The sequence below is a fragment of the Anser anser genome, assembly GCF_964211835.1.
Source record: "Anser anser genome assembly, chromosome: 19".
Classification (NCBI taxonomy): domain Eukaryota; kingdom Metazoa; phylum Chordata; class Aves; order Anseriformes; family Anatidae; genus Anser; species Anser anser.
The window spans coordinates 389,776-533,954 of NC_139740.1; the positions used below are offsets into that span (position 1 = coordinate 389,776).

The following is a 144,179-nucleotide window of genomic DNA, read 5'->3' on the forward strand; positions in this document are numbered from 1 at the left end:
ATTTATCAAATCATTAAAATTCTTCCCCGATAAGTTACTGTTAATTTGATCTGCGCTGGATGTGCAGCAGCCATTCTCTGTGCAGAATCCCCCAGATATCCCCACGCACGTGTTTGCTCTGGCACACTCTTTAAATAAACCTACTGGAAAACACGCAGAGATAACAGACAATGGAAAAGTTAGAAAACCATCTCCACTGATTATTTTTAATCCACGTGTAAGGTTTATCAGTTAGCTACACAGTGTCGGCACACGCAAGCTATGGCACTTTCAACATTAATGCACTGTTCAAGCCAGAGGTTTCAACGGTTGCTCTGTAAGCGTGGGGAATGTTTGCATTGCCCTTCCAGGCCAGCTTTAGATGGACAAGATTGATTGTCAATATGTGGTATAAGGGACTTGGCATTTCTGCAAGTGATAAAAACCTAATTGAGCAGCTATCCATGCGTAGCGCTCCCTTGGTTTTGCATATGATAATCAATCCCCTCAGCTACGTTGCTCATTTAATAGCGGAGAGGTTTTGGCTGAACAAACATGTGCAGAGGGCATCTCCAGAGCATCTCTCTGGGCGTCCTGACATTTCTTAGCAAAGAGCTGCTGGGAGGGATCTCGGCGCGTCCCCCCTCCAGCACGGGGATTTTCACACCCCGAATTGACGGACCGCTTTCACCGTCAACCTGCTGTACCCTACAGCACAAACGAGAAGCAAAGCCTGGCAGGTAACGTTCAGAGAATTGATGATGGGCTGAGGAGGGGTGCAGGGAGCGGGGAAAGCCCTGGGGGTGGCACTGGGGGTCCTGAGGGCAGCGGGCTGGGGGTGAAGGGGAGGGGGAGGAGGGGGGTAATGGGCTGGGTAGAGGGGTAAGGGGGTAAGTAAGGGGCTGAGGGGGTAACTGAGGGGGTTAGGAAGGGGCTGAGGGGGTAACTGAGGGGGTTAGGAAGGGGCTGAGGGGGTAACTAAGGGGGTAACTAAACGGTTGAGGGGGTAACTAAGGGGGTAACTAAGCCGTTGAGGGGGTAACTAAGGGGGTAACTAAGCGGTCGAGGGGGTAACTAAGGGGGTAAGGAGGTGGGTAGGGGGTAACTAAGGGGATAAAGGGGCGGGTAAGGTAAGGGGGTAAGTAAGGGGGTAACTGGTGGGCTGAGGGGGAAGGGCCCGCTGTGGGGGGGCCGCTCCTCACCCGCTTGCTCCTGGCACAGGGGGGCTTCGCGGCGCCCAAACGGTGGCGCCGCCTCTTCACCTTGCCGCCGGCCGCTCCTCCTCCTCCTCCTCCTCCTCCTCCTCCTCCTCCTGCTCCTCCTCCTCCTGATCGGGCTCCTGGGCTGCCGCCCGGCGCCCCGCCGCCACCGGCCCTGCCACCGCCGGCCATGCCGCTGCCGGTCGCGCCGCTACCGGTCGCGCCGCCCGAGGCCATACCGCCCCCCCCCCGCGTTCGGTGCCGTCACGGGGCCCCCCCGCCCCCCGCCGCCACGCGCCGCGGGGCCTGCCCTGCCCCTCGTGGGAATAAAAATGTTGTTTTTGCAGAGTTACGTTGTTTAAAGGTAAGGAATGGGGTATCGAGGTGTGCTTGCAGCGATAAGAACGCTTAGCAGGCGACCTTGTAAAATGCAGACAACCAGACTCCGTAGAACAATTCGGGGAAAATCACGGTGTTGAGTCAAGTCAGGTAAGTGAAGAACCATTACCGCTTCAACCAGTAAAAAAGTCGAAAGAAATTCGAAATTTAACAGGCCGGCAACTGAAGGCCATGCATTGTCTGGGAAGCATCAGACAGATTGTGAGCCTGGATCACCCCCTCAGCGGGGAAACAGGGGAGGGTCCCGTCATCAAAAAGTATATAAACTGGGTTTTGGAACCAGCAGGGGCGCTCCTGCTCGTGGGACGCCCGCCACTGCGATCGCGAATAAATTCCTGCTTCGCTGAGCTCCTCGCCTGAGCCCAAGTTATTGGCTACGGAGTGTTTCTCACAATTTGGGGGCTCGTCCGGGAGCCAGTCGCCTACTGGGGAGCCCCACCGCCGCAGCAGCAGGAAGGCATGCCCCGCTGATTTCAGCGGTCCTGTGCATCGACGGCGGCGGTTCTGCGGAGAGCTGACAGAGGGCCCGAGACTGATGAAAGAGGCAGGATCCGTGAAGGAGTGGGGAAGGGAAGAAGGCAGGCACTCCGGCTTTGAGAATTGATCCGGTAACTCTGTGCACAGACCAAGGTAAGAAATAGGAAGTATTGCCTTGGGGGTCGGGTGAGACTCTGTGTGCCGTGTGATTGAGACGTACTTTTGTACGGAGCGAGTGTGGAGTCCTGATCCGCGGTTCCGCAGCTCCGCGAGGGGCGCGGCCGGAGACGGACGAAGCGTGAGATAAGGGAGAGAAAGGAAGAGTCTCGGGAAATGTGGTGTATGGTAAGCCCTTGCACGGGGAAGTGCTTGGCAATACACCAGGGAAATTTGGTGTGCGGTAGTCCTCGCACGGACGGGACGCCCGCCACTGCGATCGCGAATAAATTCCTGCTTCGCCGAGCTCCTCGCCTGAGCCCAAGTTATTGGCTACGGAGTGTTTCTCACACCCTCCCCCTCCCTCCCTCGCGCGCCCCCTCCCCTCACGGGAACGCGCGCCCCCCCCTCCCGCTGCCGCTCCCGTTCCTCGCCCCGCCCCGGTCCCGTCCCGGTCCCGCCGCCCTCCCGCTCCCGCCCTCAGGACCCGGCCGCCATAATGAACCCCGGCCCGGCCACCGTAAGCACGGGGCTAGGAGTCACCTCCAGAGCCTCCCCGCGCCGTGGCGCCGACCGCTGGTGTGCCGCAGCACCGCGCCGGGCGTGGGACGGCGCCCCGAGCCCACAGTGCTCGTCAGAAAAGCCCCGCACCGACAACCGATACCCCCGCACCGACAACCAACAGCCCCCACGCCGACAACCAACGCACAAGCAGTGTTTTAGGCCGGATTCGTGGCCCCGTTGGTCCGGGAAGCAGTCGTCACGCTAAATTCTACCCCACGGCAGGGGAACGATGGGCATCGTGACAGATCGCCGCCCCAGAAAATAAACACATAAATAAAGAATAAAAACGATAACGGGACATGAATCGTGCCCTTAATAACAGACATTGGGCAGTGAAATCACCGACTTCTGCAACAATACGTGCTCAGGGAACTGACTAAAACCCCTCCTGCATCGGCCATGTAATAGCTAGGCAAACATCACATAATACTTCCCTCCCTCATGTACACCAAACCTATTAAGGCAACCATAGTAGCGTGATAACGTGATTTTTCTCCTCCAGATCAGCGTCAAAGGCAGCTACGCTAGGTTTGCTCATAAGTTCAAACGCTGCTTTATTTATTTATTTGAATGCCATTTTTCTTATTTAGAAGGATTTCCATAGGGTGACAGGCCTTTAATGACACTCACGACTCAGAAACATTTGCCGATGCAGTCAAACGGTGTCTATTAACGCGAGGCACTGAAGTTAATTGGTATTAAAAATGAGCCAAAACGAAAGGCAAGTATCTGCGTGTCCAGCAGAATGACAGCGATCATCACCATTTGATCAACCTTCCCTGTGAGTTCTATCTGCAAGTTACTTTGAGGTAGCGCTAGAAAGAAGCGGTTGGTCCAGAGCATCCCTGGAAAAAGAAACATCCACGGCTTAAGTACCGTTTACTCTTTTGGTATCCTTTTAAGTACTTTTTACCCGTTTCGGACTCCTGCCTCTTCCCGGCTCACTGATGACAGCATTAGCAGCCCCTCAAGCTACTGTCCTACAGCCTTTCCCATCAGTGAAGAGATAGGAAAAACCCCACTGCTTCTTGGAAGAGAAAACCAGCAGGTTTTTGAATAAAAGCACTCTCTGTTGCAGCTAGGTACAATGAAAAGAGTTTATGAAATCATTACGGGACATTCTTGTAGAAAACTTCCTCAAGCTTGGAAGAAAAAAAACATTTCAGCTAAGTAAAACAGAAAATAACTGGAAGAAGTGAAGTATGGCGGTGTTGGAAAAGTTGCTTCAAAGACTTGTTTAATTAAAAAGAAGGAAAAAAGCAAGTTCCTACTGCAATCCCATCTTTGTCAAACTGATGGCGGGCACCAGTACGATGTGTTCAGCTAACACAGGCTGGAAGTTGTAACTGCAGCTGTGAAGTTTACCCAGTAAAAAGACTCCGCAAAGCATTCTAGCAGTTCCGATGCAATCACTGCTTCCTGAATTTGTGACTCACGGTTAACACGGCAGTACAGGAAGAAGTCTGGCATTCACTGTGCTCTTACGGTAAAGAATCTGCCCTGCGCACACCATCCCAAGCCAGGTATGCGCTCCTAACAGGAAAGGACGATAGGCTGATAAGTCTCAGCAGAGGGAAAAAGACATCAGAGAACTACTTTATAACAGCAGCACGCGGGCTGCAACCAACGTTCTCTTCCTCTCATCATTTTCATTTCTGTGGACTCCAAGAGAATACACTCCCAACATTTTTCAGCTCTGGAGAACAAACAGCCCAACCAATCTCATTCACTGAACTACAAAACTGGTATTTTCGCTATCTAGTCCGGAAAAGGAGGCGCACGTCTCTAACGTACAGTGTAGAGACCTTGTTAATAGGCAAAGTCTGCATAAAATAGGTGGCCACAGCCTGATTTTCTGACGTTCAGGGCCTTGGGTCACACACCACCACAGCATCAGACTTAATGAAGTCACCAATCTATGTGGGCCTCTCGTTACACAGGTCACATGTTATGGACCAACCTCTCAAAGGCCAAAAACCAGCACTGATACTGCCGGGCCAACACACATCTGTAGCATCCCATTTCTGGGTGACAACACAATGAATGTTTCCACAAAGTACTCGATGCAACCTAACTACTGTGTTTGGTGATGCAAAGCAAGCCGTGTCAAAGCAGCGTAGCACCCAGGCACATTCCTGGAAGATGTTTTGCTGCTCACATTGAAGAAAATAGATAAAAAAATCCTGTGCAGTTTGCACTTCTGAGCTCAAGTACCACAGCTATGCACTGCAATTGAAGTGGCATCAAACCTTGTAAGGTTTTGAAGCTTCAGCACTGCCATCCAAATTCAAGGAGGCTGCATCTTGAATTTGCCCCAGCTCAGTCCCCTGAAACAATTCCATAGACACGTACAAGCAACCCTTTTCCCACCCAGATTCTTTGCTTCATCTATTCCACCTCTACCTTGTGTCATATTCTTATTAATCTGCCCCTCAAAAGACTCCCTGGCTCACACAAAGAAGCAACCCAACAAATCCCTGTTCCCAGCCACGTTGCTTTCATGCTTTGGGAAGAGTTAACTGCAACAGCTCTAACTGTGATGCCACCTCACCCCCTCCACCTATGTGAGGTTCTTTGCCTTCTGTCTCCTCCTACGTGTACACCTGCACTAGAACCAGGAAGAATGTGCTTCCTACAATACTCCAAGAGCCTCTTCTGTTTCAGGATGTCATCATTTCAATTCAGGACTGAAAGTATTCCTAGCAAAAACCCAACAGCTAATAGCTAACAGAAGCAGTTGCTGGTGATCAGCTACAAGTAACCTGGAAGTACTGAGGAGTCACAAAAGAGAATTTGCATTACATTTAAGAACAGCATGCAGCTTAGGACCACTGCTTTCACTGACTACACTAAGCCATAAAAAAGAATTGGATTCTTACCTGCCATCACAGCAATTATGGTTTATGTTGCCCCCAAAACACACACGGCAGTACCAGAACTGTGTCAACTAGCTTTAACAGCTTCCCCAGCTATTAAGTACAGTAATTTCTGCTTCCTTTTTTTTCTTGGAGGAATATTCTTTTGTTTCCAGCCTCACTTACTTATTATACACACTGTTAATTAGCAACTATTTCTCCATACTCATAGGGTTATGGAGTCCCTATGACTGGAAAAGACTCTGTACCCTTCAAGATAAGAACAGCATAAAGGCAGCAACTCGCAAGACTGCTCTAGCTTAAAGCAAAGCTTTCCTCATTGCTCTCATCTCCTTTGACTTGAGTGCTGTCATCCTTCTACCAGAGCTTTAAAAACTTCATTACCACGAATGAAGGAAGACCAGAGCAATCAGAGAGGGTAGCAGAGGGTATAACTTAAGGAGCTGTTACTAGGATTTTTTTGTTGTTCCTGGTGGACTATTTTTCTCCTTGCCAGCAAGGAGGGAAAACCAGCAAGTTGTTTTCTCCAAGATTTTTTTTTTTTAGGTTTAAGAACACGGATTATGTTGTAGCAATTTCTTCGCTGTAAAGCGTCAGCTGAGAAGTCTAACAGTAAGAAGGGCAAGGGAAAACTGAATGCTGATGCAGAGAGTGCCAGCAGACATCATCCTCATTCCACGGGATGTTTGTAGCTATGGCAGTTGAAGTCTACACTTCCATATGCTTAACATACCCTATTTATAAGCCAATTTTAGCTGACCTAGCATGTATCAGTAGTACAGTTAGAGCCAGCAGCCTGCAGGAAAAAGTGGGCACAGGTGTTTCCATAGCAAGGCCTGTGAGTGTCTCCCATACATACTTCCAGTCTAAGCAAGCACATGAAAGGCTTGGCTTGTCGCTTACCTAAGGAACCAGGAAAACAAGGGGAAGCTAGATTTTGCTTGTGTCCTAATGCCCATATAAAAATAAAGACAGATGAAATACCCTTACTACCTTGTTAAATTCCATAAGCCGGAAGAGAACATGCTGCACACAGGTACAAGTAAAATCCCTTGCTGGCAGGTTTGCAGAAACAAATTTTTTATTTACACAGGCAAGTCTATCTTTAGACCCCATTTACCTCTTTACATTTCTCGAATATTTACATGACTTCATGATGCTCCAAGAAGGGAGTGATGAACAAAAAGATTACAGAAACTGTCAAAAGCATAGCAAAAAAAACCCAACCTATCATTGTGCTTTAAAACTTATGAGCTAGAATAATGTAGAAGAAATGTAGTTTTAGCACTTTGGTCATAACGGTCATGCTCTAGAAGACGCTTAAATAGCAGAGGGGATTTCAGAAGTGACCGTATCCAGAGGTTGCCAGTGACAATTCATGAGTGAATCGTAGAGTTCTTCGCTTGTCTCCGTGAATTGTCTGTTCATTTCATCAACATCCAAGTAGAGCTGTGGATCTGAAAATAAAAGCCTGGTAAGTCCAAGTATCAAATCTGAGGCATGCGCACAAAAAAACTTCACGTGAAATGGCTAATAAAATGTATTTTAAGCTAAGTGTAATAAGCTATTAGATCTACTAATTTTAGTGAGGTATTTAGTCCTCTAAAATTTTGAGCCTCACAGCTCCAACTTTTGGGAATTTTTATATTAGAAGGCTGGGACTAGAACTGTCTTTCAAGATAAAGACAAAGACAATGTTTAAGATAGTAAAGATAACGTTTACGGATAATCAGCCATGAAACCCTCCCAAGAGTCATTTAATTCACTTCTACGGCAATACACGTTACATAGGATAGTTTCTAAACACTAACACAAAATGCCTCCACGTGAGGAACTTTGCAAACCTTCCAGGACACAAATATGTTTTGTACCGTATTTGTAAGTGCAAGCTGAATCCTCCTTTTGGAATCTGCAACATAAGCTTTTACCTCAGGGTGGAGAACAAAGCTTTTGCATATTACTGAGTTTCTAATATAAAATCTGTTTAGCGGAACCAATACAAAGAACAAAATTCTGTCTTAGACCATTTTCAAATGGGAATGAAGGCACAGGTACAAGAAACCTGCTGCGAAGCATTGACAGTGTCCCGTTTTACTTGATGCGGTCAGTGTATGCTGTATCAGCTTTAAAACCCCAGCTGATTGCAGATCAACCCCACAGAGGTTTGACCTCAGCTGAATTTTCAAGATGTTCTTCATCCAGTAGAGGTTGGCTTGTATTGTTAAAAGGCACAAGTATGGCTAAACTCAAGTGACAATGACAGAACCCTTATTACCGTCAGTAATTAGGTCATCACCGATTGCAGTCATAACTGAAGATTCCTGAAAGACAGAAAAGGCTAAGTTTAATCATAACTCATTTCAGAAAGCATCACAGATTCAAAGTGCTGCAGTCTCAACCCATTCCTTCTTCCTACAACTACAAGGATAGATGGCATTTTATCTACTTATTTTTAGAAGAAAGCCAATATTACAGTACAGGTTGGAAGGGACCTCCGGAGGTCACAACTAATACATTGACCACGATAAGACCACTTACAACAACTGTTTAATTTGCTTTAAGCAAAGCAAATCAGAAGAACAGGAACAGAAGAAGCGTACGCAATTATGCTGTCAAAACCATTCTTTGGTATGCGTGAACAAATAATGGTGTATAAATCACTAATTCTATGGATTTACTATTTAAGCACTTAAATACAAACACCTCTGAATGGAATCTGCTCTTTTAACTTCACACTAAGCAGAAAGCATGTTTTCAACTTCGGATTCTTTTTGCTGATTCACACAAATCTGTACAACGTATTATCTGTGAAATATTTTCTTTACAGCAAGCGTGCACTATCTTTACCTCAAAAACAGCTGGAGCCATTAAAGAATCTCCTAAAGAGCAGTCTCCAACAGCTTGCATGCTGTCATAGGGAGCATAGGAGCTGTAGTTGTAGTCAGCGTAAGCATCGTAACTCCTCTGCGAGTGGTAGTTCTGGTAATCTTGGCAATAAGCATTATAGTTGTATGACTGGTACCGCTGCAATTCTGCTTTCAGTCTGAAACATGAGAAGTTGCATACAGTCAGAGAACAGAAACTGTAAACCCAGTTCTGAACTTAAACAATTTGTCAGCTTACATACTTCAAAACTTAAAAGGAAGCTTTCCTAAACAGTCACCTAAGTGACAGCTTAAGTCACAGCTCAAAACCTCATTTCTATAGAAGCAAGCATCCTCACCTTTGCCAATACCAGAAGGAATTGTTCTCATGGATTAACTCCAGAGCCTTGACATGGTTACCTGTACACATCAAGTATTTTTAGCGTTGGCATAAGCAAGCTGCTGCTAAGTCTCTGTGCTTTGCTAAAGATTGATTTAAGACCAGAGACATTTATCAAGCACAGCTGCTTTAAAGATGCAGTCTTAACCCTTCTATCTTTTGTTTGGTTAATTACTAGATCTTATTTCCAGAAAGAAGTGAATGGAGTCAGATTATCCATTTCAAAGAAGCATCTGACGCTGCCTGTCAGTTTGCCATGTCTACCTCCACCTGCTCAGTTTTTTTGTTTGTTTAAAGTCCATTAAACATTCAACAGCTGCCAACTATACCGCTCAGGTGAAGTCAGTCTTGCTTAACAACACAATCACGATTCTCCAGCGTGACGCCTTATTATTAGTGGGAGAATTACAAAATACACTGGTTCTTAAGAAGAAAGGGCCAGCTGATTAGCTTTCACTACTTTCCCTTTCAAGATTTTCTCAGGGGCAGCTTCAGACTAATGACAAGAACCAAGACAAGTGCTATCTGTACTAAAACTGAGGTACACTGCATAAAGAACATTCAGATAACCCAGCTGCATATTCAGAAAAATCCGCTGTTTAGACTTGTCTTCACTGATTCTGTACAGGCAGACCTCCTGTGGTTGCAGTGCCCAGTTTCTCTGACTTGAATTGGGGATGCAGAGAAGTGAGTTCTATGCTTTTGGGGAAGAATACAAGCTGAAGGCATTCTGAAATAGCTTCCAAACTCAGCAAACATGAGGGACAAACTAATCCAATGGCTGGGTATTTCAATGCTAAGAGAGCACGGTACTCAGCCATTCAGAAACGTATTACTGATGTGTATTTTAATACCTACATTTGTTTCAATACTGCAAAGCTACACAAGTTCTAATAAAGAGGTAATCCATTGTCTTGTTACTGTAGTAAACAAACAGAAGATACATCATCTTAGGTCTTCTGCTTCCAACTGCACTCTTCCTACATACAGTTGTGTAGGGAAGGAAAATCTGAAAATACTGTTGACGTTCTTCTGGATAGCCGAAGCAAGAAAACATGTTTGTGGCTTATTCTTGTTTTCAAAATAAAACAATATTAATTTAATCAAAAAATTTTGGCAAAGAAGTTTGGACAGTGCTCTCTTGGAGAAGAGCATTTCCATTCTAAAGCAGAAGGAGGCAACATTTGCAGAATTATGCTAGGTAAACAGAAACAGAAGTGTCATTTTTTACTATTTAACAGAACGCACAAGCTAACCTCATGAACATACTGAAATTGTTTATATGAAGTCCTGTTTTGTCAGTATCCTGGATCAAAGTTCATCAAATTTGGTATCAATTCTTTAACCGTTCAGAGACCTGAATTGCCTTAAATAAGTGATAGAACTGAGCCGGTAGAGTAAGAAACCCTCTCAGGAAGTGCTAAGCTTTAAACTCCCCATTGCCCTAAGCTCATGAAAAGCAAAGAATAGCATTCTAAACCTGTTCTAGTAATAACGCCTTTGGCTTTCTCCCTGCGTTCCCATTTTTCCCCCCCACTTCTTTCCTGTCAACCCACTGTAAAACTAGTTATGTGCTTCTCTCAAACTAGAGGGAAAGCTCTAAGAACAAGAACTCCCTAGCACATAAAACCACTTCTTGTCCCTTCTACCTTATGCAGGCCCAAACCTGAAAATATTTACCAATGCATTCAGCTTTGCTACTGTTGAGAAACAAGGCTGGTTACAATGGCAGCTAAGCCCAAGTTGCGCTGTCTGGCTAGACTTAACAGTTGGATTCCCCCAGCCATCCTGAAGCAGGTTGATGAATCCAGGGAGTCAAAACATAGGACTTCTGCATTTCTGGTTTTGTAGACTGCATCCTGTGTGCAGCCACTACAGCAAGGGCCACAGACTTTCCAAAGGCAGAGCTACAAGAATCTGATTATTTAGAATAACTGTATCAATGCACAACTCCTTGGTTACCTTTTAGAAATTCCTATGCTCAGCCGGATTCCTTTTCCCCCCAGACCTGGTGCGTTCTGGCAGTCTTGCAGTGCCCTCATCTGATCACCTTGCTCACCAAATCTGACATAGGCATACCCTCTACTATTTTCAAAAGGGAGAAAACCAATTCTGGTATGCATAACAGTTACAAAGCTAACGAATTCAGTTTCTGTCTTCTACAAAAAACAGAAGATAGCAGCTACTATAGCTTCTATTACTTAAGCAACCTCTCTGGCATGTGCACGTGCACAGAAAAGGCTTTCACCAAATTAAAAAACTTGGGCCAGAAGCAAAAAGCTTATTCCTTGGTAGCATTAAGATGCAACTCACTGAGAGCCAGCAAAACAATACATTTTAAGTGCTCTCTGCGTAAGTAATCAGATTCCATATTTCTGCATATACAGCAGTTAATCAGTTAGCACTAACCCACTCCTTTTGGAGCCACAAACTTTATTGGTCACAAACACCAAGAGCTGGCTGTAATTATCTGAACCAGTATTAACCGGTACCTCTGAACTCTTCAAACAAAAATATCTTTCAGGTGCTCTTAGAAGAACAACATCAATTGCCTGCAACAATTTGATGGCTTTGCTAAACGGAGCACTGAAAAGCACAGTGGTACAGTTTCTTTTGTAGCCTGTTCAGAAATTATAGCCCCGTGCCTACAGCTTCAAATCAGGCCAAGCTTACCAGCCCAACTCTTACAGCTTAAGTTCACTGCACTCGAATGCCTTCAAGACGTGCTTTTAGGAGCCATGGAGAAGAACCCTCTGGTAAGACCACCATTATAAAGTACTGAGTGTTGTTTTACACTTAAAATAGAACTATCTGTTACAGTCATTCATCAGCTTTCCCTAGGCTGCTGCTCTCTCACTACTGAATGTGATCCTGCTCTCAGTTTCCCACTAACTTTTTCCCCCAGCGTTTATGGCCTCTTTTCATCTATGACACTTTTAAGGGACTACACCGTGTTGAAAAATGCTGGTTAACATTTCCTTTTACACAAGGTGCCTCATCGAATTTTCCTGACTAAACCAAACCCCAGAACCTTAACTAGAAGAGGAAGCACACAAACACACACGCCTCCCTGGCCACCATATCTCCCCAAAACATATCTGTTCAGTAACAGACCAACTGTAAGAATACTGCGATTAAAATCAGTATAGCTCTATACACTGCTTTTGTTCGGGATTACTAGCTAATGTCCTTTCCCTTACCCCTTCTGGAATTAATACTGAATTCTGTACTCCAAAACGCGGTTCTTAAGTCATACAAATGACATTTAACAATCAGAATTTTTCCACACAGTGATCCTCAATAAAAACTTCAATCCTCTACTGCAGTCTTTCAACAAATTAAAGGAATACAAAACTGGCTAATAACTGTTCAGTGATTTTTGGACCTTTGTAGCACTAGAGTAACAGCAGTACACTCTGCAGCATAGTTGCAAGTACGTGGGAATAAGATACTCTCTCTCATCTCTTTTTTTCTCTGAAAAGTGTGAGGCCTCTATTTCACCCTACTAAAGATTTTACCACCAACTGTACTGCTAGCATTGAGACACTGCAACTTCTGTGCTTGTATGAGATGCAGGACAGGTTCCTTAAGGTGTCGCAATTTTTTGTCTAAACCTAGTGTTGAGATCAAAAAAGGGATTGCTACTAATTGCGTACGTATCAATAACCAGGACAGAAGACATGCTGCATATAGGAATTAAACTTTTTCTAAAGCTCTAGTACATGAACATATCAAATCCCGCAGATTTTTTCTAGTATGGTTTCAGAGGTCTTACTTGATGGACATAAGCGCACAAGTGAAGACAAAAGATATTCTGTTTACCTGAAGTACTGGTTTGGACCCCAAATGAAAAAGCTGGCTTTGCTTGCTCAGGTTCCTTCTCTGATGGTTTAACGAAACTGAAGTTGAACATAGGTTTTGCTGTGCTCTCTTCTTTTGTACGCTCGGACTTCCCAACTGAAAAGCTAGGCTGTGTCTTTGACTCTTCAGTGTCAGCTTTCTTTCCAAACACTAACGGAGCAGCAGTAGTGACAGAATCCTGCTTCTCTTCTGTCCTTCCCAAAATAAACTGTGAGGCAGCTGCAGACTCTGCACCTGAACACTCTGAGTGAACACCGAATGTAAATGATGGCAAGGCAGCATTTTGTGGACGCAGTCGCAGTACCAAAACCTGCAGAAATAAGTGAATGTCAAGTCCGTAACCCACGGTGTATCTGCAGTACATGAAGGTTTGAACTACATTCTAGTCCTGATCTTTCCAGTCAAAACTGTTTAACAAACAACCAACCAAACAGTAAAACAAACAAGAAAACCCCATGCTTCCTCTCTACATAAAACTTTTCACAATTGTGTTTTCTGCCCACCACCTGGCTTTAAAAAGTATACGAACTTCTTTGAAAGATCATGTTTTTAGTCTGAACTCCAAATGAACAACGTGTAGGGCATGTAAAGAACAAGCACGTCATTAATGAAAGCTTTTCTCTAAAAAGGATAAACTTATTCTTGGGGAAAAGTGTGGAAACAGATGTTATCTAGGCAATATTCCTACAGGAAAAACGAATAATTTTGCCACACCTCAAAGGAAAAAATAATTGTGCTTAACAGGTAAGAAAATAAAAAAAATCAGAGCAAACCAAAAAATAAATCACAGAATATGCATCCTCGTTTTAATCATTAAGTATTACCTTTGAGCTCTGCTTTGGTGCTTGGCTTTGCACTTTCACAGGCTACAGGCTTGTTTTGGACAAGACATGTATCGCAATCCCACGTTCCAGGTACTGTTTTGAATTTGTCTCCAAAGCCCAGCATCCCTGCTGGGGGCGCTGCTGGCTTTGAGGTGTCGCATTGACTTGAACTTACTGTCTGTTTCATACTCTCAACTGTTGAGGCTTTAGTAGCTTGACAAGTTACACATTTGTCCTTTATGTCTTTGTTTTGCAGAAAAGGGTCACATGTATCAGATTGCCAGTACGATGCTTGTTTAGAAGTCTCTTTACCTGCAGAAAAAGTTGTTATTGCAGGCCTAGTATAAACCACTGTGCTTGTTGTAGGTTGCGCAGACGTAGAAGAGCGTGTTTTCAACAATCCAAAGTCTAGGAAGCAAGAAAAAAAAGTCTTCCTGTTAGCGCAGCACCTCACTACATGTAACTAAGTGACTTTACTAGAGGGCAAAAATTTCAACTCAGGTGCCAATGGTTACAACTAGACATTCAGACCGAGCGCAACAGGAAGTCCCCAGAAATCTTATCTAAACGGATGAAATTTCATCTGCTGCACTGGGTCACAACAGAACATTTCGTTAAAGCTTCATTTAACTCTTTGTTTCCAAGCAAGCTTTAAATCAACATTTTCACTGGTCGATACAAGTACAAACAGACAGTAGCTGACTGAAATCTGACAGTCCAACGTGGAATGGAAATAATACAATTTGATTAAGACGCGATGCCCAATCGAATCAAATTTCTAAAGCTCCTCCTTCCGTAGCAGATGACTCAAATCTACTCCAGTAACTGTACAGAAGTTTGTACTCGGAGCAGCAATCCATACGGTATTTTCCCACAGATGCTGAATATTAATTAAATAATAAAAACTCAAGACAATTGAACAACTGTCTAATTTTCTATAATCTTTTTCAAAATGCATCGGACACAGGACAACTCCTTATTTAAAAGGTGGCAATTTTAACAGAAAAGACAAGCTACTAATACAGAAAGACTAAAGGAAATGCATCTTAAACAGCAGCTCAAGTTGCTTGTAAATCTACCTTGAACATAGTTGTTTTGTGGTTTGTTTGTTGGTTTTTTTTTAGTCAAAAATGAAGTCTTTGAACAATGTGGATTTAGATTCTGCTTCTTTTAAACCGATAAAGAAAGTGAATGTCACTTCACTCAGAGGTCTTTCCTTAAACAAAATGCACAATGTATTTTCTCTCACTTAGCTCTTTCCAGTAGAGAAATGTGCTGCCTTCTTCACAAGTATGTAAGTTAGAAGAAGACTTTTGGGAAAAGATCAAACTCAATAAAGCCCTTTTTCTTAAAAGATATCTTTTCCACAGACACACTTTATGAAACTGTTGAAAACAATTGCAATTGCTTAAAAACAAAATTCAGAAAAGGGTTTTTAACGTAAAACACTCCACTTCTGTTTGCAGTTTAAATTTTAATCCACAGGAGCCATTGTAAGCTAAGGCCCAAAGATTCGCAGCTTTCGCCATGTATTTGGAACTGAAGCTCTTTCCTATTCTTTCTTCACCTGGGCTGAAGGTGGGACAGGAGTGTTGAGCTTTACAAACATTTCCTTTTCAATTCCACAAATTGTATTTACTTAAAATGAAACACCGATTATCTGGCTAATTCTCTTAGTACCTCATTTACAATTACATCCTAACACGTAAAGGAGATGCAACCCATCTGCTTTTCATCTTGCAGTTTTACTTCCAGCAACAAACACCACTTAGAATAGAAGGGGGCAGATGCACCCTAACAAACGCAGCGCTTAATGTAATGCTCTCCTACATTCATATTTATAGCAGATACTCTATTAACCATAAGTCGTGTGTTGGTTTTTTTTTAATAAAAAATGCTAGCGTATTTTTTGCAGCATCTTTTTAAAAGGAGTTCATTATCTCACCAGGATTTTTTAGAACGTCTAAGACGCTTCCTTCCTTTAAGACGTGGGCAGTGGTGAAGGGACCACCAGCAAAATCTTTGACCTCCTCTTTCTGTGTGTTGATGTTGGTTGAGGTGGTGGTGTCTTTTGAAACAAAAGAAAACAAAACCAGCTTTCACAATGTGACCTAGTTAGAGCAGATTATACTCACTTTTGTTAGAAACAAGAATTTCCAGCTTTCATGCTTCTCACATAAGAATCTTCACAAATTCTACTTACTTTGCAATGCTTTATGATTACAAGCAAAACAAAAAGCAACAAAACAAAACAAAAATTATAAAAGCAGATCTGTCACTGGAAAAATACTGCAGAAGTCCAACACTGCCTGGAATTGCTAGCATGCGCAGACAGGACAGATTGAAGATTTAATAAAGAAAAAAAGGAAAATCAGCACTTCAGATCTGAAGTGCTAAAGTTTCAGTTACCTAGGGTAAGAAAGGGCGTCACTGGAGTACCACTGGGTCCAGAAAGTTCTGCCGATTTTACAACGGGAACACTAAATGTAAACCCAATCTGCTATGAACAAGAGAGGTTTTTCAGATTCTCAAGCCACAGGAACTCCAATCGAATGCACACACAAAACCAAATCTGAAAGCTGCTCTTCACATTTGTAGCACGCATGCTGAATGACAAATTATAAGCCAGAAGCCTACATACTTTTCTCCATCAAGGCAGATTCTGCTTTAGTGTTCTGCAACAGCCTACTAAATGCCTAAGAAAAAAAGTCAAGCTCCTTTATTATTTTACTTACAGAAGACGTAGGTAGCACTTCTGCCTCAGTAGATTTCACAACTGGAGATGAAAACGCGAACTCAGGACTGCTAACAGTACTTGTTGGTTGTATCTGTATTTTCAAAAGAATTAAAGGTTTATATTTAAGAGCAACAACTACTTGAATTCACTACCCAACAGAAGTCCCGCAGTGACGTCGAAAAACCTGATGTTTGAGTTATTTTGCAGATAAAAGTAATAATAAAACACAGGGAAGTTTCCAAGTGGGTATAGGACAATATCTTCAAAACCAAATTCCAGAAACTGAGAGGAAAAGCTGGAGATGCTACTTAGGTCTAAATGCACGGAAAAGCAAGCCAGGAAGCTGAAGAACGGCAAACTCAGCCCAATGATACTCCAAGAACTTCAGCAAACACCTCAACATGTTAAAGCAGCTGTCTACTTCAAACCGTACAAAAAATATTTCAAGTACTCTGGAACAGATTAATGTTTATTTTATTGCAATAATATGCCAATTATTGCACCCTAGGCTCATTCTATGTGAGGCTTATATGACCACGTTACCTCTAATTTAATAACTTAAATAAAGTTGTGGTTTAACCATTGCAGGCAACTAAGCACCACACAGCCACTCGCTCACTCCCTCCAAGTGGAACAGGGAAAAGAACTGGAAATAAAGAAGTAAAGTTGTTAAATTTGAGGTAGCATTAATGACTCATCGCATGTAATGGCTACCTGGAAAGACAAATGCCATAACCCTGTACATACTCCCCACTCCTTCCCCTTCTTTCCCCCAGCATTTATTGCTGAGCACGATGCTAAATGGTGTGGAATATCCCTTCGGTCCTCTGGGCTCCGCTGTCCTGGCTGAGTGCCCTCCCAGCCTCTTGTGCATCCCCGACCTCCTCGCTGGCAGGGCAGCGTGAGACACAGAAAAGGACTTGTCACTGTGTAAGCACTGCTCAGCAACAGCTAAAACACCAGTGCCTTACCAACACTGTTTTGCTCACAAATCTGCAACACAGCATCATCTAGCATCATCTACTACGAAGAAAATTAACTCTACCCCTGCCAAAACCACTATAAATAACGTGGCATAAAGTCCACACCCCCCTTCCCCCGCAGACTTCCACAGCATTTGAAGCAGTTATACAATCACGTTAAATGGGAGTTGGCAGGCTCTAAGACTGAGAGAAGCAGAATCAAAACATTTATGCCTTTTTCCCCAAACTGGCATACAACCCCAATTCATTCAGCTGCGTAGAAACTAATATTTGTTAGTTTCATGAGCACCACAGAAAAAGTCAACTCGCAATAAAGCAGTATACTCATTGTAAACATTATTTATAGCATAAAGATTTACCTTGCCCGCTGCCGTCGCTGCTGCATCTGCCATGCCTGCCGCCTCCGTTGAATTTGCCACGCTTGTCGTTGCCGCTGTTGACCTTGATATGTCCTTTCTCATCAGCAGGTATGGCATGCCCGCCGCCATTATTGGATATGTCAAGCCTGAGGGCACTGTTGAACATGTTATGCCCGACGTCGCTGTTGTATATATCATGTCCTCCACCTCCTCCTCTGATAGATCTGTCAAGTCCTCCACCTCCGATGGATCTGTCATGCCCTCCACCTCTGATGGATCTGTCATGCCCTCCACCTCTGATGGATTTGCCATGCCCGTCGCAGCTGCTGGAGTTGCCGTGCTCATTGCTGCTGTTGAAACAGCGCTCGGTGACGCTGAGACAGCGCTACTACCAACGAAACTAGAATTGAACTGAGGCAGCGATGCAGCACTGATGGGTAGGGGTATGTTCGGTAGCACTGGTTCCTCCACTTCCTAAAGTTGCAAATTTTAATTTTTCTTATACAAGACATACTACTTTCTCACCCCATCGCACCCAATTTATTAACAAAATTAAATAGAACAAAAATCCATACAAATTAAGAGAAAGCAAGTTTCCAGAAGAAATCCCGATCTCCCCACCTCTGTCTACCACGTCATTTTAATTTATGGCAGGCCTGCTTCCACATTATACTCTATTCAACAACTGTACAGCAAGAACACTGAAAGTTAACTCAAAACCTGTGCAGAACAGAGACGCACAGATCACATTTTTTTTCTTTCTTTTCTATACTTTAGTCATCAAAGCTCTAGAGAAGCATCATCCTTTCTAACTACCCTCGCATGGCTTCAATTAAGAGTACACTCTCAAGACAAGTGAGAAAGTGTTCCTCTTGCAAAATTAGGCAGGATAGCTGCCAAAGTTTCTAAAGTCATTACAGCAGGGAACGTGGAAAAAGGTAATGTTTAAAGAAGCAGGTAGGTTCAACAACCAAACTAAACACAAAAAGCACCAAAGAAAGTCAGACTAGCAGCACTGAAGATTGTGTTCTGGTAAATACAGTCTATACCATGTATCAGGATGCAAATATAAAAATCAGAAGAGAGCCTCTTAACAACTTCAATTTTCATCCCTGCCACTTACTTTATTTGATTACTAAGATTGGATGAGTTATGTTTTAAATGGCATAGAAAATCTGACCGAAATTTGTACAGTACTATCATGATCTACTTAGAAATGACTAGGCAGGGATGTAAGTTGGTACTACTGATATTCAGTGCATCCTGTAGCTTACATCTGTTTCACAGTTTTGATTTGAAAAGTTTATGGAACTTTTGATATTTGGACCATTATTTTATTTGCGTTACAGGAATAAACAACAGTGTTTACGATTTCTTTATATTGCATCATCCAGAAGTCCCATTTAATGATTTGAAACTTAAATTAACTTAAATACTTAATATTAACTTAATATTAATTAAATACTTAATGTTAACATAAATACTTAAATTAACTTACAGGCAGCTTATATAACATCCAATAAAAGAAAAAATAATCTGAATATTCATGGTCATAGTTTTATGGAATAGATTTTTCCTATTAAAATGAGAAAAAAACTCTCTCACAATGAGTTTGGTGAGTATCAAAAACTGAGTCATCGTTAGCAGACATGCAGAATGCTGTCTTCTACTACTCTTTTTCACACTCTTGGCCTGTATCTTTCTGTATGACTTAAATATGAAACCAAAAATTAAGCTTTTTTTTTCTTTTTATACTTGGCACTCGTTTCAAGTATCATTCCTGTAGAAAAACTATACAAACCTTCACCAAAACTTCTCTTCTTAGGACTCATTCATTCAATTGCTAACGAGAAATGTTATAGTTTGAAGAATCTGAAGAGAAGGTAAGAGAATTAAAAATTTCAAAATTACATAAGCAAAGTTCAGGTATTCAAACACAGGAAATCAATTGGAGCCTGCTCTGAAACCCACAAGAAAACAAAAACAATGCAAAAATAAAGCGGTATTGTTATAATTTACTATGATGCAATAAAACTGACACACTTAGCTAGTTACTTCAGTAAGCTCAGTGACAGCAATTAATTTAAGAGTCACTTACCTGTTCTTGTACAGCTCCTGATAAATAGTGTATTCCTCTTTCCCTTCTCATTCTGCCGCCTCCGCTACTCACTCCTGAAGACAGACCATTGGACGCAGCAGTACTGAATTTGTAGCTGGTCACATTGCTAGCACACGACAGTACAGAAGTTGGGGGAAAAAAGAGAAAAAGAAATTACCAGCCAAATTTTTTTTTCAAGATATTAGAGCTGTTATTAGTCCTAGAATTGAAACCTGCTGATCAGAAAAAAACTAAAGCTGTCTCACAAGTTGCTAAACGCTGGTAAATACTTGATGTTCTAAATAGGAAAAACTTTATTAACAGCAGCAATGAAAAGGACATACATAAGTGCACCGTTCACATGGGAACAATGACTAAGCCAGAAGACCTGAAATAGAAGAGCTGATTTAGATTGTTATTTTCCAGTGCTTCCTTTAAATAGGACTGGTTCTCTGATTCTGCGATGCACATGTATCTTTTGCAGGGATATAAAAGAACAGCTCACAAAAATACAGAAAGAGTGCACATATGCACACATACACATGGGAAACACTGCCAACAGCTCTGATAGAATAGGGACGCCTTAGACTTGTGTGGCAAGGTAATATGGCCTAAGCTTCAGAAGCAGCTCTGGCTTTCATGTGGCCATCAGCAGGAACAGCAGAGGTGTTTGGGTATGCCAACATTCCAGAAGTCTTTTCAGACATGAATACAGATCCCTTTTGTAAGGCATACAAAGGCATTTTTCTGGTACTTAAAAAAGCCTAGCACATAACCAGAAAGATATCCTAATCCAAGAGGAAATGGGGAAAAAATAACCCAAACCAGAAGTGGAATAGGGAATAACTCTAACAAAAGTACTATGGCAAGAAAATGAAGTATGCCTGGAAAAACCGTGACATCAAAGCTTATCTTGCAGCCAATCAGTCAGTCAGTACAGAAGTGCATTAGATCGCACTGGAAGACACCAGGTCAAACTCCCACAATACTGAGGAGGAGAACTGGTCTAAACTTGTCAAATACTTGACAACAGCCTGCTTAGCACTGTAACTGCATAGAGGAAGACAGATCCCTAAGGCATATGCTCAGACTTTTCTCTAATCCGAACTGTCAATCCATTAGAATTCTGAAAAAAGTCTTACATCAAAATAGATCTTCATTCAGACAACTATCGCTTGCCCATAACAGCCCATATTCCTCTTTCTGTTAACACCTGTGAGCTTCAAGGGGGCAAAGACAGTTGTCAGCCTTCAAGCAAGTCTAATCTACAATTGGACTCAGGATATAAAATATATATATATATACACACACACACATAGATATATAGCATTGGTGGGCCAGAGATTTACTGAGTATTCCAACTCAACTGTCCAAAGGGACTCTTGCCAGCAGATCAGTGTGGTGCTCCTGCTCCAGAACATGGCACCCAACAGAGACCAGCATCACAAAAAACACTACCACCACTACCTACTCTACAAACAAAAGGTAGGGCACTGCAATAAACTTTGTGAACGAAATCAAAAGCAGTATGAGTTTGCTCTATCTCCTTCCTAAATGGAGAAGTAGAAAGGAGTTCTAACAGAGACAATTTAGAACAGTTTGAAAAAAACATAATTAAAACCCAGCACCTGATTGCACCTGTACCAGAACCTTAAAGCCAGTCGCTTCCACCCCTGAAAAGGTGGTTGTTGTGAAGTCCAACTTTTAGATGCCAAAACAAAGTGTTGAGTTCTTTCTGCAAGCCAAAGAATGCCCATGGTCACATAAGAATTGCTTGGCAGATGAGCATAGAGTCGACAAAATTCCCTGCTACTGTTCTTTGAAAAGAGCAACCCCCTAAAAACCGAGTGCAAAGTCCCTTAACTCAAGCATTATTACCCAAAACACCATTTGCCCAGAAGGAAAAGCCATCAATATTATCTGGAGGATAACTCATTTGACCTAAACCAAGAAAGCAGTATAACACAAAGCAGTCTCCTCAAGAAGAAATTCAATTAATTCTGCTGGATTTTTTTTATTTTAGAGATGAGTTAGCATTTGGCCTCAAATGATCCTAAAGAACACATGGTCTTCATGTGAACTCAAAGCAGACAATTAACTTCATCATGAAAGGAGTATTAAAAAAAAGAATAATAAATCATAAATCTTCCTCCATGTTTTTGCTTAAAAAATAAAGAAAAAAACACATCAATAAACATCCTCCTGAACTGTAACTCACTTCCCCTACTTCACCTTCTAAAGAATGCTTCAGAAAGAATCATCCCATTAGGACAGAGCTTTCAAACTGCAAGCAATTAAATAGCTAAAACTAATAGCTTTTCCCCTAGGGAACATTAGGAGGGACAAATTATTTTGTTATAAGTAAACTGAGTTATAAACCATGAAATATCTGTCAAAGCAAAATTTGTAACGCTACAGATTTAGTTAAACTACAAAATGAGCCATATTTCCTGTAGAAGGAAAAAATTAGGCCTCCAATAGCAAAGATCCTTTCTGTGGATACAGCATTATAACGTGCCTCGTTTCCCATCTTCGTATCCTACTCAGAAGATAAACTTGGGATAAAAAGTGGTGTATCAGTACTTTTATTCTTGCTCATCTTCCTTCCTTTCATAAAAACAACAATTTTCTCAAAGTTATATTGATCTTCAAACACAATCCAGACTTTGCAGCTCCCTCAAAATACAAAATTTTCATTGGATTTCCCATTCCTTTTACTGAGAACTGTCACCACCTTTCAGGTGCAGACCATACTGAAAAAGGAGATTTCTTTCTTCCTTCAAGTAAGTTTTAAATTAATAGATGTCATACCTTTCAGATGGTTCTGCTCGCTGTTCTGCAGGCAAAGTCTTCTCTCTCATCCCCTGCAAGTTAAGTTTAGTTCAAGACTTAGCTGAATATGTACAGAATACACAAAGTACCAACAACCACTTCATGTGGTTTGTTGTGGTTTTTATTTTATTTATTTATTTTTAATTTTATAGCACTGAATACACCTCACCTACTTAACGTTGTTCCCTAATTCAGCATTGTGGGTACAGTTCAGTTAAATTTTGGGGCTAAAGTAAGCACACTGCTTCACTCAGCATTGAGGACAAACTGATAGAACACTAAATCAAATTTGTCAAATCCTCTAACAAAGAAAGTAATTACTTTAAACAAAATGACAAAAATTGTGTGTGGGGGGGAGAGTTTTCATCAAAACTTGTGTTTGCCAACCCCGTAAAAGGGACATACTTTTCTGTTTTCTATCATTTATCAACAAACAAGAAAAAAAAAAAAAACTCTACCCCCACAAAAAACTAAGCAGTTGCAGCTAGAAAGTTGCTGCAAAGCTTTTTGTTTCTGGCCCAAGTTTTTTAATTTGGTGAAAGCCTTTTCTGTGCACGTGCACATGCCAGAGAGGTTGCTTAAGTAATAGAAGCTATAGTAGCTGCTATCTTCTGTTTTTTGTAGAAGACAGAAACTGAATTCGTTAGCTTTGTAACTGTTATGCATACCAGAATTGGTTTTCTCCCTTTTGAAAATAGTAGAGGGTATGCCTATGACAGATTTGGTGAGCAAGGTGATCAGATGAGGGCACTGCAAGACTGCCAGAACGCACCAGGTCTGGGGGGAAAAGGAATCCGGCTGAGCATAGGAATTTCTAAAAGGTAACCAAGGAGTTGTGCATTGATACAGTTATTCTAAATAATCAGATTCTTGTAGCTCTGCCTTTGGAAAGTCTGTGGCCCTTGCTGTAGTGGCTGCACACAGGATGCAGTCTACAAAACCAGAAATGCAGAAGTCCTATGTTTTGACTCCCTGGATTCATCAACCTGCTTCAGGATGGCTGGGGGAATCCAACTGTTAAGTCTAGCCAGACAGCGCAACTTGGGCTTAGCTGCCATTGTAACCAGCCTTGTTTCTCAACAGTAGCAAAGCTGAATGCATTGGTAAATATTTTCAGGTTTGGGCCTGCATAAGGTAGAAGGGACAAGAAGTGGTTTTATATGCTAGGGAGTTCTTGTTCTTAGAGCTTTCCCTCTAGTTTGAGAGAAGCACATAACTAGTTTTACAGTGGGTTGAAAGGAAAGAAGTGGGGGGGAAAAATGGGAACGCAGGGGGAAAGCCAAAGGCGTTATTACTAGAACAGGTTTAGAATGCTATTCTTTGCTTTTCATGAGCTTAGGGCAATGGGGAGTTTAAAGCTTAGCACTTCCTGAGAGGGTTTCTTACTCTACCGGCTCAGTTCTATCACTTATTTAAGGCAATTCAGGTCTCTGAACGGTTAAAGAATTGATACCAAATTTGATGAACTTTGATCCAGGATACTGACAAAACAGGACTTCATATAAACAATTTCAGTATGTTCATGAGGTTAGCTTGTGTGTTCTGTTAAATAGTAAAAAATGACACTTCTGTTTCTGTTTACCTAGCATAATTCTGCAAATGTTGCCTCCTTCTGCTTTAGAATGGAAATGCTCTTCTCCAAGAGAGCACTGTCCAAACTTCTTTGCCAAAATTTTTTGATTAAATTAATATTGTTTTATTTTGAAAACAAGAATAAGCCACAAACATGTTTTCTTGCTTCGGCTATCCAGAAGAACGTCAACAGTATTTTCAGATTTTCCTTCCCTACACAACTGTATGTAGGAAGAGTGCAGTTGGAAGCAGAAGACCTAAGATGATGTATCTTCTGTTTGTTTACTACAGTAACAAGACAATGGATTACCTCTTTATTAGAACTTGTGTAGCTTTGCAGTATTGAAACAAATGTAGGTATTAAAATACACATCAGTAATACGTTTCTGAATGGCTGAGTACCGTGCTCTCTTAGCATTGAAATACCCAGCCATTGGATTAGTTTGTCCCTCATGTTTGCTGAGTTTGGAAGCTATTTCAGAATGCCTTCAGCTTGTATTCTTCCCCAAAAGCATAGAACTCACTTCTCTGCATCCCCAATTCAAGTCAGAGAAACTGGGCACTGCAGACACAGGAGGTCTGCCTGTACAGAATCAGTGAAGACAAGTCTAAACAGCGGATTTTTTTGAATATGCAGCTGGGTTATCTGAATGTTCTTTATGCAGTGTACCTCAGTTTTAGTACAGATAGCACTTGTCTTGGTTCTTGTCATTAGTCTGAAGCTGCCCCTGAGAAAATCTTGAAAGGGAAAGTAGTGAAAGCTAATCAGCTGGCCCTTTCTTCTTAAGAACCAGCGTATTTTGTAATTCTCCCACTAATAATAAGGCGTCATGCTGAAGAATCGCGATTGTGTTGTTAAGCAAGACTGACTTCACCTGAGCGGTATAGTTAGCAGCTGTTGAATGTTTAATGGACTTTAAACAAACAAAAAAACTGAGCAGGTGGAGGTAGACATGGCAAACTGACAGGCAGTGTCAGATGCTTCTTTGAAATGGATAATCTGACTCCATTCACTTCTTTCTGGAAATAAGATCTAGTAATTAACCAAACAAAAGATAGAAGGGTTAAGACTGCATCTTTAAAGCAGCTGTGCTTGATAAATGTCTCTGGTCTTAAATCAATCTTTAGCAAAGCACAGAGACATAGCAGCAGCTTGCTTATGCCAACGCTAAAAATACTTGATGTGTACAGGTAACCATGTCAAGGCTCTGGAGTTAATCCATGAGAACAATTCCTTCTGGTATTGGCAAAGGTGAGGATGCTTGCTTCTATAGAAATGAGGTTTTGAGCTGTGACTTAAGCTGTCACTTAGGTGACTGTTTAGGAAAGCTTCCTTTTAAGCTTTGAAGTATGTAAGCTGACAAATTGTTTAAGTTCAGAACTGGGTTTACAGTCTCTTGTTCTCTGACTGTATGCAACTTCTCATGTTTCAGACTGAAAGCAGAATTGCAGCGGTACCAGTCATGCAACTATAATGATTATTGCCAAGATTACCAGAACTACCACTCGCAGAGGAGTTACGATGCTTACGCTGACTACAACTACAGCTCCTATGCTCCCTATGACAGCATGCAAGCTGTTGGAGACTGCTCTTTAGGAGATTCTTTAATGGCTCCAGCTGTTTTTGAGGTAAAGATAGTGCACGCTTGCTGTAAAGAAAATATTTCACAGATAATACGTTGTACAGATTTGCTCTGATTCTTCTGATTTGCTTTGCTTAAAGCAAATTAAACAGTTGTTTTAAGTGGTCTTATCGTGGTCAATGTATTAGTTGTGACCTCCGGAAGTCCCTTCCAACCTGTACTGTAATATTGGCTTTCTTCTAAAAATAAATAGATAAAATGCCATCTATCCTTGTAGTTGTAGGAAGAAGGAATGGGTTGAGACTGCAGCACTTTGAATCTGTGATGCTTTCTGAAATGAGTTATGATTAAACTTAGCCTTTTCTGTCTTTCAGGAATCTTCAGTTATGACTGCAATCGGTGATGACCTAATTACTGACGGTAATAAGGGTTCTATCATTGTCACTTGAGTTTAGCCATCCTTGTGCCTTTTAACAATACAAGCCAACCTCTACTGGATGAAGAACATCTTGAAAATTCAGCTGAGGTCAAACCTCTGTGGGGTTGATCTGCAATCAGCTGGGGTTTTAAAGCTGATACAGCATACACTGACCGCATCAAGTAAAACGGGACACTGTCAATGCTTCGCAGCAGGTTTCTTGTACCTGTGCCTTCATTCCCATTTGAAAATGGTCTAAGACAGAATTTTGTTCTTTGTATTGGTTCCGCTAAACAGATTTTATATTAGAAACTCAGTAATATGCAAAAGCTTTGTTCTCCACCCTGAGGTAAAAGCTTATGTTGCAGATTCCAAAAGGAGGATTCAGCTTGCACTTACAAATACGGTACAAAACATATTTGTGTCCTGGAAGGTTTGCAAAGTTCCTCACGTGGAGGCATTTTGTGTTAGTGTTTAGAAACTATCCTATGTAACGTGTATTGCCGTAGAAGTGAATTAAATGACTCTTGGGAGGGTTTCATGGCTGATTATCCGTAAACGTTATCTTTACTATCTTAAACATTGTCTTTGTCTTTATCTTGAAAGACAGTTCTAGTCCCAGCCTTCTAACATAAAAATTCCCAAAAGTTGGAGCTGTGAGGCTCAAAATTTTAGAGGACTAAATACCTCACTAAAATTAGTAGATCTAATAGCTTATTACACTTAGCTTAAAATACATTTTATTAGCCATTTCACGTGAAGTTTTTTTGTGCGCATGCCTCAGATTTGATACTTGGACTTACCAGGCTTTTATTTTCAGATCCACAGCTCTACTTGGATGTTGATGAAATGAACAGACAATTCACGGAGACAAGCGAAGAACTCTACGATTCACTCATGAATTGTCACTGGCAACCTCTGGATACGGTCACTTCTGAAATCCCCTCTGCTATTTAAGTGTCTTCTAGAGCATGACCGTTATGGCCAAAGTGCTAAAACTACATTTCTTCTACATTATTCTAGCTCATAAGTTTTAAAGCACAATGATAGGTTGGGGTTTTTTTGCTATGCTTTTGACAGTTTCTGTAATCTTTTTGTTCATCACTCCCTTCTTGGAGCATCATGAAGTCATGTAAATATTCGAGAAATGTAAAGAGGTAAATGGGGTCTAAAGATAGACTTGCCTGTGTAAATAAAAGATTTGTTTCTGCAAACCTGCCAGCAAGGGATTTTACTTGTACCTGTGTGCAGCACGTTCTCTTCCGGCTTATGGAATTTAACAAGGTAGTAAGGGTATTTCATCTGTCTTTATTTTTATATGGGCATTAGGACACAAGCAAAATCTAGCTTCCCCTTGTTTTCCTGGTTCCTTAGGTAAGCGACAAGCCAAGCCTTTCATGTGCTTGCTTAGACTGGAAGTATGTATGGGAGACACTCACAGGCCTTGCTATGGAAACACCTGTGCCCACTTTTTCCTGCAGGCTGCTGGCTCTAACTGTACTACTGATACATGCTAGGTCAGCTAAAATTGGCTTATAAATAGGGTATGTTAAGCATATGGAAGTGTAGACTTCAACTGCCATAGCTACAAACATCCCGTGGAATGAGGATGATGTCTGCTGGCACTCTCTGCATCAGCATTCAGTTTTCCCTTGCCCTTCTTACTGTTAGACTTCTCAGCTGACGCTTTACAGCGAAGAAATTGCTACAACATAATCCGTGTTCTTAAACCTAAAAAAAAAAAATCTTGGAGAAAACAACTTGCTGGTTTTCCCTCCTTGCTGGCAAGGAGAAAAATAGTCCACCAGGAACAACAAAAAAATCCTAGTAACAGCTCCTTAAGTTATACCCTCTGCTACCCTCTCTGATTGCTCTGGTCTTCCTTCATTCGTGGTAATGAAGTTTTTAAAGCTCTGGTAGAAGGATGACAGCACTCAAGTCAAAGGAGATGAGAGCAATGAGGAAAGCTTTGCTTTAAGCTAGAGCAGTCTTGCGAGTTGCTGCCTTTATGCTGTTCTTATCTTGAAGGGTACAGAGTCTTTTCCAGTCATAGGGACTCCATAACCCTATGAGTATGGAGAAATAGTTGCTAATTAACAGTGTGTATAATAAGTAAGTGAGGCTGGAAACAAAAGAATATTCCTCCAAGAAAAAAAAGGAAGCAGAAATTACTGTACTTAATAGCTGGGGAAGCTGTTAAAGCTAGTTGACACAGTTCTGGTACTGCCGTGTGTGTTTTGGGGGCAACATAAACCATAATTGCTGTGATGGCAGGTAAGAATCCAATTCTTTTTTATGGCTTAGTGTAGTCAGTGAAAGCAGTGGTCCTAAGCTGCATGCTGTTCTTAAATGTAATGCAAATTCTCTTTTGTGACTCCTCAGTACTTCCAGGTTACTTGTAGCTGATCACCAGCAACTGCTTCTGTTAGCTATTAGCTGTTGGGTTTTTGCTAGGAATACTTTCAGTCCTGAATTGAAATGATGACATCCTGAAACAGAAGAGGCTCTTGGAGTATTGTAGGAAGCACATTCTTCCTGGTTCTAGTGCAGGTGTACACGTAGGAGGAGGCAGAAGGCAAAGAACCTCACATAGGTGGAGGGGGTGAGGTGGCATCACAGTTAGAGCTGTTGCAGTTAACTCTTCCCAAAGCATGAAAGCAACGTGGCTGGGAACAGGGATTTGTTGGGTTGCTTCTTTGTGTGAGCCAGGGAGTCTTTTGAGGGGCAGATTAATAAGAATATGACACAAGGTAGAGGTGGAATAGATGAAGCAAAGAATCTGGGTGGGAAAAGGGTTGCTTGTACGTGTCTATGGAATTGTTTCAGGGGACTGAGCTGGGGCAAATTCAAGATAATAGATGCAGCCTCCTTGAATTTGGATGGCAGTGCTGAAGCTTCAAAACCTTACAAGGTTTGATGCCACTTCAATTGTAGTGCATAGCTGTGGTACTTGAGCTCAGAAGTGCAAACTGCACAGGATTTTTTTATCTATTTTCTTCAACGTGAGCAGCAAAACATCTTCCAGGAATGTGCCTGGGTGCTACGCTGCTTTGACACGGCTTGCTTTGCATCACCAAACACAGTAGTTAGGTTGCATCGAGTACTTTGTGGAAACATTCATTGTGTTGTCACCCAGAAATGGGATGCTACAGATGTGTGTTGGCCCGGCAGTATCAGTGCTGGTTTTTGGCCTTTGAGAGGTTGGTCCATAACATGTGACCTGTGTAACGAGAGGCCCACATAGATTGGTGACTTCATTAAGTCTGATGCTGTGGTGGTGTGTGACCCAAGGCCCTGAACGTCAGAAAATCAGGCTGTGGCCACCTATTTTATGCAGACTTTGCCTATTAACAAGGTCTCTACACTGTACGTTAGAGACGTGCGCCTCCTTTTCCGGACTAGATAGTGAAAATACCAGTTTTGTAGTTCAGTGAATGAGATTGGTTGGGCTGTTTGTTCTCCAGAGCTGAAAAATGTTGGGAGTGTATTCTCTTGGAGTCCACAGAAATGAAAATGATGAGAGGAAGAGAACGTTGGTTGCAGCCCGCGTGCTGCTGTTATAAAGTAGTTCTCTGATGTCTTTTTCCCTCTGCTGAGACTTATCAGCCTATCGTCCTTTCCTGTTAGGAGCGCATACCTGGCTTGGGATGGTGTGCGCAGGGCAGATTCTTTACCGTAAGAGCACAGTGAATGCCAGACTTCTTCCTGTACTGCCGTGTTAACCGTGAGTCACAAATTCAGGAAGCAGTGATTGCATCGGAACTGCTAGAATGCTTTGCGGAGTCTTTTTACTGGGTAAACTTCACAGCTGCAGTTACAACTTCCAGCCTGTGTTAGCTGAACACATCGTACTGGTGCCCGCCATCAGTTTGACAAAGATGGGATTGCAGTAGGAACTTGCTTTCTTCCTTCTTTTTAATTAAACAAGTCTTTGAAGCAACTTTTCCAACACCGCCATACTTCACTTCTTCCAGTTATTTTCTGTTTTACTTAGCTGAAATGTTTTTTTTTCTTCCAAGCTTGAGGAAGTTTTCTACAAGAATGTCCCGTAATGATTTCATAAACTCTTTTCGTTGTACCTAGCTGCAACAGAGAGTGGGGGGAAGATTGATCAAATGGTGATGATCGCTGTCATTCTGCTGGACACGCAGATACTTGCCTTTTGTTTTGGCTCATTTTTAATACCAATTAACTTCAGTGCCTAGCGTTAATAGACACCGTTTGACTGCATCGGCAAATGTTTCTGAGTCGTGAGTGTCATTAAAGGCCTGTCACCCTATGGAAATCCTTCTAAATAAGAAAAATGGCATTTAAATAAATAAATAAAGCAGCGTTTGAACTTATGAGCAAACCTAGCGTAGCTGCCTTTGACGCTGATCTGGAGGAGAAAAATCACGTTATCACGCTACTATGGTTGCCTTAATAGGTTTGGTGTACATGAGGGAGGGAAGTATTATGTGATGTTTGCCTAGCTATTACATGGCCGATGCAGGAGGGGTTTTAGTCAGTTCCCTGAGCACGTATTGTTGCAGAAGTCGGTGATTTCACTGCCCAATGTCTGTTATTAAGGGCACGATTCATGTCCCGTTATCGTTTTTATTCTTTATTTATGTGTTTATTTTCTGGGGTGGCGATCTGTCACGATGCCCATCGTTCCCCTGCCGTGGGGTAGAATTTAGCGTGACGACTGCTTCCCGGACCAACGGGGCCACGAATCCGGCCTAAAACACTGCTTGTGCGTTGGTTGTCGGCGTGGGGGCTGTTGGTTGTCGGTGCGGGGGTATCGGTTGTCGGTGCGGGGCTTTTCTGACGAGCACTGTGGGCTCGGGGCGCCGTCCCACGCCCGGCGCGGTGCTGCGGCACACCAGCGGTCGGCGCCACGGCGCGGGGAGGCTCTGGAGGTGACTCCTAGCCCCGTGCTTACGGTGGCCGGGCCGGGGTTCATTATGGTGGCCGGGTCCTGAGGGCGGGAGCGGGAGGGCGGCGGGACCGGGACGGGACCGGGGCGGGGCGAGGAACGGGAGCGGCAGCGGGAGGGGGGGGCGCGCGTTCCCGTGAGGGGAGGGGGCGCGCGAGGGAGGGAGGGGGAGGGTGTGAGAAACACTCCGTAGCCAATAACTTGGGCTCAGGCGAGGAGCTCGGCGAAGCAGGAATTTATTCGCGATCGCAGTGGCGGGCGTCCCGTCCGTGCGAGGACTACCGCACACCAAATTTCCCTGGTGTATTGCCAAGCACTTCCCCGTGCAAGGGCTTACCATACACCACATTTCCCGAGACTCTTCCTTTCTCTCCCTTATCTCACGCTTCGTCCGTCTCCGGCCGCGCCCCTCGCGGAGCTGCGGAACCGCGGATCAGGACTCCACACTCGCTCCGTACAAAAGTACGTCTCAATCACACGGCACACAGAGTCTCACCCGACCCCCAAGGCAATACTTCCTATTTCTTACCTTGGTCTGTGCACAGAGTTACCGGATCAATTCTCAAAGCCGGAGTGCCTGCCTTCTTCCCTTCCCCACTCCTTCACGGATCCTGCCTCTTTCATCAGTCTCGGGCCCTCTGTCAGCTCTCCGCAGAACCGCCGCCGTCGATGCACAGGACCGCTGAAATCAGCGGGGCATGCCTTCCTGCTGCTGCGGCGGTGGGGCTCCCCAGTAGGCGACTGGCTCCCGGACGAGCCCCCAAATTGTGAGAAACACTCCGTAGCCAATAACTTGGGCTCAGGCGAGGAGCTCAGCGAAGCAGGAATTTATTCGCGATCGCAGTGGCGGGCGTCCCACGAGCAGGAGCGCCCCTGCTGGTTCCAAAACCCAGTTTATATACTTTTTGATGACGGGACCCTCCCCTGTTTCCCCGCTGAGGGGGTGATCCAGGCTCACAATCTGTCTGATGCTTCCCAGACAATGCATGGCCTTCAGTTGCCGGCCTGTTAAATTTCGAATTTCTTTCGACTTTTTTACTGGTTGAAGCGGTAATGGTTCTTCACTTACCTGACTTGACTCAACACCGTGATTTTCCCCGAATTGTTCTACGGAGTCTGGTTGTCTGCATTTTACAAGGTCGCCTGCTAAGCGTTCTTATCGCTGCAAGCACACCTCGATACCCCATTCCTTACCTTTAAACAACGTAACTCTGCAAAAACAACATTTTTATTCCCACGAGGGGCAGGGCAGGCCCCGCGGCGCGTGGCGGCGGGGGGCGGGGGGGCCCCGTGACGGCACCGAACGCGGGGGGGGGGCGGTATGGCCTCGGGCGGCGCGACCGGTAGCGGCGCGACCGGCAGCGGCATGGCCGGCGGTGGCAGGGCCGGTGGCGGCGGGGCGCCGGGCGGCAGCCCAGGAGCCCGATCAGGAGGAGGAGGAGCAGGAGGAGGAGGAGGAGGAGGAGGAGCGGCCGGCGGCAAGGTGAAGAGGCGGCGCCACCGTTTGGGCGCCGCGAAGCCCCCCTGTGCCAGGAGCAAGCGGGTGAGGAGCGGCCCCCCCACAGCGGGCCCTTCCCCCTCAGCCCACCAGTTACCCCCTTACTTACCCCCTTACCTTACCCGCCCCTTTATCCCCTTAGTTACCCCCTACCCACCTCCTTACCCCCTTAGTTACCCCCTCGACCGCTTAGTTACCCCCTTAGTTACCCCCTCAACGGCTTAGTTACCCCCTTAGTTACCCCCTCAGCCCCTTCCTAACCCCCTCAGTTACCCCCTCAGCCCCTTCCTAACCCCCTCAGTTACCCCCTCAGCCCCTTACTTACCCCCTTACCCCTCTACCCAGCCCATTACCCCCCTCCTCCCCCTCCCCTTCACCCCCAGCCCGCTGCCCTCAGGACCCCCAGTGCCACCCCCAGGGCTTTCCCCGCTCCCTGCACCCCTCCTCAGCCCATCATCAATTCTCTGAACGTTACCTGCCAGGCTTTGCTTCTCGTTTGTGCTGTAGGGTACAGCAGGTTGATGGTGAAAGCGGTCCGTCAATTCGGGGTGTGAAAATCCCCGTGCTGGAGGGGGGACGCGCCGAGATCCCTCCCAGCAGCTCTTTGCTAAGAAATGTCAGGACGCCCAGAGAGATGCTCTGGAGATGCCCTCTGCACATGTTTGTTCAGCCAAAACCTCTCCGCTATTAAATGAGCAACGTAGCTGAGGGGATTGATTATCATATGCAAAACCAAGGGAGCGCTACGCATGGATAGCTGCTCATTTAGGTTTTTATCACTTGCAGAAATGCCAAGTCCCTTATACCACATATTGACAATCAATCTTGTCCATCTAAAGCTGGCCTGGAAGGGCAATGCAAACATTCCCCACGCTTACAGAGCAACCGTTGAAACCTCTGGCTTGAACAGTGCATTAATGTTGAAAGTGCCATAGCTTGCGTGTGCCGACACTGTGTAGCTAACTGATAAACCTTACACGTGGATTAAAAATAATCAGTGGAGATGGTTTTCTAACTTTTCCATTGTCTGTTATCTCTGCGTGTTTTCCAGTAGGTTTATTTAAAGAGTGTGCCAGAGCAAACACGTGCGTGGGGATATCTGGGGGATTCTGCACAGAGAATGGCTGCTGCACATCCAGCGCAGATCAAATTAACAGTAACTTATCGGGGAAGAGTTTTAATGATTTGATAAATAGACAAACTGATAGGTGTTACATGTGTGCATTTATTATAGCAGTTAGCTTTGTAACCAGACGAATCGTGCAAATGTTCATAACGTAAAAGGACGAGCTTTGAGCAGATAGCTTGCTTAGAGCATTTGTCAATTAATTTCAGTTTATTTTCAATATCATGTCCACTCTGCAGAAGGTTCTGTGGCTTAATGTTAATTGTCTCTCAGTGATGCAGTTGGGGAGGCACGAAAGCGACCGATGCGATTTTGTGAGGTTATACCTCTGGTTCTGATCCCTACCCCGCTGTTTTTCTCATCCTTCCCCCTACAACTTTAGTCGATAAGTCGATTCTTAGAAATACTTAAATAGATGTGTTTTGTGTGCTTGTGATCCTAATTACAGCCCACCAAACCCTCTGTCTCTTACCATTAAGCTCTGAAGGTGCCTGGGCACTGTAGGCAGTATAGTTAGCAGCTTCAAAGTTCCTGGGAACTAGTCCTGGATCTAATTTACCTTTTTTTTTTCCCCCTGCCTGCAGGAGGGATGATTAGCAGGATGCCTAGCTCATGATTGTCAGCTTTCTGGATATTAATTTTTATTATTAATTTTTGTTATTAATTATATTCATTTATATTAATTTATCTTTTATTTAACCGTAGTTCCTGGGGCTTTCGGTCAGGTGGGAATTCTCCGATCGTACCCGATGTATGCCGCAGAGTCAGTCTTCTACAAAATACAGCAACAGCTTTAGAAGGCTCTTGCAAGAGGAGGTGCTGGTGCTATAGCTATAGCTGTGTTTCTTGCAGGACATCTTCTGGGTTAGCCTGACTGTTGAGAGCAGAACTGTTTTTTGTGCGTATAGTCACTGCAATTCAGCATTACTAAAATTGAAAATATTTAGAGTCACTGATTTTAATGGGTAGTATGGTCCTGACTGTCGCAGTAGATAATTGCTGAACTTCTGGTTTAGTTGGTTTTCACGGGAGGGTGCGAAGAGGAAGAGTCCTGGAACAAGTCTGTAGGTCAGGAGCTGTTCAGGCGTAGAGTTTCGTGATAGCCTTGCAGATTGACGACCTGCTGGTGAATTTTGGCAGAGGTTTCAAAACTTTGAACCTTGCCAAGGTCACTTGGAAGTGCAGACAGTGATAGGTAGTTGTAAATCAATCTTAGGTGAATTTTAGGTTTACCAGAAGTGTAGCGATCCTATGCCAGGGATCAACCTCGTCGTCGTCTTCTGAATATTTGCTGTATAATATCTGTCTTCAAGGTCCGTGGAAGGTGGTATCGCAGCATATGCTGTTGACTGCGTTTCTGTAATTAAACAAGTGTTTTTTCTTTCAAGCAGGGAATAATTAGCAGAATGACAGAAACTGTGAAAAATATTGTACCGGCCTGGCTGCAGAAGTATTTCAATAAGCGTGAGGAGGAGTGTGTAGACAGAAATGAATCTGCAAACCAGGAGGAGACTCCGGTAAACTATCACCACGATTATTCAGATGAAGATACCATAATCGATGAGAGATTCACGCCTGAACCAGCAGGAATTAGTAGACGAGGTATGTGAAAAATCATTTGGAATTCTGGCCATCTGTATTTATTCACAGATTTCTAGTTTTGAATCTGAATTTCAAAAGGAAATTGGAATGAGGGTTTTGACAGAATGAAAAAAAAACAAAAAAAGTCAAAACAACTGTTTGTGAAACCGTCTTAGCTTTAAACTGTATACACAGTTACGAAGCATACATCTTATGCTCTTGGAAGGCATCAGTTAACTTTAGGTACTCTATTAGCCAGGTGCTAAATGCTGAAAATAAGTCATTTGCAAGTGTGCTGGGTTGCATTTTCCATCTTTTAAAAGATATGGAATGAAAATCTGTCTAATTGCCTAAGGCAATTAAAAAAATTAATTTGTTTTGCAGTCTTCGAAACAAAAGACTAGATGCTAGAATGGCAGAGGAAAATTCCGTCTCGTGTCCCGACTTTGTTTGTTTTGTTTTGTTTTTTTTTTGTTTTGGGCTTTGATCAATTTAGTAAAGTTCCTCGTTAACTTGATGGTGAACTGGGGAACTTGTGCACGGATGTGGTTTATGAGATTATTATCCTTAAAATATTCAATAACTTTAAGGTCTACGCGGGGGGAGGGGGTGTCTTTGAAAAGGTATTTGGACCGTTGGCAACGAGGTTTGCAACTCCTTTACCTCATGAAAGATTAATTTGTCTTATATCCAGTGCCTCTCACTGTTCCTGTAGTCCTGTTGTATAAATTTGCATCTATTCTTATTTGAGTTTCTCTTAAATTAGCTGTTTTGGGGAAGTCAGCTTTTAATAAGTAAAGAAGTTTTGTCTGAGCGTGCGTAGGTAACCATAGATAATGTGGAAAGTCAGTTGCTTCTGTTGTTGGCAGAATCAAAAAATAAGGAGGAAATATCTTTGCCTCCAATCTCATCTAATTGTAAACAAGGAGATTGATGGCTTTCTGTGTAGCTGTAGCTTGGGAATGAGTTTGGAGAAAAGAATAGAGAAGGTCTTTGTGACTGAGGAACACATGTTGGCTTTCCTATGTAACTGCGTGAAAGGAGCTTTCAGTAAGAACAGCTGCACTGCAAGCTTGCTAACTCCAGGAGATCAGGAGCAGGTGGACACCCTGGAACCTTTTGCAGCTTATGTTGCTGTCCGTGGGTGTTGCTTACTATGCTTAAGAATAAGATTATTTTTTTTAATTATTACTACATTTTGAAACCAATGTGTTTCTTCAGTTCTGAGGTATCAGTGTGCTGGAGCCTATATTGGGTGGCCTTCCGCCTGAAGAACTTTCTGTATCTCAAACGGTGCTGTCCTAAAAATCTGCTCATGGTTTGGAGAGCTAATTAGTGGTACTGCAGTGGTTATGAAGATTGAACTAACTAGTTTAAGCTTCAGTTCAAGTATCAAGAGGATAGTGGCTCAAAGTCATTTGAATTGCCCAGATTCCTGGGAGAGACAGTAGGCTTTCATCAGGCAAAATACCCATGAATAGTTCCATTCATTTAGCAAGATAGACTTCAAGGCCACCTATTCCAGGCCACTGGCATTGTTTGCAGACCCTTTGCTTCAAGAGGGAAAAATGCTCGTCTGGTTACTTGGGTCAACATCCTTGTCCCTTGGGTCAAAATCCCAATAGTTAATGGGTAGGAGATGATGTTTTGCCTCTAACGTGAGCTGATATGGAAGAACTTGGGAAAAAAGTACTGCAAACGTTCATTTTCATGTTGTGTATTCAGATTAATGTAACCTTTGTTCCAATATTATGGAAGCTGCAGTGTTATCTGTAATTTACCGTGTAATCTCAAATTTTGTAAAGCTTATTGCAAGCTGTACATGGGAGAAGGAGTATATATGTTTGATTTAGTGAACGGCCAAGTCAGCGTTAGAGCATTTGAGCACGGGGTCAGAATGTGGTGTTGTAAATCCTCATAGTTAACTACTTCTGGATGCAACATTAATACTGTGTATCGCAAGCAGTGTTGTTGTTGTAGCCAGACAGTTAGATGCAACCGTATCTGGGTGAGGAAGAAGTTAAATTTGGCTTCTCTCTTTTTGCGCTTAGAACTTGGCAATAGCATGGCTGTCGATAGGAAACAGGTTTTGGCTTCTGTGAGCTTGTCTATAGCAAAGCTAATTATCTCCCTGTTCTTGTCTAGAACCATCCACAAGTAGATCAGCACTGAACTTCCCAGTTGTGTTAACAAGGCCCTCTCTTCATCGGAGCCGTCTGAATTATACCATGCTGGATTCTCCTGTCCCACCTTGTCAGCCCTCGACATCTTCTATATTTGGCATTGGCAGTCCTAGGCTGTCCTTGATAAAAGAAATAGAAGATTCTACCTCTCAACAAGACGATGATAACATCTCAACAACCAGTGATTCCTCCTCTAGAGCATCTGATGAAGGTGATTTTTGTGTTCTCTGTTTAATTGACTTTTTTTTTAATGTGAAGTACCTTGCGTTCTTTAATATTCCACATCACCTTAGTAAATAAAATAGGTGAATGTCAACTTTGGATGCGAGAATTAAATTGAATTTTTAGTGTTTTAGAAGTATATAATCCTATCACCTTTTTAATAGAAGCGTGCTTTGGAATACGTTTATGATACCCTGATGTTAGAAAGAGTCAATGCTGAAATATACACATTCAGCTAGGTTATATGTAAATTTTGAACTGGGACGGTAGGAAATCAGGCTGACTTGCCGTAACTTGACAACTAGGCTGATTGTCTAGAAGGAAGAGTGACTCAGAATATCTAACAGACAGCTGGTTAAATGTGAATAAGTGCAGGTGACAAATAGGAACACGAGATGTTTTCCTGTGTTTCAGCAAGAGAAGATAAAGAAACTACTCTGTCATAAGCTATAGGCTGTTTTTTGACCTTTCTTGGTAGAAGGCTTCAGCTGTCAATACTTTTCATGTCTTTTGCCAAATTCATTGAGGAAAGCACACCATTTTAAAATAAAAAATAAGCATCGTGTCGATGTAGGTTGGTACGTAGGTCTTCTCGCTGAAAGGGCGAACAGCAGGTTTGCAGCTTTTTCTAGTCCCCCATATAGACAGGGACTGACGTGTGCTCAGCAGGTTTTGCAGAGAACTTTTGTACAGCTGAGAGTAGAGTTGCTGGGCTTTAGCAATATAACCTGAGTGCACTAGAACTTTCTGGTGTGTCTTCGTAAAACATACATGGGCAGAAGATCGTTAACTCTTAGAGCAGCCTTTGGGGAATCTTCCAGGTTTAAAACCTGTGCGATTATGATCTGTGCTGGCCTCCAGCCTTTTACCAACACAGAAAAAAGCTTTGTCCGTACAAATGCACTGATGTTTATGCGGTCCTCTTTTATCTTAGCCTGAAGGAAAAAAATATCTGCATTGGAAGCACAGTATTAACTTGGTAAGATTGCTGAAAACTACTTGCAGCTCTGTGAACAGTTTTCAAGTTTGTAGGTGATACTTGGTTTTCAGTCTGTACGTGAAGTTGATCTATTTAAAGAAGCTGAAGTCATGCTTATTTTTCTGTATTGAAGAACTTGAATTAGTGTGATCTTTATTGTTAAAGTTCTGTACGTACGAGAGGCATTTACATCTAGCATACGTCATTTTGGCAGATGTTGCAGTTTTAAAAAATACTTCATCGTCACTGCTCTGGCCCACAGAAGCTGAAAGAACTCATTCCCTCTCGCAGCATTCTGCAGCTAGCTCTAAGAAACCTGCATTCAGTTTATTTGTTTTTGGAGGACTGTGTCCTGTAAGTACTGCACAGTATTTCTTTTAATCAGTTTGAATGTGTACCTGTTTTTCTATCCACTTCTCATACTGTGTTTCCGTAGGTACGTGGAAGCACGTCTGTTTTTAAGCAAAACCAGCTTGGGTTTTCTCCATTTTACCCCGGAAAGACGGCCTATGCCGGTGGTGCAGCTGTAAGATCAAGGCAGCCAAAGACGGAACCTTATCAGGTATGAGAAAAGTAGTGTAGTGGGAAATAGTGATGGAAATAAAAAAAGCAGCACTGCCAAAGGAGCTTTGAGCAGGGAGCTGAATATGTGGTAACAGTTGCTCTTCTGCCCTCTTGGTCTACAAAAATAGACGTCTGAGATTGATTTCTGTTTAAATTCTTTAATGACAGTTTTTACCACAGGTAATACTTGTCAGAAAGAACAAGAATGACAGTTTGGGCTAGTTGTTGGTAGTTGGGGTTTCCTCTGTTGTTAGGTCTTTCAAAAAATTCCATTTAAGTGCCATTGTCTGCCTCTGACTACATTACGTTAAAATAACTTGATGCAAAAAAGCCAATGACAGCATAACTTTGAAAACTTGTGTTTATGGTAGCAAAAGCTACAGTAGTCAAACCTGGCTAATATTTATCTGTGGATCTTCTTTTCCAAGCATGCCTACATTCATGCTATGGATATGTTGTATAAACCTGCAGTCTTTGAAAATATCTAAAATCAACTTTGCTGATCCTTTGTTCTTCTGGTACACAGAGGCATGCAGGACTAAATGCAGTCCCAAGATAAGCAGTAACATGCTTTCTGTTTTGAACGATTCATATAGTTCTTGGAGAGAGTTATTTGCCCCCAAGAGTTCTTGGAAATAGCAAATAAAAACTGCTGACAACTCTGATTAGCTAGAGCTGAATCGAAAAGGAAAGTCAAATCAGGTTTGGTAGGAATGTATTTAAATGAAAGTGACTTTTATCGATAAATCAAAAGGAATTTGAAGAAAATGAAAACGCGGGTTTGCTGGCTCTGTTCTGACAGTCCATTTGTGCAACGGAAAAAGGGCAGTACAAGTACCTCACTTACGGGAAACCTTGAAACCTTGTGGTGCAAAGCTGGGAACCCTCTTTGGTCGGCTATTTTTGTTTTTTACAATATTACTGCATTATGGTAAAAAGAGGAACCAAAATACTAGGCTTTTAAAGGAGAGAGTAGCTTGCTTCTTGCTGCTTGCTGTGAATGACAGCAAGGTACTAGAGAGTCCAGCGAAGGGCCACCAAGAAGATCAAGGGACTGGGAGCACCTCTCCTCTGAGGAGAGGCAGGGACTGCTGGGCCTGTTTAGCATGGAGGAGATGAGGTTCAGGGGGGATCTTATTGGTGTATATAAATACCTGAATGGATGGTGCAAAGAGCATAGAGAGCCATTGTGTTTTCAGCGGTGCCCAGTGCCAGGTCAAGAGGCAACAGGCACAAACTGAAACGTGAGGCTCTGTCTGAGCATCAGGAAATGCTTTTGCACTGTGCGGGTGATGGAGCCCTGGCACGGGTTGCCCGGAGAGGCTGTGGAGTCTCCCTCTTTGGAGGTCTTCAAGAGCTGACTTGACATGGTCCTGGGCAACCTGCTCGGGGTGGCCCTGCTTGAGCGGGGGGGTAGACCAGGCGATCTCTAGAGGTCACTTCCAACCTTAACCATTCTGTGGTTCTGTGAGTCTCACTTGTGTTTTTACATGCTGCGTGGTCTGCTTCCTGTCTTCACATCGTGTGATAAGCACAGTGTGGTTATATGAGGGGTTTAACCTGGGAAGAAAAAAAGTCACACCAAAGGAAGTTTTCGACTGATATTTGAAGTTGGGTGGTGCAAATAAACAGTTTACTTTTTCAGTGTAATGTTTAGATCTGTTACAGTTTAAATCAGATCTTTATCTTTTAAGACAAAGATTTGCAGCCAACTTTAATCTTGGGGGAAGGGAGGAAGCAAGAGAGAAGTAAAACTAGTTCCTGGTTATGATTGTATACACTGATTTTAAGATGGTACACTTAGACCATCGTGAAACTCTGAGGTCTGTGTTGTTACTGAAAATGCTTTCTGTACCACAAGCCTTTTCTTGAGTTCTGTTTCCCTGATTACTGCTTCGGAGGCCTTAGCAGTCCTAGCATCATCCGTCTTGACCTTTTACAAGTACGGAGTTCTTTTATTGCTCGTGCAACAAGCACGTGCAAGATGCACTGAGGCCCAAGGTAAACTTCATTAAACTCCGAATGTATTCTCTTCTTTATGGCTTAAACTCCCAGTGACTGCATTTTTCTCTGTCATCAGAATATATTGATTGTATCATCAGTGTAGCCTTGGGACATAAAATACATGCCTCTTTAGCTCAGAATTGACCATTGTAACACTTAAAATGCTAATTTTTCAGGCACAAAAGAGAGCGAAAGCTGGACAAGAAACTGTGTGGTCCCACGCTACCTTAAGTACCTCAGCGTGGTGCATCTTGGAGGCAGTGGAGAAGCTGTCAACCGCTTTGTTGGTAAATAGCACTTCTTTTAATCTGTTTTTGCTTCATGTGTTTATAAAACTTAGTAAATGTGCCATCAAAGCATAAAGATAAAATTATTCTTCCTTACGTTGTGGCCGGTTTAATTTATTGCGCTGTTTTTTCAACAGGATGCTAAAAGAATGGCATCTGTTTTGCTGCTGTGTTGTGTAAGTTGACCATGAACCCCCACATTTTTGTTGCAGGGAACCCTCTCTCTCAGGAGAAAAAAATTGCCCTCTAATAGTTATGCTTTGTTTTTTCCCTCAGCCTCCGGACATAGATAAACCGGATATTACTGACTTCCAGTCCAAACGAAGAAAGGTAAGAACCAATAATGTCTTAAGCTGAGGTAGATAACTTTTTCAATGCTTTATCACTATTAGAAAAATTTTCTCAAACCTCAGTGACGACATAGACATCAAATCAAGTTAATATTGGCATGTATCCACAGTAGATGATGGGCTGTGAAGATTACTCAGGTTAAGAATTATGTTATCTTTGTAAGTTGAGAGCACCAACTCTAGAACACACCAAGTCGTTTTATCTTGTCCCCCAACTTGGGGTGAAGCTGCATATTAAAATTCCTGTTGAGGCAAGTTTTCTCTTGAAGAAATGATCACAAATAGAAAAATACTGATTGAGTGGTCATATAGACTTTGTACAGACTTCCGTGTTCATTCGGGCACAGAAAACTAGTTTTTGTGCTTTTTATCACCATTCAAAGTAAAGAGGAGGAAAATTGTTAATTTCCGACGCTATAAATCTTACGCTCCTAAATTCCTATTTGGAGGTAGCACAGAACTGGTGAGAATGCTGTGGTAAAGCATGATTTCCTTTCATTTTCTTTAAAAAATGAAAACTAGTCATCTTTTTTTGATGACTTTAGTTAGGGGTATCATTAAATTGCAAAACTGTACCAGGCAGAATAGCTCTTGGTGTATTAAATGCCTAACTGGGGGAATTAATATTTTTCATTTTTACCTTTAAAACCAGCGATGAACCATCGTTGGAGTCTGATAAATTTTCCATAAAATTAAATGGGCATCTCTTTCTGCGAAAACATCTGTGTTTCCAGTATCAGTCTGAGTGTACAAATGACCACTTGTTAAGTGTATGGGCTTCTTAGGCTGGAAATCAAAGTGGACAGTAATACTGGTTGCTTATTGCTTTTAACTCTTTCAATCTCTGTATTGTTTAGCCAGCACAATCTCCATTTGGTAAAGTTCTAAAATGAATGTAGCAGCAACTGCTTAGTTTTTAGGGGGGTAGAGGTTTTTTTTTTTCTTTTTCTTTTCCGACGCTATAAATCTTACGCTCCTAAATTCCTATTTGGAGGTAGCACAGAACTGGTGATAATGCTGTGGTAAAGCATGATTTCCTTTCATTTTCTTTAAAAAATGAAAACTAGTCATCTTTTTTTGATGACTTTAGTTAGGGGTATCCTTGGGCTTATTAAATTACAAAACCCTTAGATGACCACTTGAAGATCAGGTGACTGAAGGAAATAACAAGATGTGCAAACTTTTCATCTTCTGTTCTAATGAGCAAAGGGACAGTGTCTCAAGAAGTTTCTGTGCTAATTCCTTGATTGGATGGATGTATAATTAAGTTTACAATCACTTCAGAGTTTACAAACATCTCAGATTTCCTGGACCATCTTTTCACCATCTGCCAAATTACAAGGGCATGGAGAAGTGAAGTATATCATAAATATTATCCAAATAACTAAAACCAAATCTGGTGTGAATTCTCAGTTATATTATAGCAATACACCTGTGATAAGGCATTAAGAAAGATCTGCCAGATTTGCAACAGAGAGCCTGAAATTGTCAGCCACTAAATGAATGTTGCACGCAGCTGTCAGTGGGTGAAAGGAGATAGATTGTCTATTCATAATACTAGAATTCATAATGGTGGCGGGAGAAGGGTAGCCCGTGATGAGAAGCAATTATTTGCTGAGGAGACGATCGTGTGTTTTCCTGCTAAAGTGAACATGCGGTTGACGGAACACTTGTGCACTCAGGCTAAACTTCTGCAGTGGGTAGCAGTGATGTGGTATTTTTCTTATTTCAAGGAGCTGTACCAGGCAGAATAGCTCTTGGTGTATTGAATGCCTAACTGGGGGAATTAATATTTTTCTTTTTTACCTTTAAAACCAGCAATGAACCATCGTTCACTCGAAGTAGATTTGTGAACTTACATAAAACATGTCTTATTCAAGGTTTCAAACTGAATGTAATATTTTTTAGAAAGATGTATTTTTATATACTTTAGAGAGAGTGTGAATTCTATTACTAAGAGCTGGGAGATACTGTGAAATTAAAGCTGCAGCGTAAACAAAAATTTCCTGTTGGTATTGATTTGAACAATAGCATGCTTCCTAAGACTGTATTTTCTGATCCTTAAGACCGCAGGCGGAGCCATCGGTAAATCTTGTAGCCTTTAGGGTTTGTTTTCTGTCTGACAGTTCAGTTAAGTCAGTTTTGCAGAACACGCAGTGGTCTGTGTTAAAAATTAACTCTGGTCTGTGAAAATGCTTTGAAAAGGGAAGTCAAACCCACTACGTGAAGTGCATCTAATGCACATGTAAAGCATTGGATCATATTTTAATGAATGAGATTATTGTAAGACTGACAAGTTGGTTTTTTTGAGTGTGTTCTATTGTTTGTGTAACTTTGAAGAGGGAAAATGTAGGGGATGTGAAGCCCAGAAGCCTGTATAATTAGTTGCTTAACACTTCGAATGTTAAATTAATGAATTAAGCTACTGAAAAAAAAAAATCACAGTGTGGGCAGAGGAAAAGATAGGAGCATATTCTAGGAACATGGGTTATTTTAATTATGGTAGCATGAATTATTTTGTCTATGAAGCTAACTGCCAAATTTTGAAATGGAATTCAGTCAGACTTTGGCTACTTATATATAGCTTTATGGATTTCGTTACTGGTTTTCTGGTGATTTCCCTCTACAAGTTGAACGGTCTTCAGAATTTTCAAATCGTATTCACTGAGTGCCAAGACCGATGGGGGGAGGTTTATAGTTCTGTAATTTGTTTTCATCAATAAATATTGGAATTAATTTGGGTGGACGTAAGGATAAATTGATTGCTGTTTCCCTTTCAAAGCTGGAATCCCAGAATGCATTCCAGCCTCCACCTGTTAAGAGACTTGTGACACCAACGGTAAACCGTCAACCGATGCGTTATACGCGGTATTCTGAACCATCACCGACTTCAACTACTCAGTCCAGCAAAATTTGCCAGAGAGGAGACACAAAGTTCCAAGTGAGTACATTTTTGAGTCCTTATGTGCCTGTTTTTTTTTTCCAGTCTTGGAATGTTTCTCAAACCAATTGTTATCCTATCTTTGCAAAAAGTACTGATAGTATGTTTGAGGCGAGCTTTAAGGCAGTGGGAACCATTGTGAAATAGATTGAGCTTTTATGGATTTAATTCTGTTTTTGGAACACTCAGTGTCTTGTGGTTGTTTTCACGATGTCATGATGTGCTATTGAGTCATCCTGTTCTCAGTGAAAGAATATTAAAAGACAGAAATGTTTTCCTTTTATATTCTCATGTACACAAAGCTGTCACTGATGAAACATGCTCGTGTTCTGTGTAAACTATTCCAGGTGAGCTATGTGCTCCAAGTGAGAGTTCTGACAATGTGCTGAGTTATCGGTTTTGATTGCTTTGGAGTAGATGGAGTCTAATAAATTTTCCATAAAATTAAATGGGCATCTCTTTCTGCGAAAACATCTGTGTTTCCAGTATCAGTCTGAGTGTACAAATGACCACGTGTTAAGTGTATGGGCTTCTTAGGCTGGAAATCAAAGTGGACAGTAATACTGGTTGCTTATTGCTTTTAACTCTTTCAATCTCTGTATTGTTTAGCCAGCACAATCTCCATTTGGTAAAGTTCTAAAATGAATGTAGCAGCAACTGCTTAGTTTTTAGGGGGGTAGAGGTTTTTTTTTTCCTTGTTTGTTCATAAATGACAGAAAACAGAAAAGTATGTCCCTTTTACGGGGTTGGTAAACACAAGTTTTGATGAAAACTCTCCCCCCCCCACACACAATTTTTGTCATTTTGTTTAAAATAATTACTTTCTTTGTTAGAGGATTTGACAAATTTGATTTAGTGTTCTATCAGTTTGTCCTCAATGCTGAGTGAAGCAGTGTGCTTACTTTAGCCCCAAAATTTAACTGAACTGTACCCACAATGCTGAATTAGGGAACAACGTTAAGTAGGTGAGGTGTATTCAGGGCTATAAAATTAAAAATAAATAAATAAAATAAAAACCACAAAAAACCACATGAAGTGGTTGTTGGTACTTTGTGTATTCTGTACATATTCAGCTAAGTCTTGAACTAAACTTAACTTGCAGGGGATGAGAGAGAAGACTTTGCCTGCAGAACAGCGAGCAGAACCATCTGAAAGGTATGACATCTATTAATTTAAAACTTACTTGAAGGAAGAAAGACATCTCCTTTTTCAGTACAGTCTGCACCTGAAAGGTGGTGACAGTTCTCAGTAAAAGGAATGGGAAATCCAATGAAAATTTTGTATTTTGAGGGAGCTGCAAAGTCTGGATTGTGTTTGAAGATCAATATAACTTTGAGAAAATTGTTGTTTTTATGAACGGAAGGAAGATGAGCAAGAATAAAAGTACTGATACACCACTTTTTATCCCAAGTTTATCTTCTGAGTAGGATACGAAGATGGGAAATGAGGCACGTTTTCTGTATCCACAGAAAGGATCTTTGCTATTGGAGGCCTAATTTTTTCCTTCTACAGGAAATATGGCTCATTTTGTAGTTTAACTAAATCTGTAGCGTTACAAATTTTGCTTTGACAGATATTTCATGGTTTATAACTCAGTTTACTTATAACAAAATAATTTGTCCCTCCTAATGTTCCCTAGGGGAAAAGCTATTAGTTTTAGCTATTTAATTGCTTGCAGTTTGAAAGCTCTGTCCTAATGGGATGATTCTTTCTGAAGTATTCTTTAGAAGGTGAAGTAGGGGAAGTGAGTTACAGTTCAGGAGGATGTTTATTGATGTGTTTTTTTCTTTATTTTTTAAGCAAAAACATGGAGGAAGATTTATGATTTATTATTCTTTTTTTTAATACTCCTTTCATGATGAAGTTAATTGTCTGCTTTGAGTTCACATGAAGACCATGTGTTCTTTAGAATCATTTGAGGCCAAATGCTAACTCATCTCTAAAATAAAAAAAATCCAGCAGAATTAATTGAATTTCTTCTTGAGGAGACTGCTTTGTGTTATACTGCTTTCTTGGTTTAGGTCAAATGAGTTATCCTCCAGATAATATTGATGGCTCTTCCTTCTGGGCAAATGGTGTTTTGGGTAATAATGCTTGAGTTAAGAGACTTTGCACTCGGTTTTTAGGGGGTCGCTCTTTTCAAAGAACAGTAGCAGGGAATTTTGTTGACTCTATGCTCATCTGCCAAGCAATTCTTATGTGACCATGGGCATTCTTTGGCTTGCAGAAAGAACTCAACACTTTGTTTTGGCATCTAAAAGTTGGACTTCACAACAACCACCTTTTTAGGGGTGGAAGCGACTGGCTTTAAGGTTCTGGTACAGGTGCAATCAGGTGCTGGGTTGTAATTATGTTTTTTTCAAACTGTTCTAAATTGTCTCTGTTAGAACTCCTTTCTACTTCTCCATTTAGGAAGGAGATAGAGCAAACTCATACTGCTTTTGATTTCGTTCACAAAGTTTATTGCAGTGCCCTACCTTTTGTTTGTAGAGTAGGTAGTGGTGGTAGTGTTTTTTGTGATGCTGGTCTCTGTTGGGTGCCATGTTCTGGAGCAGGAGCACCACACTGATCTGCTGGCAAGAGTCCCTTTGGACAGTTGAGTTGGAATACTCAGTAAATCTCTGGCCCACCAATGCTATATATCTATGTGTGTGTGTGTGTGTGTATATATTTTAAACCTGAGTCCAATTGTAGATTAGACTTGCTTGAAGGCTGACAATTGTCTTTGCCCCCTTGAAGCTCACAGGTGTTAACAGAAAGAGGAATATGGGCTGTTATGGGCAAGCGATAGTTGTCTGAATGAAGATCTATTTTGATGTAAGACTTTTTTCAGAATTCTAATGGATTGACAGTTCGGATTAGAGAAAAGTCTGAGCATATGCCTTAGGGATCTGTCTTCCTCTATGCAGTTACAGTGCTAAGCAGGCTGTTGTCAAGTATTTGACAAGTTTAGACCAGTTCTCCTCCTCAGTATTGTGGGAGTTTGACCTGGTGTCTTCCAGTGCGATCTAATGCACTTCTGTACTGACTGACTGATTGGCTGCAAGATAAGCTTTGATGTCACGGTTTTTCCAGGCATACTTCATTTTCTTGCCATAGTACTTTTGTTAGAGTTATTCCCTATTCCACTTCTGGTTTGGGTTATTTTTTCCCCATTTCCTCTTGGATTAGGATATCCTTCTGGTTTTGAGCTAGGCTTTTTTAAGTACCAGAAAAACGCCTTTGTATGCCTTACAAAAGGGATCTGTATTCATGTCTGAAAAGACTTCTGGAATGTTGGCATACCCAAACACCTCTGCTGTTCCTGCTGATGGCCACATGAAAGCCAGAGCTGCTTCTGAAGCTTAGGCCATATTACCTTGCCACACAAGTCTAAGGCGTCCCTATTCTATCAGAGCTGTTGGCAGTGTTTCCCATGTGTATGTGTGCATATGTGCACTCTTTCTGTATTTTTGTGAGCTGTTCTTTTATATCCCTGCAAAAGATACACGTGCATCGCAGAATCAGAGAACCAGTCCTATTTAAAGGAAGCACTGGAAAATAACAATCTAAATCAGCTCTTCTATTTCAGGTCTTCTGGCTTAGTCATTGTTCCCGTGTGAACGGTGCACTTATGTATGTCCTTTTCATTGCTGCTGTTAATAAAGTTTTTCCTATTTAGAACATCAAGTATTTACCAGCGTTTAGCAACTTGTGAGACAGCTTTAGTTTTTTTCTGATCAGCAGGTTTCAATTCTAGGACTAATAACAGCTCTAATATCTTGAAAAAAAAATTTGGCTGGTAATTTTTTTTTCTCTTGTTTTCCCCAACTTCTGTACTGTCGTGTGCTAGCAATGTGACCAGCTACAAATTCAGTACTGCTGCGTCCAATGGTCTGTCTTCAGGAGTGAGTAGCGGAGGTGGCAAAATGAGAAGGGAAAGAGGAATACACTATTTATCAAGAGCTGTACAAGAACAGGTAAGTGACTCTTAAATTAATTGCTGTCACTGAGCTTACTGAAGTAACTAGCTAAGTGTGTCAGTTTTATTGCATCATAGTAAATTATAACAATACCGCTTTATTTTTGCATTGTTTTTGTTTTCTTGTGGGTTTCAGAGCAGGCTCCAATTGATTTCCTGTGTTTGAATACCTGAACTTTGCTTATGTAATTTTGAAATTTTTAATTCTCTTACCTTGGAGATTCTTCAAACTATAACATTTCTCGTTAGCAATTGAATGAATGAGTCCTAAGAAGAGAAGTTTTGGTGAAGGTTTGTATAGTTTTTCTACAGGAATGATACTTGAAACGAGTGCCAAGTATAAAAAGAAAAAAAAAGCTTAATTTTTGGTTTCATATTTAAGTCATACAGAAAGATACAGGCCAAGAGTGTGAAAAAGAGTAGTAGAAGAGAGCATTCTGCATGTCTGCTAACGATGACTCAGTTTTTGATACTCACCAAACTCATTGTGAGAGAGTTTTTTTCTCATTTTAATAGGAAAAATCTATTCCATAAAACTATGACCATGAATATTCAGATTATTTTTTCTTTTATTGGATGTTATATAAGCTGCCTGTAAGTTAATTTAAGTATTTACGTTAACATTAAGTATTTAATTAATATTAAGTTAATATTAAGTATTTAAGTTAATTTAAGTTTCAAATCATTAAATGGGACTTCCAGATGATGCAATATAAAGAAATCATAAACACTGTTGTTTATTCCTGTAACGCAAATAAAATAATGGTCCAAATATCAAAAGTTCCATAAACTTTTCAAATCAAAACTGTGAAACAGATGTAAGCTACAGGATGCACTGAATATCAGTAGTACCAACTTACATCCCTTCCTAGTCATTTCTAAGTAGATCATGATAGTACTGTACAAATTTTGGTCAGATTTCCTATGCCATTTAAAACATAACTCATCCAATCTTAGTAATCAAATAAAGTAAGTGGCAGGGATGAAAATTGAAGTTGTTAAGAGGCTGTTTTCTGATTTTTATATTTGCATCCTGATACATGGTATAGACTGTATTTACCAGAACACAATCTTCAGTGCTGCTAGTCTGACTTTCTTTGGTGCTTTTTGTGTTTAGTTTGGTTGTTGAACCTACCTGCTTCTTTAAACATTACCTTTTTCCACGTTCACTGCTGTAGTGACTTTAGAAACTTTGGCAGCTATCCCGCCTAATTTTGCAAGAGGAACACTTTCTCACTTGTCTTGAGAGTGTACTCTTAATTGAAGCCATGCGAGGGTAGTTAGAAAGGATGATGCTTCTCCAGAGCTTTGATGACTAAAGTATAGAAAAGAAAGAAAAAAAATGTGATCTGTGCGTCTCTGTTCTGCACAGGTTTTGAGTTAACTTTCAGTGTTCTTGCTGTACAGTTGTTGAATAGAGTATAATGTGGAAGCAGGCCTGCCATAAATTAAAATGACGTGGTAGACAGAGGTGGGGAGATCGGGATTTCTTCTGGAAACTTGCTTTCTCTTAATTTGTATGGATTTTTGTTCTATTTAATTTTGTTAATAAATTGGGTGGGATGGGGTGAGAAAGTAGTATGTCTTGTATAAGAAAAATTAAAATTTGCAACTTTAGGAAGTGGAGGAACCAGTGCTACCGAACATACCCCTACCCATCAGTGCTGCATCGCTGCCTCAGTTCAATTCTAGTTTCATTGGTAGTAGCGCTGTCTCAGCGTCACCGAGCGCTGTTTCAACAGCAGCAATGAGCACGGCAACTCCAGCAGCTGCGACGGGCATGGCAAATCCATCAGAGGTGGAGGGCATGACAGATCCATCAGAGGTGGAGGGCATGAAAGATCCATCAGAGGTGGAGGACTTGACAGATCTATCAGAGGAGGAGGTGGAGGACATGATTTATACAACGGCGACGTCAGGCATAACGTGTTCAACAGTGCCCTCAGGCTTGACATGTCCAATAATGGCGGCGGGCATGCCATACCTGCTGATGACAAAGGACATATCAAGGTCAACAGCGGCAACGACAAGCGTGGCAAATTCAACGGAGGCGGCAGGCATGGCAGATGCAGCAGCGATGGCGGCGGGCAAGGTAAATCTTTATGCTATAAATAATGTTTACAATGAGTATACTGCTTTATTGCGAGTTGACTTTTTCTGTGGTGCTCATGAAACTAACAAATATTAGTTTCTACGCAGCTGAATGAATTGGGGTTGTATGCCAGTTTGGGGAAAAAGGCATAAATGTTTTGATTCTGCTTCTCTCAGTCTTAGAGCCTGCCAACTCCCATTTAACGTGATTGTATAACTGCTTCAAATGCTGTGGAAGTCTGCGGGGGAAGGGGGGTGTGGACTTTATGCCACGTTATTTATAGTGGTTTTGGCAGGGGTAGAGTTAATTTTCTTCGTAGTAGATGATGCTAGATGATGCTGTGTTGCAGATTTGTGAGCAAAACAGTGTTGGTAAGGCACTGGTGTTTTAGCTGTTGCTGAGCAGTGCTTACACAGTGACAAGTCCTTTTCTGTGTCTCACGCTGCCCTGCCAGCGAGGAGGTCGGGGATGCACAAGAGGCTGGGAGGGCACTCAGCCAGGACAGCGGAGCCCAGAGGACCGAAGGGATATTCCACACCATTTAGCATCGTGCTCAGCAATAAATGCTGGGGGAAAGAAGGGGAAGGAGTGGGGAGTATGTACAGGGTTATGGCATTTGTCTTTCCAGGTAGCCATTACATGCGATGAGTCATTAATGCTACCTCAAATTTAACAACTTTACTTCTTTACTTCCAGTTCTTTTCCCTGTTCCATTTGGAGGGAGTGAGCGAGTGGCTGTGTGGTGCTTAGTTGCCTGCAATGGTTAAACCACAACTTTATTTAAGTTATTAAATTAGAGGTAACGTGGTCATATAAGCCTCACATAGAATGAGCCTAGGGTGCAATAATTGGCATATTATTGCAATAAAATAAACATTAATCTGTTCCAGAGTACTTGAAATATTTTTTGTACGGTTTGAAGTAGACAGCTGCTTTAACATGTTGAGGTGTTTGCTGAAGTTCTTGGAGTATCATTGGGCTGAGTTTGCCGTTCTTCAGCTTCCTGGCTTGCTTTTCCGTGCATTTAGACCTAAGTAGCATCTCCAGCTTTTCCTCTCAGTTTCTGGAATTTGGTTTTGAAGATATTGTCCTATACCCACTTGGAAACTTCCCTGTGTTTTATTATTACTTTTATCTGCAAAATAACTCAAACATCAGGTTTTTCGACGTCACTGCGGGACTTCTGTTGGGTAGTGAATTCAAGTAGTTGTTGCTCTTAAATATAAACCTTTAATTCTTTTGAAAATACAGATACAACCAACAAGTACTGTTAGCAGTCCTGAGTTTGCATTTTCATCTCCAGTTGTGAAATCTACTGAGGCAGAAGTGCTACCTACGTCTTCTGTAAGTAAAATAATAAAGGAGCTTGACTTTTTTTCTTAGGCATTTAGTAGGCTGTTGCAGAACACTAAAGCAGAATCTGCCTTGATGGAGAAAAGTATGTAGGCTTCTGGCTTATAATTTGTCATTCAGCATGCGTGCTACAAATGTGAAGAGCAGCTTTCAGATTTGGTTTTGTGTGTGCATTCGATTGGAGTTCCTGTGGCTTGAGAATCTGAAAAACCTCTCTTGTTCATAGCAGATTGGGTTTACATTTAGTGTTCCCGTTGTAAAATCGGCAGAACTTTCTGGACCCAGTGGTACTCCAGTGACGCCCTTTCTTACCCTAGGTAACTGAAACTTTAGCACTTCAGATCTGAAGTGCTGATTTTCCTTTTTTTCTTTATTAAATCTTCAATCTGTCCTGTCTGCGCATGCTAGCAATTCCAGGCAGTGTTGGACTTCTGCAGTATTTTTCCAGTGACAGATCTGCTTTTATATTTTTTTTTTGTTTTGTTGCTTTTTGTTTTGCTTGTAATCATAAAGCATTGCAAAGTAAGTAGAATTTGTGAAGATTCTTATGTGAGAAGCATGAAAGCTGGAAATTCTTGTTTCTAACAAAAGTGAGTATAATCTGCTCTAACTAGGTCACATTGTGAAAGCTGTTTTTGTTTTCTTTTGTTTCAAAAGACACCACCACCTCAACCAACATCAACACACAGAAAGAGGAGGTCAAAGATTTTGCTGGTGGTCCCTTCACCACTGCCCACGTCTTAAAGGAAGGAAGCGTCTTAGACGTTCTAAAAAATCCTGGAGAGATAATGAACTCCTTTTAAAAAGATGCTGCAAAAAATACGCTAGCATTTTTTATTAAAAAAAAAACCAACACACGAGAGAGCATTACATTAAGCGCTGCGTTTGTTAGGGTGCATCTGCCCCCTTCTATTCTAAGTGGTGTTTGTTGCTGGAAGTAAAACTGCAAGATGAAAAGCAGATGGGTTGCATCTCCTTTACGTGTTAGGATGTAATTGTAAATGAGGTACTAAGAGAATTAGCCAGATAATCGGTGTTTCATTTTAAGTAAATACAATTTGTGGAATTGAAAAGGAAATGTTTGTAAAACTCAACACTCCTGTCCCACCTTCAGCCCAGGTGAAGAAAGAATAGGAAAGAGCTTCAGTTCCAAATACATGGCGAAAGCTGCGAATCTTTGGGCCTTAGCTTACAATGGCTCCTGTGGATTAAAATTTAAACTGCAAACAGAAGTGGAGTGTTTTACGTTAAAAACCCTTTTCTGAATTTTGTTTTTAAGCAATTGCAATTGTTTTCAACAGTTTCATAAAGTGTGTCTGTGGAAAAGATATCTTTTAAGAAAAAGGGCTTTATTGAATTTGATCTTTTCCCAAAAGTCTTCTTCTAACTTACATACTTGTGAAGAAGGCAGCACATTTCTCTGTTGGAAAGAGCTAAGTGAGAGAAAATACATTGTGCATTTTGTTTAAGGAAAGACCTCTGAGTGAAGTGACATTCACTTTCTTTATCGGTTTAAAAGAAGCAGAATCTAAATCCACATTGTTCAAAGACTTCATTTTTGACTAAAAAAAACCCAACAAACAAACCACAAAACAACTATGTTCAAGGTAGATTTACAAGCAACTTGAGCTGCTGTTTAAGATGCATTTCCTTTAGTCTTTCTGTATTAGTAGCTTGTCTTTCCTGTTAAAATTGCCACCTTTTAAATAAGGAGTTGTCCTGTGTCCGATGCATTTTGAAAAAGATTATAGAAAATTAGACAGTTGTTCAATTGTCTTGAGTTTTTATTATTTAATTAATATTCAGCATCTGTGGGAAAATACCGCATGGATTGCTGCTCCGAGTACAAACTTCTGTACAGTTACTGGAGTAGATTTGAGTCATCTGCTACGGAAGGAGGAGCTTTAGAAATTTGATTCGATTGGGCATCGCGTCTTAATCAAATTGTATTATTTCCATTCCACGTTGGACTGTCAGATTTCAGTCAGCTACTGTCTGTTTGTACTTGTATCGACCAGTGAAAATGTTGATTTAAAGCTTGCTTGGAAACAAAGAGTTAAATGAAGCTTTAACGAAATGTTCTGTTGTGACCCAGTGCAGCAGATGAAATTTCATCCGTTTAGATAAGATTTCTGGGGACTTCCTGTTGCGCTCGGTCTGAATGTCTAGTTGTAACCATTGGCACCTGAGTTGAAATTTTTGCCCTCTAGTAAAGTCACTTAGTTACATGTAGTGAGGTGCTGCGCTAACAGGAAGACTTTTTTTTCTTGCTTCCTAGACTTTGGATTGTTGAAAACACGCTCTTCTACGTCTGCACAACCTACAACAAGCACAGTGGTTTATACTAGGCCTGCAATAACAACTTTTTCTGCAGGTAAAGAGACTTCTAAACAAGCATCGTACTGGCAATCTGATACATGTGACCCTTTTCTGCAAAACAAAGACATAAAGGACAAATGTGTAACTTGTCAAGCTACTAAAGCCTCAACAGTTGAGAGTATGAAACAGACAGTAAGTTCAAGTCAATGCGACACCTCAAAGCCAGCAGCGCCCCCAGCAGGGATGCTGGGCTTTGGAGACAAATTCAAAACAGTACCTGGAACGTGGGATTGCGATACATGTCTTGTCCAAAACAAACCGGAAGCTACAAAATATATAGCATGTGAGACACCAAAACCTGGAACGGGAGTAATGCCTGCTCTGACATGACCAGTGGTCACAGACAGCTCGGTGACAGTGACATCCTCCTCGAGCAGCACTGACACAACAGCCACTCTGGGCTTTGAAGACAAATTTAAGAAGGCGAAAGGCTCTTGGGACTGTGGAATATGCCTTGTACCAAATAAGACGGAAGATAACAAATGTGTAGCCTGTCAGTCTGAGAAACCAGGTATGGTCCTTTTTTTCCTGTTGTTTCCATCCTAGCCTCTGTGAATCTTGTACAGAATAAAAGTACGTTGCATATATGGAATATTTTAAGCAACACGATTCCCAGGTACGGTTGATGGGTTAGCGGCTGTCTGCAGGATTGGTTTACAGGCACTTCAGAGGTCTCAGCCCAGGTTCCAGCCTGTCGCATAAATTGAACTGATTGTGAAATGTATTAGTACGGAGCTGGATCAATGCAGATACCCCCGGCTTTGCAGCTGGTGAGGGAAGATGGCTGAAGTGGGTGACTTAATTTAAAAACAACATAGTGATTTTTCACTGGCGAAAATGAGAACTCCATAGAAAGAGTTAAAAATGACTGCGTTTTTCTCTTTCAAAAAATAAGTAAAAAAAATTACAGAATGTGTCCAAAATGCCTCTACTCACCGTTTGTATGTAATTGAGGGGAGATGTGAAGCCAGATTTCAAGACAGTGTAGTCTTAACTAGTCTTAAGCTAAAGCAGAGAGATGCCTATGAAGGTCAGTGGTAGGCTTCAAGAAAGCGAGTGACCCGCTGGGTAACTTCTTCAGGGCAGTACTGGGTTGTTTCCCATTGTGTGTGACCGTAATTGATTTTGAGCGTGGTTGTATTGTTTTTAAAATACGATTCTAATTCTAACTTTGACTCTAAATGTCATTTAACATGCCATTACATCGAAAAACACCTGTGCAAATATATCGTGGAAGAAACAAATTAAGATGGACTAGACCGGGCTTTTGTAATCATCCTGTGCGGTAAGACTGAAATTTCCTGAGGTAAGATAATGGATTTCAGACAGAGTTGATTCTCTTGGACTTCCAACCTCTGAGCGGTCAGTCGGCATCTTTGTCTGAGGCTCTTGCCATTGCAAGGAGGAATTTTGGAAATGAGGGGTTTACTGTGACCATGGTGCAGTGAATTGCACGGTTACGTTGCACTTGTCAGGAGGAAGAGCGATGCAAGTAATACTAGGATAAAAGTTTTCTGCGTGTGCCGTGGAAGGGAAGAGCCATTCTTGTCTTTCCGGTTTTGAATTTGAAGCGTTATCTTCTGCTTCTCTCTTAAAAGGCACCTTTTTTTTAAAAGGCACCTGTCAGGCCTCTTTATGGAGGTTACACTGTCGTCAACAGCAGCAGAAGCTTGTGTGCTGAACAGAGTTGTGTGTTGTTTGGAAGCTTTGAGTTCCACTCTGGTTTTTTTGTTTGTTTGTTTGTGGGTTTTTGGTGGCTTTTATTTTTTTCAGGGGCGGGGGGGGGGGGAATTGCGGAGTAGTTTTGAACATTTCTGTGGGATTTGACAAATCAAATTTAAAAGTTAATGTTCATTTTATAGTTCATGTTCAAACAGGATGGTTAACTGTCTTGTTTGTCTCACAGAGGGTCCAACACCTGTGACCAGTAGCAGTGCATCTGCATTTTCTGCTCCTTCTGGAGAATTTCTGGATTTAGACAAATTTAAGAAGCCTGAAGGAAGCTGGGATTGGGAGACCTGCTTGGTTCAAAACAAAGCAGAGGCCACGAAGTGTGTAGCCTGTGAAAGTGCAAAGCCAAGCACCAAAGCAGAGCTCAGAGGTAATACTTAATGATTAAAACGAGGATGCATATTCTGTGATTTATTTTTTGGTTTGCTCTGATTTTTTTTATTTTCTTACCTGTTAAGCACAATTATTTTTTCCTTTGAGGTGTGGCAAAATTATTCGTTTTTCCTGTAGGAATATTGCCTAGATAACTTCTGTTTCCACACTTTTCCCCAAGAATAAGTTTATCCTTTTTAGAGAAAAGCTTTCATTAATGACGTGCTTGTTCTTTACATGCCCTACACGTTGTTCATTTGGAGTTCAGACTAAAAACATGATCTTTCAAAGAAGTTCGTATACTTTTTAAAGCCAGGTGGTGGGCAGAAAACACAATTGTGAAAAGTTTTATGTAGAGAGGAAGGATGGGGTTTTCTTGTTTGTTTTACTGTTTGGTTGGTTGTTTGTTAAACAGTTTTGACTGGAAAGATCAGGACTAGAATGTAGTTCAAACCTTCACGTACTGCAGATACACCGTGGGTTACGGACTTGACATTCACTTATTTCTGCAGGTTTTGGTGCTGCGGCTGCGTCCACAAAATGCTGCCTTGCCATCATTTACATTCGGTGTTCACTCAGAGTGTTCAGGTGCAGAGTCTGCAGCTGCCTCACAGTTTATTTTGGGAAGGACAGAAGAGAAGCAGGATTCTGTCACTACTGCTGCTCCGTTAGTGTTTGGAAAGAAAGCTGACACTGAAGAGTCAAAGACACAGCCTATCTTTTCAGTTGGGAAGTCCGAGCGTACAAAAGAAGAGAGCACAGCAAAACCTATGTTCAACTTCAGTTTCGTTAAACCATCAGAGAAGGAACCTGAGCAAGCAAAGCCAGCTTTTTCATTTGGGGTCCAAACCAGTACTTCAGGTAAACAGAGTATCTTTTGTCTTCACTTGTGCGCTTATGTCCATCAAGTAAGACCTCTGAAACCATACTAGAAAAAATCTGCGGGATTTGATATGTTCATGTACTAGAGCTTTAGAAAAAGTTTAATTCCTATATGCAGCATGTCTTCTGTCCTGGTTATTGATACGTACGAAATTAGTAGCAATCCCTTTTTTGATCTCAACACTAGGTTTAGACAAAAAATTGCGACACCTTAAGGAACCTGTCCTGCATCTCATACAAGCACAGAAGTTGCAGTGTCTCAATGCTAGCAGTACAGTTGGTGGTAAAATCTTTAGTAGGGTGAAATAGAGGCCTCACACTTTTCAGAGAAAAAAAGAGATTATTCCCACATACTTGCAACTATGCTGCAGAGTGTACTGCTGTTACTCTAGTGCTACAAAGGTCCAAAAATCACTGAACAGTTATTAGCCAGTTTTGTATTCCTTTAATTTGTTGAAAGACTGCAGTAGAGGATTGAAGTTTTTATTGAGGATCACTGTGTGGAAAAATTCTGATTGTTAAATGTCATTTGTATGACTTAAGAACCGCGTTTTGGAGTACAGAATTCAGTATTAATTCCAGAAGGGGTAAGGGGAAGGACATTAGCTAGTAATCCCGAACAAAAGCAGTGTATAGAGCTATACTGATTTTAATCGCAGTATTCTTACAGTTGGTCTGTTACTGAACAGATATGTTTTGGGGAGATATGGTGGCCAGGGAGGCGTGTGTGTTTGTGTGCTTCCTCTTCTAGTTAAGGTTCTGGGGTCTGGTTTAGTCAGGAAAATTCGATGAGGCACCTTGTGTAAAAGGAAATGTTAACCAGCATTTTTCAACACGGTGTAGTCCCTTAAAAGTGTCATAGATGAAAAGAGGCCATAAACGCTGGGGGAAAAAGTTAGTGGGAAACTGAGAGCAGGATCACATTCAGTAGTGAGAGAGCAGCAGCCTAGGGAAAGCTGATGAATGACTGTAACAGATAGTTCTATTTTAAGTGTAAAACAACACTCAGTACTTTATAATGGTGGTCTTACCAGAGGGTTCTTCTCCATGGCTCCTAAAAGCACGTCTTGAAGGCATTCGAGTGCAGTGAACTTAAGCTGTAAGAGTTGGGCTGGTAAGCTTGGCCTGATTTGAAGCTGTAGGCATGGGGCTATAATTTCTGAACAGGCTACAAAAGAAACTGTACCACTGTGCTTTTCAGTGCTCCGTTTAGCAAAGCCATCAAATTGTTGCAGGCAATTGATGTTGTTCTTCTAAGAGCACCTGAAAGATATTTTTGTTTGAAGAGTTCAGAGGTACCGGTTAATACTGGTTCAGATAATTACAGCCAGCTCTTGGTGTTTGTGACCAATAAAGTTTGTGGCTCCAAAAGGAGTGGGTTAGTGCTAACTGATTAACTGCTGTATATGCAGAAATATGGAATCTGATTACTTATGCAGAGAGCACTTAAAATGTATTGTTTTGCTGGCTCTCAGTGAGTTGCATCTTAATGCTACCAAGGAATAAGCTTTTTGCTTCTGGCCCAAGTTTTTTAATTTGGTGAAAGCCTTTTCTGTGCACGTGCACATGCCAGAGAGGTTGCTTAAGTAATAGAAGCTATAGTAGCTGCTATCTTCTGTTTTTTGTAGAAGACAGAAACTGAATTCGTTAGCTTTGTAACTGTTATGCATACCAGAATTGGTTTTCTCCCTTTTGAAAATAGTAGAGGGTATGCCTATGTCAGATTTGGTGAGCAAGGTGATCAGATGAGGGCACTGCAAGACTGCCAGAACGCACCAGGTCTGGGGGGAAAAGGAATCCGGCTGAGCATAGGAATTTCTAAAAGGTAACCAAGGAGTTGTGCATTGATACAGTTATTCTAAATAATCGGATTCTTGTAGCTCTGCCTTTGGAAAGTCTGTGGCCCTTGCTGTAGTGGCTGTACACAGGATGCAGTCTACAAAACCAGAAATGCAGAAGTCCTATGTTTTGACTCCCTGGATTCATCAACCTGCTTCAGGATGGCTGGGGGAATCCAACTGTTAAGTCTAGCCAGACAGCGCAACTTGGGCTTAGCTGCCATTGTAACCAGCCTTGTTTCTCAACAGTAGCAAAGTTGAATGCATTGGAAAATATTTTCAGGTTTGGGCCTGCATAAGGTAGAAGGGACAAGAAGTGGTTTTATATGCTAGGGAGTTCTTGTTCTTAGAGCTTTCCCTCTAGTTTGAGAGAAGCACATAACTAGTTTTACAGTGGGTTGACAGGAAAGAAGTGGGGGGGAAAAATGGGAACGCAGGGAGAAAGCCAAAGGCGTTATTACTAGAACAGGTTTAGAATGCTATTCTTTGCTTTTCATGAGCTTAGGGCAATGGGGAGTTTAAAGCTTAGCACTTCCTGAGAGGGTTTCTTACTCTACCGGCTCAGTTCTATCACTTATTTAAGGCAATTCAGGTCTCTGAACGGTTAAAGAATTGATACCAAATTTGATGAACTTTGATCCAGGATACTGACAAAACAGGACTTCATATAAACAATTTCAGTATGTTCATGAGGTTAGCTTGTGTGTTCTGTTAAATAGTAAAAAATGACACTTCTGTTTCTGTTTACCTAGCATAATTCTGCAAATGTTGCCTCCTTCTGCTTTAGAATGGAAATGCTCTTCTCCAAGAGAGCACTGTCCAAACTTCTTTGCCAAAATTTTTTGATTAAATTAATATTGTTTTATTTTGAAAACAAGAATAAGCCACAAACATGTTTTCTTGCTTCGGCTATCCAGAAGAACGTCAACAGTATTTTCAGATTTTCCTTCCCTACACAACTGTATGTAGGAAGAGTGCAGTTGGAAGCAGAAGACCTAAGATGATGTATCTTCTGTTTGTTTACTACAGTAACAAGACAATGGATTACCTCTTTATTAGAACTTGTGTAGCTTTGCAGTATTGAAACAAATGTAGGTATTAAAATACACATCAGTAATACGTTTCTGAATGGCTGAGTACCGTGCTCTCTTAGCATTGAAATACCCAGCCATTGGATTAGTTTGTCCCTCATGTTTGCTTAGTTTGGAAGCTATTTCAGAATGCCTTCAGCTTGTATTCTTCCCCAAAAGCATAGAACTCACTTCTCTGCATCCCCAATTCAAGTCAGAGAAACTGGACACTGCAAACACAGGAGGTCTGCCTGTACAGAATCAGTGAAGACAAGTCTAAACAGCGGATTTTTTTGAATATGCAGCTGGGTTATCTGAATGTTCTTTATGCAGTGTACCTCAGTTTTAGTACAGATAGCACTTGTCTTGGTTCTTGTCATTAGTCTGAAGCTGCCCCTGAGAAAATCTTGAAAGGGAAAGTAGTGAAAGCTAATCAGCTGGCCCTTTCTTCTTAAGAACCAGCGTATTTTGTAATTCTCCCACTAATAATAAGGCGTCACGCTGGAGAATCGCGATTGTGTTGTTAAGCAAGACTGACTTCACCTGAGCGGTATAGTTGGCAGCTGTTGAATGTTTAATGGACTTTAAACAAACAAAAAAACTGAGCAGGTGGAGGTAGACATGGCAAACTAACAGGCAGCGTCAGATGCTTCTTTGAAATGGATAATCTGACTCCATTCACTTCTTTCTGGAAATAAGATCTAGTAATTAACCAAACAAAAGATAGAAGGGTTAAGACTGCATCTTTAAAGCAGCTGTGCTTGATAAATGTCTCTGGTCTTAAATCAATCTTTAGCAAAGCACAGAGACATAGCAGCAGCTTGCTTATGCCAACGCTAAAAATACTTGATGTGTACAGGTAACCATGTCAAGGCTCTGGAGTTAATCCATGAGAACAATTCCTTCTGGTATTGGCAAAGGTGAGGATGCTTGCTTCTATAGAAATGAGATTTTGAGCTGTGACTTAAGCTGTCACTTAGGTGACTGTTTAGGAAAGCTTCCTTTTAAGCTTTGAAGTATGTAAGCTGACAAATTGTTTAAGTTCAGAACTGGGTTTACAGTCTCTTGTTCTCTGACTGTATGCAACTTCTCATGTTTCAGACTGAAAGCAGAATTGCAGCGGTACCAGTCATACAACCATAATGATTATTGCCAAGATTACCAGAACTACTACTCGCAGAGGAGTTACGATGCTTACGCTGACTACAACTACAGCTCCTATGCTCCCTGTGACAGCATGCAAGCTGTTGGAGACTGCTCTTTAGGAGATTCTTTAATGGCTCCAGCTGTTTTTGAGGTAAAGATAGTGCACGCTTGCTGTAAAGAAAATATTTCACAGATAATACGTTGTACAGATTTGTGTGAATCAGCAAAAAGAATCCGAAGTTGAAAACATGCTTTCTGCTTAGTGTGAAGTTAAAAGAGCAGATTCCATTCAGAGGTGTTTGTATTTAAGTGCTTAAATAGTAAATCCATAGAATTAGTGATTTATACACCATTATTTGTTCACGCATACCAAAGAATGGTTTTGACAGCATAATTGCGTACGCTTCTTCTGTTCCTGTTCTTCTGATTTGCTTTGCTTAAAGCAAATTAAACAGTTGTTGTAAGTGGTCTTATGTAAGTGGTCAATTTATTAGTTGTGACCTCCGGAGGTCCCTTCCAACCTGTACTGTAATATTGGCTTTCTTCTAAAAATAAATAGATAAAATGCCATCTATCCTTGTAGTTGTAGGAAGAAGGAATGGGTTGAGACTGCAGCACTTTGAATCTGTGATGCTTTCTGAAATGAGTTATGATTAAACTTAGCCTTTTCTGTCTTTCAGGAATCTTCAGTTATGACTGCAATCGGTGATGACCTAATTACTGACGGTAATAAGGGTTCTATCATTGTCACTTGAGTTTAGCCATCCTTGTGCCTTTTAACAATACAAGCCAACCTCTACTGGATGAAGAACATCTTGAAAATTCAGCTGAGGTCAAACGTCTGTGGGGTTGATCTGCAATCAGCTGGGGTTTTAAAGCTGATACAGCATACACTGACCGCATCAAGTAAAACGGGACACTGTCAATGCTTCGCAGCAGGTTTCTTGTACCTGTGCCTTCATTCCCATTTGAAAATGGTCTAAGACAGAATTTTGTTCTTTGTATTGGTTCCGCTAAACAGATTTTATATTAGAAGCTCAGTAATATGCAAAAGCTTTGTTCTCCACCCTGAGGTAAAAGCTTATGTTGCAGATTCCAAAAGGAGGATTCAGCTTGCACTTACAAATACGGTACAAAACATATTTGTGTCCTGGAAGGTTTGCAAAGTTCCTCACGTGGAGGCATTTTGTGTTAGTGTTTAGAAACTATCCTATGTAACGTGTATTGCCGTAGAAGTGAATTAAATGACTCTTGGGAGGGTTTCATGGCTGATTATCCGTAAACGTTATCTTTACTATCTTAAACATTGTCTTTGTCTTTATCTTGAAAGACAATTCTAGTCCCAGCCTTCTAATATACAAATTCCCAAAAGTTGGAGTTGTGAGGCTCAAAATTTTAGAGGACTAAATACCTCACTAAAATTAGTAGATCTAATAGCTTATTACACTTAGCTTAAAATACATTTTATTAGCCATTTCACGTGAAGTTTTTTTGTGCGCATGCCTCAGATTTGATACTTGGACTTACCAGGCTTTTATTTTCAGATCCACAGCTCTACTTGGATGTTGATGAAATGAACAGACAATTCACGGAGACAAGCGAAGAACTCTACGATTCACTCATGAATTGTCACTGGCAACCTCTGGATACGGTCACTTCTGAAATCCCCTCTGCTATTTAAGTGTCTTCTAGAGCATGACCGTTAGGACCAAAGTGCTAAAACTACATTTCTTCTACATTATTCTAGCTCATAAGTTTTAAAGCACAATGATAGGTTGGGTTTTTTTTGCTATGCTTTTGACAGTTTCTGTAATCTTTTTGTTCATCACTCTCTTGGAGCACCATGAAGTCATGTAAATATTCGAGAAATGTAAAGAGGTAAATGGGGTCTAAAGATAGACTTGCCTGTGTAAATAAAAAATTTGTTTCTGCAAACCTGCCAGCAAGGGATTTTACTTGTACCTGTGTGCAGCACGTTCTCTTCCGGCTTATGGAATTTAACAAGGTAGTAAGGGTATTTCATCTGTCTTTATTTTTATATGGGCATTAGGACACAAGCAAAATCTAGCTTCCCCTTGTTTTCCTGGTTCCTTAGGTAAGCGACAAGCCAAGCCTTTCATGTGCTTGCTTAGACTGGAAGTATGTATGGGAGACACTCACAGGCCTTGCTATGGAAACACCTGTGCCCACTTTTTCCTGCAGGCTGCTGGCTCTAACTGTACTACTGATACATGCTAGGTCAGCTAAAATCGGCTTATAAATAGGGTATGTTAAGCATATGGAAGTGTAGACTTCAACTGCCATAGCTACAAACATCCCGTGGAATGAGGATGATGTCTGCTGGCACTCTCTGCATCAGCATTCAGTTTTCCCTTGCCCTTCTTACTGTTAGACTTCTCAGCTGACGCTTTACAGCGAAGAAATTGCTACAACATAATCCGTGTTCTTAAACCTAAAAAAAAAAAATCTTGGAGAAAACAACTTGCTGGTTTTCCCTCCTTGCTGGCAAGGAGAAAAATAATCCACCAGGAACAACAAAAAAATCCTAGTAACAGCTCCTTAAGTTATACCCTCTGCTACCCTCTCTGATTGCTCTGGTCTTCCTTCATTCACGGTAATGAAGTTTTAAAGCTCTGATAGAAGGATGACAGTACTCAAGTCAAAGGAGATGAGAGCAATGAGGAAAGCTTTGCTTTAAGCTAGAGCAGTCTTGCGAGTTGCTGCCTTTATGCTGTTCTTATCTTGAAGGGTACAGAGTCTTTTCCAGTCATAGGGACTCCATAACCCTATGAGTATGGAGAAATAGTTGCTAATTAACAGTGTGTATAATAAGTAAGTGAGGCTGGAAACAAAAGAATATTCCTCCAAGAAAAAAAAGGAAGCAGAAATTACTGTACTTAATAGCTGGGGAAGCTGTTAAAGCTAGTTGACACAGTTCTGGTACTGCCGTGTGTGTTTTGGGGGCAACATAAACCATAATTGCTGTGATGGCAGGTAAGAATCCAGTTCTTTTTTATGGCTTAGTGTAGTCAGTGAAAGCAGTGGTCCTAAGCTGCATGCTGTTCTTAAATGTAATGCAAATTCTCTTTTGTGACTCCTCAGTACTTCCAGGTTACTTGTAGCTGATCACCAGCAACTGCTTCTGTTAGCTATTAGCTGTTGGGTTTTTGCTAGGAATACTTTCAGTCCTGAATTGAAATGATGACATCCTGAAACAGAAGAGGCTCTTGGAGTATTGTAGGAAGCACATTCTTCCTGGTTCTAGTGCAGGTGTAGACGTAGGAGGAGACAGAAGGCAAAGAACCTCACATAGGTGGAGGGGGTGAGGTGGCATCACAGTTAGAGCTGTTGCAGTTAACTCTTCCCAAAGCATGAAAGCAACGTGGCTGGGAACAGGGATTTGTTGGGTTGCTTCTTTGTGTGAGCCAGGGAGTCTTTTGAGGGGCAGATTAATAAGAATATGACACAAGGTAGAGGTGGAATAGATGAAGCAAAGAATCTGGGTGGGAAAAGGGTTGCTTGTACGTGTCTATGGAATTGTTTCAGGGGACTGAGCTGGGGCAAATTCAAGATAATAGATGCAGCCTCCTTGACTTTGGATGGCAGTGCTGAAGCTTCAAAACCTTACAAGCTTTGATGCCACTTCAATTGTAGTGCATAGCTGTGGTACTTGAGCTCAGAAGTGCAAACTGCACAGGATTTTTTTATCTATTTTCTTCAACGTGAGCAGCAAAACATCTTCCAGGAATGTGCCTGGGTGCTACGCTGCTTTGACACGGCTTGCTTTGCATCACCAAACACAGTAGTTAGGTTGCATCGAGTACTTTGTGGAAACATTCATTGTGTTGTCACCCAGAAATGGGATGCTACAGATATGAGTTGGCCTGGCAGTATCAGTGCTGGTTTTTGGCCTTTGAGAGGTTGGTCCATAACATGTGACCTGTGTAACGAGAGGCCCACATAGATTGGTGACTTCATTAAGTCTGATGCTGTGGTGGTGTGTGACCCAAGGCCCTGAACGTCAGAAAATCAGGCTGTGGCCACCTATTTTATGCAGACTTTGCCTATTAACAAGGTCTCTACACTGTACGTTAGAGACGTGCGCCTCCTTTTCCGGACTAGATAGCGAAAATACCAGTTTTGTAGTTCAGTGAATGAGATTGGTTGGGCTGTTTGTTCTCCAGAGCTGAAAAATGTTGGGAGTGTATTCTCTTGGAGTCCACAGAAATGAAAATGATGAGAGGAAGAGAACGTTGGTTGCAGCCCGCGTGCTGCTGTTATAAAGTAGTTCTCTGATGTCTTTTTCCCTCTGCTGAGACTTATCAGCCTATCGTCCTTTCCTGTTAGGAGCGCATACCTGGCTTGGGATGGTGTGCGCAGGGCAGATTCTTTACCGTAAGAGCACAGTGAATGCCAGACTTCTTCCTGTACTGCCGTGTTAACCATGAGTCACAAATTCAGGAAGCAGTGATTGCATCGGAACTGCTAGAATGCTTTGCGGAGTCTTTTTACTGGGTAAACTTCACAGCTGCAGTTACAACTTCCAGCCTGTGTTAGCTGAACACATCGTACTGGTGCCCGCCATCAGTTTGACAAAGATGGGATTGCAGTAGGGACTTGCTTTTTTCCTTCTTTTTAATTAAACAAGTCTTTGAAGCAACTTTTCCAACACCGCCATACTTCACTTCTTCCAGTTATTTTCTGTTTTACTTAGCTGAAATGTTTTTTTTTCTTCCAAGCTTGAGGAAGTTTTCTACAAGAATGTCCCGTAATGATTTCATAAACTCTTTTCGTTGTACCTAGCTGCAACAGAGAGTGCTTTTATTCAAAAACCTGCTGGTTTTCTCTTCCAAGAAGTAGTGGGGTTTTTCCTATCTCTTCACTGATGGGAAAGGCTGTAGGACAGTAGCTTGAGGGGCTACTAATGCTGTCATCAGTGAGCCGGGAAAAGGCAGGAGTCCGAAACGGGTAAAAAGTACTTAAAAGGATACCAAAAGAGTAAACGGTACTTAAGCCGTGGATGTTTCTTTTTGCAGGGATGCTCTGGACTAACCGCTTCTTTCTAGCGCTACCTCAAAGTAACTTGCAGATAGAACTCACAGGGAAGGTTGATCAAATGGTGATGATCGCTGTCATTCTGCTGGACACGCAGATACTTGCCTTTCGTTTTGGCTCATTTTTAATACCAATTAACTTCAGTGCCTCGCGTTAATAGACACCGTTTGACTGCATCGGCAAATGTTTCTGAGTCGTGAGTGTCGTTAAAGGCCTGTCACCTGTTGTGGTTTAACCCGGCTGGCAGCTAAACACCACACAGCCGTTCGCTCACCCTCCCCCCTCCCTCTCTGGGATGGGGGAGAGAAACGGGAAAGTGAAGCCGGTGAGTTGAGATAAAGACAGTTTATTAAGACAGGAATATAATAATAACAATAATAGTAATAATAGTGATAATGATAATAGTATTAATAATAATAATATGTAAGAAAACAAGTGATGCACAACGCAATTGCTCACCACCCGCTGACCGATGCCCAGCCTATCCCCGAGCAGCCGGCCCCCCACCCCAGCCAGCCACCCCTATGTATTGTTTAGCACGACGCCAGATGGTATGGAATACCCCTTTGGCCAGTTTGGGTCAGCTGTCCTGGGTCTGTCCCCTCCCAGCTCCTGCTGCACCCCCAGCCTGCTCGCTGGCAGGACAGCGAGAAGCCGAAAAGTCCTTGGCCTGGTGTAAACACTGCTCTGCAACAATTAAAACATCAGCATGTTATCAGCGCTCTTCTCATCCTAATCCAAAACATAGCACCCTACCAGCTACTATGAGGGAAAATTAACTCTGTCCTAACTGGAACCAGGACAAACTGCTTCAGCACTTTTGATCTTTTACAAACTCAGCTAAATTATTTAAGTTCTACTTTGGGCACCGTGTTCCTTCATCAGCCAGGATTTTGTGGATAGAGTTGAGTCTTCTTATCACGCGAGGCCAATAAAACAACTGAGTAATTTAAACCTTTGTGGCTGCTCCCACTCCCAACACTTTCCCATTCCCATGACGACTTCTCATCCCCCAAATGACTTCTCACCCCCAGGTCTCACTCGGGGACCCACCACCCGCAGCCGCTCCCCATCAGGAGCAGACATCCCCAAACCAATTGGCGACGCGGGCAGCGGCAGAGGGCTGCGTTCAGCCCCCACCCCCCCCACCCCCCCCCGCTGACCGATGCAGGAAATAAGTGCAGGCAGAGGCTTTGCAGGGTGGAACAGTTTGTAATTTATTCCCGGGGTAATTAATTGTGGCTGCCACCCCCAGCCCGTCCCCAGGTGAGGCCCGGCCGCCTGCTCAGGCGGGGGGCCCGGCCTGCCGGCCCGTGCGGTCTCCGGCCCCCGGCTCCTCCTGCCTGACCCTATGCAGCCAGGACGTGTCCCCGACGTCGTCGTCCTGCTGGGACCTTGGCAGTCTGCGCCCCACCTGCCCCGCGTGCCAGGAGAAGCTCCTGACGAGCTCTCCTGCCATGGAGGGGCTGCGCTCCCTGCGCCGGGGCGAGACGCTGCGGGAGCGGTAGCTGGAGGGGCTCGTCTGGCGCTGCTGCTGCTGCTGCCGCTGCCCCAGCCGTGCGTTGCGCTGGAACCTCCTGCGTGGTCGTCGGGCCAGGCGCACGATGCCAATGATGTGCCCGCGGCACAGCGGGCAGGTGTCTCTTTCGGCAGCCCAGACGTGGACACACTCCAGGCAGAAGATGTGCCTGCAGGGGTCGATGCGAGCCGCGCTGGACATGCGCTCCAAACAGATGGGGCACGTCTCCTCCTCGGGGGCCTCCTCTGGCTGCCGCCGTGGCCGCCAGCTCATGATGCCTGTGGCCGCCGCAACGTGGAGCTGGTTTTCGTCTGGGGGAGGCTGCCCTGGTGCCAGGCACTTAGCAGCAGCCTGGGGTCTTCAGCACCCCCCGGGTCGCCGGCAGGACCTCGATGCCTTGCGTGTCGCTGTCTGGATCTCGACGCTTGGCGTGACACCAGCAGGACTACTGCAGATAGGAGCAGGAAGAAAACATTGCAGCAGCAAAGAGACATCAGCTTTCTAGGTTCAACCAATTGTCTAGAGTACTGTAGCGGTAACTGTTCTGTGTATGGATTGCAGACATTGCCGTTAGAATGGCAAATCTGCTTGTGGTAGGTTATACATGGCAAGACCGCGCTTAGGACAGATGAGGCAGATAGATGTCTATAGATTTGAGAACATTACCGAAGGACCTCGATGGCTCGGGTGCAACAGCAATGGCTTCGCGTGTGCCTCTCGGCACACCTCCGCCTCTCTCTTTCCTTCCAGCCTTAGGACCTCGAGCTTTCGATACCGCCAGCTGGACTGGCCGCAGGCGCGCCGCTCAGGGCATTTATAGCCAGCCACCTCTTGTGAGGCAATAGGGTGACATCACCAGGGTCTCGGGGTGCCCCTGTTGGCAGCACTGACAGAGATCACCTGACTGTTGCGAGAAAATGCTGATGTGAGATGGCTGCTCCATGCTGACAGAAGCCAAGCAAGGAGAGCGGTATTAGGCTAATTAAGAAAAGCCATCTCGGAAGAGACCGAACCCAAGAGTGGGCCAAGGAGTGGGCCCTAAGGTATCAAGAATAAAGTGTCACTTCAAATACGTTCAAATACGTGAGACTCCCATCAAGTCAGTGCTTGATGGGCACCCCGAGACCCTGGTGATGTCACCCTATTGCCCAAAGTAGAACTTAAATAATTTAGCTGAGTTTGTAAAAGATCAAAAGTGCTGAAGCAGTTTGTCCTGGTTCCAGTTAGGACAGAGTTAATTTTCCCTCATAGTAGCTGGTAGGGTGCTATGTTTTGGATTAGGATGAGAAGAGCGCTGATAACATGCTGATGTTTTAATTGTTGCAGAGCAGTGTTTACACCAGGCCAAGGACTTTTCGGCTTCTCGCTCTGTCCTGCCAGCGAGCAGGCTGGGGGTGCAGCAGGAGCTGGGAGGGGACAGACCCAGGACAGCTGACCCAAACTGGCCAAAGGGGTATTCCATACCATCTGGCGTCATGCTAAACAATACATAGGGGTGGCTGGCTGGGGTGGGGGGCCGGCTGCTAGGGGATAGGCTGGGCATCGGTCAGCGGGTGGTGAGCAATTGCATTGTGCATCACTTGTTTTCTTACACATTATTATTATTAATACTATTACCATTATCACTATTATTACTATTATTGTTATTATTATATTCCTGTCTTAATAAACTGTCTTTATCTCAACTCACCGGCTTCACTTTCCCGTTTCTCTCCCCCATCCCAGAGAGGGAGGGGGGAGGGTGAGCGAACGGCTGTGTGGTGTTTAGCTGCCAGCCGGGTTAAACCACAACAGGTGACAGGCCTTTAACGACACTCACGACTCAGAAACATTTGCCGATGCAGTCAAACGGTGTCTATTAACGCGAGGCACTGAAGTTAATTGGTATTAAAAATGAGCCAAAACGAAAGGCAAGTATCTGCGTGTCCAGCAGAATGACAGCGATCATCACCATTTGATCAACCTTCCCTGTGAGTTCTATCTGCAAGTTACTTTGAGGTAGCGCTAGAAAGAAGCGGTTAGTCCAGAGCATCCCTGCAAAAAGAAACATCCACGGCTTAAGTACCGTTTACTCTTTTGGTATCCTTTTAAGTACTTTTTACCCGTTTCGGACTCCTGCCTTTTCCCGGCTCACTGATGACAGCATTAGTAGCCCCTCAAGCTACTGTCCTACAGCCTTTCCCATCAGTGAAGAGATAGGAAAAACCCCACTACTTCTTGGAAGAGAAAACCAGCAGGTTTTTGAATAAAAGCACTCTCTGTTGCAGCTAGGTACAATGAAAAGAGTTTATGAAATCATTACGGGACATTCTTGTAGAAAACTTCCTCAAGCTTGGAAGAAAAAAAAACATTTCAGCTAAGTAAAACAGAAAATAACTGGAAGAAGTGAAGTATGGCGGTGTTGGAAAAGTTGCTTCAAAGACTTGTTTAATTAAAAAGAAGGAAAAAAGCAAGTCCCTACTGCAATCCCATCTTTGTCAAACTGATGGCGGGCACCAGTACGATGTGTTCAGCTAACACAGGCTGGAAGTTGTAACTGCAGCTGTGAAGTTTACCCAGTAAAAAGACTCCGCAAAGCATTCTAGCAGTTCCGATGCAATCACTGCTTCCTGAATTTGTGACTCACGGTTAACACGGCAGTACAGGAAGAAGTCTGGCATTCACTGTGCTCTTACGGTAAAGAATCTGCCCTGCGCACACCATCCCAAGCCAGGTATGCGCTCCTAACAGGAAAGGACGATAGGCTGATAAGTCTCAGCAGAGGGAAAAAGACATCAGAGAACTACTTTATAACAGCAGCACGCGGGCTGCAACCAACGTTCTCTTCCTCTCATCATTTTCATTTCTGTGGACTCCAAGAGAATACACTCCCAACATTTTTCAGCTCTGGAGAACAAACAGCCCAACCAATCTCATTCACTGAACTACAAAACTGGTATTTTCGCTATCTAGTCCGGAAAAGGAGGCGCACGTCTCTAACGTACAGTGTAGAGACCTTGTTAATAGGCAAAGTCTGCATAAAATAGGTGGCCACAGCCTGATTTTCTGACGTTCAGGGCCTTGGGTCACACACCACCACAGCATCAGACTTAATGAAGTCACCAATCTATGTGGGCCTCTCGTTACACAGGTCACATGTTATGGACCAACCTCTCAAAGGCCAAAAACCAGCACTGATACTGCCGGGCCAACACACATCTGTAGCATCCCATTTCTGGGTGACAACACAATGAATGTTTCCACAAAGTACTCGATGCAACCTAACTACTGTGTTTGGTGATGCAAAGCAAGCCGTGTCAAAGCAGCGTAGCACCCAGGCACATTCCTGGAAGATGTTTTGCTGCTCACATTGAAGAAAATAGATAAAAAAATCCTGTGCAGTTTGCACTTCTGAGCTCAAGTACCACAGCTATGCACTACAATTGAAGTGGCATCAAAGCTTGTAAGGTTTTGAAGCTTCAGCACTGCCATCCAAATTCAAGGAGGCTGCATCTATTATCTTGAATTTGCCCCAGCTCAGTCCCCTGAAACAATTCCATAGACACGTACAAGCAACCCTTTTCCCACCCAGATTCTTTGCTTCATCTATTCCACCTCTACCTTGTGTCATATTCTTATTAATCTGCCCCTCAAAAGACTCCCTGGCTCACACAAAGAAGCAACCCAACAAATCCCTGTTCCCAGCCACGTTGCTTTCATGCTTTGGGAAGAGTTAACTGCAACAGCTCTAACTGTGATGCCACCTCACCCCCTCCACCTATGTGAGGTTCTTTGCCTTCTGCCTCCTCCTACGTGTACACCTGCACTAGAACCAGGAAGAATGTGCTTCCTACAATACTCCAAGAGCCTCTTCTGTTTCAGGATGTCATCATTTCAATTCAGGACTGAAAGTATTCCTAGCAAAAACCCAACAGCTAATAGCTAACAGAAGCAGTTGCTGGTGATCAGCTACAAGTAACCTGGAAGTACTGAGGAGTCACAAAAGAGAATTTGCATTACATTTAAGAACAGCATGCAGCTTAGGACCACTGCTTTCACTGACTACACTAAGCCATAAAAAAGAATTGGATTCTTACCTGCCATCACAGCAATTATGGTTTATGTTGCCCCCAAAACACACACGGCAGTACCAGAACTGTGTCAACTAGCTTTAACAGCTTCCCCAGCTATTAAGTACAGTAATTTCTGCTTCCTTTTTTTTCTTGGAGGAATATTCTTTTGTTTCCAGCCTCACTTACTTATTATACACACTGTTAATTAGCAACTATTTCTCCATACTCATAGGGTTATGGAGTCCCTATGACTGGAAAAGACTCTGTACCCTTCAAGATAAGAACAGCATAAAGGCAGCAACTCGCAAGACTGCTCTAGCTTAAAGCAAAGCTTTCCTCATTGCTCTCATCTCCTTTGACTTGAGTGCTGTCATCCTTCTACCAGAGCTTTAAAAACTTCATTACCACGAATGAAGGAAGACCAGAGCAATCAGAGAGGGTAGCAGAGGGTATAACTTAAGGAGCTGTTACTAGGATTTTTTTGTTGTTCCTGGTGGACTATTTTTCTCCTTGCCAGCAAGGAGGGAAAACCAGCAAGTTGTTTTCTCCAAGATTTTTTTTTTTTAGGTTTAAGAACACGGATTATGTTGTAGCAATTTCTTCGCTGTAAAGCGTCAGCTGAGAAGTCTAACAGTAAGAAGGGCAAGGGAAAACTGAATGCTGATGCAGAGAGTGCCAGCAGACATCATCCTCATTCCACGGGATGTTTGTAGCTATGGCAGTTGAAGTCTACACTTCCATATGCTTAACATACCCTATTTATAAGCCAATTTTAGCTGACCTAGCATGTATCAGTAGTACAGTTAGAGCCAGCAGCCTGCAGGAAAAAGTGGGCACAGGTGTTTCCATAGCAAGGCCTGTGAGTGTCTCCCATACATACTTCCAGTCTAAGCAAGCACATGAAAGGCTTGGCTTGTCGCTTACCTAAGGAACCAGGAAAACAAGGGGAAGCTAGATTTTGCTTGTGTCCTAATGCCCATATAAAAATAAAGACAGATGAAATACCCTTACTACCTTGTTAAATTCCATAAGCCGGAAGAGAACGTGCTGCACACAGGTACAAGTAAAATCCCTTGCTGGCAGGTTTGCAGAAACAAATCTTTTATTTACACAGGCAAGTCTTATCTTTAAGATAAGACCCCATTTACCTCTTTACATTTCTCGAATATTTACATGACTTCATGATGCTCCAAGAAGAGAGTGATGAACAAAAAGATTACAGAAACTGTCAAAAGCATAGCAAAAAAAACCCAACCTATCATTGTGCTTTAAAACTTATGAGCTAGAATAATGTAGAAGAAATGTAGTTTTAGCACTTTGGTCCTAACGGTCATGCTCTAGAAGACACTTAAATAGCAGAGGGGATTTCAGAAGTGACCGTATCCAGAGGTTGCCAGTGACAATTCATGAGTGAATCGTAGAGTTCTTCGCTTGTCTCCGCGAATTGTCTGTTCATTTCATCAACATCCAAGTAGAGCTGTGGATCTGAAAATAAAAGCCTGGTAAGTCCAAGTATCAAATCTGAGGCATGCGCACAAAAAAACTTCATGTGAAATGGCTAACAAAATGTATTTTAAGCTAAGTGTAATAAGCTATTAGATCTACTAATTTTAGTGAGGTATTTAGTCCTCTAAAATTTTGAGCCTCACAGCTCCAACTTTTGGGAATTTGTATATTAGAAGGCTGGGACTAGAATTGTCTTTCAAGATAAAGACAAAGACAATGTTTAAGATAGTAAAGATAACGTTTAAGGATAATCAGCCATGAAACCCTCCCAAGAGTCATTTAATTCACTTCTACGGCAATACACGTTACATAGGATAGTTTCTAAACACTAACACAAAATGCCTCCACGTGAGGAACTTTGCAAACCTTCCAGGACACAAATATGTTTTGTACCGTATTTGTAAGTGCAAGCTGAATCCTCCTTTTGGAATCTGCAACATAAGCTTTTACCTCAGGGTGGAGAACAAAGCTTTTGCATATTACTGAGTTTCTAATACAAAATCTGTTTAGCGGAACCAATACAAAGAACAAAATTCTGTCTTAGACCATTTTCAAATGGGAATGAAGGCACAGGTACAAGAAACCTGCTGCGAAGCATTGACAGTGTCCCGTTTTACTTGATGCGGTCAGTGTATGCTGTATCAGCTTTAAAACCCCAGCTGATTGCAGATCAACCCCACAGAGGTTTGACCTCAGCTGAATTTTCAAGATGTTCTTCATCCAGTAGAGGTTGGCTTGTATTGTTAAAAGGCACAAGTATGGCTAAACTCAAGTGACAATGACAGAACCCTTATTACCGTCAGTAATTAGGTCATCACCGATTGCAGTCATAACTGAAGATTCCTGAAAGACAGAAAAGGCTAAGTTTAATCATAACTCATTTCAGAAAGCATCACAGATTCAAAGTGCTGCAGTCTCAACCCATTCCTTCTTCCTACAACTACAAGGATAGATGGCATTTTATCTACTTATTTTTAGAAGAAAGCCAATATTACAGTACAGGTTGGAAGGGACTTCCGGAGGTCACAACTAATACATTGACCACGATAAGACCACTTACAACAACTGTTTAATTTGCTTTAAGCAAAGCAAATCAGAAGAACAGGAACAGAAGAAGCGTACGCAATTATGCTGTCAAAACCATTCTTTGGTATGCGTGAACAAATAATGGTGTATAAATCACTAATTCTATGGATTTACTATTTAAGCACTTAAATACAAACACCTCTGAATGGAATCTGCTCTTTTAACTTCACACTAAGCAGAAAGCATGTTTTCAACTTCGGATTCTTTTTGCTGATTCACACAAATCTGTACAACATATTATCTGTGAAATATTTTCTTTACAGCAAGCGTGCACTATCTTTACCTCAAAAACAGCTGGAGCCATTAAAGAATCTCCTAAAGAGCAGTCTCCAACAGCTTGCATGCTGTCATAGGGAGCATAGGAGCTGTAGTTGTAGTCAGCGTAAGCATCGTAACTCCTCTGCGAATAGTAGTTCTGGTAATCTTGGTAATAATCATTATAGTTGTATGACTGGTACCGCTGCAATTCTGCTTTCAGTCTGAAACATGAGGAGTTGCATACAGTCAGAGAACAAGAGACTGTAAACCCAGTTCTGAACTTAAACAATTTGTTAGCTTACATACTTCAAAGCTTAAAAGGAAGCTTTCCTAAACAGTCACCTAAGTGACAGCTTAAGTCACAGCTCAAAACCTCATTTCTATAGAAGCAAGCATCCTCACCTTTGCCAATACCAGAAGGAATTGTTCTCATGGATTAACTCCAGAGCCTTGACATGGTTACCTGTACACATCAAGTATTTTTAGCGTTGGCATAAGCAAGCTGCTGCTATGTCTCTGTGCTTTGCTAAAGATTGATTTAAGACCAGAGACATTTATCAAGCACAGCTGCTTTAAAGATGCAGTCTTAACCCTTCTATCTTTTGTTTGGTTAATTACTAGATCTTATTTCCAGAAAGAAGTGAATGGAGTCAGATTATCCATTTCAAAGAAGCATCTGACGCTGCCTGTCAGTTTGCCATGTCTACCTCCACCTGCTCTGTTTTTTTGTTTGTTTAAAGTCCATTAAACATTCAACAGCTGCCAACTATACCGCTCAGGTGAAGTCAGTCTTGCTTAACAACACAATCGCGATTCTCCAGCATGACGCCTTATTATTAGTGGGAGAATTACAAAATACGCTGGTTCTTAAGAAGAAAGGGCCAGCTGATTAGCTTTCACTACTTTCCCTTTCAAGATTTTCTCAGGGGCAGCTTCAGACTAATGACAAGAACCAAGACAAGTGCTATCTGTACTAAAACTGAGGTACACTGCATAAAGAACATTCAGATAACCCAGCTGCATATTCAAAAAAATCCGCTGTTTAGACTTGTCTTCACTGATTCTGTACAGGCAGACCTCCTGTGTCTGCAGTGCCCAGTTTCTCTCACTTGAATTGGGGATGCAGAGAAGTGAGTTCTATGCTTTTGGGGAAGAATACAAGCTGAAGGCATTCTGAAATAGCTTCCAAACTCAGCAAACATGAGGGACAAACTAATCCAATGGCTGGGTATTTCAATGCTAAGAGAGCACGGTACTCAGCCATTCAGAAACGTATTACTGATGTGTATTTTAATACCTACATTTGTTTCAATACTGCAAAGCTACACAAGTTCTAATAAAGAGGTAATCCATTGTCTTGTTACTGTAGTAAACAAACAGAAGATACATCATCTTAGGTCTTCTGCTTCCAACTGCACTCTTCCTACATACAGTTGTGTAGGGAAGGAAAATCTGAAAATACTGTTGACGTTCTTCTGGATAGCCGAAGCAAGAAAACATGTTTGTGGCTTATTCTTGTTTTCAAAATAAAACAATATTAATTTAATCAAAAAATTTTGGCAAAGAAGTTTGGACAGTGCTCTCTTGGAGAAGAGCATTTCCATTCTAAAGCAGAAGGAGGCAACATTTGCAGAATTATGCTAGGTAAACAGAAACAGAAGTGTCATTTTTTACTATTTAACAGAACACACAAGCTAACCTCATGAACATACTGAAATTGTTTATATGAAGTCCTGTTTTGTCAGTATCCTGGATCAAAGTTCATCAAATCTGGTGTCAATTCTTTAACCGTTCAGAGACCTGAATTGCCTTAAATAAGTGATAGAACTGAGCCGGTAGAGTAAGAAACCCTCTCAGGAAGTGCTAAGCTTTAAACTCCCCATTGCCCTAAGCTCATGAAAAGCAAAGAATAGCATTCTAAACCTGTTCTAGTAATAACGCCTTTGGCTTTCTCCCTGCGTTCCCATTTTTCCCCCCACTTCTTTCCTGTCAACCCACTGTAAAACTAGTTATGTGCTTCTCTCAAACTAGAGGGAAAGCTCTAAGAACAAGAACTCCCTAGCATATAAAACCACTTGTTGTCTCTTCTACCTTATGCAGGCCCAAACCTGAAAATATTTACCAATGCATTCAGCTTTGCTGCTGTTGAGAAACAAGGCTGGTTACAATGGCAGCTAAGCCCAAGTTGCGCTGTCTGGCTAGACTTAACAGTTGGATTCCCCCAGCCATCCTGAAGCAGGTTGATGAATCCAGGGAGTCAAAACATAGGACTTCTGCATTTCTGGTTTTGTAGACTGCATCCTGTGTACAGCCACTAGAGCAAGGGCCACAGACTTTCCAAAGGCAGAGCTACAAGAATCTGATTATTTAGAATAATTGTATCAATGCACAACTCCTTGGTTACCTTTTAGAAATTCCTATGCTCAGCCGGATTCCTTTTCCCCCCAGGCCTGGTGCGTTCTGGCAGTCTTGCAGTGCCCTCATCTGATCACCTTGCTCACCAAATCTGACATAGGCATATCCTCTACTATTTTCAAAAGGGAGAAAACCAATTCTAGTATGCATAACAGTTACAAAGCTAATGAATTCAATTTCTGTCTTCTACAAAAAACAGAAGATAGCAGCTACTATAGCTTCTATTACTTAAGCAACCTCTCTGGCATGTGCACGTGCACAGAAAAGGCTTTCACCAAATTAAAAAACTTGGGCCAGAAGCAAAAAGCTTATTCCTTGGTAGCATTAAGATGCAACTCACTGAGAGCCAGCAAAACAATACATTTTAAGTGCTCTCTGCGTAAGTAATCAGATTCCATATTTCTGCATATACAGCAGTTAATCAGTTAGCACTAACCCACTCCTTTTGGAGCCACAAACTTTATTGGTCACAAACACCAAGAGCTGGCTGTAATTATCTGAACCAGTATTAACCGGTACCTCTGAACTCTTCAAACAAAAATATCTTTCAGGTGCTCTTAGAAGAACAACATCAATTGCCTGCAACAATTTGATGGCTTTGCTAAACGGAGCACTGAAAAGCACAGTGGTACAGTTTCTTTTGTAGCCTGTTCAGAAATTATAGCCCCGTGCCTACAGCTTCAAATCAGGCCAAGCTTACCAGCCCAACTCTTACAGCTTAAGTTCACTGCACTCAAATGCCTTCAAGACGTGCTTTTAGGAGCCATGGAGAAGAACCCTCTGGTAAGACCACCATTATAAAGTACTGAGTGTTGTTTTACACTTAAAATAGAACTATCTGTTACAGTCATTCATCAGCTTTCCCTAGGCTGCTGCTCTCTCACTACTGAATGTGATCCTGCTCTCAGTTTCCCACTAACTTTTTCCCCCAGCGTTTATGGCCTCTTTTCATCTATGACACTTTTAAGGGACTACACCGTGTTGAAAAATGCTGGTTAACATTTCCTTTTACACAAGGTGCCTCATCGAATTTTCCTGACAAAACCAAACCCCAGAACCTTAACTAGAAGAGGAAGCACACAAACACACACGCCTCCCTGCCCACCATATCTCCCCAAAACATATCTGTTCAGTAACAGACCAACTGTAAGAATACTGCGATTAAAATCAGTATAGCTCTATACACTGCTTTTGTTCGGGATTACTAGCTAATGTCCTTCCCCTTACCCCTTCTGGAATTAATACTGAATTCTGTACTCTAAAATGTGGTTCTTAAGTCATACAAATGACATTTAACAATCAGAATTTTTCCACACAGTGATCCTCAATAAAAACTTCAATCCTCTACTGCAGTCTTTCAACAAATTAAAGGAATACAAAACTGGCTAATAACTGTTCAGTGATTTTTGGACCTTTGTAGCACTAGAGTAACAGCAGTACACTCTGCAGCATAGTTGCAAGTACGTGGGAATAATCTCTTTTTTTCTCTGAAAGGTGTGAGGCCTCTATTTCACCCTACTAAAGATTTTACCACCAACTGTACTGCTAGCATTGAGACACTGCAACTTCTGTGCTTGTATGAGATGCAGGACAGGTTCCTTAAGGTGTCGCAATTTTTTGTCTAAACCTAGTGTTGAGATCAAAAAAGGGATTGCTACTAATTGCGTACGTATCAATAACCAGGACAGAAGACATGCTGCATATAGGAATTAAACTTTTTCTAAAGCTCTAGTACATGAACATATCAAATCCCGCAGATTTTTTCTAGTATGGTTTCAGAGGTCTTACTTGATGGACATAAGCGCACAAGTGAAGACAAAAGATACTCTGTTTACCTGAAGTACTGGTTTGCAAGTACTGCTTCTCTTCTGTCCTTCCCAAAATAAACTGTGAGGCAGCTGCAGACTCTGCACCTGAACACTCTGAGTGAACACCGAATGTAAATGATGGCAAGGCAGCATTTTGTGGACGCAGCCGCAGCACCAAAACCTGCAGAAATAAGTGAATGTCAAGTCCGTAACCCACGGTGTATCTGCAGTACGTGAAGGTTTGAACTACATTCTAGTCCTGATCTTTCCAGTCAAAACTGTTTAACAAACAACCCACCAAACAGTAAAACAAACAAGAAAACCCCATGCTTCCTCTCTACATAAAACTTTTCACAACTGTGTTTTCTGCCCACCACCTGGCTTTAAAAAGTATACGAACTTCTTTGAAAGATCATGTTTTTAGTCTGAACTCCAAATGAACAACGTGTAGGGCATGTAAAGAACAAGCACGTCATTAATGAAAGCTTTTCTCTAAAAAGGATAAACTTATTCTTGGGGAAAAGTGTGGAAACAGAAGTTATCTAGGCAATATTCCTACAGGAAAAACGAATAATTTTGCCACACCTCAAAGGAAAAAATAATTGTGCTTAACAGGTAAGAAAATAAAAAAAATCAGAGCAAACCAAAAAATAAATCACAGAATATGCATCCTCATTTTAATCATTAAGTATTACCTCTGAGCTCTGCTTTGGTGCTTGGCTTTGCACTTTCACAGGCTACACACTTCGTGGCCTCTGCTTTGTTTTGAACCAAGCAGGTCTCCCAATCCCAGCTTCCTTCGGGCTTCTTGAATTTGTCTAAATCCAGAAATTCTCCAGAAGGAGCAGAAAATGCAGATGCACTGCTACTGGTCACAGGTGTTGGACCCTCTGTGAGACAAACAAGACAGTTAACCATCCTGTTTGAACATGAACTATAAAATGAACATTAACTTTTAAATTTGATTTGTCAAATCCCACAGAAATGTTCAAAATTACTCCGCAACTCCCCCCCCCCCGCCCCTGAAAAAAATAAAAGCCACCAAAAACCCACAAAGAAACAAAGAAACAAACAAAAAAACCAGAGTGGAACTCAAAGCTTCCAAACAACACATAACTCTGTTCAGCACACAAGCTTCTGCTGCTGTTGACGACAGTGTAACCTCCATAAAGAGGCCTGACAGGTGCCTTTTAAAAAAAAGGTGCCTTTTAAGAGAGAAGCAGAAGATAACGCTTCAAATTCAAAACCGGAAAGACAAGAATGGCTCTTCCCTTCCACAGCACACGCAGAAAACTTTTATCCTAGTATTACTTGCATCGCTCTTCCTCCTGACAAGTGCAACGTAACCGTGCAATTCACTGCACCATGGTCACAGTAAACCCCTCATTTCCAAAATTCCTCCTTGCAATGGCAAGAGCCTCAGACAAAGATGCCGACTGACCGCTCAGAGGTTGGAAGTCCAAGAGAATCAACTCTGTCTGAAATCCATTATCTTACCTCAGGAAATTTCAGTCTTACCGCACAGGATGATTACAAAAGCCCGGTCTAGTCCATCTTAATTTGTTTCTTCCACGATATATTTGCACAGGTGTTTTTCGATGTAATGGCATGTTAAATGACATTTAGAGTCAAAGTTAGAATTAGAATCGTATTTTAAAAACAATACAACCACGCTCAAAATCAATTACGGTCACACACAATGGGAAACAACCCAGTACTGCCCTGAAGAAGTTACCCAGCGGGTCACTCGCTTTCTTGAAGCCTACCACTGACCTTCATAGGCATCTCTCTGCTTTAGCTTAAGACTAGTTAAGACTACACTGTCTTGAAATCTGGCTTCACATCTCCCCTCAATTACATACAAACGGTGAGTAGAGGCATTTTGGACACATTCTGTAATTTTTTTTACTTATTTTTTGAAAGAGAAAAACGCAGTCATTTTTAACTCTTTCTATGGAGTTCTCATTTTCGCCAGTGAAAAATCACTATGTTGTTTTTAAATTAAGTCACCCACTTCAGCCATCTTCCCTCACCAGCTGCAAAGCCGGGGGTATCTGCATTGATCCAGCTCCGTACTAATACATTTCACAATCAGTTCAATTTATGCGACAGGCTGGAACCTGGGCTGAGACCTCTGAAGTGCCTGTAAACCAATCCTGCAGACAGCCGCTAACCCATCAACCGTACCTGGGAATCGTGTTGCTTAAAATATTCCATATATGCAACGTACTTTTATTCTGTACAAGATTCACAGAGGCTAGGATGGAAACAACAGGAAAAAAAGGACCATACCTGGTTTCTCAGACTGACAGGCTACACATTTGTTATCTTCCGTCTTATTTGGTACAAGGCATATTCCACAGTCCCAAGAGCCTTTCGCCTTCTTAAATTTGTCTCCAAAGCCCAGAGTGGCTGTTGTGTCAGTGCTGCTCGAGGAGGATGTCACTGTCACCGAGCTGTCTGTGACCACTGGTCATGTCAGAGCAGGCATTACTCCCGTTCCAGGTTTTGGTGTCTCACATGCTATACATTTTGTAGCTTCCGGTTTGTTTTGGACAAGACATGTATCGCAATCCCACGTTCCAGGTACTGTTTTGAATTTGTCTCCAAAGCCCAGCATCCCTGCTGGGGGCGCTGCTGGCTTTGAGGTGTCGCATTGACTTGAACTTACTGTCTGTTTCATACTCTCAACTGTTGAGGCTTTAGTAGCTTGACAATTTACACATTTGTCCTTTATGTCTTTGTTTTGCAGAAAAGGGTCACATGTATCAGATTGCCAGTACGATGCTTGTTTAGAAGTCTCTTTACCTGCAGAAAAAGTTGTTATTGCAGGCCTAGTATAAACCACTGTGCTTGTTGTAGGTTGTGCAGACGTAGAAGAGCGTGTTTTCAACAATCCAAAGTCTAGGAAGCAAGAAAAAAAAGTCTTCCTGTTAGCGCGGCACCTCACTACATGTAACTAAGTGACTTTACTAGAGGGCAAAAATTTCAGCTCAGGTGCCAATGGTTACAACTAGACATTCAGACCGAGCGCAACAGGAAGTCCCCAGAAATCTTATCTAAACGGATGAAATTTCATCTGCTGCACTGGGTCACAACAGAACATTTCGTTAAAGCTTCATTTAACTCTTTGTTTCCAAGCAAGCTTTAAATCAACATTTTCACTGGTCGATACAAGTACAAACAGACAGTAGCTGACTGAAATCTGACAGTCCAACGTGGAATGGAAATAATACAATTTGATTAAGACGCGATGCCCAATCGAATCAAATTTCTAAAGCTCCTCCTTCCGTAGCAGATGACTCAAATCTACTCCAGTAACTGTACAGAAGTTTGTACTCGGAGCAGCAATCCATGCGGTATTTTCCCACAGATGCTGAATATTAATTAAATAATAAAAACTCAAGACAATTGAACAACTGTCTAATTTTCTATAATCTTTTTCAAAATGCATCGGACACAGGACAACTCCTTATTTAAAAGGTGGCAATTTTAACAGGAAAGACAAGCTACTAATACAGAAAGACTAAAGGAAATGCATCTTAAACAGCAGCTCAAGTTGCTTGTAAATCTACCTTGAACATAGTTGTTTTGTGGTTTGTTTGTTGGGTTTTTTTTAGTCAAAAATGAAGTCTTTGAACAATGTGGATTTAGATTCTGCTTCTTTTAAACCGATAAAGAAAGTGAATGTCACTTCACTCAGAGGTCTTTCCTTAAACAAAACGCGCAATGTATTTTCTCTCACTTAGCTCTTTCCAACAGAGAAATGTGCTGCCTTCTTAACAAGTATGTAAGTTAGAAGAAGACTTTTGGGAAAAGATCAAATTCAATAAAGCCCTTTTTCTTAAAAGATATCTTTTCCACAGACACACTTTATGAAACTGTTGAAAACAATTGCAATTGCTTAAAAACAAAATTCAGAAAAGGGTTTTTAACGTAAAACACTCCACTTCTGTTTGCAGTTTAAATTTTAATCCACAGGAGCCATTGTAAGCTAAGGCCCAAAGATTCGCAGCTTTCGCCATGTATTTGGAACTGAAGCTCTTTCCTATTCTTTCTTCACCTGGGCTGAAGGTGGGACAGGAGTGTTGAGCTTTACAAACATTTCCTTTTCAATTCCACAAATTGTATTTACTTAAAATGAAACACCGATTATCTGGCTAATTCTCTTAGTACCTCATTTACAATTACATCCTAACACGTAAAGGAGATGCAACCCATCTGCTTTTCATCTTGCAGTTTTACTTCCAGCAACAAACACCACTTAGAATAGAAGGGGGCAGATGCACCCTAACAAACGCAGCGCTTAATGTAATGCTCTCCTACATTCATATTTATAGCAGATACTCTATTAACCATAAGTCGTGTGTTGGTTTTTTTTTTAATAAAAAATGCTAGCGTATTTTTTGCAGCATCTTTTTAAAAGGAGTTCATTATCTCTCCAGGATTTTTTAGAACGTCTAAGACGCTTCCTTCCTTTAAGACGTGGGCAGTGGTGAAGGGACCACCAGCAAAATCTTTGACCTCCTCTTTCTGTGTGTTGATGTTGGTTGAGGTGGTGGTGTCTTTTGAAACAAAAGAAAACAAAAACAGCTTTCACAATGTGACCTAGTTAGAGCAGATTATACTCACTTTTGTTAGAAACAAGAATTTCCAGCTTTCATGCTTCTCACATAAGAATCTTCACAAATTCTACTTACTTTGCAATGCTTTATGATTACAAGCAAAACAAAAAGCAACAAAACAAAAAAAAATTATAAAAGCAGATCTGTCACTGGAAAAATACTGCAGAAGTCCAACACTGCCTGGAATTGCTAGCATGCGCAGACAGGACAGATTGAAGATTTAATAAAGAAAAAAAGGAAAATCAGCACTTCAGATCTGAAGTGCTAAAGTTTCAGTTACCTAGGGTAAGAAAGGGCATCACTGGAGTACCACTGGGTCCAGAAAGTTCTGCCGATTTTACAACGGGAACACTAAATGTAAACCCAATCTGCTATGAACAAGAGAGGTTTTTCAGATTCTCAAGCCACAGGAACTTCAATCGAATGCACACACAAAACCAAATCTGAAAGCTGCTCTTCACATTTGTAGCACGCATGCTGAATGACAAATTATAAGCCAGAAGCCTACATACTTTTCTCCATCAAGGCAGATTCTGCTTTAGTGTTCTGCAACAGCCTACTAAATGCCTAAGAAAAAAAGTCAAGCTCCTTTATTATTTTACTTACAGAAGACGTAGGTAGCACTTCTGCCTCAGTAGATTTCACAACTGGAGATGAAAACGCGAACTCAGGACTGCTAACAGTACTTGCTGGTCGTATCTGTATTTTCAAAAGAATTAAAGGTTTATATTTAAGAGCAACAACTACCTGAATTCACTACCCAACAGAAGTCCCGCAGTGACGTTGAAAAACCTGATGTTTGAGTTATTTTGCAGATAAAAGTAATAATAAAACACAGGGAAGTTTCCAAGTGGGTATAGGACAATATCTTCAAAACCAAATTCCAGAAACTGAGAGGAAAAGCTGGAGATGCTACTTAGGTCTAAATGCACGGAAAAGCAAGCCAGGAAGCTGAAGAACGGCAAACTCAGCCCAATGATACTCCAAGAACTTCAGCAAACACCTCAACATGTTAAAGCAGCTGTCTACTTCAAACCGTACAAAAAATATTTCAAGTACTCTGGAACAGATTAATGTTTATTTTATTGCAATAATATGCCAATTATTGCACCCTAGGCTCATTCTATGTGAGGCTTATATGACCACGTTACCTCTAATTTAATAACTTAAATAAAGTTGTGGTTTAACCATTGCAGGCAACTAAGCACCACACAGCCACTCGCTCACTCCCTCCAAGTGGAACAGGGAAAAGAACTGGAAATAAAGAAGTAAAGTTGTTAAATTTGAGGTAGCATTAATGACTCATCGCATGTAATGGCTACCTGGAAAGACAAATGCCATAACCCTGTACATACTCCCCACTCCTTCCCCTTCTTTCCCCCAGCATTTATTGCTGAGCACGATGCTAAATGGTGTGGAATATCCCTTCGGTCCTCTGGGCTCCGCTGTCCTGGCTGAGTGCCCTCCCAGCCTCTTGTGCATCCCCGACCTCCTCGCTGGCAGGGCAGCGTGAGAAACAGAAAAGGACTTGTCACTGTGTAAGCACTGCTCAGCAACAGCTAAAACACCAGTGCCTTACCAACACTGTTTTGCTCACAAATCTGCAACACAGCATCATCTACTACGAAGAAAATTAACTCTACCCCTGCCAAAACCACTATAAATAACTTGGCATAAAGTCCACACCCCCCTTCCCCCGCAGACTTCCACAGCATTTGAAGCAGTTATACAATCACGTTAAATGGGAGTTGGCAGGCTCTAAGACTGAGAGAAGCAGAATCAAAACATTTATGCCTTTTTCCCCAAACTGGCATACAACCCCAATTCATTCAGCTGCGTAGAAACTAATATTTGTTAGTTTCATGAGCACCACAGAAAAAGTCAACTCGCAATAAAGCAGTATACTCATTGTAAACATTATTTATAGCATAAAGATTTACCTTGCCCGCCGCCGTCGCTGCTGCATCTGCCATGCCTGCCGCCTCCGTTGAATTTGCCACGCTTGTCGTTGCCACTGTTGACTTTGCCTTGTCCTTTGTCATCAGCAGATATGGCATGCCCGCCGCCATTATTGGACATGTCAAGCCTGAGGGCACTGTTGAACATGTTATGCCCGACGTCGCCGTTGTATATATCATGTCCTCCACCTCCTCCTCTGATAGATCTGTCAAGTCCTCCACCTCCGATGGATCTGTCATGCCCTCCACCTCTGATGGATCTGTCATGCCCTCCACCTCTGATGGATTTGCCATGCCCGTCGCAGCTGCTGGAGTTGCCGTGCTCATTGCTGCTGTTGAAACAGCGCTCGGTGACGCTGAGACAGCGCTACTACCAACGAAACTAGAATTGAACTGAGGCAGCGATGCAGCACTGATGGGTAGGGGTATGTTCGGTAGCACTGGTTCCTCCACTTCCTAAAGTTGCAAATTTTAATTTTTCTTATACAAGACATACTACTTTCTCACCCCATCCCACCCAATTTATTAACAAAATTAAATAGAACAAAAATCCATACAAATTAAGAGAAAGCAAGTTTCCAGAAGAAATCCCGATCTCCCCACCTCTGTCTACCACGTCATTTTAATTTATGGCAGGCCTGCTTCCACATTATACTCTATTCAACAACTGTACAGCAAGAACACTGAAAGTTAACTCAAAACCTGTGCAGAACAGAGACGCACAGATCACATTTTTTTTCTTTCTTTTCTATACTTTAGTCATCAAAGCTCTAGAGAAGCATCATCCTTTCTAACTACCCTCGCATGGCTTCAATTAAGAGTACACTCTCAAGACAAGTGAGAAAGTGTTCCTCTTGCAAAATTAGGCAGGATAGCTGCCAAAGTTTCTAAAGTCATTACAGCAGGGAACGTGGAAAAAGGTAATGTTTAAAGAAGCAGGTAGGTTCAACAACCAAACTAAACACAAAAAGCACCAAAGAAAGTCAGACTAGCAGCACTGAAGATTGTGTTCTGGTAAATACAGTCTATACCATGTATCAGGATGCAAATATAAAAATCAGAAGAGAGCCTCTTAACAACTTCAATTTTCATCCCTGCCACTTACTTTATTTGATTACTAAGATTGGATGAGTTATGTTTTAAATGGCATAGAAAATCTGACCGAAATTTGTACAGTACTATCATGATCTACTTAGAAATGACTAGGCAGGGATGTAAGTTGGTACTACTGATATTCAGTGCATCCTGTAGCTTACATCTGTTTCACAGTTTTGATTTGAAAAGTTTATGGAACTTTTGATATTTGGACCATTATTTTATTTGCGTTACAGGAATAAACAACAGTGTTTACGATTTCTTTATATTGCATCATCCAGAAGTCCCATTTAATGATTTGAAACTTAAATTAACTTAAATACTTAATATTAACTTAATATTAATTAAATACTTAATGTTAACGTAAATACTTAAATTAACTTACAGGCAGCTTATATAACATCCAATAAAAGAAAAAATAATCTGAATATTCATGGTCATAGTTTTATGGAATAGATTTTTCCTATTAAAATGAGAAAAAAACTCTCTCACAATGAGTTTGGTGAGTATCAAAAACTGAGTCATCGTTAGCAGACATGCAGAATGCTCTCTTCTACTACTCTTTTTCACACTCTTGGCCTGTATCTTTCTGTATGACTTAAATATGAAACCAAAAATTAAGCTTTTTTTTTTCTTTTTATACTTGGCACTCGTTTCAAGTATCATTCCTGTAGAAAAACTATACAAACCTTCACCAAAACATTACTTCTCCTCTTAGGACTCATTCATTCAATTGCTAACGAGAAATGTTATAGTTTGAAGAATCTCCAAGGTAAGAGAATTAAAAATTTCAAAATTACATAAGCAAAGTTCAGGTATTCAAACACAGGAAATCAATTGGAGCCTGCTCTGAAACCCACAAGAAAACAAAAACAATGCAAAAATAAAGCGGTATTGTTATAATTTACTATGATGCAATAAAACTGACACACTTAGCTAGTTACTTCAGTAAGCTCAGTGACAGCAATTAATTTAAGAGTCACTTACCTGTTCTTGTACAGCTCTTGATAAATAGTGTATTCCTCTTTCCCTTCTCATTTTGCCGCCTCCGCTACTCACTCCTGAAGACAGACCACTGGACGCAGCAGTACTGAATTTGTAGCTGGTCACATTGCTAGCACACGACAGTACAGAAGTTGGGGGAAACAAGAGAAAAAAAACTTACCAGCCAAATTTTTTTTTCAAGATATTAGAGCTGTTATTAGTCCTAGAATTGAAACCTGCTGATCAGAAAAAAACTAAAGCTGTCTCACAAGTTGCTAAACGCTGGTAAATACTTGATGTTCTAAATAGGAAAAACTTTATTAACAGCAGCAATGAAAAGGACATACATAAGTGCACCGTTCACATGGGAACAATGACTAAGCCAGAAGACCTGAAATAGAAGAGCTGATTTAGATTGTTATTTTCCAGTGCTTCCTTTAAATAGGACTGGTTCTCTGATTCTGCGATGCACGTGTATCTTTTGCAGGGATATAAAAGAACAGCTCACAAAAATACAGAAAGAGTGCACATATGCACACATACACATGGGAAACACTGCCAACAGCTCTGATAGAATAGGGACGCCTTAGACTTGTGTGGCAAGGTAATATGGCCTAAGCTTCAGAAGCAGCTCTGGCTTTCATGTGGCCATCAGCAGGAACAGCAGAGGTGTTTGGGTATGCCAACATTCCAGAAGTCTTTTCAGACATGAATACAGATCCCTTTTGTAAGGCATACAAAGGCGTTTTTCTGGTACTTAAAAAAGCCTAGCTCAAAACCAGAAAGATATCCTAATCCAAGAGCAAATGGGGAAAAAATAACCCAAACCAGAAGTGGAATAGGGAATAACTCTAACAAAAGTACTATGGCAAGAAAATGAAGTATGCCTGGAAAAACCGTGACATCAAAGCTTATCTTGCAGCCAATCAGTCAGTCAGTACAGAAGTGCATTAGATCGCACTGGAAGACACCAGGTCAAACTCCCACAATACTGAGGAGGAGAACTGGTCTAAACTTGTCAAATACTTGACAACAGCCTGCTTAGCACTGTAACTGCATAGAGGAAGAAAGATCCCTAAGGCATATGCTCAGACTTTTCTCTAATCCGAACTGTCAATCCATTAGAATTCTGAAAAAAGTCTTACATCAAAATAGATCTTCATTCAGACAACTATCGCTTGCCCATAACAGCCCATATTCCTCTTTCTGTTAACACCTGTGAGCTTCAAGGGGGCAAAGACAATTGTCAGCCTTCAAGCAAGTCTAATCTACAATTGGACTCAGGTTTAAAATATATACACACACACACACACACATAGATATATAGCATTGGTGGGCCAGAGATTTACTGAGTATTCCAACTCAACTGTCCAAAGGGACTCTTGCCAGCAGATCAGTGTGGTGCTCCTGCTCCAGAACATGGCACCCAACAGAGACCAGCATCACAAAAAACACTACCACCACTACCTACTCTACAAACAAAAGGTAGGGCACTGCAATAAACTTTGTGAACGAAATCAAAAGCAGTATGAGTTTGCTCTATCTCCTTCCTAAATGGAGAAGTAGAAAGGAGTTCTAACAGAGACAATTTAGAACAGTTTGAAAAAAACATAATTAAAACCCAGCACCTGATTGCACCTGTACCAGAACCTTAAAGCCAGTCGCTTCCACCCCTAAAAAGGTGGTTGTTGTGAAGTCCAACTTTTAGATGCCAAAACAAAGTGTTGAGTTCTTTCTGCAAGCCAAAGAATGCCCATGGTCACATAAGAATTGCTTGGCAGATGAGCATAGAGTCAACAAAATTCCCTGCTACTGTTCTTTGAAAAGAGCGACCCCCTAAAAACCGAGTGCAAAGTCTCTTAACTCAAGCATTATTACCCAAAACACCATTTGCCCAGAAGGAAAAGCCATCAATATTATCTGGAGGATAACTCATTTGACCTAATCCAAGAAAGCAGTGTAACACAAAGCAGTCTCCTCAAGAAGAAATTCAATTAATTCTGCTGGATTTTTTTTATTTTAGAGATGAGTTAGCATTTGGCCTCAAATGATTCTAAAGAACACATGGTCTTCATGTGAACTCAAAGCAGACAATTAACTTCATCATGAAAGGAGTATTAAAAAAAAGAATAATAAATCATAAACCTTCCTCCATGTTTTTGCTTAAAAAATAAAGAAAAAAACACATCAATAAACATCCTCCTGAACTGTAACTCACTTCCCCTACTTCACCTTCTAAAGAATGCTTCAGAAAGAATCATCCCATTAGGACAGAGCTTTCAAACTGCAAGCAATTAAATAGCTAAAACTAATAGCTTTTCCCCTAGGGAACATTAGGAGGGACAAATTATTTTGTTATAAGTAAACTGAGTTATAAACCATGAAATATCTGTCAAAGCAAAATTTGTAACGCTACAGATTTAGTTAAACTACAAAATGAGCCATATTTCCTGTAGAAGGAAAAAATTAGGCCTCCAATAGCAAAGATCCTTTCTGTGGATACAGCATTATAACGTGCCTCGTTTCCCATCTTCGTATCCTACTCAGAAGATAAACTTGGGATAAAAAGTGGTGTATCAGTACTTTTATTCTTGCTCATCTTCCTTCCTTTCATAAAAACAACAATTTTCTCAAAGTTATATTGATCTTCAAACACAATCCAGACTTTGCAGCTGCCTCAAAATACAAAATTTTCATTGGATTTCCCATTCCTTTTACTGAGAACTGTCACCACCTTTCAGGTGCAGACCGTACTGAAAAAGGAGATTTCTTTCTTCCTTCAAGTAAGTTTTAAATTAATAGATGTCATACCTTTCAGATGGTTCTGCTCGCTGTTCTGCAGGCAAAGTCTTCTCTCTCATCCCCTGCAAGTTAAGTTTAGTTCAAGACTTAGCTGAATATGTACAGAATACACAAAGTACCAACAACCACTTCATGTGGTTTTTTGTGGTTTTTATTTTATTTATTTTTAATTTTATAGCACTGAATACACCTCACCTACTTAACGTTGTTCCCTAATTCAGCATTGTGGGTACAGTTCAGTTAAATTTTGGGGCTAAAGTAAGCACACTGGTTCACTCAGCATTGAGGACAAACTGATAGAACACTAAATCAAATTTGTCAAATCCTCTAACAAAGAAAGTAATTATTTTAAACAAAATGACAAAAATTGTGTGTGGGGGGGAGTTTTCATCAAAACTTGTGTTTACCAACCCCGTAAAAGGGACATACTTTTCTGTTTTCTGTCATTTATGAACAAACAAGGAAAAAAAAAACCTCTACCCCCCTAAAAACTAAGCAGTTGCTGCTACATTCATTTTAGAACTTTACCAAATGGAGATTGTGCTGGCTAAACAATACAGAGATTGAAAGAGTTAAAAGCAATAAGCAACCAGTATTACTGTCCACTTTGATTTCCAGCCTAAGAAGCCCATACACTTAACACGTGGTCATTTGTACACTCAGACTGATACTGGAAACACAGATGTTTTCGCAGAAAGAGATGCCCATTTAATTTTATGGAAAATTTATCAGACTCCATCTACTCCAAAGCAATCAAAACCGATAACTCAGCACATTGTCAGAACTCTCACTTGGAGCACATAGCTCACCTGGAATAGTTTACACAGAACACGAGCATGTTTCATCAGTGACAGCTTTGTGTACATGAGAATATAAAAGGAAAACATTTCTGTCTTTTAATATTCTTTCACTGAGAACAGGATGACTCAATAGCACATCATGACATCGTGAAAACAACCACAAGACACTGAGTGTTCCAAAAACAGAATTAAATCCATAAAAGCTCAATCTATTTCACAATGGTTCCCACTGCCTTAAAGCTCGCCTCAAACATACTATCAGTACTTTTTGCAAAGATAGGATAACAATTGGTTTGAGAAACATTCCAAGACTGGAAAAAAAAAACAGGCACATAAGGACTCAAAAATGTACTCACTTGGTACTTTGTGTCTACTCTCTGGCAAATTTTGCTGGACTGAGTAGTTGAAGTCGGTGATGGTTCAGAATACCGCGTATAACGCATCGGTTGACGGTTTACCGTTGGTGTCACAAGTCTCTTAACAGGTGGAGGCTGGAATGCATTCTGGGATTCCAGCTTTGAAAGGGAAACAGCAATCAATTTATCCTTACGTCCACCCAAAATAAATTCCAATATTTATTGATGAAAACAAATTACAGAACTATAAACCTCCCCCCATCGGTCTTGGCACTCAGTGAATACAATTTGAAAATTCTGAAGACCGTTCAACTTGTAGAGGGAAATCACCAGAAAACCAGTAACGAAATCCATAAAGCTATATATAAGTAGCCAAAGTCTGACTGAATTCCATTTCAAAATTTGGCAGTTAGCTTCATAGACAAAATAATTCATGCTACCATAATTAAAATAACCCATGTTCCTAGAATATGCTCCTATCTTTTCCTCTGCCCACACTGTGATTTTTTTTTTTTAGTAGCTTAATTCATTAATTTAACATTTGAAGTGATAAGCAACTAATTATACAGGCTTCTGGGCTTCACATTCCCTACATTTTCCCTCTTCAAAGTTACACAAACAATAGAACACACTCAAAAAAACCAACTTGTCAGTCTTACAATAATCTCATTCATTAAAATATGATCCAATGCTTTACATGTACATTAGATGCACTTCAAGTAGTGGGTTTGACTTCCCTTTTCAAAGCATTTTCACAGACCAGAGTTAATTTTTAACACAGACCACTGCGTGTTCTGCAAAACTGACTTAACTGAACTGTCAGACAGAAAACAAACCCTAAAGGCTACAAGATTTACCGATGGCTCCGCCTGCGGTCTTAAGGATCAGAAAATACAGTCTTAGGAAGCATGCTATTGTTCAAATCAATACCAACAGGAAATTTTTGTTTACGCTGCAGCTTTAATTTCACAGTATCTCCCAGCTCTTAGTAATAGGATTCACACTCTCTCTAAAGTATATAAAAATACATCTTTCTAAAAAATATTACATTCAGTTTGAAACCTTGAATAAGACATGTTTTATGTAAGTTCACAAATCTACTTCGAGTGAACGATGGTTCATTGCTGGTTTTAAAGGTAAAAAAGAAAAATATTAATTCCCCCAGTTAGGCATTCAATACACGAAGAGTTATTCTGCCTGGTACAGCTCCTTGAAATAAGAAAAATACCACATCACTGCTACCCACTGCAGAAGTTTAGCCTGAGTGCACAAGTGTTCCGTCAACCGCATGTTCACTTTAGCAGGAAAACACACGATCGTCTCCTCAGCAAATAATTGCTTCTCATCACGGGCTACCCTTCTCCCGCCACCATTATGAATTCTAGTATTATGAATAGACAATCTATCTCCTTTCACCCACTGACAGCTGCGTGCAACATTCATTTAGTGGCTGACAATTTCAGGCTCTCTGTTGCAAATCTGGCAGATCTTTCTTAATGCCTTATCACAGGTGTATTGCTATAATATAACTGAGAATTCACACCAGATTTGGTTTTAGTTATTTGGATAATATTTATGATATACTTCACTTCTCCATGCCCTTGTAATTTGGCAGATGGTGAAAAGATGGTCCAGGAAATCTGAGATGTTTGTAAACTCTGAAGTGATTGTAAACTTAATTATACATCCATCCAATCAAGGAATTAGCACAGAAACTTCTTGAGACACTGTCCCTTTTCTCATTAGAACAGAAGATGAAAAGTTTGCACATCTTGTTATTTCCTTCAGTCACCTGATCTTCAAGTGGTCATTTAAGGGTTTTGTAATTTAATAAGCCCAAGGATACCCCTAACTAAAGTCGTCAAAAAAAGATGACTAGTTTTCATTTTTTAAAGAAAATGAAAGGAAATCATGCTTTACCACACCATTATCACCAGTTCTGTGCTACCTCCAAATAGGAATTTAGGAGCGTAAGATTTATAGCGTCGGAAAAGAAAAAGAAAAAAAAAAACCTCTACCCCCCTAAAAACTAAGCAGTTGCTGCTACATTCATTTTAGAACTTTACCAAATGGAGATTGTGCTGGCTAAACAATACAGAGATTGAAAGAGTTAAAAGCAATAAGCAACCAGTATTACTGTCCACTTTGATTTGCAGCCTAAGAAGCCCATACACTTAACAAGTGGTCATTTGTACACTCAGACTGATACTGGAAACACAGATGTTTTCGCAGAAAGAGATGCCCATTTAATTTTATGGAAAATTTATCAGACTCCAACGATGGTTCATCGCTGGTTTTAAAGGTAAAAATGAAAAATATTAATTCCCCCAGTTAGGCATTTAATACACCAAGAGCTATTGTGCCTGGTACAGTTTTGCAATTTAATGATACCCCTAACTAAAGTCATCAAAAAAAGATGACTAGTTTTCATTTTTTAAACAAAATGAAAGGAAATCATGCTTTACCACAGCATTCTCACCAGTTCTGTGCTACCTCCAAATAGGAATTTAGGAGCGTAAGATTTATAGCGTCGGAAATTAACAATTTTCCTCCTCTTTACTTTGAATGGTGATAAAAAGCACAAAAACTAGTTTTCTGTGCCCGAATGAACACGGAAGTCTGTACAAAGTCTATATGACCACTCAGTCAGTATTTTTCTATTTGTGATCATTTCTTCAAGAGCAAACTTGCCTCAACAGGAATTTTAATATGCAGCTTCACCCCAAGTTGGGGGACAAGATAAAACGACTTGGTGTGTTCTAGAGTTGGTGCTCTCAACTTACAAAGATAACATAATTCTTAACCTGAGTAATCTTCACAGCCCATCATCTACTGTGGATACATGCCAATATTAACTTGATTTGATGTCTATGTTGTCACTGAGGTTTGAGAAAATTTTTCTAATAGTGATAAAGCATTGAAAAAGTTATCTACCTCAGCTTAAGACATTATTGGTTCTTACCTTTCTTCGTTTGGACTGGAAGTCAGTAATATCCGGTTTATCTATGTCCGGAGGCTGAGGAAAAAACAAAGCATAACTATTAGAGGGCAATTTTTTTCTCCTGAGAGAGAGGGTTCCCTGCAACAAAAATGTGGGGGTTCATGGTCAACTTACACAACACAGCAGCAAAACAGATGCCATTCTTTTAGCATCCTGTTGAAAAAACAGCGCAATAAATTAAACCGGCCACAACGTAAGGAAGAATAGTTTTATCTTTATCCTTTGATGGCACATTTACTAAGTTTTATAAACACATGAAGCAAAAACAGATTAAAAGAAGTGCTATTTACCAACAAAGGGCTTGACAGCTTCTCCATTGCCTCCAAGATGCGCCGTGCTGAGGTACTTAACGTAGCGCGGGACCACACAGTTTCTTGTCTAGCTTTCGCTCTCCTTTGTGCCTGAAAAATTAGCATTTTAAGTGTTACAATGGTCAATTCTGAGCTAAAGAGGCATGTATTTTACGTCCCAAGGCTACACTGATGATACAATCAATATATTCTGATGACAGAGAAACATGCAGTCACTGGGAGTTTAAGCCATAAAGAAGAGAATACATTCGGAGTTTAATGAAGTTTACCTTGGGCCTCAGTGCATCTTGCACGTGCTTGTTGCACGAGCAATAAAAGAACTCCGTACTTGTAAAAGGTCAAGACGGATGATGCTAGGACTGCTAAGGCCTCCGAAGCAGTAATCAGGGAAACAGAACTCAAGAAAAGGCTTGTGGTACAGAAAGCATTTTCAGTAACAACACAGACCTCAGAGTTTCACGATGGTCTAAGTGTACCATCTTAAAATCAGTGTATACAATCATAACCAGGAACTAGTTTTACTTCTCTCTTGCTTCCTCCCTTCCCCCAAGATTAAAGTTGGCTGCAAATCTTTGTCTTAAAAGATAAAGATCTGATTTAAACTGTAACAGATCTAAACATTACACTGAAAAAGTAAACTGTTTATTTGCACCACCCAACTTCAAATATCAGTCAAAAACTTCCTTTGGTGTGACTTTTTTTCTTCCCAGGTTAAACCCCTCATATAACCACACTGTGCTTATCACACGATGTGAAGACAGGAAGCAGACCACGCAGCATGTAAAAACACAAGTGAGACTCACAGAACCACAGAATGGTTAAGGTTGGAAATGACCTCTAGAGATCGCCTGGTCTACCCCCCCGCTCGAGCAGGGCCACCCCGAGCAGGTTGCCCAGGACCATGTCAAGTCAGCTCTTGAAGACCTCCAAAGAGGGAGACTCCACAGTCTCTCTGGGCAACCCGTGCCAGGGCTCCATCACCCGCACAGTGCAAAAGCATTTCCTGATGCTCAGACAGAGCCTCACGTTTCAGTTTGTGCCTGTTGCCTCTTGACCTGGCACTGGGCACCGCTGAAAACACAATGGCTCTCTATGCTCTTTGCACCATCCATTCAGGTATTTATATACACCAATAAGATCCCCCCAAACCTCCTCTCCTCCATGCTAAACAGGCCCAGCAGTCCCTGCCTCTCCTCAGAGGAGAGGTGCTCCCAGTCCCTTGATCTTCTTGGTGGCCCTTCGCTGGACTCTCTAGTACCTTGCTGTCATTCACAGCAAGCAGCAAGAAGCAAGCTACTCTCTCCTTTAAAAGCCTAGTATTTTGGTTCCTCTTTTTACCATAATGCAGTAATATTGTAAAAAACAAAAATAGCCGACCAAAGAGGGTTCCCAGCTTTGCACCACAAGGTTTCAAGGTTTCCCGTAAGTGAGGTACTTGTACTGCCCTTTTTCCGTTGCACAAATGGACTGTCAGAACAGAGCCAGCAAACCCGCGTTTTCATTTTCTTCAAATTCCTTTTGATTTATCGATAAAAGTCACTTTCATTTAAATACATTCCTACCAAACCTGATTTGACTTTCCTTTTCGATTCAGCTCTAGCTAATCAGAGTTGTCAGCAGTTTTTATTTGCTATTTCCAAGAACTCTTGGGGGCAAATAACTCTCTCCAAGAACTATATGAATCGTTCAAAACAGAAAGCATGTTACTGCTTATCTTGGGACTGCATTTAGTCCTGCATGCCTCTGTGTACCAGAAGAACAAAGGATCAGCAAAGTTGATTTTAGATATTTTCAAAGACTGCAGGTTTATACAACATATCCATAGCATGAATGTAGGCATGCTTGGAAAAGAAGATCCACAGATAAATATTAGCCAGGTTTGACTACTGTAGCTTTTGCTACCATAAACACAAGTTTTCAAAGTTATGCTGTCATTGGCTTTTTTGCATCAAGTTATTTTAACGTAATGTAGTCAGAGGCAGACAATGGCACTTAAATGGAATTTTTTGAAAGACCTAACAACAGAGGAAACCCCAACTACCAACAACTAGCCCAAACTGTCATTCTTGTTCTTTCTGACAAGTATTACCTGTGGTAAAAACTGTCATTAAAGAATTTAAACAGAAATCAATCTCAGACGTCTATTTTTGTAGACCAAGAGGGCAGAAGAGCAACTGTTACCACATATTCAGCTCCCTGCTCAAAGCTCCTTTGGCAGTGCTGCTTTTTTTATTTCCATCACTATTTCCCACTACACTACTTTTCTCATACCTGATAAGGTTCCGTCTTTGGCTGCCTTGATCTTACAGCTGCACCACCGGCATAGGCCGTCTTTCCGGGGTAAAATGGAGAAAACCCAAGCTGGTTTTGCTTAAAAACAGACGTGCTTCCACGTACCTACGGAAACACAGTATGAGAAGTGGATAGAAAAGCAGGTACACATTCAAACTGATTAAAAGAAATACTGTGCAGTACTTACAGGACACAGTCCTCCAAAAACAAATAAACTGAATGCAGGTTTCTTAGAGCTAGCTGCAGAATGCTGCGAGAGGGAATGAGTTCTTTCAACTTGTGTGGGCCAGAGCAGTGACGATGAAGTATTTTTTAAAACTGCAACATCTGCCAAAATGACGTATGCTAGATGTAAATGCCTCTCGTACGTACAGAACTTTAACAATAAAGATCACACTAATTCAAGTTCTTCAATACAGAAAAATAAGCATGACTTCAGCTTCTTTAAATAGATCAACTTCACGTACAGACTGAAAACCAAGTATCACCTACAAACTTGAAAACTGTTCACAGAGCTGCAAGTAGTTTTCAGCAATCTTACCAAGTTAATACTGTGCTTCCAATGCAGATATTTTTTTCCTTCAGGCTAAGATAAAAGAGGACCGCATAAACATCAGTGCATTTGTACGGACAAAGCTTTTTTCTGTGTTGGTAAAAGGCTGGAGGCCAGCACAGATCATAATCGCACAGGTTTTAAACCTGGAAGATTCCCCAAAGGCTGCTCTAAGAGTTAACGATCTTCTGCCCATGTATGTTTTACGAAGACACACCAGAAAGTTCTAGTGCACTCAGGTTATATTGCTAAAGCCCAGCAACTCTACTCTCAGCTGTACAAAAGTTCTCTGCAAAACCTGCTGAGCACACGTCAGTCCCTGTCTATATGGGGGACTAGAAAAAGCTGCAAACCTGCTGTTCGCCCTTTCAGCGAGAAGACCTACGTACCAACCTACATCGACACGATGCTTATTTTTTATTTTAAAATGGTGTGCTTTCCTCAATGAATTTGGCAAAAGACATGAAAGTATTGACAGCTGAAGCCTTCTACCAAGAAAGGTCAAAAAACAGCCTATAGCTTATGACAGAGTAGTTTCTTTATCTTCTCTTGCTGAAACACAGGAAAACATCTCGTGTTCCTATTTGTCACCTGCACTTATTCACATTTAACCAGCTGTCTGTTAGATATTCTGAGTCACTCTTCCTTCTAGACAATCAGCCTAGTTGTCAAGCTACGGCAAGTCAGCCTGATTTCCTACCGTCCCAGTTCAAAATTTACATATAACCTAGCTGAATGTGTATATTTCAGCATTGACTCTTTCTAACATCAGGGTATCATAAACGTATTCCAAAGCACGCTTCTATTAAAAAGGTGATAGGATTATATACTTCTAAAACACTAAAAATTCAATTTAATTCTCGCATCCAAAGTTGACATTCACCTATTTTATTTACTAAGGTGATGTGGAATATTAAAGAACGCAAGGTACTTCACATTAAAAAAAAAGTCAATTAAACAGAGAACACAAAAATCACCTTCATCAGATGCTCTAGAGGAGGAATCACTGGTTGTTGAGATGTTATCATCGTCTTGTTGAGAGGTAGAATCTTCTATTTCTTTTATGAAGGACAGCCTAGGACTGCCAATGCCAAATACAGAAGATGTCGAGGGCTGACAAGGTGGGACAGGAGAATCCAGCGTGGTATAATTCAGACGGCTCCGATGAAGAGAGGGCCTTGTTAACACAACTGGGAAGTTCAGTGCTGATCTACTTGTGGATGGTTCTAGACAAGAACAGGGAGATAATTAGCTTTGCTATAGACAAGCTCACAGAAGCCAAAACCTGTTTCCTATCGACAGCCATGCTATTGCCAAGTTCTAAGCGCAAAAAGAGAGAAGCCAAATTTAACTTCTTCCTCACCCAGATACGGTTGCATCTAACTGTCTGGCTACAACAACAACACTGCTTGCGATACACAGTATTAATGTTGCATCCAGAAGTAGTTAACTATGAGGTTTTACAACACCACATTCTGACCCCGTGCTCAAATGCTCTAACGCTGACTTGGCCGTTCACTAAATCAAACATATATACTCCTTCTCCCATGTACAGCTTGCAATAAGCTTTACAAAATTTGAGATTACACGGTAAATTACAGATAACACTGCAGCTTCCATAATATTGGAACAAAGGTTACATTAATCTGAATACACAACATGAAAATGAACGTTTGCAGTACTTTTTTCCCAAGTTCTTCCATATCAGCTCACGTTAGAGGCAAAACATCATCTCCTACCCATTAACTATTGGGATTTTGACCCAAGGGACAAGGATGTTGACCCAAGTAACCAGACGAGCATTTTTCCCTCTTGAAGCAAAGGGTCTGCAAACAATGCCAGTGGCCTGGAATAGGTGGCCTTGAAGTCTATCTTGCTAAATGAATGGAACTATTCATGGGTATTTTGCCTGATGAAAGCCTACTGTCTCTCCCAGGAATCTGGGCAATTCAAATGACTTTGAGCCACTATCCTCTTGATACTTGAACTGAAGCTTAAACTAGTTAGTTCAATCTTCATAACCACTGCAGTACCACTAATTAGCTCTCCAAACCATGAGCAGATTTTTAGGACAGCACCGTTTGAGATACAGAAAGTTCTTCAGGCGGAAGGCCACCCAATATAGGCTCCAGCACACTGATACCTCAGAACTGAAGAAACACATTGGTTTCAAAATGTAGTAATAATTAAAAAAAAAAATCTTATTCTTAAGCATAGTAAGCGACACCCACGGACAGCAACATAAGCTGCAAAAGGTTCCAGGGTGTCCACCTGCTCCTGATCTCCTGGAGTTAGCAAGCTTGCAGTGCAGCTGTTCTTACTGAAAGCTCCTTTCACGCAGTTACATAGGAAAGCCAACATGTGTTCCTCAGTCACGAAGACCTTCTCTATTCTTTTCTCCAAACTCATTCCCAAGCTACAGCTACACAGAAAGCCATCAATCTCCTTGTTTACAATTAGATGAGATTGGAGGCAAAGATATTTCCTCCTTATTTTTTGATTCTGCCAACAACAGAAGCAACTGACTTTCCACATTATCTATGGTTACCTACGCATGCTCAGACAAAACTTCTTCACTTATTAAAAGCTGACTTCCCCAAAACAGCTAATTTAAGAGAAACTCAAATAAGAATAGATGCAAATTTATACAACAGGACTACAGGAACAGTGAGAGGCACTGGATATAAGACAAATTAATCTTTCATGAGGTAAAGGAGTTGCAAACCTCGTTGCCAACGGTCAAATACCTTTTCAAAGACACCCCCTCCCCCCGCGTAGACCTTAAAGTTATTGAATATTTTAAGGATAATAATCTCATAAACCACATCCGTGCACAAGTTCCCCAGTTCACCATCAAGTTAACGAGGAACTTTACTAAATTGATCAAAGCCCAAAACAAAAAAAAAAACAAAACAAAACAAACAAAGTCGGGACACGAGACGGAATTTTCCTCTGCCATTCTAGCATCTAGTCTTTTGTTTCGAAGACTGCAAAACAAATTAATTTTTTTAATTGCCTTAGGCAATTAGACAGATTTTCATTCCATATCTTTTAAAAGATGGAAAATGCAACCCAGCACACTTGCAAATGACTTATTTTCAGCATTTAGCACCTGGCTAATAGAGTACCTAAAGTTAACTGATGCCTTCCAAGAGCATAAGATGTATGCTTCGTAACTGTGTATACAGTTTAAAGCTAAGACGGTTTCACAAACAGTTGTTTCGACTTTTTTGATTGTTTGTTTTTTTTTTTCATTCTGTCAAAACCCTCATTCCAATTTCCTTTTGAAATTCAGATTCAAAACTAGAAATCTGTGAATAAATACAGATGGCCAGAATTCCAAATGATTTTTCACATACCTCGTCTACTAATTCCTGCTGGTTCAGGCGTGAATCTCTCATCGATTATGGTATCTTCATCTGAATAATCGTGATGATAGTTTACCGGAGTCTCCTCCTGGTTTGCAGATTCATTTCTGTCTACACACTCCTCCTCACGCTTATTGAAATACTTCTGCAGCCAGGCCGGTACAATATTTTTCACAGTTTCTGTCATTCTGCTAATTATTCCCTGCTTGAAAGAAAAAACACTTGTTTAATTACAGAAACGCAGTCAACAGCATATGCTGCGATACCACCTTCCACGGACCTTGAAGACAGATATTATACAGCAAATATTCAGAAGACGACGACGAGGTTGATCCCTGGCATAGGATCGCTACACTTCTGGTAAACCTAAAATTCACCTAAGATTGATTTACAACTACCTATCACTGTCTGCACTTCCAAGTGACCTTGGCAAGGTTCAAAGTTTTGAAACCTCTGCCAAAATTCACCAGCAGGTCGTCAATCTGCAAGGCTATCACGAAACTCTACGCCTGAACAGCTCCTGACCTACAGACTTGTTCCAGGACTCTTCCTCTTCGCACCCTCCCGTGAAAACCAACTAAACCAGAAGTTCAGCAATTATCTACTGCGACAGTCAGGACCATACTACCCATTAAAATCAGTGACTCTAAATATTTTCAATTTTAGTAATGCTGAATTGCAGTGACTATACGCACAAAAAACAGTTCTGCTCTCAACAGTCAGGCTAACCCAGAAGATGTCCTGCAAGAAACACAGCTATAGCTATAGCACCAGCACCTCCTCTTGCAAGAGCCTTCTAAAGCTGTTGCTGTATTTTGTAGAAGACTGACTCTGCGGCATACATCGGGTACGATCGGAGAATTCCCACCTGACCGAAAGCCCCAGGAACTACGGTTAAATAAAAGATAAATTAATATAAATGAATATAATTAATAATAAAAATTAATAATAAAAATTAATATCCAGAAAGCTGACAATCATGAGCTAGGCATCCTGCTAATCATCCCTCCTGCAGGCAGGGGGAAAAAAAAAAGGTAAATTAGATCCAGGACTAGTTCCCAGGAACTTTGAAGCTGCTAACTATACTGCCTACAGTGCCCAGGCACCTTCAGAGCTTAATGGTAAGAGACAGAGGGTTTGGTGGGCTGTAATTAGGATCACAAGCACACAAAACACATCTATTTAAGTATTTCTAAGAATCGACTTATCGACTAAAGTTGTAGGGGGAAGGATGAGAAAAACAGCGGGGTAGGGATCAGAACCAGAGGTATAACCTCACAAAATCGCATCGGTCGCTTTCGTGCCTCCCCAACTGCATCACTGAGAGACAATTAACATTAAGCCACAGAACCTTCTGCAGAGTGGACATGATATTGAAAATAAACTGAAATTAATTGACAAATGCTCTAAGCAAGCTATCTGCTCAAAGCTCGTCCTTTTACGTTATGAACATTTGCACGATTCGTCTGGTTACAAAGCTAACTGCTATAATAAATGCACACATGTAACACCTATCAGTTTGTCTATTTATCAAATCATTAAAACTCTTCCCCGATAAGTTACTGTTAATTTGATCTGCGCTGGATGTGCAGCAGCCATTCTCTGTGCAGAATCCCCCAGATATCCCCACGCACGTGTTTGCTCTGGCACACTCTTTAAATAAACCTACTGGAAAACACGCAGAGATAACAGACAATGGAAAAGTTAGAAAACCATCTCCACTGATTATTTTCAATCCACGTGTAAGGTTTATCAGTTAGCTACACAGTGTCGGCACACGCAAGCTATGGCACTTTCAACATTAATGCACTGTTCAAGCCAGAGGTTTCAACGGTTGCTCTGTAAGCGTGGGGAATGTTTGCATTGCCCTTCCAGGCCAGCTTTAGATGGACAAGATTGATTGTCAATATGTGGTATAAGGGACTTGGCATTTCTGCAAGTGATAAAAACCTAAATGAGCAGCTATCCATGCGTAGCGCTCCCTTGGTTTTGCATATGATAATCAATCCCCTCAGCTACGTTGCTCATTTAATAGCGGAGAGGTTTTGGCTGAACAAACATGTGCAGAGGGCATCTCCAGAGCATCTCTCTGGGCGTCCTGACATTTCTTAGCAAAGAGCTGCTGGGAGGGATCTCGGCGCGTCCCCCCTCCAGCACGGGGATTTTCACACCCCGAATTGACGGACCGCTTTCACCATCAACCTGCTGTACCCTACAGCACAAACGAGAAGCAAAGCCTGGCAGGTAACGTTCAGAGAATTGATGATGGGCTGAGGAGGGGTGCAGGGAGCGGGGAAAGCCCTGGGGGTGGCACTGGGGGTCCTGAGGGCAGCGGGCTGGGGGTGAAGGGGAGGGGGAGGAGGGGGGTAATGGGCTGGGTAGAGGGGTAAGGGGGTAAGTAAGGGGCTGAGGGGGTAACTGAGGGGGTTAGGAAGGGGCTGAGGGGGTAACTGAGGGGGTTAGTAAGGGGCTGAGGGGGTAACTAAGGGGGTAACTAAGCCGTTGAGGGGGTAACTAAGGGGGTAACTAAGCGGTCGAGGGGGTAACTAAGGGGGTAAGGAGGTGGGTAGGGAGTAACTAAGGGGATAAAGGGGCGGGTAAGGTAAGGGGGTAAGTAAGGGGGTAACTGGTGGGCTGAGGGGGAAGGGCCCGCTGTGGGGGGGCCGCTCCTCACCCGCTTGCTCCTGGCACAGGGGGGCTTCGCGGCGCCCAAACGGTGGCGCCGCCTCTTCACCTTGCCGCCGGCCGCTCCTCCTCCTCCTCCTCCTCCTCCTGCTCCTCCTCCTCCTGATCGGGCTCCTGGGCTGCCGCCCGGCGCCCCGCCGCCACCGGCCCTGCCACCGCCGGCCATGCCGCTGCCGGTCGCGCCGCTACCGGTCGCGCCGCCCGAGGCCATACCGCCCCCCCCCCGCGTTCGGTGCCGTCACGGGGCCCCCCCGCCCCCCGCCGCCACGCGCCGCGGGGCCTGCCCTGCCCCTCGTGGGAATAAAAATGTTGTTTTTGCAGAGTTACGTTGTTTAAAGGTAAGGAATGGGGTATCGAGGTGTGCTTGCAGCGATAAGAACGCTTAGCAGGCGACCTTGTAAAATGCAGACAACCAGACTCCGTAGAACAATTCGGGGAAAATCACGGTGTTGAGTCAAGTCAGGTAAGTGAAGAACCATTACCGCTTCAACCAGTAAAAAAGTCGAAAGAAATTCGAAATTTAACAGGCCGGCAACTGAAGGCCATGCATTGTCTGGGAAGCATCAGACAGATTGTGAGCCTGGATCACCCCCTCAGCGGGGAAACAGGGGAGGGTCCCGTCATCAAAAAGTATATAAACTGGGTTTTGGAACCAGCAGGGGCGCTCCTGCTCGTGGGACGCCCGCCACTGCGATCGCGAATAAATTCCTGCTTCGCTGAGCTCCTCGCCTGAGCCCAAGTTATTGGCTACGGAGTGTTTCTCACAATTTGGGGGCTCGTCCGGGAGCCAGTCGCCTACTGGGGAGCCCCACCGCCGCAGCAGCAGGAAGGCATGCCCCGCTGATTTCAGCGGTCCTGTGCATCGACGGCGGCGGTTCTGCGGAGAGCTGACAGAGGGCCCGAGACTGATGAAAGAGGCAGGATCCGTGAAGGAGTGGGGAAGGGAAGAAGGCAGGCACTCCGGCTTTGAGAATTGATCCGGTAACTCTGTGCACAGACCAAGGTAAGAAATAGGAAGTATTGCCTTGGGGGTCGGGTGAGACTCTGTGTGCCGTGTGATTGAGACGTACTTTTGTACGGAGCGAGTGTGGAGTCCTGATCCGCGGTTCCGCAGCTCCGCGAGGGGCGCGGCCGGAGACGGACGAAGCGTGAGATAAGGGAGAGAAAGGAAGAGTCTCGGGAAATGTGGTGTATGGTAAGCCCTTGCACGGGGAAGTGCTTGGCAATACACCAGGGAAATTTGGTGTGCGGTAGTCCTCGCACGGACGGGACGCCCGCCACTGCGATCGCGAATAAATTCCTGCTTCGCCGAGCTCCTCGCCTGAGCCCAAGTTATTGGCTACGGAGTGTTTCTCACACCCTCCCCCTCCCTCCCTCGCGCGCCCCCTCCCCTCACGGGAACGCGCGCCCCCCCCTCCCGCTGCCGCTCCCGTTCCTCGCCCCGCCCCGGTCCCGTCCCGGTCCCGCCGCCCTCCCGCTCCCGCCCTCAGGACCCGGCCGCCATAATGAACCCCGGCCCGGCCACCGTAAGCACGGGGCTAGGAGTCACCTCCAGAGCCTCCCCGCGCCGTGGCGCCGACCGCTGGTGTGCCGCAGCACCGCGCCGGGCGTGGGACGGCGCCCCGAGCCCACAGTGCTCGTCAGAAAAGCCCCGCACCGACAACCGATACCCCCGCACCGACAACCAACAGCCCCCACGCCGACAACCAACGCACAAGCAGTGTTTTAGGCCGGATTCGTGGCCCCGTTGGTCCGGGAAGCAGTCGTCACGCTAAATTCTACCCCACGGCAGGGGAACGATGGGCATCGTGACAGATCGCCGCCCCAGAAAATAAACACATAAATAAAGAATAAAAACGATAACGGGACATGAATCGTGCCCTTAATAACAGACATTGGGCAGTGAAATCACCGACTTCTGCAACAATACGTGCTCAGGGAACTGACTAAAACCCCTCCTGCATCGGCCATGTAATAGCTAGGCAAACATCACATAATACTTCCCTCCCTCATGTACACCAAACCTATTAAGGCAACCATAGTAGCGTGATAACGTGATTTTTCTCCTCCAGATCAGCGTCAAAGGCAGCTACGCTAGGTTTGCTCATAAGTTCAAACGCTGCTTTATTTATTTATTTGAATGCCATTTTTCTTATTTAGAAGGATTTCCATAGGGTGACAGGCCTTTAATGACACTCACGACTCAGAAACATTTGCCGATGCAGTCAAACGGTGTCTATTAACGCGAGGCACTGAAGTTAATTGGTATTAAAAATGAGCCAAAACAAAAGGCAAGTATCTGCGTGTCCAGCAGAATGACAGCGATCATCACCATTTGATCAACCTTCCCTGTGAGTTCTATCTGCAAGTTACTTTGAGGTAGTGCTAGAAAGAAGCGGTTGGTCCAGAGCATCCCTGCAAAAAGAAACATCCACGGCTTAAGTACCGTTTACTCTTTTGGTATCCTTTTAAGTACTTTTTACCCGTTTCGGACTCCTGCCTTTTCCCGCCTCACTGATGACAGCATTAGTAGCCCCTCAAGCTACTGTCCTACAGCCTTTCCCATCAGTGAAGAGATAGGAAAAACCCCACTACTTCTTGGAAGAGAAAACCAGCAGGTTTTTGAATAAAAGCACTCTCTGTTGCAGCTAGGTACAATGAAAAGAGTTTATGAAATCATTACGGGACATTCTTGTAGAAAACTTCCTCAAGCTTGGAAGAAAAAAAAACATTTCAGCTAAGTAAAACAGAAAATAACTGGAAGAAGTGAAGTATGGCGGTGTTGGAAAAGTTGCTTCAAAGACTTGTTTAATTAAAAAGAAGGAAGAAAGCAAGTCCCTACTGCAATCCCATCTTTGTCAAACTGATGGCGGGCACCAGTACGATGTGTTCAGCTAACACAGGCTGGAAGTTGTAACTGCAGCTGTGAAGTTTACCCAGTAAAAAGACTCCGCAAAGCATTCTAGCAGTTCCGATGCAATCACTGCTTCCTGAATTTGTGACTCATGGTTAACACGGCAGTACAGGAAGAAGTCTGGCATTCACTGTGCTCTTACGGTAAAGAATCTGCCCTGCGCACACCATCCCAAGCCAGGTATGCGCTCCTAACAGGAAAGGACGATAGGCTGATAAGTCTCAGCAGAGGGAAAAAGACATCAGAGAACTACTTTATAACAGCAGCACACGGGCTGCAACCAACGTTCTCTTCCTCTCATCATTTTCATTTCTGTGGACTCCAAGAGAATACACTCCCAACATTTTTCAGCTCTGGAGAACAAACAGCCCAACCAATCTCATTCACTGAACTACAAAACTGGTATTTTCGCTATCTAGTCCGGAAAAGGAGGCGCACGTCTCTAACGTACAGTGTAGAGACCTTGTTAATAGGCAAAGTCTGCATAAAATAGGTGGCCACAGCCTGATTTTCTGACATTCAGGGCCTTGGGTCACACACCACCACAGCATCAGACTTAATGAAGTCACCAATCTATGTGGGCCTCTCGTTACACAGGTCACATGTTATGGACCAACCTCTCAAAGGCCAAAAACCAGCACTGATACTGCCGGGCCAACACACATCTGTAGCATCCCATTTCTGGGTGACAACACAATGAATGTTTCCACAAAGTACTCGATGCAACCTAACTACTGTGTTTGGTGATGCAAAGCAAGCCGTGTCAAAGCAGCGTAGCACCCAGGCACATTCCTGGAAGATGTTTTGCTGCTCACATTGAAGAAAATAGATAAAAAAATCCTGTGCAGTTTGCACTTCTGAGCTCAAGTACCACAGCTATGCACTGCAATTGAAGTGGCATCAAACCTTGTAAGGTTTTGAAGCTTCAGCACTGCCATCCAAATTCAAGGAGGCTGCATCTATTATCTTGAATTTGCCCCAGCTCAGTCCCCTGAAACAATTCCATAGACACGTACAGGCAACCCTTTTCCCACCCAGATTCTTTGCTTCATCTATTCCACCTCTACCTTGTGTCATATTCTTATTAATCTGCCCCTCAAAAGACTCCCTGGCTCACACAAAGAAGCAACCCAACAAATCCCTGTTCCCAGCCACGTTGCTTTCATGCTTTGGGAAGAGTTAACTGCAACAGCTCTAACTGTGATGCCACCTCACCCCCTCCACCTATGTGAGGTTCTTTGCCTTCTGTCTCCTCCTACGTCTACACCTGCACTAGAACCAGGAAGAATGTGCTTCCTACAATACTCCAAGAGCCTCTTCTGTTTCAGGATGTCATCATTTCAATTCAGGACTGAAAGTATTCCTAGCAAAAACCCAACAGCTAATAGCTAACAGAAGCAGTTGCTGGTGATCAGCTACAAGTAACCTGGAAGTACTGAGGAGTCACAAAAGAGAATTTGCATTACATTTAAGAACAGCATGCAGCTTAGGACCACTGCTTTCACTGACTACACTAAGCCATAAAAAAGAATTGGATTCTTACCTGCCATCACAGCAATTATGGTTTATGTTGCCCCCAACATGTCGCTTACCTAAGGAACCAGGAAAACAAGGGGAAGCTAGATTTTGCTTGTGTCCTAATGCCCATATAAAAATAAAGACAGATGAAATACCCTTACTACCTTGTTAAATTCCATAAGCCGGAAGAGAACGTGCTGCACACAGGTACAAGTAAAATCCCTTGCTGGCAGGTTTGCAGAAACAAATCTTTTATTTACACAGGCAAGTCTATCTTTAGACCCCATTTACCTCTTTACATTTCTTGAATATTTACATGACTTCATGATGCTCCAAGAAGGGAGTGATGAACAAAAAGATTACAGAAACTGTCAAAAGCATAGCAAAAAAAACCCAACCTATCATTGTGCTTTAAAACTTATGAGCTAGAATAATGTAGAAGAAATGTAGTTTTAGCACTTTGGCCATAACGGTCATGCTCTAGAAGACACTTAAATAGCAGAGGGGATTTCAGAAGTGACCGTATCCAGAGGTTGCCAGTGACAATTCATGAGTGAATCGTAGAGTTCTTCGCTTGTCTCCGTGAATTGTCTGTTCATTTCATCAACATCCAAGTAGAGCTGTGGATCTGAAAATAAAAGCCTGGTAAGTCCAAGTATCAAATCTGAGGCATGCGCACAAAAAAACTTCACGTGAAATGGCTAATAAAATGTATTTTAAGCTAAGTGTAATAAGCTATTAGATCTACTAATTTTAGTGAGGTATTTAGTCCTCTAAAATTTTGAGCCTCACAACTCCAACTTTTGGGAATTTGTATATTAGAAGGCTGGGACTAGAACTGTCTTTCAAGATAAAGACAAAGACAATGTTTAAGATAGTAAAGATAACGTTTACGGATAATCAGCCATGAAACCCTCCCAAGAGTCATTTAATTCACTTCTACGGCAATACACGTTACATAGGATAGTTTCTAAACACTAACACAAAATGCCTCCACGTGAGGAACTTTGCAAACCTTCCAGGACACAAATATGTTTTGTACCGTATTTGTAAGTGCAAGCTGAATCCTCCTTTTGGAATCTGCAACATAAGCTTTTACCTCAGGGTGGAGAACAAAGCTTTTGCATATTACTGAGTTTCTAATATAAAATCTGTTTAGCGGAACCAATACAAAGAACAAAATTCTGTCTTAGACCATTTTCAAATGGGAATGAAGGCACAGGTACAAGAAACCTGCTGCGAAGCATTGACAGTGTCCCGTTTTACTTGATGCGGTCAGTGTATGCTGTATCAGCTTTAAAACCCCAGCTGATTGCAGATCAACCCCACAGAGGTTTGACCTCAGCTGAATTTTCAAGATGTTCTTCATCCAGTAGAGGTTGGCTTGTATTGTTAAAAGGCACAAGGATGGCTAAACTCAAGTGACAATGATAGAACCCTTATTACCGTCAGTAATTAGGTCATCACCGATTGCAGTCATAACTGAAGATTCCTGAAAGACAGAAAAGGCTAAGTTTAATCATAACTCATTTCAGAAAGCATCACAGATTCAAAGTGCTGCAGTCTCAACCCATTCCTTCTTCCTACAACTACAAGGATAGATGGCATTTTATCTACTTATTTTTAGAAGAAAGCCAATATTACAGTACAGGTTGGAAGGGACCTCCGGAGGTCACAACTAATACATTGACCACGATAAGACCACTTACAACAACTGTTTAATTTGCTTTAAGCAAAGCAAATCAGAAGAACAGGAACAGAAGAAGCGTACGCAATTATGCTGTCAAAACCATTCTTTGGTATGTGTGAACAAATAATGGTGTATAAATCACTAATTCTATGGATTTACTATTTAAGCACTTAAATACAAACACCTCTGAATGGAATCTGCTCTTTTAACTTCACACTAAGCAGAAAGCATGTTTTCAACTTCGGATTCTTTTTGCTGATTCACACAAATCTGTACAACGTATTATCTGTGAAATATTTTCTTTACAGCAAGCGTGCACTATCTTTACCTCAAAAACAGCTGGAGCCATTAAAGAATCTCCTAAAGAGCAGTCTCCAACAGCTTGCATGCTGTCATAGGGAGCATAGGAGCTGTAGTTGTAGTCAGCGTAAGCATCGTAACTCCTCTGCGAGTGGTAGTTCTGGTAATCTTGGCAATAAGCATTATAGTTGTATGACTGGTACCGCTGCAATTCTGCTTTCAGTCTGAAACATGAGAAGTTGCATACAGTCAGAGAACAAGAGACTGTAAACCCAGTTCTGAACTTAAACAATTTGTCAGCTTACGTACTTCAAAGCTTAAAAGGAAGCTTTCCTAAACAGTCACCTAAGTGACAGCTTAAGTCACAGCTCAAAACCTCATTTCTATAGAAGCAAGCATCCTCACCTTTGCCAATACCAGAAGGAATTGTTGTCATGGATTAACTCCAGAGCCTTGACATGGTTACCTGTACACATCAAGTATTTTTAGCGTTGGCATAAGCAAGCTGCTGCTAAGTCTCTGTGCTTTGCTAAAGATTGATTTAAGACCAGAGACATTTATCAAGCACAGCTGCTTTAAAGATGCAGTCTTAACCCTTCTATCTTTTGTTTGGTTAATTACTAGATCTTATTTCCAGAAAGAAGTGAATGGAGTCAGATTATCCATTTCAAAGAAGCATCTGACGCTGCCTGTCAGTTTGCCATGTCTACCTCCACCTGCTCAGTTTTTTTGTTTGTTTAAAGTCCATTAAACATTCAACAGCTGCCAACTATACCGCTCAGGTGAAGTCAGTCTTGCTTAACAACACAATCGCGATTCTCCAGCGTGACGCCTTATTATTAGTGGGAGAATTACAAAATACACTGGTTCTTAAGAAGAAAGGGCCAGCTGATTAGCTTTCACTACTTTCCCTTTCAAGATTTTCTCAGGGGCAGCTTCAGACTAATGACAAGAACCAAGACAAGTGCTATCTGTACTAAAACTGAGGTACACTGCATAAAGAACATTCAGATAACCCAGCTGCATATTCAAAAAAATCCGCTGTTTAGACTTGTCTTCACTGATTCTGTACAGGCAGACCTCCTGTGGTTGCAGTGCCCAGTTTCTCTGACTTGAATTGGGGATGCAGAGAAGTGAGTTCTATGCTTTTGGGGAAGAATACAAGCTGAAGGCATTCTGAAATAGCTTCCAAACTAAGCAAACATGAGGGACAAACTAATCCAATGGCTGGGTATTTCAATGCTAAGAGAGCACGGTACTCAGCCATTCAGAAACGTATTACTGATGTGTATTTTAATACCTACATTTGTTTCAATACTGCAAAGCTACACAAGTTCTAATAAAGAGGTAATCCATTGTCTTGTTACTGTAGTAAACAAACAGAAGATACATCATCTTAGGTCTTCTGCTTCCAACTGCACTCTTCCTACATACAGTTGTGTAGGGAAGGAAAATCTGAAAATACTGTTGACGTTCTTCTGGATAGCCGAAGCAAGAAAACATGTTTGTGGCTTATTCTTGTTTTCAAAATAAAACAATATTAATTTAATCAAAAAATTTTGGCAAAGAATTTTGGACAGTGCTCTCTTGGAGAAGAGCATTTCCATTCTAAAGCAGAAGGAGGCAACATTTGCAGAATTATGCTAGGTAAACAGAAACAGAAGTGTCATTTTTTACTATTTAACAGAACACACAAGCTAACCTCATGAACATACTGAAATTGTTTATATGAAGTCCTGTTTTGTCAGTATCCTGGATCAGAGTTCATCAAATTTGGTATCAATTCTTTAACCGTTCAGAGACCTGAATTGCCTTAAATAAGTGATAGAACTGAGCCGGTAGAGTAAGAAACCCTCTCAGGAAGTGCTAAGCTTTAAACTCCCCATTGCCCTAAGCTCATGAAAAGCAAAGAATAGCATTCTAAACCTGTTCTAGTAATAACGCCTTTGGCTATCTCCCTGCGTTCCCATTTTTCCCCCCCACTTCTTTCCTGTCAACCCACTGTAAAACTAGTTATGTGCTTCTCTCAAACTAGAGGGAAAGCTCTAAGAACAAGAACTCCCTAGCATATAAAACCACTTCTTGTCCCTTCTACCTTATGCAGGCCCAAACCTGAAAATATTTACCAATGCATTCAGCTTTGCTACTGTTGAGAAACAAGGCTGGTTACAATGGCAGCTAAGCCCAAGTTGCGCTGTCTGGCTAGACTTAACAGTTGGATTCCCCCAGCCATCCTGAAGCAGGTTGATGAATCCAGGGAGTCAAAACATAGGACTTCTGCATTTCTGGTTTTGTAGACTGCATCCTGTGTACAGCCACTACAGCAAGGGCCACAGACTTTCCAAAGGCAGAGCTACAAGAATCTGATTATTTAGAATAACTGTATCAATGCACAACTCCTTGGTTACCTTTTAGAAATTCCTATGCTCAGCCGGATTCCTTTTCCCCCCAGACCTGGTGCGTTCTGGCAGTCTTGCAGTGCCCTCATCTGATCACCTTGCTCACCAAATCTGACATAGGCATACCCTCTACTATTTTCAAAAGGGAGAAAACCAATTCTGGTATGCATAACAGTTACAAAGCTAACAAATTCAGTTTCTGTCTTCTACAAAAAACAGAAGATAGCAGCTACTATAGCTTCTATTACTTAAGCAACCTCTCTGGCATGTGCACGTGCACAGAAAAGGCTTTCACCAAATTAAAAAACTTGGGCCAGAAGCAAAAAGCTTATTCCTTGGTAGCATTAAGATGCAACTCACTGAGAGCCAGCAAAACAATACATTTTAAGTGCTCTCTGCGTAAGTAATCAGATTCCATATTTCTGCATATACAGCAGTTAATCAGTTAGCACTAACCCACTCCTTTTGGAGCCACAAACTTTATTGGTCACAAACACCAAGAGCTGGCTGTAATTATCTGAACCAGTATTAACCGGTACCTCTGAACTCTTCAAACAAAAATATCTTTCAGGTGCTCTTAGAAGAACAACATCAATTGCCTGCAACAATTTGATGGCTTTGCTAAACGGAGCACTGAAAAGCACAGTGGTACAGTTTCTTTTGTAGCCTGTTCAGAAATTATAGCCCCATGCCTACAGCTTCAAATCAGGCCAAGCTTACCAGCCCAACTCTTACAGCTTAAGTTCACTGCACTCGAATGCCTTCAAGACGTGCTTTTAGGAGCCATGGAGAAGAACCCTCTGGTAAGACCACCATTATAAAGTACTGAGTGTTGTTTTACACTTAAAATAGAACTATCTGTTACAGTCATTCATCAGCTTTCCCTAGGCTGCTGCTCTCTCACTACTGAATGTGATCCTGCTTTCAGTTTCCCACTAACTTTTTCCCCCAGCGTTTATGGCCTCTTTTCATCTACGACACTTTTAAGGGACTACACCGTGTTGAAAAATGCTGGTTAACATTTCCTTTTACACAAGGTGCCTCATCGAATTTTCCTGACTAAACCAAACCCCAGAACCTTAACTAGAAGAGGAAGCACACAAACACACACGCCTCCCTGGCCACCATATCTCCCCAAAACATATCTGTTCAGTAACAGACCAACTGTAAGAATACTGCGATTAAAATCAGTATAGCTCTATACACTGCTTTTGTTCGGGATTACTAGCTAATGTCCTTTCCCTTACCCCTTCTGGAATTAATACTGAATTCTGTACTCCAAAACGCGGTTCTTAAGTCATACAAATGACATTTAACAATCAGAATTTTTCCACACAGTGATCCTCAATAAAAACTTCAATCCTCTACTGCAGTCTTTCAACAAATTAAAGGAATACAAAACTGGCTAATAACTGTTCAGTGATTTTTGGACCTTTGTAGCACTAGAGTAACAGCAGTACACTCTGCAGCATAGTTGCAAGTACGTGGGAATAATCTCTTTTTTTCTCTGAAAGGTGTGAGGCCTCTATTTCACCCTACTAAAGATTTTACCACCAACTGTACTGCTAGCATTGAGACACTGCAACTTCTGTGCTTGTATGAGATGCAGGACAGGTTCCTTAAGGTGTCGCAATTTTTTGTCTAAACCTAGTGTTGAGATCAAAAAAGGGATTGCTACTAATTGCGTACGTATCAATAACCAGGACAGAAGACATGCTGCATATAGGAATTAAACTTTTTCTAAAGCTCTAGTACATGAACATATCAAATCCCGCAGATTTTTTCTAGTATGGTTTCAGCGGTCTTACTTGATGGACATAAGCGCACAAGTGAAGACAAAAGATACTCTGTTTACCTGAAGTACTGGTTTGCAAGTACTGCTTCTCTTCTGTCCTTCCCAAAATAAACTGTGAGGCAGCTGCAGACTCTGCACCTGAACACTCTGAGTGAACACCGAATGTAAATGATGGCAAGGCAGCATTTTGTGGACGCAGCCGCAGCACCAAAACCTGCAGAAATAAGTGAATGTCAAGTCCGTAACCCACGGTGTATCTGCAGTACGTGAAGGTTTGAACTACATTCTAGTCCTGATCTTTCCAGTCAAAACTGTTTAACAAACAACCCACCAAACAGTAAAACAAACAAGAAAACCCCATGCTTCCTCTCTACATAAAACTTTTCACAACTGTGTTTTCTGCCCACCACCTGGCTTTAAAAAGTATACGAACTTCTTTGACAGATCATGTTTTTAGTCTGAACTCCAAATGAACAACGTGTAGGGCATGTAAAGAACAAGCACGTCATTAATGAAAGCTTTTCTCTAAAAAGGATAAACTTATTCTTGGGGAAAAGTGTGGAAACAGATGTTATCTAGGCAATATTCCTACAGGAAAAACGAATAATTTTGCCACACCTCAAAGGAAAAAATAATTGTGCTTAACAGGTAAGAAAATAAAAAAAATCAGAGCAAACCAAAAAATAAATCACAGAATATGCATCCTCATTTTAATCATTAAGTATTACCTCTGAGCTCTGCTTTGGTGCTTGGCTTTGCACTTTCACAGGCTACACACTTCGTGGCCTCTGCTTTGTTTTGAACCAAGCAGGTCTCCCAATCCCAGCTTCCTTCGGGCTTCTTGAATTTGTCTAAATCCAGAAATTCTCCAGAAGGAGCAGAAAATGCAGATGCACTGCTACTGGTCACAGGTGTTGGACCCTCTGTGAGACAAACAAGACAGTTAACCATCCTGTTTGAACATGAACTATAAAATGAACATTAACTTTTAAATTTGATTTGTCAAATCCCACAGAAATGTTCAAAATTACTCCACAACTCCCCCCCCCCCGCCCCTGAAAAAAATAAAAGCCACCAAAAACCCACAAAGAAACAAACAAACAAACAAAAAAACCAGAGTGGAACTCAAAGCTTCCAAACAACACACAACTCTGTTCAGCACACAAGCTTCTGCTGCTGTTGACGACAGTGTAACCTCCATAAAGAGGCCTGACAGGTGCCTTTTAAAAAAAAGGTGCCTTTTAAGAGAGAAGCAGAAGATAACGCTTCAAATTCAAAACCGGAAAGACAAGAATGGCTCTTCCCTTCCACAGCACACGCAGAAAACTTTTATCCTAGTATTACTTGCATCGCTCTTCCTCCTGACAAGTGCAACGTAACCGTGCAATTCACTGCACCATGGTCACAGTAAACCCCTCATTTCCAAAATTCCTCCTTGCAATGGCAAGAGCCTCAGACAAAGATGCCGACTGACCGCTCAGAGGTTGGAAGTCCAAGAGAATCAACTCTGTCTGAAATCCATTATCTTACCTCATGAAATTTCAGTCTTACCGCACAGGATGAATACAAAAGCCCGGTCTAGTCCATCTTAATTTGTTTCTTCCAGGATATATTTGCACAGGTGTTTTTCGATGTAATGGCATGTTAAATGACATTTAGAGTCAAAGTTAGAATTAGAATCGTATTTTAAAAACAATACAACCACGCTCAAAATCAATTACGGTCACACACAATGGGAAACAACCCAGTACTGCCCTGAAGAAGTTACCCAGCGGGTCACTCGCTTTCTTGAAGCCTACCACTGACCTTCATAGGCATCTCTCTGCTTTAGCTTAAGACTAGTTAAGACTACACTGTCTTGAAATCTGGCTTCACATCTCCCCTCAATTACATACAAACGGTGAGTAGAGGCATTTTGGACACATTCTGTAATTTTTTTTACTTATTTTTTGAAAGAGAAAAACGCAGTCATTTTTAACTCTTTCTATGGAGTTCTCATTTTCGCCAGTGAAAAATCACTATGTTGTTTTTAAATTAAGTCACCCACTTCAGCCATCTTCCCTCACCAGCTGCAAAGCCGGGGGTATCTGCATTGATCCAGCTCCGTACTAATACATTTCACAATCAGTTCAATTTATGCGACAGGCTGGAACCTGGGCTGAGACCTCTGAAGTGCCTGTAAACCAATCCTGCAGACAGCCGCTAACCCATCAACCGTACCTGGGAATCGTGTTGCTTAAAATATTCCATATATGCAACGTACTTTTATTCTGTACAAGATTCACAGAGGCTAGGATGGAAACAACAGGAAAAAAAGGACCATACCTGGTTTCTCAGACTGACAGGCTACACATTTGTTATCTTCCGTCTTATTTGGTACAAGGCATATTCCACAGTCCCAAGAGCCTTTCGCCTTCTTAAATTTGTCTCCAAAGCCCAGAGTGGCTGTTGTGTCAGTGCTGCTCGAGGAGGATGTCACTGTCACCGAGCTGTCTGTGACCACTGGTCATGTCAGAGCAGGCATTACTCCCGTTCCAGGTTTTGGTGTCTCACATGCTATACATTTTGTAGCTTCCGGTTTGTTTTGGACAAGACATGTATCGCAATCCCACGTTCCAGGTACTGTTTTGAATTTGTCTCCAAAGCCCAGCATCCCTGCTGGGGGCGCTGCTGGCTTTGAGGTGTCGCATTGACTTGAACTTACTGTCTGTTTCATACTCTCAACTGTTGAGGCTTTAGTAGCTTGACAAGTTACACATTTGTCCTTTATGTCTTTGTTTTGCAGAAAAGGGTCACATGTATCAGATTGCCAGTACGATGCTTGTTTAGAAGTCTCTTTACCTGCAGAAAAAGTTGTTATTGCAGGCCTAGTATAAACCACTGTGCTTGTTGTAGGTTGTGCAGACGTAGAAGAGCGTGTTTTCAACAATCCAAAGTCTAGGAAGCAAGAAAAAAAAGTCTTCCTGTTAGCGCAGCACCTCACTACATGTAACTAAGTGACTTTACTAGAGGGCAAAAATTTCAACTCAGGTGCCAATGGTTACAACTAGACATTCAGACCGAGCGCAACAGGAAGTCCCCAGAAATCTTATCTAAACGGATGAAATTTCATCTGCTGCACTGGGTCACAACAGAACATTTCGTTAAAGCTTCATTTAACTCTTTGTTTCCAAGCAAGCTTTAAATCAACATTTTCACTGGTCGATACAAGTACAAACAGACAGTAGCTGACTGAAATCTGACAGTCCAACGTGGAATGGAAATAATACAATTTGATTAAGACGCGATGCCCAATCGAATCAAATTTCTAAAGCTCCTCCTTCCGTAGCAGATGACTCAAATCTACTCCAGTAACTGTACAGAAGTTTGTACTCGGAGCAGCAATCCATGCGGTATTTTCCCACAGATGCTGAATATTAATTAAATAATAAAAACTCAAGACAATTGAACAACTGTCTAATTTTCTATAATCTTTTTCAAAATGCATCGGACACAGGACAACTCCTTATTTAAAAGGTGGCAATTTTAACAGAAAAGACAAGCTACTAATACAGAAAGACTAAAGGAAATGCATCTTAAACAGCAGCTCAAGTTGCTTGTAAATCTACCTTGAACATAGTTGTTTTGTGGTTTGTTTGTTGGTTTTTTTTTAGTCAAAACTGAAGTCTTTGAACAATGTGGATTTCGATTCTGCTTCTTTTAAACCGATAAAGAAAGTGAATGTCACTTCACTCAGAGGTCTTTCCTTAAACAAAATGCACAATGTATTTTCTCTCACTTAGCTCTTTCCAACAGAGAAATGTGCTGCCTTCTTCACAAGTATGTAAGTTAGAAGAAGACTTTTGGGAAAAGATCAAATTCAATAAAGCCCTTTTTCTTAAAAGATATCTTTTCCACAGACACACTTTATGAAACTGTTGAAAACAATTGCAATTGCTTAAAAACAAAATTCAGAAAAGGGTTTTTAACGTAAAACACTCCACTTCTGTTTGCAGTTTAAATTTTAATCCACAGGAGCCATTGTAAGCTAAGGCCCAAAGATTCGCAGCTTTCGCCATGTATTTGGAACTGAAGCTCTTTCCTATTCTTTCTTCACCTGGGCTGAAGGTGGGACAGGAGTGTTGAGTTTTACAAACATTTCCTTTTCAATTCCACAAATTGTATTTACTTAAAATGAAACACCGATTATCTGGCTAATTCTCTTAGTACCTCATTTACAATTACATCCTAACACGTAAAGGAGATGCAACCCATCTGCTTTTCATCTTGCAGTTTTACTTCCAGCAACAAACACCACTTAGAATAGAAGGGGGCAGATGCACCCTAACAAACGCAGCGCTTAATGTAATGCTCTCCTACATTCATATTTATAGCAGATACTCTATTAACCATAAGTCGTGTGTTGGTTTTTTTTTTTAATAAAAAATGCTAGCGTATTTTTTGCAGCATCTTTTTAAAAGGAGTTCATTATCTCTCCAGGATTTTTTAGAACGTCTAAGACGCTTCCTTCCTTTAAGACGTGGGCAGTGGTGAAGGGACCACCAGCAAAATCTTTGACCTCCTCTTTCTGTGTGTTGATGTTGGTTGAGGTGGTGGTGTCTTTTGAAACAAAAGAAAACAAAACCAGCTTTCACAATGTGACCTAGTTAGAGCAGATTATACTCACTTTTGTTAGAAACAAGAATTTCCAGCTTTCATGCTTCTCACATAAGAATCTTCACAAATTCTACTTACTTTGCAATGCTTTATGATTACAAGCAAAACAAAAAGCAACAAAACAAAACAAAAATTATAAAAGCAGATCTGTCACTGGAAAAATACTGCAGAAGTCCAACACTGCCTGGAATTGCTAGCATGCGCAGACAGGACAGATTGAAGATTTAATAAAGAAAAAAAGGAAAATCAGCACTTCAGATCTGAAGTGCTAAAGTTTCAGTTACCTAGGGTAAGAAAGGGCGTCACTGGAGTACCACTGGGTCCAGAAAGTTCTGCCGATTTTACAACGGGAACACTAAATGTAAACCCAATCTGCTATGAACAAGAGAGGTTTTTCAGATTCTCAAGCCACAGGAACTTCAGTCGAATGCACACACAAAACCAAATCTGAAAGCTGCTCTTCACATTTGTAGCACGCATGCTGAATGACAAATTATAAGCCAGAAGCCTACATACTTTTCTCCATCAAGGCAGATTCTGCTTTAGTGTTCTGCAACAGCCTACTAAATGCCTAAGAAAAAAAGTCAAGCTCCTTTATTATTTTACTTACAGAAGACGTAGGTAGCACTTCTGCCTCAGTAGATTTCACAACTGGAGATGAAAACGCAAACTCAGGACTGCTAACAGTACTTGTTGGTTGTATCTGTATTTTCAAAAGAATTAAAGGTTTATATTTAAGAGCAACAACTACCTGAATTCACTACCCAACAGAAGTCCCGCAGTGACGTCGAAAAACCTGATGTTTGAGTTATTTTGCAGATAAAAGTAATAATAAAACACAGGGAAGTTTCCAAGTGGGTATAGGACAATATCTTCAAAACCAAATTCCAGAAACTGAGAGGAAAAGCTGGAGATGCTACTTAGGTCTAAATGCACGGAAAAGCAAGCCAGGAAGCTGAAGAACGGCAAACTCAGCCCAATGATACTCCAAGAACTTCAGCAAACACCTCAACATGTTAAAGCAGCTGTCTACTTCAAACCGTACAAAAAATATTTCAAGTACTCTGGAACAGATTAATGTTTATTTTATTGCAATAATATGCCAATTATTGCACCCTAGGCTCATTCTATGTGAGGCTCATATGACCACGTTACCTCTAATTTAATAACTTAAATAAAGTTGTGGTTTAACCATTGCAGGCAACTAAGCACCACACAGCCACTCGCTCACTCCCTCCAAGTGGAACAGGGAAAAGAACTGGAAATAAAGAAGTAAAGTTGTTAAATTTGAGGTAGCATTAATGACTCATCGCATGTAATGGCTACCTGGAAAGACAAATGCCATAACCCTGTACATACTCCCCACTCCTTCCCCTTCTTTCCCCCAGCATTTATTGCTGAGCACGATGCTAAATGGTGTGGAATATCCCTTCGGTCCTCTGGGCTCCGCTGTCCTGGCTGAGTGCCCTCCCAGCCTCTTGTGCATCCCCGACCTCCTCGCTGGCAGGGCAGCGTGAGAAACAGAAAAGGACTTGTCACTGTGTAAGCACTGCTCAGCAACAGCTAAAACACCAGTGCCTTACCAACACTGTTTTGCTCACAAATCTGCAACACAGCATCATCTACTACGAAGAAAATTAACTCTACCCCTGCCCAAACCACTATAAATAACTTGGCATAAAGTCCACACCCCCCTTCCCCCGCAGACTTCCACAGCATTTGAAGCAGTTATACAATCACGTTAAATGGGAGTTGGCAGGCTCTAAGACTGAGAGAAGCAGAATCAAAACATTTATGCCTTTTTCCCCAAACTGGCATACAACCCCAATTCATTCAGCTGCGTAGAAACTAATATTTGTTAGTTTCATGAGCACCACAGAAAAAGTCAACTCGCAATAAAGCAGTATACTCATTGTAAACATTATTTATAGCATAAAGATTTACCTTGCCCGCCGCCGTCGCTGCTGCATCTGCCATGCCTGCCGCCTCCGTTGAATTTGCCACGCTTGTCGTTGCCACTGTTGACTTTGCCTTGTCCTTTGTCATCAGCAGATATGGCATGCCCGCCGCCATTATTGGATATGTCAAGCCTGAGGGCACTGTTGAACACGTTATGCCCGACGTCGCCGTTGTATATATCATGTCCTCCACCTCCTCCTCTGATAGATCTGTCAAGTCCTCCACCTCCGATGGATCTGTCATGCCCTCCACCTCTGATGGATCTGTCATGCCCTCCACCTCTGATGGATTTGCCATGCCCGTCGCAGCTGCTGGAGTTGCCGTGCTCATTGCTGCTGTTGAAACAGCGCTCGGTGACGCTGAGACAGCGCTACTACCAACGAAACTAGAATTGAACTGAGGCAGCGATGCAGCACTGATGGGTAGGGGTATGTTCGGTAGCACTGGTTCCTCCACTTCCTAAAGTTGCAAATTTTAATTTTTCTTATACAAGACATACTACTTTCTCACCCCATCCCACCCAATTTATTAACAAAATTAAATAGAACAAAAATCCATACAAATTAAGAGAAAGCAAGTTTCCAGAAGAAATCCCGATCTCCCCACCTCTGTCTACCACGTCATTTTAATTTATGGCAGGCCTGCTTCCACATTATACTCTATTCAACAACTGTACAGCAAGAACACTGAAAGTTAACTCAAAACCTGTGCAGAACAGAGACGCACAGATCACATTTTTTTTCTTTCTTTTCTATACTTTAGTCATCAAAGCTCTGGAGAAGCATCATCCTTTCTAACTACCCTCGCATGGCTTCAATTAAGAGTACACTCTCAAGACAAGTGAGAAAGTGTTCCTCTTGCAAAATTAGGCAGGATAGCTGCCAAAGTTTCTAAAGTCATTACAGCAGGGAACGTGGAAAAAGGTAATGTTTAAAGAAGCAGGTAGGTTCAACAACCAAACTAAACACAAAAAGCACCAAAGAAAGTCAGACTAGCAGCACTGAAGATTGTGTTCTGGTAAATACAGTCTATACCATGTATCAGGATGCAAATATAAAAATCAGAAGAGAGCCTCTTAACAACTTCAATTTTCATCCCTGCCACTTACTTTATTTGATTACTAAGATTGGATGAGTTATGTTTTAAATGGCATAGAAAATCTGACCAAAATTTGTACAGTACTATCATGATCTACTTAGAAATGACTAGGCAGGGATGTAAGTTGGTGCTACTGATATTCAGTGCATCCTGTAGCTTACATCTGTTTCACAGTTTTGATTTGAAAAGTTTATGGAACTTTTGATATTTGGACCATTATTTTATTTGCGTTACAGGAATAAACAACAGTGTTTACGATTTCTTTATATTGCATCATCCAGAAGTCTCATTTAATGATTTGAAACTTAAATTAACTTAAATACTTAATATTAACTTAATATTAATTAAATACTTAATGTTAACGTAAATACTTAAATTAACTTACAGGCAGCTTATATAACATCCAATAAAAGAAAAAATAATCTGAATATTCATGGTCATAGTTTTATGGAATAGATTTTTCCTATTAAAATGAGAAAAAAACTCTCTCACAATGAGTTTGGTGAGTATCAAAAACTGAGTCATCGTTAGCAGACATGCAGAATGCTCTCTTCTACTACTCTTTTTCACACTCTTGGCCTGTATCTTTCTGTATGACTTAAATATGAAACCAAAAATTAAGCTTTTTTTTTTCTTTTTATACTTGGCACTCGTTTCAAGTATCATTCCTGTAGAAAAACTATACAAACCTTCACCAAAACATTACTTCTCCTCTTAGGACTCATTCATTCAATTGCTAACGAGAAATGTTATAGTTTGAAGAATCTCCAAGGTAAGAGAATTAAAAATTTCAAAATTACATAAGCAAAGTTCAGGTATTCAAACACAGGAAATCAATTGGAGCCTGCTCTGAAACCCACAAGAAAACAAAAACAATGCAAAAATAAAGCGGTATTGTTATAATTTACTATGATGCAATAAAACTGACACACTTAGCTAGTTACTTCAGTAAGCTCAGTGACAGCAATTAATTTAAGAGTCACTTACCTGTTCTTGTACAGCTCTTGATAAATAGTGTATTCCTCTTTCCCTTCTCATTTTGCCGCCTCCGCTACTCACTCCTGAAGACAGACCATTGGACGCAGCAGTACTGAATTTGTAGCTGGTCACATTGCTAGCACACGACAGTACAGAAGTTGGGGGAAACAAGAGAAAAAAAAATTACCAGCCAAATTTTTTTTTCAAGATATTAGAGCTGTTATTAGTCCTAGAATTGAAACCTGCTGATCAGAAAAAAACTAAAGCTGTCTCACAAGTTGCTAAACGCTGGTAAATACTTGATGTTCTAAATAGGAAAAACTTTATTAACAGCAGCAATGAAAAGGACATACATAAGTGCACCGTTCACACGGGAACAATGACTAAGCCAGAAGACCTGAAATAGAAGAGCTGATTTAGATTGTTATTTTCCAGTGCTTCCTTTAAATAGGACTGGTTCTCTGATTCTGCGATGCACGTGTATCTTTTGCAGGGATATAAAAGAACAGCTCACAAAAATACAGAAAGAGTGCACATATGCACACATACACATGGGAAACACTGCCAACAGCTCTGATAGAATAGGGACGCCTTAGACTTGTGTGGCAAGGTAATATGGCCTAAGCTTCAGAAGCAGCTCTGGCTTTCATGTGGCCATCAGCAGGAACAGCAGAGGTGTTTGGGTATGCCAACATTCCAGAAGTCTTTTCAGACATGAATACAGATCCCTTTTGTAAGGCATACAAAGGCGTTTTTCTGGTACTTAAAAAAGCCTAGCTCAAAACCAGAAAGATATCCTAATCCAAGAGCAAATGGGGAAAAAATAACCCAAACCAGAAGTGGAATAGGGAATAACTCTAACAAAAGTACTATGGCAAGAAAATGAAGTATGCCTGGAAAAACCGTGACATCAAAGCTTATCTTGCAGCCAATCAGTCAGTCAGTACAGAAGTGCATTAGATCGCACTGGAAGACACCAGGTCAAACTCCCACAATACTGAGGAGGAGAACTGGTCTAAACTTGTCAAATACTTGACAACAGCCTGCTTAGCACTGTAACTGCATAGAGGAAGACAGATCCCTAAGGCATATGCTCAGACTTTTCTCTAATCCGAACTGTCAATCCATTAGAATTCTGAAAAAAGTCTTACATCAAAATAGATCTTCATTCAGACAACTATCGCTTGCCCATAACAGCCCATATTCCTCTTTCTGTTAACACCTGTGAGCTTCAAGGGGGCAAAGACAATTGTCAGCCTTCAAGCAAGTCTAATCTACAATTGGACTCAGGTTTAAAATATATACACACACACACACACACATAGATATATAGCATTGGTGGGCCAGAGATTTACTGAGTATTCCAACTCAACTGTCCAAAGGGACTCTTGCCAGCAGATCAGTGTGGTGCTCCTGCTCCAGAACATGGCACCCAACAGAGACCAGCATCACAAAAAACACTACCACCACTACCTACTCTACAAACAAAAGGTAGGGCACTGCAATAAACTTTGTGAACGAAATCAAAAGCAGTATGAGTTTGCTCTATCTCCTTCCTAAATGGAGAAGTAGAAAGGAGTTCTAACAGAGACAATTTAGAACAGTTTGAAAAAAACATAATTAAAACCCAGCACCTGATTGCACCTGTACCAGAACCTTAAAGCCAGTCGCTTCCACCCCTAAAAAGGTGGTTGTTGTGAAGTCCAACTTTTAGATGCCAAAACAAAGTGTTGAGTTCTTTCTGCAAGCCAAAGAATGCCCATGGTCACATAAGAATTGCTTGGCAGATGAGCATAGAGTCAACAAAATTCCCTGCTACTGTTCTTTGAAAAGAGCGACCCCCTAAAAACCGAGTGCAAAGTCTCTTAACTCAAGCATTATTACCCAAAACACCATTTGCCCAGAAGGAAAAGCCATCAATATTATCTGGAGGATAACTCATTTGACCTAATCCAAGAAAGCAGTGTAACACAAAGCAGTCTCCTCAAGAAGAAATTCAATTAATTCTGCTGGATTTTTTTTATTTTAGAGATGAGTTAGCATTTGGCCTCAAATGATTCTAAAGAACACATGGTCTTCATGTGAACTCAAAGCAGACAATTAACTTCATCATGAAAGGAGTATTAAAAAAAAGAATAATAAATCATAAATCTTCCTCCATGTTTTTGCTTAAAAAATAAAGAAAAAAACACATCAATAAACATCCTCCTGAACTGTAACTCACTTCCCCTACTTCACCTTCTAAAGAATGCTTCAGAAAGAATCATCCCATTAGGACAGAGCTTTCAAACTGCAAGCAATTAAATAGCTAAAACTAATAGCTTTTCCCCTAGGGAACATTAGGAGGGACAAATTATTTTGTTATAAGTAAACTGAGTTATAAACCATGAAATATCTGTCAAAGCAAAATTTGTAACGCTACAGATTTAGTCAAACTACAAAATGAGCCATATTTCCTGTAGAAGGAAAAAATTAGGCCTCCAATAGCAAAGATCCTTTCTGTGGATACAGCATTATAACGTGCCTCGTTTCCCATCTTCGTATCCTACTCAGAAGATAAACTTGGGATAAAAAGTGGTGTATCAGTACTTTTATTCTTGCTCATCTTCCTTCCTTTCATAAAAACAACAATTTTCTCAAAGTTATATTGATCTTCAAACACAATCCAGACTTTGCAGCTGCCTCAAAATACAAAATTTTCATTGGATTTCCCATTCCTTTTACTGAGAACTGTCACCACCTTTCAGGTGCAGACCGTACTGAAAAAGGAGATTTCTTTCTTCCTTCAAGTTTTAAATTAATAGATGTCATACCTTTCAGATGGTTCTGCTCGCTGTTCTGCAGGCAAAGTCTTCTCTCTCATCCCCTGCAAGTTAAGTTTAGTTCAAGACTTAGCTGAATATGTACAGAATACACAAAGTACCAACAACCACTTCATGTGGTTTTTTGTGGTTTTTATTTTATTTATTTATTTTTAATTTTATAGCACTGAATACACCTCACCTACTTAACGTTGTTCCCTAATTCAGCATTGTGGGTACAGTTCAGTTAAATTTTGGGGCTAAAGTAAGCATCACTGCTTCACTCAGCATTGAGGACAAACTGATAGAACACTAAATCAAATTTGTCAAATCCTCTAACAAAGAAAGTAATTACTTTAAACAAAATGACAAAAATTGTGTGTGGGGGGGAGAGTTTTCATCAAAACTTGTGTTTGCCAACCCCGTAAAAGGGACATACTTTTCTGTTTTCTATCATTTATCAACAAACAAGAAAAAAAAAACCTCTACCCCCCTAAAAACTAAGCAGTTGCTGCTACATTCATTTTAGAACTTTACCAAATGGAGATTGTGCTGGCTAAACAATACAGAGATTGAAAGAGTTAAAAGCAATAAGCAACCAGTATTACTGTCCACTTTGATTTCCAGCCTAAGAAGCCCATACACTTAACAAGTGGTCATTTGTACACTCAGACTGATACTGGAAACACAGATGTTTTCGCAGAAAGAGATGCCCATTTAATTTTATGGAAAATTTATCAGACTCCATCTACTCCAAAGCAATCAAAACCGATAACTCAGCACATTGTCAGAACTCTCACTTGGAGCACATAGCTCACCTGGAATAGTTTACACAGAACACGAGCATGTTTCATCAGTGACAGCTTTGTGTACATGAGAATATAAAAGGAAAACATTTCTGTCTTTTAATATTCTTTCACTGAGAACAGGATGACTCAATAGCACATCATGACATCGTGAAAACAACCACAAGACACTGAGTGTTCCAAAAACAGAATTAAATCCATAAAAGCTCAATCTATTTCACAATGGTTCCCACTGCCTTAAAGCTCGCCTCAAACATACTATCAGTACTTTTTGCAAAGATAGGATAACAATTGGTTTGAGAAACATTCCAAGACTGGAAAAAAAAAACAGGCACATAAGGACTCAAAAATGTACTCACTTGGAACTTTGTGTCTCCTCTCTGGCAAATTTTGCTGGACTGAGTAGTTGAAGTCGGTGATGGTTCAGAATACCGCGTATAACGCATCGGCTGACGGTTTACTGTTGGTGTCACAAGTCTCTTAACAGGTGGAGGCTGGAATGCATTCTGGGATTCCAGCTTTGAAAGGGAAACAGCAATCAATTTATCCTTACGTCCATCCAAATTAATTCCAATATTTATTGATGAAAACAAATTACAGAACTATAAACCTCCCCCCATCGGTCTTGGCACTCAGTGAATACAATTTGAAAATTCTGAAGACCGTTCAACTTGTAGAGGGAAATCACCAGAAAACCAGTAACGAAATCCATAAAGCTATATATAAGTAGCCAAAGTCTGACTGAATTCCGTTTCAAAATTTGGCAGTTAGCTTCATAGACAAAATAATTCATGCTACCATAATTAAAATAATCCATGTTCCTAGAATATGCTCCTATCTTTTCCTCTGCCCACACTGTGATTTTTTTTTTTTAGTAGCTTAATTCATTAATTTAACATTCGAAGTGTTAAGCAACTAATTATACAGGCTTCTGGGCTTCACATCCCCTACATTTTCCCCCTTCAAAGTTACACAAACAATAGAACACACTCAAAAAAAACAACTTGTCAGTCTTACAATAATCTCATTCATTAAAATATGATCCAATGCTTTACATGTGCATTAGATGCACTTCAAGTAGTGGGTTTGACTTCCCTTTTCAAAGCATTTTCACAGACCAGAGTTAATTTTTAACACAGACCACTGCGTGTTCTGCAAAACTGACTTAACTGAACTGTCAGACAGAAAACAAACCCTAAAGGCTACAAAATTTACCGATGGCTCCGCCTGCGGTCTTAAGGATCAGAAAATACAGTCTTAGGAAGCATGCTATTGTTCAAATCAATACCAACAGGAAATCGTTTACACCGCAGCTTTAATTTCACAGTATCTCCCAGCTCTTAGTAATAGGATTCACACTCTCTCTAAAGTATACAAAAATACATCTTTCTAAAAAATATTACATTCAGTTTGAAACCTTGAATAAGACATGTTTTATGTAAGTTCACAAATCTACTTCGAGTGAACGACGGTTCATTGCTGGTTTTAAAGGTAAAAAAGAAAAATATTAATTCCCCCAGTTAGGCATTCAATACACCAAGAGCTATTCTGCCTGGTACAGTTCCTTGAAATAAGAAAAATACCACATCACTGCTACCCACTGCAGAAGTTTAGCCCGAGTGCACAAGTGTTCCGTCAACCGCATGTTCACTTTAGCAGGAAAACACACGATCGTCTCCTCAGCAAATAATTGCTTCTCATCACGGGCTACCCTTCTCCCGCCACCATTATGAATTCTAGTATTATGAATAGACAATCTATCTCCTTTCACCCACTGACAGCTGCGTGCAACATTCATTTAGTGGCTGACAATTTCAGGCTCTCTGTTGCAAATCTGGCAGATCTTTCTTAATGCCTTATCACAGGTGTATTGATATAATATAACTGAGAATTCACACCAGATTTGGTTTTAGTTATTTGGATAATATTTATGATATACTTCACTTCTCCATGCCCTTGTAATTTGGCAGATGGTGAAAAGATGGTCCAGGAAATCTGAGATGTTTGTAAACTCTGAAGTGATTGTAAACTTAATTATACATCCATCCAGTCAAGGAATTAGCACAGAAACTTCTTGAGACACTGTCCCTTTTCTCATTAGAACAGAAGATGAAAAGTTTGCACATCTTGTTATTTCCTTCAGTCACCTGATCTTCAAGTGGTCATTTAAGGGTTTTGCAATTTAATAAGCCCAAGAATACCCCTAACTAAAGTCATCAAAAAAAGATGACTAGTTTTCATTTTTTAAAGAAAATGAAAGGAAATCATGCTTTACCACAGCATTATCACCAGTTCTGTGCTACCTCCAAATAGGAATTTAGGAGCGTTAAGATTTATAGCGTCGGAAAAGAAAAAGAAAAAAAAAAACCTCTACCCCCCTAAAAACTAAGCAGTTGCTGCTACATTCATTTTAGAACTTTACCAAATGGAGATTGTGCTGGCTAAACAATACAGAGATTGAAAGAGTTAAAAGCAATAAGCAACCAGTATTACTGTCCACTTTGATTTCCAGCCTAAGAAGCCCATACACTTAACAAGTGGTCATTTGTACACTCAGACTGATACTGGAAACACAGATGTTTTCGCAGAAAGAGATGCCCATTTAATTTTATGGAAAATTTATCAGACTCCAACGATGGTTCATCGCTGGTTTTAAAGGTAAAAATGAAAAATATTAATTCCCCCAGTTAGGCATTTAATACACCAAGAGCTATTGTGCCTGGTACAGTTTTGCAATTTAATGATACCCCTAACTAAAGTCATCAAAAAAAGATGACTAGTTTTCATTTTTTAAACAAAAGGAAAGGAAATCATGCTTTACCACAGCATTCTCACCAGTTCTGTGCTACCTCCAAATAGGAATTTAGGAGCGTAAGATTTATAGCGTCGGAAATTAACAATTTTCCTCCTCTTTACTTTGAATGGTGATAAAAAGCAGAAAAATTAGTTTTCTGTGCCCGAATGAACACGGAAGTCTGTACAAAGTCTATATGACCACTCAAGCAGTATTTTTCTATTTGTGATCATTTCTTCAAGAGAAAACTTGCCTCAAGAGGAATTTTAATATGCAGCTTCACCCCAAGTTGGGGGACAAGATAAAACGACTTGGTGTGTTCTAGAGCTGTTGCTCTCAACTTACAAAGATAACATAATTCTTAACCTGAGTAATCTTCACAGCCCATCATCTATTGTGGATACATGCCAATATTAACTTGATTTGATGTCTATGTCGTCACTGAGGTTTGAGAAAATTTTTCTAATAGTGATAAAGCATTGAAAAAGTTATCTACCTCAGCTTAAGACATTATTGGTTCTTACCTTTCTTCGTTTGGACTGGAAGTCAGTAATATCCGGTTTATCTATGTCCGGAGGCTGAGGGAAAAAACAAAGCATAAATATTAGAGGGCAATTTTTTTCTCCTGAGAGAGAGGGTTCCCTGCAACAAAAATGTGGGGGTTCATGGTCAACTTACACAACACAGCGGCAAAAGAGATGTCATTCTTTTAGCATCCTGTTGAAAAAACAGCGCAATAAATTAAACCGGCCACAACGTAAGGAAGAATAGTTTTATCTTTATCCTTTGATGGCACATTTACTAAGTTTTATAAACACATGAAGCAAAAACAGATTAAAAGAAGTGCTATTTACCAACAAAGGGCTTGACAGCTTCTCCACTGCCTCCAAGATGCACCACGCTGAGGTACTCAAGGTAGCGTGGGACCGCACAGTTTCTTCTCTAGCTTTCGCTCTCTTTTGTGCCTGAAAAATTAGCATTTTAAGTGTTACAATGGTCAATTCTCAGCTAAGGAGGCATGTTTTTTACGTCCCAAGGCTACACTGATGATACAATCAATATATTCTGATGACAGAGAAACATGCAGTCACTGGGAGTTCAAGCCATAAAGAAGAGAATACGTTCGGAGTTTAATGAAGTTTACCTTGGGCCTCAGTGCATCTTGCACGTGCTTGTTGCACGAGCAATAAAAGAACTCCGTACTTGTAAAAGGTCAAGACGGATGATGCTAGGACTGCTAAGGCCTCCGAAGCAGTAATCAGGGAAACAGAACTCAAGAAAAGGCTTGTGGTACAGAAAGCATTTTCAGTAACAACACAGACCTCAGAGTTTCACGATGGTCTAAGTGTACCATCTTAAAATCAGTGTATACAATCATAACCAGGAACTAGTTTTACTTCTCTCTTGCTTCCTCCCTTCCCCCAAGATTAAAGTTGGCTGCAAATCTTTGTCTTAAAAGATAAAGATCTGATTTAAACTGTAACAGATCTAAACATTACACTGAAAAAGTAAACTGTTTATTTGCACCACCCAACTTCAAATATCAGTCGAAAACTTCCTTTGGTGTGACTTTTTTTCTTCCCAGGTTAAACCCCTCATATAACCACACTGTGCTTATCACACGATGTGAAGACAGGAAGCAGACCACGCAGCATGTAAAAACACAAGTGAGACTCACAGAACCACAGAATGGTTAAGGTTGGAAGTGACCTCTAGAGATCGCCTGGTCTACCCCCCCGCTCAAGCAGGGCCACCCCGAGCAGGTTGCCCAGGACCATGTCAAGTCAGCTCTTGAAGACCTCCAAAGAGGGAGACTCCACAGCCTCTCCGGGCAACCCGTGCCAGGGCTCCATCACCCGCACAGTGCAAAAGCATTTCCTGATGCTCAGACAGAGCCTCACGTTTCAGTTTGTGCCTGTTGCCTCTTGACCTGGCACTGGGCACCGCTGAAAACACAATGGCTCTCTATGCTCTTTGCACCATCCATTCAGGTATTTATATACACCAATAAGATCCCCCCAAACCTCCTCTCCTCCATGCTAAACAGGCCCAGCAGTCCCTGCCTCTCCTCAGAGGAGAGGTGCTCCCAGTCCCTTGATCTTCTTGGTGGCCCTTCGCTGGACTCTCTAGTACCTTGCTGTCATTCACAGCAAGCAGCAAGAAGCAAGCTACTCTCTCCTTTAAAAGCCTAGTATTTTGGTTCCTCTTTTTACCATAATGCAGTAATATTGTAAAAAACAAAAATAGCCGACCAAAGAGGGTTCCCAGCTTTGCACCACAAGGTTTCAAGGTTTCCCGTAAGTGAGGTACTTGTACTGCCCTTTTTCCGTTGCACAAATGGACTGTCAGAACAGAGCCAGCAAACCCGCGTTTTCATTTTCTTCAAATTCCTTTTGATTTATCGATAAAAGTCACTTTCATTTAAATACATTCCTACCAAACCTGATTTGACTTTCCTTTTCGATTCAGCTCTAGCTAATCAGAGTTGTCAGCAGTTTTTATTTGCTATTTCCAAGAACTCTTGGGGGCAAATAACTCTCTCCAAGAACTATATGAATCGTTCAAAACAGAAAGCATGTTACTGCTTATCTTGGGACTGCATTTAGTCCTGCATGCCTCTGTGTACCAGAAGAACAAAGGATCAGCAAAGTTGATTTTAGATATTTTCAAAGACTGCAGGTTTATACAACATATCCATAGCATGAATGTAGGCATGCTTGGAAAAGAAGATCCACAGATAAATATTAGCCAGGTTTGACTACTGTAGCTTTTGCTACCATAAACACAAGTTTTCAAAGTTATGCTGTCATTGGCTTTTTTGCATCAAGTTATTTTAACGTAATGTAGTCAGAGGCAGACAATGGCACTTAAATGGAATTTTTTGAAAGACCTAACAACAGAGGAAACCCCAACTACCAACAACTAGCCCAAACTGTCATTCTTGTTCTTTCTGACAAGTATTACCTGTGGTAAAAACTGTCATTAAAGAATTTAAACAGAAATCAATCTCGTCTATTTTTGTAGACCAAGAGGGCAGAAGAGCAACTGTTTGGCAGTTTGGCAAAACTTTTCCCCTTCGGCAGTGCTCCTTTTATTATTTCCATCACTATTTCCCACTACACTACTTTTCTCATACCTGATAAGGTTCCGTCTTTGGCTGCCTTGATCTTACAGCTGCACCACCGGCATAAGCCGTCTTTCCGGGGTATAATGGAGAAAACCCAAGCTGGTTTTGCTTAAAAACAGACGTGCTTCCACGTACCTACGGAAACACAGTATGAGAAGTGGATAGAAAAACAGGTACACATTCAAACTGATTAAAAGAAATACTGTGCAGTACTTACAGGACACAGTCCTCCAAAAACAAATAAACTGAATGCAGGTTTCTTAGAGCTAGCTGCAGAATGCTGCGAGAGGGAATGAGTTCTTTCAGCTTCTGTGGGCCAGAGCAGTGACGATGAAGTATTTTTTAAAACTGCAACATCTGCCAAAATGACGTATACTAGATGTAAATGCCTCTCGTACGTACAGAACTTTAACAATAAAGATCACACTAATTCAAGTTCTTCAATACAGAAAAATAAGCATGACTTCAGCTTCTTTAAATAGATCAACTTCACGTACAGACTGAAAACCAAGTATCACCTACAAACTTGAAAACTGTTCACAGAGCTGCAAGTAGTTTTCACCAATCTTACCAAGTTAATACTGTGCTTCCAATGCAGGTATTTTTTTCCTTCAGGCTAAGATAAAAGAGGACCGCATAAACATCAGTGCATTTGTACGGACAAAGCTTTTTTCTGTGTTGGTAAAAGGCTGGAGGCCAGCACAGATCATAATCGCACAGGTTTTAAACCTGGAAGATTCCCCAAAGGCTGCTCTAAGAGTTAACGATCTTCTGCCCATGTATGTTTTACGAAGACACACCAGAAAGTTCTAGTGCACTCAGGTTATATTGCTAAAGCCCAGCAACTCTACTCTCAGCTGTACAAAAGTTCTCTGCAAAACCTGCTGAGCACACGTCAGTCCCTGTCTATATGGGGGACTAGAAAAAGCTGCAAACCTGCTGTTCGCCCTTTCAGCGAGAAGACCTACGTACCAACCTACATCGACACGATGCTTATTTTTTATTTTAAAATGGTGTGCTTTCCTCAATGAATTTGGCAAAAGACATGAAAGTATTGACAGCTGAAGCCTTCTACCAAGAAAGGTCAAAAAACAGCCTATAGCTTATGTCAGAGTAGTTTCTTTATCTTCTCTTGCTGAAACACAGGAAAACATCTCGTGTTCCTATTTGTCACCTGCACTTATTCACATTTAACCAGCTGTCTGTTAGATATTCTGAGTCACTCTTCCTTCTAGACAATCAGCCTAGTTGTCAAGTTACGGCAAGTCAGCCTGATTTCCTACCGTCCCAGTTCAAAATTTACATATAACCTAGCTGAATGCGTATATTTCAGCATTGACTCTTTCTAACATCAGGGTATCATAAACGTATTCCAAAGCACGCTTCTATTAAAAAGGTGATAGGATTATATACTTCTAAAACACTAAAAATTCAATTTAATTCTCGCATCCAAAGTTGACATTCACCTATTTTATTTACTAAGGTGATGTGGAATATTAAAGAACGCAAGGTACTTCACATTAAAAAAAAAGTCAATTAAACAGAGAACACAAAAATCACCTTCATCAGATGCTCTAGAGGAGGAATCACTGGTTGTTGAGATGTTATCATCGTCTTGTTGAGAGGTAGAATCTTCTATTTCTTTTATGAAGGACAGCCTAGGACTGCCAATGCCAAATATAGAAGATGTCGAGGGCTGACAAGGTGGGACAGGAGAATCCAGCATGGTATAATTCAGACGGCTCCGATGAAGAGAGGGCCTTGTTAACACAACTGGGAAGTTCAGTGCTGATCTACTTGTGGATGGTTCTAGACAAGAACAGGGAGATAATTAGCTTTGCTATAGACAAGCTCACAGAAGCCAAAACCTGTTTCCTATCGACAGCCATGCTATTGCCAAGTTCTAAGCGCAAAAAGAGAGAAGCCAAATTTAACTTCTTCCTCACCCAGATACGGTTGCATCTAACTGTCTGGCTACAACAACAACACTGCTTGCGATACACAGTATTAATGTTGCATCCAGAAGTAGTTAACTATGAGGTTTTACAACACCACATTCTGACCCCGTGCTCAAATGCTCTAACGCTGACTTGGCCGTTCACTAAATCAAACATATATACTCCTTCTCCCATGTACAGCTTGCAATAAGCTTTACAAAATTTGAGATTACACGGTAAATTACAGATAACACTGCAGCTTCCATAATATTGGAACAAAGGTTATATTAATCTGAATACACAACATGAAAATGAACGTTTGCAGTACTTTTTTCCCAAGTTCTTCCATATCAGCTCACGTTAGAGGCAAAACATCATCTCCTACCCATTAACTATTGGGATTTTGACCCAAGGGACAAGGATGTTGACCCAAGTAACCAGATGAGCATTTTTCCCTCTTGAAGCAAAGGGTCTGCAAACAATGCCAGTGGCCTGGAATAGGTGGCCTTGAAGTCTATCTTGCTAAAAAAAATCTTATTCTTAAGCATAGTAAGCGACACCCACGGACAGCAACATAAGCTGCAAAAGGTTCCAGGGTGTCCACCTGCTCCTGATCTCCTGGAGTTAGCAAGCTTGCAGTGCAGCTGTTCTTACTGAAAGCTCCTTTCACGCAGTTACATAGGAAAGCCAACATGTGTTCCTCAGTCACGAAGACCTTCTCTATTCTTTTCTCCAAACTCATTCCCAAGCTACAGCTACACAGAAAGCCATCAATCTCCTTGTTTACAATTAGATGAGATTGGAGGCAAAGATATTTCCTCCTTATTTTTTGATTCTGCCAACAACAGAAGCAACTGACTTTCCACATTATCTATGGTTACCTACGCACGCTCAGACAAAACTTCTTCACTTATTAAAAGCTGACTTCCCCAAAACAGCTAATTTAAGAGAAACTCAAATAAGAATAGATGCAAATTTATACAACAGGACTACAGGAACAGTGAGAGGCACTGGATATAAGACAAATTAATCTTTCATGAGGTAAAGGAGTTGCAAACCTCGTTGCCAACGGTCAAATACCTTTTCAAAGACACCCCCTCCCCCCGCGTAGACCTTAAAGTTATTGAATATTTTAAGGATAATAATCTCATAAACCACATCCGTGCACAAGTTCCCCAGTTCACCATCAAGTTAACGAGGAACTTTACTAAATTGATCAAAGCCCAAAACAAAAAAAAAACAAAACAAAACAAACAAAGTCGGGACACGAGACGGAATTTTCCTCTGCCATTCTAGCATCTAGTCTTTTGTTTCGAAGACTGCAAAACAAATTAATTTTTTTAATTGCCTTAGGCAATTAGACAGATTTTCATTCCATATCTTTTAAAAGATGGAAAATGCAACCCAGCACACTTGCAAATGACTTATTTTCAGCATTTAGCACCTGGCTAATAGAGTACCTAAAGTTAACTGATGCCTTCCAAGAGCATAAGATGTATGCTTCGTAACTGTGTATACAGTTTAAAGCTAAGACGGTTTCACAAACAGTTGTTTCGACTTTTTTGATTGTTTGTTTTTTTTTTTCATTCTGTCAAAACCCTCATTCCAATTTCCTTTTGAAATTCAGATTCAAAACTAGAAATCTGTGAATAAATACAGATGGCCAGAATTCCAAATGATTTTTCACATACCTCGTCTACTAATTCCTGCTGGTTCAGGCGTGAATCTCTCATCGATTATGGTATCTTCATCTGAATAATCGTGATGATAGTTTACCGGAGTCTCCTCCTGGTTTGCAGATTCATTTCTGTCTACACACTCCTCCTCACGCTTATTGAAATACTTCTGCAGCCAGGCCGGTACAATATTTTTCACAGTTTCTGTCATTCTGCTAATTATTCCCTGCTTGAAAGAAAAAACACTTGTTTAATTACAGAAACGCAGTCAACAGCATATGCTGCGATACCACCTTCCACGGACCTTGAAGACAGATATTATACAGCAAATATTCAGAAGACGACGACGAGGTTGATCCCTGGCATAGGATCGCTACACTTCTGGTAAACCTAAAATTCACCTAAGATTGATTTACAACTACCTATCACTGTCTGCACTTCCAAGTGACCTTGGCAAGGTTCAAAGTTTTGAAACCTCTGCCAAAATTCACCAGCAGGTCGTCAATCTGCAAGGCTATCACGAAACTCTACGCCTGAACAGCTCCTGACCTACAGACTTGTTCCAGGACTCTTCCTCTTCGCACCCTCCCGTGAAAACCAACTAAACCAGAAGTTCAGCAATTATCTACTGCGACAGTCAGGACCATACTACCCATTAAAATCAGTGACTCTAAATATTTTCAATTTTAGTAATGCTGAATTGCAGTGACTATACGCACAAAAAACAGTTCTGCTCTCAACAGTCAGGCTAACCCAGAAGATGTCCTGCAAGAAACACAGCTATAGCTATAGCACCAGCACCTCCTCTTGCAAGAGCCTTCTAAAGCTGTTGCTGTATTTTGTAGAAGACTGACTCTGCGGCATACATCGGGTACGATCGGAGAATTCCCACCTGACCGAAAGCCCCAGGAACTACGGTTAAATAAAAGATAAATTAATATAAATGAATATAATTAATAATAAAAATTAATAATAAAAATTAATATCCAGAAAGCTGACAATCATGAGCTAGGCATCCTGCTAATCATCCCTCCTGCAGGCAGGGGGAAAAAAAAAAGGTAAATTAGATCCAGGACTAGTTCCCAGGAACTTTGAAGCTGCTAACTATACTGCCTACAGTGCCCAGGCACCTTCAGAGCTTAATGGTAAGAGACAGAGGGTTTGGTGGGCTGTAATTAGGATCACAAGCACACAAAACACATCTATTTAAGTATTTCTAAGAATCGACTTATCGACTAAAGTTGTAGGGGGAAGGATGAGAAAAACAGCGGGGTAGGGATCAGAACCAGAGGTATAACCTCACAAAATCGCATCGGTCGCTTTCGTGCCTCCCCAACTGCATCACTGAGAGACAATTAACATTAAGCCACAGAACCTTCTGCAGAGTGGACATGATATTGAAAATAAACTGAAATTAATTGACAAATGCTCTAAGCAAGCTATCTGCTCAAAGCTCGTCCTTTTACGTTATGAACATTTGCACGATTCGTCTGGTTACAAAGCTAACTGCTATAATAAATGCACACATGTAACACCTATCAGTTTGTCTATTTATCAAATCATTAAAACTCTTCCCCGATAAGTTACTGTTAATTTGATCTGCGCTGGATGTGCAGCAGCCATTCTCTGTGCAGAATCCCCCAGATATCCCCACGCACGTGTTTGCTCTGGCACACTCTTTAAATAAACCTACTGGAAAACACGCAGAGATAACAGACAATGGAAAAGTTAGAAAACCATCTCCACTGATTATTTTCAATCCACGTGTAAGGTTTATCAGTTAGCTACACAGTGTCGGCACACGCAAGCTATGGCACTTTCAACATTAATGCACTGTTCAAGCCAGAGGTTTCGACGGTTGCTCTGTAAGCGTGGGGAATGTTTGCATTGCCCTTCCAGGCCAGCTTTAGATGGACAAGATTGATTGTCAATATGTGGTATAAGGGACTTGGCATTTCTGCAAGTGATAAAAACCTAAATGAGCAGCTATCCATGCGTAGCGCTCCCTTGGTTTTGCATATGATAATCAATCCCCTCAGCTACGTTGCTCATTTAATAGCGGAGAGGTTTTGGCTGAACAAACATGTGCAGAGGGCATCTCCAGAGCATCTCTCTGGGCGTCCTGACATTTCTTAGCAAAGAGCTGCTGGGAGGGATCTCGGCGCGTCCCCCCTCCAGCACGGGGATTTTCACACCCCGAATTGACGGACCGCTTTCACCATCAACCTGCTGTACCCTACAGCACAAACGAGAAGCAAAGCCTGGCAGGTAACGTTCAGAGAATTGATGATGGGCTGAGGAGGGGTGCAGGGAGCGGGGAAAGCCCTGGGGGTGGCACTGGGGGTCCTGAGGGCAGCGGGCTGGGGGTGAAGGGGAGGGGGAGGAGGGGGGTAATGGGCTGGGTAGAGGGGTAAGGGGGTAAGTAAGGGGCTGAGGGGGTAACTGAGGGGGTTAGGAAGGGGCTGAGGGGGTAACTGAGGGGGTTAGTAAGGGGCTGAGGGGGTAACTAAGGGGGTAACTAAGCCGTTGAGGGGGTAACTAAGGGGGTAACTAAGCGGTCGAGGGGGTAACTAAGGGGGTAAGGAGGTGGGTAGGGGGTAACTAAGGGGATAAAGGGGCGGGTAAGGTAAGGGGGTAAGTGTAAGAAATGGTCCAGCAATTCGTGCCACTAAGGGGTTTTGAAGGGTTAACATTGAGGCCTGGGTTTAGGCGAGAAAAGAACAAAGGGATTTCTTCGGAGAAAAAACTGCTGACTTTGCACGAATGTGCAGTAACTTCTGACAGCCGGCCAAGAGACCACTAGATAAGGAGGAAAAATATGAGCCTCCCTGTCTCCCTGTCCGAGCGGCCCCCGAGAAAGTAACAAAGGCTGATAAGCGGGTGCACTTGGAAGGACGTCGGATTCGGGAAACCAATTATAATAACCTTGCCTCTTTTAGAAGTAGTAATAAATATGTATTAGCCCAGGAGTATAAAAAATTAGATGCCTCACGTAACGGGTGTGCGTCCTGGTGGAGCAGAGACTCCCGGCGCACCCAGCGCTGTTTGCTTGCCTCTATTCATTTAATAAATTGTAAACTTTGATTGCAATCCTATTTGGGACTCAGTCATTTATAACAATTGGGGGCTCGTCCGGGATGGTCTTGGTTCCTGAATTCTGACTTGATCTAGGAGGGGCGCCCCCACCATTTGGTGGCTCCTGTTCGAGTCAGGTCGGGACTAATGCCATCTCGAACCTGAATAAGGGCAAGCAAAGATTTAGATTTTTATGAGCTCCCTTTTGCCGGCTGCAGCACTATATTTTGCCCGTAATTCTGCGCGCGAAGATCCGAACGAAGACGACGGAGTCGTAAGTATTTAATGTGTATACCGTTCGGTTGGGTGGGATTCGGTTGCCTGTGTGTGTGAGAGTGTGATTGAGACGGAACGTAGTTCCGAAGCGATTGTGGAGGTCTTCTAACCGCGGTTCCAATCTCCCGCGAGGGACTTGGCCGGTGAAGGACCGAAGCGATTCCTATAGGATTCGTGGGTGGGTGATAGGTCCTAAACCCCCTGCAAGACACTCTCACTAAGGCAACCAAGGGCTGTAGGAATTGCCACAGTAAAATTCCTAGATGGGTCAGATTAAATCGAAGACCCGGGACCAGAGAAAAGGGAGCAAATTACCAGACATACCACCAGAAAGTCCATTAGGGATAATGATTAGAAATTGGAACGATAGGGGCCCCAGAAAAGGAAAAAGCAAAGTAAAAATGATTCAGTATTGTATGATAGAATGGCCAAAGGAGCCTTTAAGACCACATGTCTTTTGGCCTATTTTCGGATCTTTTGAAGACTGGGTTTGCCAGGCTTTAAATCTACATGTTAACTCAAAGGAACCTTTTAGTCAGGAGGAAAGTGATTATGCAAGGTTATGGATCAGGACTTCACGTCCTTTTCCAGCCTCAGTATTTACACTAAAAACAGAGGAGGAGTTTGAAGAAGGAGAAGAAAAACGGGAAAAAGAAAAAGAGGATAAATGGGAGCCATTAGATAATTTACCACCTCTATATTCTAACAATCCACCTCTGGCAGTGGCCCCACCTCCGGCAGCTGTGGTATCTCCACCGCCGACAGCACCGGAATCAGACCGACCCCCGGCTGCATGTACGAGAAGTAGAACTGCCACATCTGAGGGAGCTTCTCTATATCCCTTAAGAGAGGTACCCCTGGGGGGCAATCAGGGAGGCATTGGGTTTGTGGCAGTCCCCTTAAATACCACAGATGTAAGGAATTTCAAGAAAGAAATGGGGGCCTTATTAGATGACCCCCTCGGAGTAGCTGAAAGACTGGACCAATTCCTAGGTCCCAATACTTATACCTGGGAAGAAATACAGTCCATTTTAGGGATCTTATTTACTGTCGAGGAAAAAGGAATGATTAGGCAAGCTGGAATGAGAATGTGGGAGAGACAGAATCAGGCAGGACCCCCAGGAGACCAAAAATGGCCAAACGTGGATCCCCACTGGGATCATCAACAACCCCAAGGAAGGCAGAATATGAGGGATTTGAGAACATTAATCATACAGGGAATAAGGGAAGCTGTTCCCCGAGGGCAAAACATTAATAAAGCATTTAATGAGCAACAAGGGAAAGACGAATCTCCAACAGAATGGTTGGAGAGATTAAGGAGAAGTTTACAAATGTACTCTGGAATTGACCCGAATACAGTGGCTGGAACTGCACTCCTTAGAACGCAATTTGTAGCTAAATCCTGGGGGGACATAAGGAGGAAATTAGAGAAGCTGGAAGATTGGCAAGAGAGGGGATTAGAAGAGTTACTTAGGGAAGCACAGAAAGTATATGTTAGGAGAGATGAGGAAAAACAAAAAGCAAAAGCTAAGATTTTTGTAGCAGCAGTAAGAGAAAGTCAGAGAAATAAGACTCTGTCCGGAGAAAGGAGGGAGAAGGGAATAGAGAAAGCCCCTAGGGGGCAGTCTTGTCGAGAGAAGTACACCATTCCCGCTTGTTACTATTGTAACAAGAAGGGACACATTCAGAGGAACTGTCGTAAGCGGGAACAAGATGAGAAAACATTCAAAGAAGAATAGGGGTGTCAGGGGCTGTATCTTCTGGGGACGTCAACATCAACGGAGCCCTTGATAAAACTACTAATTGGTCCCCATAAAGAGGAAGTTTTGTTTTTAGTGGACACAGGAGCTGAAAAATCTACTATTCAAAAACTTCCAAAAGGAGTAGAGGAAGGGAACAATTATATGTCAGTAATAGGGGCAAAAGGAGAGCCTTTTAGAGTGCCTGTCTTGAAGAATGTAAAAGTAGAAACTGGGAAGAAAACTTATGTTAATGATTTTCTTTTGCTCCCTGAAGCGGAGTACAATTTACTGGGGAGAGATTTGATTTTAAGATTGAATTTGAGCATTCAGAGTCAAGGGGACGAATTGCAGATTAAATTATACACTTTGACACAAAAAGATGAAGAAGTCATTAACCCTTTAGTATGGTATAAGGAGGGGGAGACCGGAAGCATAGAAATGGACCCCATAAATATTCAAATAATGGATCCCCATCGTCCAATCCGAGTCAAACAATACCCTATACCAATGGAGGGTCGAAAGGGGTTAAAACCTGTGGTTGACAGACTTCTGGAAAAAGGAACTTTAGAACCGTGCATGTCGCCTCATAATACACCCATCCTCCCCGTAAAAAAATCGGATGGGTCATACAGGATGGTGCAAGACCTGAGAGCTGTAAATCAGCGAACACTCGCTAAATTCCCTGTGGTGGCAAATCCTTATACTTTATTGAGTCGCATATCTCCCAAACATACCTGGTATAGTGTAATAGATCTGAAAGATGCATTTTGGGCCTGCCCTCTGGATGAGAGATCCAGAGATTATTTTGCCTTCGAGTGGGAGGACCCCGAAACGGGACGAAAACAACAATTAAGATGGACTGTGCTACCACAGGGGTTTACAGAGTCACCAAATCTATTTGGACAAACTTTAGAAAAAATTTTACAAGATTTCACGTTACCTAGGGGGGTCAAATTATTGCAATATGTGGATGATCTATTAATAGCAGGAGAAACTGAAGAGGGAACCCGAGAAGCTACTATTAAATTGCTAAACTTTTTAGGGGAAAGGAGATTAAAGGTGTCTCGATCGAAATTACAGTTTGTGGAACAGGAAGTAAAATACTTGGGGCACTGGCTGAGTAAGGGAAAAAAGAAATTAGATCCTGACAGGGTATTAGGGATTCTATCTTTAAGACCCCCACAAACTAAAAAGGAAATTCGGCAAGTATTGGGATTATTAGGATATTGTAGACCGTGGCTTGAAGGCTACAGTGAAAAGGTCAAATTCTTATATGAGAAATTAACTAATAACCAGCTTAAGTGGTTCACAGAGGATGATCAGAAATTTGAGGAAATAAAAAGGGCTTTAATACAGGCACCTGTACTGAGCCTTCCGGATCTGGAAAAACCTTTCTATCTCTTTGTAAATACATCGAACCAAACAGCATATGGAGTTCTCACTCAAGATTGGGCAGGGATTAAGAAACCTGTAGGGTATTGCTCTAGGTTGCTTGATCCAGTAAGTAGAGGGTGGCCTGCTTGTCTTCAAGCTCTGGTCGCTACAGCATTACTAATAGAAGAAGTTAGGAAGATTACCTTTAGTGCTCCTTTAAAGGTGTATACTCCACACAATGTTAGAAGTGTCTTACAGCAAAAAGCAGAAAAATGGTTAACGGATAGTCGGATCCTAAAGTATGAAGCAATACTAATTGACTCACCTGACTTAGAACTGAGGGTAACCTCTGCTCAGAGCCCAGCACAATTTTTGTTCGGAGAACCACAGGAGGGAGTACAACATAACTGTTTAGAGGTAATTGAGACTCAGACAACAGTGAGGCCGGATTTAAAGGATGCTGAGTTGGAGAAAGGAGAGGCACTGTTTGTAGATGGCTCCTCCCGAGTAGTGGAAGGAAAAAGAAAATCAGGATATGCAATAATTAATAAGAACTTAGAACCTGTGGAATCCGGACCTTTGAGCCCATCATGGTCAGCTCAGGCTTGTGAGCTGTATGCCCTATGTAGGGCCCTGGAACTATTAAAAGGGAAAAGTGGGACGATATATACAGACTCTAAATATGCATATGGGGTGGTCCATACTTTTGGAAAAATTTGGGAAGAAAGAGGTCTAATTAATACTCAAGGGAGGAATCTTATACATCAAGAGTTAATAATAAAAATTTTAAGGGCATTAAGAGAACCAAAGGAGATAGCAGTGGTACATGTAAGAGGACACCAAAAGGGATTGGATTATCGAATCAGAGGAAATAATCTAGCAGATAAGGAGGCCCAGGAAGCAGCCCTGAGGACTCAGGTTGTTAAAATCAATGTGACACGAGAGGAAGAAAGGCGAGAAAGAGAAGAAAAGAAATTTACCCCTGAAGAACAAGCAAAATTGGAGAAAATAGGGGCTAAGTTAGAACAAGGAGAATGGACACTGCCTGACGGGCGAGAGATATTGCCAAAAGCCTAT

At 41.6% G+C, this 144,179-nt stretch overlaps 4 protein-coding genes and 1 long non-coding RNA gene across 5 annotated transcripts; all 5 read right to left on the reverse strand.

Annotated features, from left to right (window-relative positions):
- Nucleotides 1-6,816: 6,816 nt before the first annotated feature.
- Nucleotides 6,817-80,275, reverse strand: LOC310883830 (tRNA selenocysteine 1-associated protein 1-like; the record flags this gene model as incomplete). Its single annotated transcript, XM_083804779.1, has 5 exons — nucleotides 6,817-7,107; nucleotides 7,926-7,971; nucleotides 8,498-8,693; nucleotides 79,385-79,538; nucleotides 80,053-80,275. The coding sequence occupies 5 exons, from the start codon at nucleotides 80,273-80,275 to the stop codon at nucleotides 6,971-6,973; spliced, it is 756 nt and encodes a 251-aa protein (XP_083660905.1). The 3' UTR covers nucleotides 6,817-6,970.
- Nucleotides 73,362-77,702, reverse strand: LOC310883923 (tRNA selenocysteine 1-associated protein 1-like). The gene is made up of 4 exons (XM_083805010.1): nucleotides 77,539-77,702; nucleotides 75,160-75,355; nucleotides 74,588-74,633; nucleotides 73,362-73,769 (listed from the first exon to the last, which is right to left on the reverse strand). The coding sequence occupies exons 1-4, from the start codon at nucleotides 77,697-77,699 to the stop codon at nucleotides 73,633-73,635; spliced, it is 540 nt and encodes a 179-aa protein (XP_083661136.1). The 5' UTR covers nucleotides 77,700-77,702; the 3' UTR covers nucleotides 73,362-73,632.
- Nucleotides 80,276-95,297: 15,022 nt separating the features above from the next.
- On the reverse strand, nucleotides 95,298-97,857 carry LOC310883930. Its single transcript, XR_014573942.1, has 3 exons — nucleotides 97,769-97,857; nucleotides 97,561-97,686; nucleotides 95,298-95,379 (listed from the first exon to the last, which is right to left on the reverse strand). It is a non-coding gene; the product is annotated as an uncharacterized lncRNA (long non-coding RNA).
- A 10,562-nt stretch (nucleotides 97,858-108,419) lies between these two features.
- LOC310883831 (tRNA selenocysteine 1-associated protein 1-like) lies at nucleotides 108,420-115,754 on the reverse strand (the record flags this gene model as incomplete). Its single annotated transcript, XM_083804780.1, has 5 exons — nucleotides 108,420-109,247; nucleotides 110,066-110,111; nucleotides 110,638-110,833; nucleotides 114,864-115,017; nucleotides 115,532-115,754. The coding sequence occupies 5 exons, from the start codon at nucleotides 115,752-115,754 to the stop codon at nucleotides 109,111-109,113; spliced, it is 756 nt and encodes a 251-aa protein (XP_083660906.1). The 3' UTR covers nucleotides 108,420-109,110.
- A 3,561-nt stretch (nucleotides 115,755-119,315) lies between these two features.
- Nucleotides 119,316-136,855, reverse strand: LOC310883832 (nuclear pore complex protein Nup153-like; the record flags this gene model as incomplete). The annotated part of the gene is made up of 13 exons (XM_083804781.1): nucleotides 136,651-136,855; nucleotides 134,583-134,831; nucleotides 133,240-133,379; nucleotides 133,032-133,157; nucleotides 130,750-130,860; nucleotides 130,574-130,612; nucleotides 130,420-130,473; nucleotides 127,461-127,619; nucleotides 126,308-126,360; nucleotides 123,504-123,630; nucleotides 121,404-121,877; nucleotides 120,070-120,162; nucleotides 119,316-119,402 (listed from the first exon to the last, which is right to left on the reverse strand). The coding sequence occupies exons 1-13, from the start codon at nucleotides 136,844-136,846 to the stop codon at nucleotides 119,316-119,318; spliced, it is 1,908 nt and encodes a 635-aa protein (XP_083660907.1). The 5' UTR covers nucleotides 136,847-136,855.
- Between the last annotated feature and the right edge of the window lie 7,324 nt (nucleotides 136,856-144,179).

What these genes read in the sequence shown, in the direction of transcription:
- LOC310883923 (XM_083805010.1), bottom strand. Translation starts at nt 77,699, where the DNA reads ATGCATACTAGAATTGGTTTTCTCCCTTTTGAAAATAGTAGAGGATAT. An exon ending in AGCATAGGAATTTCTAAAAG is followed by an intron (nt 75,356 to 77,538) that starts GTAACCAAGGAG and finishes CTCATGTTTCAG; the next exon opens with ACTGAAAGCAGAATTGCAGC. An exon ending in TGATGACCTAATTACTGACG is followed by an intron (nt 73,770 to 74,587) that starts GTAATAAGGGTT and finishes TTTTATTTTCAG; the next exon opens with ATCCACAGCTCTACTTGGAT.